The sequence below is a fragment of the Aquarana catesbeiana genome, linkage group LG09, assembly GCF_042186555.1.
Source record: "Aquarana catesbeiana isolate 2022-GZ linkage group LG09, ASM4218655v1, whole genome shotgun sequence".
Classification (NCBI taxonomy): Eukaryota; Metazoa; Chordata; class Amphibia; order Anura; family Ranidae; genus Aquarana; species Aquarana catesbeiana.
This window is the reverse complement of record NC_133332.1, coordinates 284,363,949-284,485,844: the sequence shown is the minus strand read 5'-3', so window position 1 is coordinate 284,485,844 and position 121,896 is coordinate 284,363,949. Positions and strand designations below refer to the sequence as shown.

Genomic DNA, 121,896 nt, shown 5'->3' with positions numbered 1-121,896 from the left:
AATGTTAAAACATGGTAAAACAATTCATAGGTACAGTACCCACAGTAACAATACATTAAACAATGATGAATAAGTGACTATAATTGATGATGGATAATTTAATAAAGACTGTTCTTCATGTACATTTACTTTGTATATGTATTTATACTATGTCTATGTTCACTATATCGACTGTTGGTTAAACACCTCATCTAAAGTCCCAAACTTTCTCCTTTCCATTTCTAAAGAAATTATACACTGGGGGTAACTAAAACTGGATTGTACAATATCTGGTGCGACTCTGCATGGAAAAACAATCACCTTCCAGGTTTTATTATTGAAGCTTAAGTGAACAAGCTGATTGGCTACCATGCACAGCTGCACCAGATTCTGAGTGCTTCAGTTTTAGAAAATCTCCCAAGATACAGTGAAATCTGCCATAGTCAGATAGGCCGTCTGTTGCATCTCTGAGAGGAAATTACAATTAGAAGGAGAGAGCTGTGTCAGTAAGGCCCCTTTCACACGTGCGGATCCGTGTGGATCCGACCCGTGAACATCCGCTTGCTCAGCGGGGATCGCTCCGTTGATCCCCGCTGAGCCAGCGGATGACAGGGCGGTCCCTGCACACTGTGCAGGGACCGCCCTGACAGATCTCTGCTCTCCCCTATAGGGGATCGGATGAACACGGACCGTCTGTCTGTGTTCATCCAATCCGCTCTGCAGATGGATAGAAAAATAGGATTTTCTTCCGTCTGCAGAATCGGACAATAGCGGGGCCGGATGATATCAGGCGTCAGCGGATGTTCATCCGCTGACACCCGCTATCCCATAGGGATGCATGTATGTCCGTATTTCATCCGAAAACGGATGGATGAAATACGGACATACGGTCCGCACGTGTGAAAGGGGCCTAAAGGACCTAGGCTCTAGTGCAGGGGAACAGCTATCGCTCTAAATGTTTTTCAGGCTTTCCTCAGTGCTGTCTGAAATATGAGTGCTATTGGGCCCTTTTTTAGGCTCATCTGTGTCTTGTGTCCACCGCTGCTATGCAAGGGGATCTCCTGTGGGGTCCTCACAAATAGAAAGAGAAATGAAAGAGTATTAGCATGTCTGGGAAATCAGTAGAAGTAACTCAGGAGTTGACCATTGTCTCTGGAAGAGCAGGCAGCTGGGAGACCAGCAGACATGATTTTTGTGATCTCAACAGAAATTGCTAGAAGCAGCAGCCCAAGAAGCAATGCTTTGTGGGAAAGCCTGAGAAATTTTAAAAAGTTGAGAATTATAATGTTACCTACCACCAACATAGTGGAGACCATAAAAACCCTGTCCCCTACCTTATCCATGATGCAGGTTTCTAATGGGAAATAAATGTCCCCTGTCACAGTGGACATACCCACGAGAGGCATCTACAAGGTATGGGTGCCATAGGACCACAGCTCTGAACCAGTACAGCACCCTGTGGCTAACTAAACCTTGCGCCACGTGCCAAGGTGAGAGATGAAAGCAGAAACCAGTGGCTTAACTTGTAGCGGGGGGCAGTACACAGTTATCAAGAAGTGCATTTAGTAACTAATCTGCAAACTGCTAGTGATCCCTGAGGCAATAAGCAGTTGGATTTTGATAGAAGTGTGAAAGTAGTTGAAGAAAAAGAATGGTTTAGAGCAGTGGTCATCAACCCTGTCTTCAGGAGGGACAACTAACAGGCAAGGTTTTATCTATTACCTTGGGGAGATGCAGACTAGAATACTGCAATCACTGAGCAGCAAATGATATCACCTGTGATGTATTTCAGTTATCTTGCAAACCTGGCCTGTTAGTGGGCCCGGATTACAGGGTTGATGACCACTGGTTTAGAGTACTTCCCCATAGAAGAGGTCCATCACCCAAGGACAGATAGGCAAAAAACTGGAGTCATTCTGAGTGGATGGTGTTATCGGAGGGTGCACTGGGGGCATTCCCAGAAAAGCTTTTGTCATTGTCCAATCATCTGAATGTAGTGAAGTATAACCTGTGGTCTAAGATATGATGTCTTTACTGTACGATTAGAATAGTCCTTTAGAAGACAGGACAGCTAGCTCAAACACACCTAGCAAAGGTAATGGTATGAAAAAAATTGCCTTATAAATGTCTGGTTAAAGCTTGTAGGAGGAGTTTTCATCCTACTCCGGCTGTCCAATGAGGATGCAGGACCCCTGACCCGCTGCCTGGACAGTGTTGATTGGCCCTGTGCTGATTACATGCACTCTCCCCAACAAAAAAAAACAAGCAAGTCACACCAAACTGAGAATGTGCAGCTTGTCCCTTATGCTCTGTTCTATCAGCAGACGGATTGGGTACAGTGGAAGAAGGGGAGGAACAGAGAGGGCAGGATCAAAACAGCTTTTTTACACAAAGCAGAGGATTAACCCATTCAGTTCCACAGTCATTATAAAAACCATGCTTTACTGCATATAACAACTGATTTTACTGTTGTGGGTTTAGCAAGACCTTAAATGGTACGCAGGGCAAAATGTTGATCCAGGCCCGCTTACAAAAAAAGGACAGAATTATATAGAGAGAATATTTTGGGATGAAAATTTCTTGCTTCAGGAAGTAGACTTTCTAGCTTTCAGGGTTGCAGGTATCACTGAATTTAAACAGGTTGTGATTGATACATAGCACAATAAAGTTTAAAATTCTCTCATCTTGGAATATGGTTTCACTATTATGTGTGCTGTGAGTGTAGGGTAAGAACAAGCTAAGAGGAGAGCCTGCAACTGATACTGAGGAGACAGGGACCAAGTGGTGCCAGGAGCAGTTATAGAAAATATTTATTCCTGTGGGGTATCAATCCCTCAGAGTAAGAGACCTTAAAGTGGTTCTGAAGATGCAAAGATGCAAGTTTTTTTTTTTTTTACTTTCATGCAGTCTATGTATTAAGGTAAAAAAAAGCCACCCTAAATACTTCCTGAGTCCCATCTCATTTCAACAATGTGCACAATAGCAGTGGTTCTCGCTCTCTTTCCTTCACCCCAGTCTGAGGTACAGAGTGCTCTGTAGCAGGTTTTCATTAAGGACGTCTCTGTACATTGCTGCATTCCCTCTATCCTGTCTAGTCTCCCAGTTCCTGTCACTGAAAAACATCCCCCCAAATGATGCTGCCACCACCACTGTAGGGATGGTATTGGTCAAGTGATGAGCAGTGCCTGGTTTCCTCCAGAGATGACGCTTGCCATTTAGGCCAAAGAGTTCCATGTTTGTTTTATCAGACCACAGAATTTTGTTTCTCATGGTCTGAGTCCTTTAGGTGCCTTTTGGCAAACTCCAGGCAGGTTGTCTTGTGCCTTTTACTGAGGAGTGGCTTCCGTCTGGCCACTCTACCATACAGGCCTGATTGGTGGAGTGCTGCAGAGATGGTTGTTCCTCTGGAAGGTTCTCTTTCCCGAGAAACGCTGGAGGTCTGTCAGAATGAACATTGGGTTCTTGGTCTCCTACCTAAGGCCCTTCTCCCCCGATTGCTCAGTTTAGCCGGGCAGCCCGCTCTAGTAAAAGTCCTGGTGGTTCCAAACTTCTTCTATTTACAGATGATGGAGGCCACTGTGCTAATTGGGACCTTCAATGTTGCAGAAATGTTTCTGTACCCTTCCCCAGATCTGTGCCTCGATACAATCCTTTCTCAGAGGTCTACAATCAATTCCTTGGACTTCATGGCTTGGTTTGTGCTCTGACATACACCGTTAACTGTGGGACCGTATATAGACATGTGTGTGCCTTTCCAAATCATGCCCAATCAACTGAATTTACCACAGGTGGCTTCCAATCAAGTTGTAGAAACATCTCAAGGATAATTAGTGGAAACAGGATGCACCTGAGCTCAATTTTGGAGTGTCATGGCAAAGGCTGTCAATACCTGTACATGTGATTTTTTTTTTTGTTTTTAATAAATTTGTAGATTTCAAACAAACTTCATTCACGTTGTCATTATGGGGTATTGTTTGTAGAATTTTGAGGAAAAGAATGAATTTAATAAATTTTGGAATAAGGCTGTAACATAGAGGTGGGCAACCTTTTGAGCACAGTGTGCCAAAAAATGTTTTCAAAGAAATTGAGCACGGCGATTTTATAACAAAAAAATGTCAACTTCACACTCTCAATCACGAAAAGGATTTTTTAGAACGTAAATGCTGTAAACTACTTTAGTAGTGAGAAATTAACATCCTGCACTCACGCCTCAGATCAGCCCCAATTCATGCACCTTCACACCTCAGGGGGGTCACTGTCCCCCCTGCTCATGTGCCCCACCACTGTACCGTCCCTGCTCATCTGGCCAATCAATACACCTCCTTTCACACCTGCCCCACTGCTCTACCCCCCTGCTCATCTGCTCCAACACTGAACCCCCCTTTCTCATCTGCCCCACCGCTGTAACCCCCTTTCTCATCTGCCCCACCGCTGTAACCCCCTTTCACATCTGCCCCACCGCTGTAACCCCCTTTCACATCTGCCCCACCGCTGTAACCCCCTTTCACATCTGCCCCACCGCTGTAACCCCCTTTCACATCTGCCCCACCGCTGTAACCCCCTGCACATCTGTCCCACCGCTGTAACCCCCTGCACATCTGTCCCACCGCTGTAACCCCCTGCACATCTGTCCCACCACTGTTACCCCCTGCACATCTGTCCCACCACCGTTACCCCCTGCACATCTGTCCCACCACTGTAACCCCCTGCTCATCTGCCCCACCACTGTACCATCTTCTCATCTGTCCCAACACTGACTTATCTGCTCATCTGCCCCATGACTGTACCTCCTGCACATCTGTCCCACCTCTGTTCCCCCTGCTCATGTGTTCCACTGATGTTCCTCCTTTCTCCTCTGCCCCACCTCTGTACCCCTTGCTCCTCTGCCCCATCGCTGTAACCCCCCCTGCTAATCTGTCTCACCATTGCACCTCCTTTCTCCTCTGCCCCAACACTGAACCCCCCCTGCTCATCTTTCACACCACTGTTACCCCTTTCTAATCTGGCTCAACACTAACTCCCTGCTCATCTGTCCCACCACTGTACCCCCCTGCCTTTCTGTTTCACTGCTGAACCCCACTCTCAACCCTCCCACCACTGAACCCCCCTGCTCATCTGGCCCAACACTGAACCCCCTTCTCATCTCTTCCACCACTGTACCTCCCTGCATATCTTCCCCACTGCTGTACCCTCCCATTCTTCTGTTCCACCTCTGAACCCCTCCTGCTCATTTTCCCCACAGCTGCACTCTCCTGCTCCACCGCTGTACCCTCTTCTCATCTGTGATATGCAGAGTGGTAAAAGAAAGCAGAGATGAGACACATCTACCTGGCCTGGCACATTCATCCTGCTGATCCACCTCTCGCATCCAGCCCATGTGTTTTGTATGAGATGTCACATACAAGCATATGGAATGGAAGCACAATGATGAGCTCAGGTCAGGGGCATTTTCTGAAAGCAGTGTGCCTGTCTGCAGGATCATAAGTTGCAACTCAGCTGAGGAAAAAGTGGTTGGGTGTGATCTTCATTGTGGTGAATACTGGCTGTGGCTTAAAAGGACACAGAGTGCAGGGGTTCTGTAGTAAGTGACACAAAGGTTCAGGAATAATTTCAACAAAGTTCCCAGAAGCTCAACAGTAATTCCACAAACTGTCACCTGTTTGTGGTTTTCTCAATCAGTGAAATCCCTTCTTTTTGAGATTGGTAGTGACAACCAACATCTTCCTCCAGATGGTGGATGGGGCTAGCAGGACTGTGATTGGCTTTAGCAGTGGCCAAGACAGTCCACCACCTCCTGGAAATAGGGACCGCCCCTAGGAGAACTGCACCCAATCTCTTCCCCATCACAAAAGCCAATGATTGCAGCTACAGCAAAGTTAGAGAACCAAACAATGTTTCCCATCTTTTACAATGAGTGGGGACGCAGTGCCTCCCCCTCAGTGCAGGTGCGGCATGGGGAATTCTGAAATTGGAATGCATTAGTGTCTCACTGACACTTCCCTGCGCTGCTCTGCTGATGGGGAGGGAGTTGAGTGCCAGCAAAAGAGCCTTGGCGTGCCGCTTGGTGTACCAGTGTCGGGGGTTGCCTACCGCTGCTGTAACATAACAAAACGTGGAAAAAAGGGAAGCGATGTGAATACTTTCCGGATGCACTGTATACAGGTATATATCCATGTTAGGGCTGCAGACCCCGCTGGACTGACTTGGTCACTGGTCACAAGTGGGTGATAATATGGGAAGTAGGAAGAAATCCCTTTCAGTGGTTTGTGCCCAATTTATGGATGCTGGCGGCGAGCCCTCTTAGGGCTTGGGCTGCTTCCTTCAGGTACAGCCTTAGGGTTGTTCTGCATGTAGACTTGGAAAGGTGAGTAGAAACGAGCGCCTGGTGTTCAATAAGATGCAAATAGGAAGGTGAGTAAAAGAGGGGGGAAGGGGGAATAAGGGAAAATGGGACTTTATATGAAACAAAAAAACTTGGGTAGATTAAATCATTCAATGATAGTAATTAAAATATTTATTTTTTAATTATTTCTTATTTTGTTTTCGATTTTTGTCCAATTTTTTCCCCATGGTCACTAATTTTATGCCAATCTCTAATATTATTACAGTAGCCCCTCTTCATGCACTTGAGTCACCAACCAGTGATTCCCTTCTACCATCAGCACTACTTTGGCCCTCCTGTCGTTGCATTGCCATCACCCCAGCTCCCGGGAGAGATGTTTCCTCCCAGCGCCTCTCACCATTATCATCAATATCTACATCTTTGTAAATTATAGGTAAGAGTGCTAGGATCATAGTTTGATGTTCCCTCTCTCCCTATGTTTTAATCAATCACCATTGATTATTAATTTAATTTACAACCTGTTATAGGTACCCCTTATGTATAGCTGCTCCTGATGAGTGGAGACAACCCACAAAACGCATCAAGCTTTTTATTTGATGCTATGCCACAGCAATCATGTGAATACCATGGGTTTGACCTGCTTGAATCATTATTTATATTACTACCATGTTTTTACACAATTTTGAATATACTGCTTATTTAACATATACCATGTGCAATAATGTTTACTATATTATTATATGATCTACTAATCATGTTTATCTCTATTCTGTATCATTTATTTCTTTGTCAATCAAGTTATCTATTGCACTAAACTGAATTGTGTAATTAATATTTTAATTACTATCATTGAATGATTCAATCTACCCAAGTTTTTTGTTTCATATAAAATCCCAATTTCCCTTATTCCCCCTTCTCCCCTCTTTTACTAACCAATTGGGATGGAGACCTGTGTACTGGATAGTCATGGTCACACAAAAGTCTCAACATCTCAATTCTCCTTTATAACGGAGTTAGAAGGTGTTTATTGAAAATAGTAAAGTAAATCGAGCCAATGCATTTCGGGGGAACAGGGATACCCTCTATATCAGAGCTGTTTCTGCATGCTGATAAATGGGAAGGGTTTCCAAACGGATGTGTCAATAGAAAAAGATCACAGCCATTACTAGTAAAAAAATAATAATAAAAATGCCATAAATCTATCCCCTATTTTGTCGATGTTCTAAAACTTTTGTGCAAACCAATCAATATACGCTTATTGGGATTTTTTTTTTACCAAAAATATGTATAAGCATACATATTGGCCTAAACTGATGAAGAAATTTGTATTTTACTTTTTTTTTTTTTTTTTTTTTTAGATATTTATTATAGCAAAAAGAGTAAAAAAAAAAAAAAGTTTTTTTTTTTTTTTTTTAAATTGTCGCTTTTTTGTTTATAGCGCAAAAAAAAAAAAAAAAAAAAAAAAAATCTCAGAGGTGATCAAATACCACCAAAAGAAAGCCATTTGTGGGGGGTGGGGGGAAGGACATACATTTTGTTTGGGTAAATCCTTCAGGTCCTTAAGTGGTTAATTTTGATGATTATGGTTTACAGCTATTATGTAACAGCTAGTGCAAACTCAAAATTCAGTATCTCAGAAAACGGTATTATTACATGAGACTAAAAAAAAAAAAGGGGGAGGGGGATTTTAATACAGAAATGTTGGCTTACTTAAAAGTATGTCCATGTACAGCAGGGATATGCAATTAGCGGACCTCCAGCTGTTGCCGAACTACAAGTCCCATGAGGCATAGCAAGACTCAGACAGCCACAAGCATGACACCCAGAGGCATGCTGGGACTTGTAGTATTGCAATAGCTGGAGGTCCGCCAATTGCATATCCCTGATGTACAGTACAGTATGCACTCAATACTTGGTCGATCTCCTTTTTCATGAATTACTGCATTAATGCGGCACGGCGTGGCGTGGAGGTGATCAGCCTGTGGCACTTCAGTTCGTCTGCATTGTTGGGTCTTGTGTCTCATCTTCATCTTGACAATACCCCACAGATTCTCTATGGGGTCAGGCGAGTTTGCTGGCCAATCAAGTCTAGTGATACATTTAACCAGGTATTGGTACTTTTGGCAGTGTACGCAGGTGCCAAGTCCTGCTGTAAAATGAAATTAGCATCTCCATAAAAGCTGGTCAGCAGAGGGAAGCATAAAGTGCTCTAGAATTTCCTGGTAGGGGGCTGCGCTGACTTTGGACTTGATAAAACACAGTGGACCAACACCAGCAGATGATATGGCTTCCCAAATCCTCACTGACTGTGAAAAAGTCACACTAAACCAAAAACTTGGATTATGTGCCTCTCCACTGTTCCTCCAGACTCTGTGACCTTGATTTTCACATTATATGCAAAATTTTTTACAGTCCGTGATGATTAGAGGAGACATGTCATCTGCTGGTGTTGTTCCACTGTTTTATCAAGTCCAAAGTCAACGCAGCCCTCTACCAGGAAATTATAGAGCACTTCATGCTTCCCTCTGCTGACCAGCTTTATGGAGATACTGATTTAATTTTCCAGCAGGACTTGGCACCTGCCCACACTGCCAAAATACCAATACCTGGTTTAATGATCATGGTATTATTGTGATTGATTGGACAGCAAACTTGCCTGACCTAAACCCCATAGAGAACCTGTGGGGTATTGTCAAGAGGAAGATGAGACACACCAGACCCAAGAATGCAGATGAGCTGAAAGCCACCATCAAAGAAACCTGGGCTCCCATAACAGCTCAGCAGTGCCACAGGCTGATCGCCTCCATGCCACGTCGCATTGATGCAGTAATTCATGCAAAAGTAGCCCCAACCAAGTATTGAGTGCATACTTTTCAGTAAGCCAATATTTTTGTATTAAAAATCTTTTTTATTGGTCTTATGTAATATTCTAGTTTTCTGAGATACTGAATTTGGGGTTTTCACTAGCTGTAAGCTATAATCATCAAAATAAAAGAAAAATGCTTGAAATCAGTCTGTGTGTAATATATATGAATTTCACTTTTTGATTTGAATTACTGAAATACATTTACTTTTTGATGATATTCAAATTTTATAAGATGCACCTGTATTTGTTAAAGCTAGACTGCAGGCAAACGGCTAAATCCACAGATTAAATACATTGAAAGGTGGCTATTGTATCTGTCAATAACTGGCAGTCTCCTCTCCAGCACCACTTCTTGACTTGACAGTGAAAGAGGAAGACTGATAAAGAAGACCAGAAGGCCTAATTGAAAAAAACTGATAAGCTCATCAGGAGGGAAAGACAAAGGACATCTTGAGTCAGAACAATGACTGTTTTTATTGAATCTCTCAGAAGGGAACAGAGATTTGACATATTATGACTCAGTACAAACAAGGAAAATGGTCTATAACCTTAGGAAGTATCCATAGTTTGAATACTCTCTTCCACTACATCCAGGTTGAAATGAGTAATCTTCTCTGACAGAACACCAGTGGTGCCTTTCTTGTACTTGTAATTTCCAGATCTATAAAACAGAAAAAATATACTTGTACTGTACAATTTATATTGTATAATGTGAGATATAAATGTTATTCAGTTGCAGTCCAAAGGGTGGACATTTAGATGTACTACAGTGGCTACAAGTTTGTGAGTACTTACCTTACACCTTTCTTGTTCGCCACATCATGAGGGCGTATATAATCCACCTTATTCTTTGTAATCACACATAAGTCGATGTTGCTACCAGAGCCCAAGTCATTAAATATCCCAGAAGCAATGGCATCTCGTACCAATTGTTTGGCCTCTTCTTCCTGCAGATGGAAAACCAATTTTATCCAAAGTGTATACAGTAAACCCAAACAAGTCTCTATACAACTGAGCACCATTAGCCAGATGCAAGTTTTTATTGTCCATACCAGCCACAGTGGTATATGTACGTGTAAATATAAAAGCTGATGTGTCTTCTCTTGGGACAGTTTTCTCTTAATTTTCTGTCCTAGAGATGTCATGTATAGCTCTTTAACGCACAGACCTCCTATATTCAATAAACATTTGTTATCGATATCCATCCATCAATGTTGTATGGCAACTGCAGTACCAGCATGGTGAGATGCAAAATTCTGTTCTCTCAGACTGCATGTACACATATCAGCATGGAATGATAAAGTTAAACGATCCATACAATTAGGATCCCTAAAATATGCCACTTCCCGTTACTCAGGCAAGTTTGCATGTCATTGTGCATCAAGAACTTTAATTTGTGAAGCTAAATTCTCTAAAATGTGTTAACCCCAAGCCTGTGCATTCTCAAACAGTAGGTGTTTTAGACAAAAAAAAAAAAAAAAAAAACATTGTCAAATAGATTCCAGGACCCTACCTGGAGTCCAACATATAGCCACATGGCCTCTGACTGAGTATATTTTACAAATTTCTACTAATTTAGCAGTTACATTCTTCTTGTAGATCTGACAGGGCACAAAGAAAGTACTTTTCTGAATGCCCCGATTTGTTTGTTTAAAACAGGGGTCACCAACTTCTTCAAAACATTCATGAAGTTTTAAAATATTCATCAAACCCCCAAAAATATGAAATATAACAAATACTAATGAAAAAACAGTACAATGAATAATATTATTGTGAATATTGTTGAGGATACTATTGCTATCGACAGCTGCTATTATAGTTGTTAGAAAGATGAACTTTTAGCAAATGAACAGCAACCAGTTCTTTGGCACCACTCCTGTTGCTATTGGTAAACTCATTGACACTCCAACAGAGTTTGAGGCAGGAGAGTACACTCAGAACAGGAAGTGAACATGTTTGTATGCCGTTCCTGGAATGGGGAAGATTGACGGTAACAAAGATAATGCAAAGCAGGCTAGTAAATGAGAGCAGTGACAACGCACAATAAAAACACTGTCTCGGCACAAGCTACCTCACTTAGAGACCTCAACAATATAAGGGACTCCAAACAATTTTCTATAATTTATCAAACACCTATTGACACCAGACATTAACTGACCCCTTTTTGAACCCTAGCCATTTTATTGACCACTAAAAAGTCTCATTGGGGCTCATTACTGAACAAGTTTAGAATCCGCATTTCACATACAGAGGGAGCAGTGGAACTTTCAACTGTACTGTATTTATCCAGGTCAAATAATTATATACCGTAGCTAGGACCAGGGAAAAATGGAAGAATGGCTGCACATACATAAAAATGTTAACGTGTGTAATGATTAAGCGCTGCCATCTGCGTGAAACGCGTTAACATTTTTATCTCCTGGTGCTCACTGTGCTGTATATGCTTTTATTTATTAATCACTACAATAAATGATTTTGGCATCCTTCTGGAGTGTGCAGCCATTCATCAATTTTTCCCTGTTGATCTCAGGGACGAGCCGGGTGGGCACCTCTGCTTTGAAAGCAACACTAGACTTGCAGCACTCACACCTTGAGCAGTGTTTCCTCATCATTGGATCCAAAGCTAGGACCAGCACTGTTCAAAGAACAATATGGGGCACAGACGACAGTTCTAAGTTGAAGAAGCTCTGTGAAAAATTAACCCTTGTTTGTGAAAATCTGCACAACAAAATAATGTTAACGCTTCCCGCCTTATATAAAACTGTAGGAGCTTTGTTCTGCATTTTACTGCTATTGGTCGACTATGTCTGAGCCATTAGATAAAGTAGTTCTCATACGTGGTCACACATTATCTCAATGTCTGGGCCACAAAACAAATGGTACCCTGCAAATGCACTACAGCCCAGTGAAGCCACTCCCAGATTTGTACATATGATCGCAAGGTCCGTTTTGTGGGCAATATAGCATAACCACTTTGACATTCCTATCTCTTATCTCGACACAGGAGCAGGATTAATGTATTAAATGTGGGGTCCCAATTGAGAACACTCTGAACATTTTAAGTTTAAACCCTATGCAGCATGTCTGAATAGAACGATCAAGTAATGTAAGGATTATGGCTGAGGCATAGAAAAACAGCACCATTATTACGCTATACACATGCAGGTAAACTGTACATATGCAAAATCCCACATACAGCCATTTCCTGCCTTTTATAGACAAGCAGCATGCGTGTAATTAAAAACAAGAAAGTTTTGGAGCAAATAACTGGGCCTGTGAGTAGTTTATAGCTGTGAAGTCCAAAGTACCTGGGAATATGTTACCCCAGGGTCCGCTGTGCTGCTTCTAAAATGAGATTACAATAAGAGTGATGTACGGTAAGACGAGTCAGCGGTGACAAGCAGCTCTTTATAGAGCTATCTGTTTGCTTCCATCACTGTATCACACAATGTGTCCCTGGGCTCCAATGTGCACAGCTATTTACCAGCAGATGACAAATGGCCAGCACTTGGAGAAGGCAGGAGAGAGTTCCAGATCGGTCACCGCAGCTGCAGCATGTAGCTTGTGGTGGCCTAAACGGCCCCAGAGTTCATTAAAGTGACCGGTAATGGTTCTCTCAAGAAGTGCCAGAGGAATACTCTGGTAAGGACAAAAATAAACAAGTCAGACTGGATAGGCAATCCGAAATGCTGTTTGATAAATTATTTATAACGCGCACAATTGTCTTCATTTAATATCGGAGCTGCTAGTGGCATCTTTAAAAGATGATTTATGTGCCGTAATGCTATTAAACTTTATATGAGCCCTCGGCTGGCCATAAAGTCTGCAGAGATTTAGAGAATGAGCTTTAAACTGTCGAGGCCTGCCTGATGGCAGACATGGGGCTGTATTAAATCTTAGCTTTAAGCCGGCTGTTGGGAGTGTGGAGGTTTCGTGCAGGATCAGGTGCTGATGGATTATCGTGATGGGCCTTTTACGATTTAGCTATTGAAGGAGGTCTGCCGTGGATAGACGGCTTCTACCGCTGGCAGGTTAAGGAAATTTGCACATGCCAGTAAATACTAAAAACTCTTTCTGCCAGATAGTCTTGCAATTGTTTTTATAACAGCATTCATTTTAAAGGGCCCATAGACCGAAATAACAGCTCAGCTGAAAGACATTTCTTACAACATTTAGAAATATACTTAATGAATTTCAACAACTAACAAGAGCTGATTATATCCGAGATGCTAAACTGAAATATTCTCTTAAAAAGGAAAAAGTACACTGTATTTTCAGTTAGCACATACTTTATGCTAAACTTTAAGCAAAGTTTTTTTTAAAAATCATATTTGATGTGATTTCATATGTGTTTGGATTTTTTTTTTCTGGATTACATGTAAAGATTTGTAATTAGCTGTTAGAGGGAGATCAGTATTTAAATACAAACATGTAGTCTCCCTTTTTGACACCCGCTGAGGTAAGATATCAGCTATACATGGAGTGCATTGTATTTATTGGGTCAGCACATACAGAGTTGCAAGCATTAAAACTCCACTCCAAAAACACAAACAATTAGGAAATTCAGGAATGAAAAAGGTATACACATCAAAAGTGCAAAAATGCAAAGATGGCTGTCCAACCTACACCTACCCTGATCCCATTTGGCCATCAAAAGCCATGTTCTGGAAATGACTGACACAGGACATCACTCTTATCCTGGGACAAAGTCGTAATGATGAAATGCGTCGGAACTGTACGGCAACTGAAAGTGACGTAGCACACTGGACCGGAAAGGACATCCTGAAAGTGACAGAGGAGCTGTCGGGTGAGATGCTGATACGATAGGTCTGTTCTAGCTTATCCGGTCACTGCAGCATTTGTGATAAGATTAAGGCATTTGAAGATTTTTTTGCTTGTAAGTGGATTTTTAATGGATGGGAAATTAAATGGTGTTTTAATGTTATTACACTATTGAAGTTCCTCTTTGCTTTTTCTTTTATGAATGCCGTTACTTTTTGTGATTGAGCTGATCTGGAGGGTCCTAGTGATGAAGCAGATTAATTAAAGAAAAAATGCTCATTTTGCTGAATGTGAGGCTTATAGATCCGGTGAAGGAGTGTCCTACCAGGGTTGGATGACACTGAACACTTGGTGTGGTGTGAATAACTTAAAAGTTGAAGAAGATTGCATATATAATATCAAAATAGTATAGTATTGTGGATTACTAAACTTTGATTTAGTGCACATATAGACACTTGGATGGATTAGTCTTCTTTTTGTTATCCATTATATATATATATATATATATATATATATATATATATATATATATATATATATATATATTTTTTTTTTTTGTCATATCAATAATGGTTGTAATATAAGATAGCGCTGCTGTCCTTTCTATCCAATTTGGAAGAAAGAGAAGGGATGGGAGCGTGAGGACAGTTGCTGAGACTGACCAGACATAGTCCACCACAAAACCTTGTGGGTTGGAATATCTTGGTACTGATACAAAGAAAAATAAATCTTGGATAAAAATTAAATCATTACATATAAAAAGACATACATAGAACACATTAAAAAAAAAAAAGTTTCAAAAAACAGTATACAAATACTCAAAATGTTTCCTCAAGAGATATCGGTTGATGGAGTTCTCATAGATCAACCAGTCCTCTACTAGTTTCACGGTACATAGACTGCTTCGTCAGGAGGAATTATCTATAAAACAAATGATCAGATAAAACACAAACACGTAATCAAAGAATTGCAGAAGCATAATATATATACAGATAGGGCTCAGCGGTAACTTTGATTAGTTGCTTAACCAACAGGTCAATCGCCAGGTACAAAGCCCAGCCGTTAAAAAGGCTCCCCCCGCGATGGACAAGGGGGATTATGCGGAAGTGAATCTAAATAGGGTAAAAATAGCTATATACAGAACAGTTGGGAAAGTATTACCCATAAGGGGATAAAAAGACAGAAAAGGGGGGGGTTTGTAAAGAAGGGGGGAAAAACGAGAAAGGTAAGCGCAGGGGAGGGGAGGAAGGTGTTGGAGGTTCGGGTAGGTTAGTTGTTGGGTAAGGATGTGAAGGGGGGGGGGAGATAAGGGTAAGAGGAATGGGTGGTGAGGGAAAGGAAGTCCATATATATCTAATTGTTAGAAAATCATAACCTACCTGCTTAGATATCTTTAAAAGAACTATTCAAAGAAAATATACAAAACTCTTTAAAGATATCTAAGCAGGTAGGTTATGATTTTCTAACGCTTACATATATATGCACGTCCTCTCCCTCACCCCATCACATCCTCATTCAACAACTAACCTACCCTAACCTTCAACACCTCCGCGCTCTCCCCCCCCCCCCCCCCGGGCTTCCCTTCTTATCCTCCCCCCCCCTTTTTATCTCTCCTCCCCCTCCTTTTCTCCCCCTTTTTCCTTTTCTCCACCCCCCCCCCCCGTGCACTATACAATCCCCTTTATGGGTAATACTTTACCAACCGTTCTGTATATATCTATTTCTACCCCTATTTAGATTCAATTCCGCATAATCCCCTTTGTCAATCACGGGGGTAGCCTTTTGAGCAGCTGGGCTTTGTACCTGGCGATTGACCTAATGGGCAAGCAACTTCTCATTGTTACCGCTGAGCCCTATCTGTATATATTATGCTTCTGTAATTCTTTGATTGTGTTCTTGTGCTTTGACATTTTATTTTATAGATTATTCCTCCTGACGAAGTGGTCTATGTACCGTGAAACTAGTAGAGGATTGGTTAATCTGAGACAAAACTCCATCAACAGATATCTCTTGGGGAAACCTTTGACTATTTGTATACTGTTTCTTTAAACTTTTTTAATGTGATCTATGTATGTCTTTTTATATGTAAGAAATGATTTAATTTTTATCCAAGATTTATTTTTCTGTGTATCAGTACTGAGATATACTCCAACCCACAAGGTTTTGTGGTGGACTAAGTCCGATCAGTCTCAGCAACTGTCCTCACACTCCCATACCTTCCCTTTCCTCCTAGATCATTTTTGGATGATGGTACTTTTTATGCCTAGATTTAGGCCTTGTTATTTGAGGCTATACTCAAAATTTTCCTATATCTAATTTGGAAGACGAGCATAGTGGGTAATCATGTTTATCCTGTCTCAGAAAAGAGGAACTACCCATGCATAGAACATAATTTCAATAGGAAGGGGAGATTCCTGGTGACCATTCATTATGTGCCCAAGACCAGTTTTCATTTGCAGTTTATGATGCACATAAAGCAGGTAATACAACCGTTAAACCTCATTTGATGCACAACAGCACTGGATGGATCTCACCTCAAATCAGAGGTCTGGTAAACTCAATACACAAAATAGTGACTAGATGAGTCCCTCTACAGGCCACATGGCTGGTTACCTCAACACAGGGGATGGTCTTGTTGTAAATTTCATACATAATACCAACTCCACCTGGACATAGGAGGAATGATAGAAGGCCTAATGCTCCCCCCCCCCCAGGAAAATATACACTAAACATCAATGACCATGGCACTAAGCTGATATCCCATTACTTCAGTCTTTGTCCAGCAGTTCGGGTATGCCTTCATAAACTGCAAACATATTCAGACTGTTGCATGATAAATGAATACCAGCCAAGGCCCCTGCAAGGGTGCTAGCAAAGTAGAGCTAGGTACATATTCAAGTATCCATCCATAAGAAAGGCAAAGAAAGTAATACCTATCAGTCCCAGTAACAGGCACAAAACCACACAATATCAGATGAGAAGCCAAATCCAGGAAAACCTAACCAGTTAAACCGGTCAAGCCTAGCTGCATCAGAGGCATTCATGGTGATAATTCTAATACTGGACTGGGTTTCTGTCATGATATATCCAAACACTTAACACCTAGAGAGTAGGAGCCTTGAGCAGTTGTTTTTAATTACTGGCCAATATATGTTTTCACAAATGTGAATGTTTCCTCTCTGAGTATTTGATGTTCTTGAACAAAATTTGCTATATAATTTTATAATTATTGTATCCAGTCACTGTAGTGATCCCAGAAATGCCTATAGATTTTTTTTTAGATATAATGAATATATATGGTGAGTACAGTCTAAGCCAGATTTTTATTGGTTGGTTTCTGTGACTCCATGGAAAGTACTGAGATGCAATTCTTATTCTGCACGGTGATATTTTTTCTAATTAACTTTGCTTTAAATAAAGCGTGCTGAACTACTGGCAGTTTTCCAATTATTTTTCTTGTTTGAGGGAGGTACCTGGTGACAGAGGGTAGAAACTCAGGAGGCCTGATGAAACTTTTTACCACCGTGGGGTATAGTTGCACGATTCTGGCCAAAATGAGAATCATGATTTTTTTTGCTTAGAATAAAGATCACGATTACTCTCTCACGATTCTCATGGTGTAACATCTTTCACATTATACAAAACAAATTAGGCTAACTTTACGGTTTCTTTTTATTTATTAACCACTTCAGCCCCGGAAAAATTTACCCGCTTCCTGACCAGAGCACTTTTTGCGATTCGGCACTGCATCGCTTTAACTGACAATTGCGCGGTCGTGCAATGTTTTTTTTAGAGCTTTCTTTTGGTGGTATTTGGCATTTTTAATGTTATTTTTTTTACTATTAATAGTGACAATCAGTGCTATAAAAATGCCCTGATTACTGTATAAAGGTTACTGGCAGGGAAGGGGTTAACACCAGGGGCGAGCAAAGGGTTAAATGTGTTCACTGGGAGGTGTTTCTAAATGTATGGGGGCTGTCTTTTGGTGGTATTTGATCATGTCTGCGTTTTTTTTGCGCTATAAACAAAGAGAGACAATTTTGAAAAAAAAAAACAATTTTTTGTACTTTTTGCTATAATAAATATCCCCCAAAAATATATATATAACATTTCTTTTTTTCCTCAGTTTAGGCCGATATGTATTCTTGTACATATGTTTGATAAAAAAAAAAAAAAAAAAAAAAAAAAAAAAAATCGCAATAATGGGATAGATTTATAGCATTTTTATTTAATTTATTTTTTTACTAGTAATGGCGGTGATCTGCCATTTTTATCGTGACTGCGACATTATGGCGGACACATCGGACAATTTTGACACATTTTTTGGACCATTGGTATTAATACAGCGATCAATGCAATAAAATTGCATTGATTACTGTAAAATGTCACTGGCAGTGAATGGGGTTAACCACTAGGTGGCGCTGTAGGGATTAAGTGTGTCCTAGGGAGTGTTTCTAACCGTGGGGGGAGGGGCTGTGTATTACACTATACTGATCGCCGCGTCCGATCACAGGGAGCAGAGATCAGTGAGTGGCGGTGAAGGGGTTAACACTCTAGGGTGCTCGAGGAGTTAACCATGTTCCCTGGGAGGTGAATCTAACAGAAGGGGGGACTGACTGGAGGAAGTGACAGATCGTGGTTCCTAGCTAATAGGAACACATGATCTGTCACTCCTATCAGAACAGAATAGTTGAGTGTGTGTTTACACACATTCGTCCCTGTTCTGTCTGTCCTGCTCACGATCGTTCGTGGCCGGCGGTCATCGCGACCATCCGCCACAAGTACCGGCACCCCCGCGGTGCAGCGGGCGCGTGCGCCTGTTAACCCAGAGGGTTAAAAGGGAAAAAAAACTGACAGCTCCGGTCAGAGCTTCTGTACTATCAATCCAATGTTAGTACAGCGATCTCCCTCGCTGAGCTATTGTGTTCTGACAGAGAGACGCCCACCCGCCAGAACACTCTGGTCAGCGCTCTCAGCCATTAGCTGAGAGTGCCGATTGGGAGCCGGTCAGCCGTTGGCTTTCTAGCATGCACATCCGAAAGTCAGACCGACTGCCATACACAAGGGCCAAAGCTTTATTTCAATTTCTAAGGACTATATATCCCATGGTACCTTGCTTCCTGCAAGCAAAGATGTGTGTGCTTTCATCAAGCTTTGTTGAAATTTTTAAAGTACCAATTAGCACCAGTTTGTAAATGTTAAACACAGATACCAATGGGAGTGTCAATTGCCACTTTAGGCAACAAGCTGCTAGCAGGCTTCATCATTATTTGAAGCTTGTAGAAAGCATCCTGAAGCTTGCTAGCACCTAGCTTAAAGGGATAATCAGCAAGGCCATTAGGAGCTGAGTTTAACATTTACAAACAGAGCTGGTGGAGGACCCAAGAAGAAGAGGATTGAGGATGCTCTGCGCAAAACAGTTGCACAGAGCAGGCAAGTAAAACATGTTATAAAAAAAAAAAAAAAAATTAAAACCACAATTGCTTACAATCTATACAACTACCTTATTTCACACACATGCAATCACCTCCCAGTCAGTACAGGGAAAAACAAAACAAACCCCCCCCCAAAAAAAAAAAAAACATGGTACTCAAATGGCAACCTCTAGTTTGCTTCCCTTGTTCTGACCCTGTCTAAGCAATGGAGTGGTTTGCATTTCAAGGACAGAGGCTTTAGACCTTAATTTAAAAAAAAAAAAGAGAAAAAAATGTGTGTCAATTTTATTTTAAACCACAATTCCAACTTTTTTAGTTTTGCACAGAAAGAAAATTAACATTTCCTTTCTAAATTTGCTGGCTCCCCCCAGCTGGAAATAGGTCCCATCACTGAACAGGCCTGACTGCCTCTCCAAAGCTGAAAACTAAAACTAAAAATTAACAGCAAAATTAAAAACAAAACATGTACTTTTGCCTTTTACTAGAGTGCCGTTCTAACAAAGCTCAATCTGCTGTGCCATTCACAAAGCACGGCACAACAATGATGCTTGTTCAGTGCTCTGTGAATGGAAAAGCAGAGTAAGGGAGGAGGCACCATATCAGAACTGGTGTCATTCATAAACACTGTTTCCATGCTGTGGGGAACCGGAAATGTGACTCCCCACTGTACATATTGAGAGCACCTAGGAGATCTTACAGAGCATCTGAAGAATGAGTGTTAATGTGTGAAAGATTAAAAATATAGCAATACCTGGAGCTGGGCTTTATTGGGCAACTTGGGAAAGAGAAATATGGTATGGAAAATATGAAGTAGTTGGGGTATCTGCCACTATTTCTGGCATGCTTAAATCCGGCCTTGATTGTTTTCTTGTTTTTTTATTACCGTATATACTCGAGTATGTGTCGAGATTTTCAGCCCTTTTTTTGGCTGAAAGTGCCCCCCTCGACTTATACTGGAGTCACCGCCGTCTGCCTACATGATCAGCGTGTCATGCAGGCAGACGGCGGCTAGTGTGTGCTATTACTATTCAGCAGCCAATTACTGTTCAAAAGCCGCGCCTCCTCCTTGTCTGTGATAGGCAGTCAATGTACAGCCTATCACGGACATTCTCTCATCCTCGTCCGTGGTATGAGGATGAGAGAATGTCCGTGATAGGCTGACCGCTGGGAAATGGAGTTTTCTGCCTATCATGGATGAGGAGGCGGCGCTGCTTTTGAACATGAAATGGCCGCCGAATAGTAATAGCACACGCTGATCGGTGCAGAGCGGCACACGGAGGCATGCACAGGACACAGGTAGGATGCACACAGACCATGCACACATACACAGGACACATGTACACGACACATGCACATATACACAGGACACATGACGCATGCACATATACACAGGACACATGCACATATACACAGGACACATGACGCATGCACATATACGCAGGACACATGACCATATACACAGGACACATGCACAGGACACATGACACATGCACAGGACACAGGGAGGTATACAGCTAGCTGCAGATGGGCATTGTTGACCCTCTTTTTCCACTTACAGTAGCTGCTGCTTTTCTCACCCTCATCTTATACTCGGGTCAATAAGTTTTTCCCATTTTTTTGTGGTAAATTAGGGCCTCAACTTATACTCGGATCGACTTATACTCGAGTATATACGGTATCTGTAGTTTGTAAATGTGTCATTCAATCTTGTGCCTTTATATTCAACATAATCATACACACACATGCTGGCTGTTTCTCTTTTGCTGACAACTCTATTAAAACATACAAACTTAATTATGGATTACTATTTATATTAATTTTGCACAGGATTAATATAAACCTTATATTGTAATACCTTGAAATATTGCTCCCCTTTTTCCATTACTGACCACTTTCTCTTTCAGTAATGATTTAATTTTTCATGTTAACATTTACAATAAGCAATATTTGAAATACAAATTATATCTGAATATAATACGATTCTTTTGATTTGGTTTCTCCAGAGAGACATTTTGCTGTTAAATATCTCTGAGTTTTAAAATGTTGGCAATGTTTAAATCAAGCTCTAGCTGAAAGAATTGGGAAATGAAACATGCAGGAATCCAGAAATTCTGAATTCTACTTAAAAAGAAAGCATAAAAGATGTAGCTCTTTTCTCCAAAGCAATGCTGACCAAGAACAGGTTAATCAGTGTCTGTACACACACAAGAAGAAAATAAACTGCTTTTAGCAGACTGAAACCTGGTAATTATAGGTGGGACCAAGTGACAGGAACGGCAGGGCTTGGTGTCAGTTGATAATAAATGGCTTGTGTTTGCCAAATGTCCACTTACAGCTGTGGATCAGCTTGGCTTCTATCTGAGGGCAATTAGGTATACTCAGGGGATGGAGAGTTGTGCAAATATACAGGATGGGTAAGGTAAACCCCACATGGGTGCTGGAGGCTTCTAGCTCATTCAGCATCATATTTGGATAAGATGTCCTACTAAAGTATACATTTTTGTTCTAGATCTACATATATTCTAGAAAAGCCTATAAAATTGCCATGCTCCGGCTACATAACTACTGCAGGTCCCAGCATGCTAAGGACTGTAGCTTAACAACTGTAAAATATCAGGCTGCCAATACCAACCTCACAGCATACCCAGCTGTTGGGTTATGCTGAGCTTTGGAGTTCCTTAACAGCTGCTACTCGGGTATGCTTGAAGTACCGATTCTAGGACATGCTGGGTCTGATAGGTACGTGATAACTTCTGCAAGAGACATGTGCTTCCAGCATGTGTGACCTTGGTGCTAGATTATAAATGCCACTTAAGCTGGGGAAACCAAACTCCCACGGTCACCAGTGAGAAAGGTTCCCGGTGCCAAAAGGTGCTCATCTGAAGCAATGCGTTTACAAAATAAAAGAAAGGCTGCACTCCCATCCAGCCAAAAACTAATCATAGCCAATCATAGGATTAAGCTCTGGTGGGCGGAGCGAAACATGTCAGGGGCCATGGCTTTGGCAGAGGCTCAAGGGCTAAGTCTGTTTTCACGTCTACAATAAGTTGGCTGGGCAGGAGTGAGGTACTTTGATTTTGTCCTTTCAGCAGTTATCAAGGACCTATCAGACCCAGCATGCTGAGACTTGCACCTTCTCAACAGTCGAAGAAGAGCAGAGTACCCTTATTCAAGGCCTCGAATACCCTGCAGTTAGCAAAACATGCTGGGACTGCCAGGTTCTCCACACACGTGTAGACTGCCCATGTTCTATTACCTTAGCTTAGCAGGACTTCCAGTTTCCCAACAACCAGAGGGCACTAGGTTAAACACTGGCATACACCTTGCACTTACAATAGATACAGTATCTCACAAAAGTGAGTACACCCCTCACATTTTTGTAAATATTTTATCATATCTTTTCATGTGACAACATAGAAGAAATTACACTTTCTATAATGTAAAGTAGTGAGAGTACAGCTTGTATAACAGTGTCAGTTTACTGTCCCCTCAAAATAACAACACAGCCATTAATGTCTAAACCGCTGGCAACAAAAGTGAGTACACCCCTAAGTGAAAAAGTCCAAATTGGGCCCAAAGTGTCAATATTTTGTGTGGCCACCATTATTTTCCAGCACTGCCTTAACCATTTTGGGCATGGAGTTCACCAGAGCTTCACAGGTTGCCACTGGAATCCTCTTCCACTCCTCCATGACGACATCACGGAGCTGGTGGAAGTTAGAGACCTTGCGCTCCTCCATCTTCCGTTTGAGGATGCCCCACAGATGCTTAATAGGGTTTAGGTCTGGGGACATGCTTGGCCAGTCCATCACCTTTACCCTCAGCTTCTTTAGCAAGGCAGTGGTCATCTTGGAGGTGTGTTTGGGGTCATTATGTTAGAATACTGCCCTGCGGCCCAGTCCCTGAAGGGAGGGGATCATGCTTTGCCTTAATATGTCACAGTGCATGTTGACATTCATGGTTCCCTCAATGAACTGTAGCTCCCCATTGCCAGCAGCACTCATGCAGCCCCAGACCATGACACTCCCACCACCATGCTTGACTGTAGGCAAGACATACTTGTCTTTGTACTCCTCACCTGGTTGCCGCCACACATGCTAGACACCATTTGAACCAAATAAGTTTATCTTGGTCTCATCAGACCATGGGACATGGTTCCAGTAATCCATGTCCTTAGTCTGCTTGGCTTCAGCAAACTGTTTGCAGGCTTTCTTGTGCATCATCTTTAGAAGAGGCTTCCTTCTGGGACAACAGCCATGCAGGCTTATTTGATGCAGTGTGCGGCGTATTGTCTGAGTACTGACAGGCTGACCCCCCCACCCATCAACCTCTGCAGCAATGCTGGCAGCACTTATACGTTTTTCCGAAAGACAAACTCTGGATATGACGCTGATCACGTGCACTCAACTGCTTTGGTGGACCATGGCGAGGCCTCTTCTGAGTGGAACCTGTCCGGTTACACTGCTGTATGGTTTTGGCCACTGCACTGCAGCTTAGTTTCAGGGTCTCGGCAATCTTCTTAGCCTATGCCATCTTTATGTACAGCAACAATTCTTTTTTTCAGATCCTCAGAGTTCTTTGCCATGAGGTGCCATGTTGAACTTCCAGCGACCAGTATGAGAGTGATAACACCAAATTTAACACACCTGCTCCCCATTCACGCCTGAGACATTGTAACACTAAATGAGTCGCATGCCACCGGGGAGGGAAAATGGCTAATTGGGCCCAATTTGGACATTTTCACTTAGGGGTGTATTCATTTTTGTTGCCAGCGGTTTAGACATCAATGGCTGTGTGTTGAGTTATTTTGAGAGGACAGCAAATTTACACTGTTATACAAGCTGTACACTCTCTACTTTACATTGTAGCAAAGTGTCATTTCTTCAACGTTGTCACATGAAAAGACATAATAAAATATTTACAAAAATGTGAGGGGTATAGTCACTTTTGTGAGATACTGTATATGAATGTGGCCATGCAAGATCGTGCAGCTGGTAGAAGCATGCAGTGTCTTTATATTGTGGCTAAACCTCTATGAGAACAGTGTAGGAATATCAAATGCCATACATTCAGACAGCCCACCTCCTTCCCTTCTCTAATTGCACCTCACACATGCAATAAAACATGTTAATATTTCATTGCAGTAAGGAAGATACTGAAGTATAAATTCAGCATCTGTTGTCTGCAGGGTGACAGGTCCCTGCAGAGAGGAGCTCATGTTGTAATTGAGTTCTATACTGAATTAATCAGCAGTTTATCTTTTCTAGTAAAAGAATGTAAATCCAGGTTAGTGGCACAGACATTAACTATTAATTTATGCCAAGTAAGCTACCAAAACAAAAAACAATCAGGCTCTGAACTAAAGCAATGCCTGAAAGCAGCGAGGTGCGGTGTTTATGCAGCATAAACTGCAACAATATAAACAGGGCAGAAAACTACAGAGGATTTGTCTGGAACTCCAAGTCTCATTATAGCTGCACTTCTATAGATGAGCGTGGATGAGGCATAAATGTATTGATCAGACAGACTGCTCAAACATGAGCTTAGATTTTGGTAGATTTATAAAGAAAATGTTTGTTATCCATGCATAAAAATGTTAGACTAGGTAGCAATAATTTACCTACACAAGAACTACATACACTCTTATGTGGCCAAGTGGATTTTCCAACCCATTAATGTGATATCAGCGCAGAGTTAAATTGGGCAGGACAGTTATCGGATTGCGACTACTTATGCAAATCATTAAAACTAAAGCCTAGTACAAATGGGCTGAAAGTCGAACGGCATCGGTCGGGTTCAATAGAAACTGGCGGACATTCGGTCCACGTGTACTGGAGTCGGTCCGACAGAAGGACCTGTCAAAAGAGCATGACCGGAAAAGGTCTGTCGATCGGCTCCCTTTCAGCCAATGGCTGGGAGCACTGACCGGAGTGTTCTGGCGGCAGGGGGGGGGGGGGGGTCCCCCCTGTTAGAACACAATAGCTCAGCAGGGGAGATCCTGAGCTGTCAGTTCTGCTGGGATGAACAACAAAAAACTACTATTGTGTACGAAGCTTAAAGAAAAGAAAAAAAAAAAAAACTCGTCAGACAAAAAGGATCCAATGTGCATTTTTTTTTAAACATTGTTTCTTTACAAGGTCTGTACATATGGATAGACCTATTTGCTCAGCACATAGCCCACCTTTGCCTCCTGTCACCAGTGCCATATACCTGCTGTGCTTTACTGCTCCTTCCCACAATTCGAGTCTATGAATCAGCCAGCCTATTAAGAACAGTGCATGACTTATGGGAACAATTTCTTAGCTCAATATTAATGAAGGCCAAATACAGAGCTCCCTCAATTTCAATTTGATAAATACACTTTCTACAGCATCAGTGACTTACAGTGCATCCAGAAAGTATTCACAGCACTTCATTTTTTCACATTTTGTTATGTTACAGCCTTATTCCAAAATGGATTCAATTCACCTACATACACCTTTCTCTATTACATGATACCATTCCTGTGACAATAAGTTTCCATGTTTCTTGAAACTCCTGAAGCCTTCAGTTAACATCTAATGACCGTTTAAGGTTGACCGACTGACCGAGTTCCAGGACCTGCTGTCCCCCCCCATTGGGTGGTTTGAACCCAACAAGCCTTGTTGACTTGGGTGGTATACGCCCCGCCAAGTCAATACCATCCGGTAAGCCGCCACCCTCTTTCACGGTGGTGGTGTTTGCTTCTATTTCCTCACTTCAAGGTTTCCAGTAATGTCTGGAATTCTTCCCATGTGCATTGGATCACAAACCTAATTAGACTGTATTTCATCATTCTGCTCAATGTGGACTTTTGGGTGTAGTGCAGTCACTACATTAGCACACTATATAATTTATTCACATTTATTATGATTGGAGTTCGTGCTATTATGTTACTTACATGTTTGTATCACATTTAATTCTATGCTATTATGTCACTTATATGTTTATATTACATATAACTTTATCACCTTCCTTTCTTTGCAACCTTAGCGCTGCACTTATTATACTTTACCTACCTACACCTAACTGTATTTTCATCCATCAGCTCCCCCCCCGGTTATCTTTTGTTTCACTTGACCCTTCCTTCTAGATTGTAAGCTCTAATGAGCAGGGCCCTCTGATTCCTCCTGTGTTGAAACTGTATTGTCTGCCCTCATGTTGTAAAGTGCCACGCAAACTGTTGGCGCTGTATAAATCCTGTAAAATTATAATATATATATATATATATATATATATATATATAAAAATATAACATACATAGTCATGCACTGGTGCAAGCGACTTATCTGCACTGACACAGTTTATGGTGTGTATGGTAATATTTGGTTGATTGATATTTTGCACACTGATTATACTTTAAGTTATTTATTTGCGTTTATATTTAGATATATTAGTAGACAATTAGGTAGGAGCAGCAGTGTCACTTTGACTATTATACTCTAAAAGGTGGAGTTGGTCTTTTAGAAAGCAGATGCTTATTTCCTATCAACTTATCTATATTCACTGTTTCAGCAGCAAAAACCATACGATTCATAGTCCAATTAATTGATGTACTGTGTAGAATCAAATGGCAAAATAGGATGGTTAGAATCAACCACAATTCCAAAATTTGCAATAGAATTCGGGCAGAATTTTCAGAAAATGATAGATACAGAGAGAACCATAGACAATCCTAATGTTGGCTAAAAGCACAAGTCAATAAGATGATATAAAGGCTGCACACAGGCCGGGCAGGAAGTCATTGCTCAGGTTAGATCTATAGCTGCCCACATGACAAATGAAGGCAGCTCTGCAGTGGGTGTCAGGTGCATGGCATCACAGGCTTAAAACTGCAAGGCCTTCACAGCTGAAGCAGATCTGGTCTTTGGCAATCTATAAACGTTTCTCCAGAGGCTGCTGCTTCTTTGTGAAATATGGCTTCATAAATCAGTCTGGAAAAGTGGCACTTGTGCACTTCGTCATCTATCATTGCAGAGAAAGCTTCCAGGCAGGACCAGGCTTGTCACAATTGGCATTGATAAAATACATGCTACTTACATACAAGATATGCTAAAGCTACATTAGAAAAATAAAAAATGGAAGGAGAAAACGAAAAAAAAAAAAAAAGAGGAAGAGAAAAACACATCCTGCTGGTGTTAGCACGCTTGAGGCAGTGGCAGGAGCTTTAGCAACTCATCTTCAAAAGGCATAAAGCCAAAGCTCTTGCAACCTGCAGAAATTGGCTAAGCCTGTAGCCCTCGGCTCCTTTAAGTTGAAACATCTTCAAAGTCTTGCAATCTAACTGTGGGGCACAGCACCTGCCACCCCAGATTTCATTCTATCTGCTCTTGGCAGCTCTCTGTTCAAAAAGCAAAAGCAGAAGGGATAGAAGGCGATTGTGCAAAGAGTAGAAACTGAAGAGGCATAAGAAAATGCATTTCTAAAGCACTGCAAGTGACTAAACCCAGCAGATAAAATGGAGAGTCACTAGTGATAAATCAAGAACCAAAAAAACTGCAGGAAAATGAAAACATTGTAAGTTCTCAAACATGAGGCTAGCAAATTAAGAATGGTACTTTGATGGTTCCTTTAATGGTACACTCCACACAAAACTGAAAGTTAAAAGAAATCTTAGTGAAAGGCTGCAATTGCTGACTTTTTCCTAAAATATTAGTTTGGTTGTTACTGGCTTTTACATTTCTTTTTAGTTAAGCCAAAAAAGCATGTAAACAAACAGTGACCCAGGTCTGTGCCTCTGTATCAAACCCAACGGATCAACTTGACAGGCAGGCAGCTAGCACATTCAAAAGGATACCTTGGAATGGAAATGTACATATTTCTCTGCGTTTCTTTAACCCTTTAGAAACCAATGATACTTAAAACCCAGATGCCCAGACCAAATTTAGAAGCAGTTCATTGAATCATAACTTAAAACTTGCCTACCGAAATCTTTTTTTACATTTTTTTTTTTTAAGAGCATAAGGCTTTTATATGGTTCATGCTTTAATAAATCTTTGCTTACCGCTTATTTGTTACAACATGTGAGCATATGAACTGATATGTGTTTAGGAATTACAGACAGTAACCTTTTTATGTTTTTCTTTGCATGTGTTTTACTGTCAATGTACCTCAGTGTGTGCCAAAAGTTTGTTTATGTTTACAAGCCCATGTGATCCATATTAGTGGACCTATTGGTTATATGATTAGACACCAGAGTGGTTAGTCATAGAAAAGCGCTTTCCACAATAGCACTGTCTCTTTACTAGGGGCACATAAAAGGGAACACAGATGAACGTTCCTTTGGCAAGGGACATGGTGCTGAGGAATGTCAACCTACAGACTGCAGAAAAGGAAGGGGTTCAAGTGTTACTAAAGTCAGCTTTGTTTTTTTTTTTTAAATTAAAATAACAAACGTGTTATACTTACCTGCTCTGTGCAGTGGTATTGCACAGAGTGGCCCCAATCCTCCTCTTCTAGGGTTCCGGTGGCGATCTTGGCTCCTCCTCCATTTTATGTCCACCATAGCCAGCCGCTTGTTATGGGGAAAAAACGTTGTCGGATCGCTCCCAACCTGTGTGTCTACAGAGCCACACTCCATAGACTTACACAGCAGGACTTAGGCCCGCCTTCTCACTTCCTCTTCATTGCATTTGATTGACAGCAGCAAGAGCCAATGGCTCCTGCTGCTTCTCGAATGCTGTTTGAAGATGAAGGGGAGCATAGATGCAGCCGTGCACAGCGCTGATCTCTTCTCCCCTCTCTTACTCTTCACACAGGGAAGGGGAGCACAGAGAAATTGAAAACATTTACCTTAATGCAAACAATGCATTAAAGTAGAAAAACATTTTAAGTTACAAAATGCATACAGGGCTAGAGCGGTTTGTCTAGACATGGATGTAGTCCACCAGGGCCTTCTACTCCCTTTTGTTATTAACCTGAACTCCTTTAACTTACCCATTTGCAAACAGTGAAAAATATTCTACCTTTCGTGGCATAACTATACCTTAAGTGACATAATCTAATAATTTAAAACCAATGTTCCTAAAAGTGAAACTGCCTTTATGCAGGGTTCCTACTATCATGCAGAAAACACATTACTAAAGCACAGATCACCTCACTAAAGGTCTACGCATTTGGTCAAGTTTCTGGTCATCGTGGATCCCTGAAGCATTACTTTCTCTAGGAAGTATCAGAGATTTACTACTAAAGTTATATTTTGCTCTTACCAGGGAGTTGCGTAGCAAAGCAAGTGGTCTATGTAATGACTGTCTCATTGGTAAAATGATGGACAACATAAAGTGAAAATAATGGCCAAAGATAGTGACAAATGGCAGATGTAAGCAATTATTATGTGACGGCCAATAGCACTAATGGTAGATAGATAAGAGACTGTGGGTATTGCAAGAAGTGACCCTTTGGCAATGAAAGGTTTCACAGACGATAAGAATCTAAGACCTTCGACATGTTATTAGCAAAGTATGCTATAATCCAAGTATTGTCCAAGAACCTTTCAAATATGCCAGAGCTAAAAATACATATGTATATATCACACATGGCACATGCTGTCTCCCTGGGTCTGTAGTACAGGACATATCAGACTGCAGAAAAAGGATTGTCTTTTTTTTTTTTTTTTAATTCTTCAGCAGTATTCAAATGCTCCTTTCATTAAACTTGTTTAATTAGAATCCAGCTGCTAATTTGCAAGTCGATACCAGAGGGTGCAGGACAGCCTTCCTTTGAATACTGTCCCTGTGATCTACTGTGCTCACACACTGCCATCCTTCAGTAGCCTCCGCAAGCTTTTCTGACAATTAGTGCAGGAGAAGCTGTATTGATCTTGACAGGGAAAATATTAATCTTCTTCCCGTTTTAATGAACCATAATCTTCAAGGGGGTTTATTCTCTTGCTTGCTGTGGCAACTCGCGACAATGGGTAATCTTAACCACATCCCGCATAACAACTAAATGCAAATAAGATTGCTGCTGTCTGAGAAGATACCACTTTGCCCTTCAGAGAGGAAATCAAAACAGTTACAAGTTACCCCTCGTCAACAGTATCAGCTATTTTAAGCTGTTTAGCAGTCTAACACAGCGCAGGGCAGCATTGTATTTATAGACTGTCACTATCCACATGAAAACTACTAAATCATTTTTTTTTCCAGATTTATTGGACTCAATCAATTTTCTTAGACTGTCAGCAAAGCCCAGTTTAATTAAGCTGCTTCCTATTAATATTCCAGCAAATTCTGGCACAGTAATATTTTTGGTACTGTGTAGTTATCCAGCATGCAACCGAAGACCATTCTTTTTACAAAACCAGCAACAATTGGATTTCGTTTTTGGTTATCCCATTATGCAGTTGCACACCTGCAATTGGGCTTTATTGAAATACATTTCAAATGATGAACAGAGAAGCAAAAACATTTCTAATTAAGAAAGTTGATTTCTAACACTCCCTGATATGCAATAATTCACTAAAACTGGAGCGTGCAAAATCTGGTGCAGCTGTGCATGGCAGACAATCAGCTTCTAACTTCAGTTCAGCTTTTAACTTGTTCAATTAAAGGGGTTGTAAAGTTTTTTTTTTTTTTTTTTAAATCTTATTGCATTCTATGCATTAAGATAAAAAGCCTTCTGTATGCAGCAGCCGCCCCCAACACTTACCTGAGGTCCCTCTCTGTCCAGCGATGTTGACAAGTGTCTCAACTGTCCGAGATTCTACTTCCCAATTGGCTGAGACACAGCAGTGGCACCATTGGCTCTTGCTTCTGTCAAAGTCAGCTAGCCAATCAGGGGCAAGAGGGGGCGGGCCGAGCTGGGCTCCATGTCTGAATGGACACAGGGAGCTGTGACTCGGCTCGGGTGCCCCCATAGCAAGCTGCTTGCTGTGGGGGGGCACTGACCAGCAGGGAGGTGCCAGGATCACAGAAGAGGGACCCAAGTAGAGGGGGATTCGGGCTGCTCTGTGCAAATCTACTGCAACAGAGCAGGTAAGTATAACATGTTTATTATTTTTATAGGAAAAAAACGAAACTTTACAATCACTTTAAAGCGGAGCTCCACCCGATTTTCCTACACTAACTGCAGCTGATTACCGCAATGTCCTAATGACAAAACGGCACTTTTTTTTTTTTTACAGCCTTTACCTTTGTTCTTCCAGCTGTCTTTGTTTTCTGCAGGAAGCATAGGCTGCGGTTAGGGGCGTGTCTGGAGCGGCTAATTACTCACTTCCTGTAAGCCGCACTGGCTCCTGGGAGCTTGTGTCATTGTTCCCAGGAGTCAGTGCGGCCGCCTGTTGCAACAGTTATCGAGAGACTTCCATAGTGGGAGTGACGTCATTACGACAGGCACGTTCGTAGGGCGGTTCCAAAACCGCCATTGTAATCGAGGGTTGATTATCTACGTTGCCATCACAACGGGGCGGGACTTCCTACGACGCCGCTTGTTGTGATGGCAACCGGAGCTGTTGACGGCGCTCTGATTTCTCTCTACTGCACATGCGCGGGATCATGAATAGAACGGGCGGTGCATGCTGGTCGTTCAGCAGCACCGTATCCCGGAAGAGCATGCCTGTGGGTTTCACATGCCCACAGGCAAGATGAATACCGTCATGATCCTATTATATAAGTTTATATTTATGGACAAAACGGACAGCAAAGGTCTTTAGAATTGGAATACGTGAGTTACTTATTCTTATGTCTTAATATTTTTCATTGTGCCAAAAAAAAAACAAACTCAGAGACAGTGGAACCCCGCTTTAAGCTTTGCCAAATAAATCTGGAAGCCAATTGGTTTCTAAGCAGAGCTGCACCAGATTTTGCACTTTCTAGTTTTAGTAAATCAACCCCAACATGTCTACAGCGACCCCATCGTTTTAGTATATTTGTCACTTGTCCGGGAGAACACAGGGATTGTTGTTAGCGGCTACAGCCACTGGCAATAATCGCATGTAAAAATCCAGCATGCTGGTTGTACTGATGCTGAACTGGCCAAGATTCAAACTATGGCTGTTCTAATTAATTTTTTTTTTTTTTTTTCTCAGTACTGCTCAATCTGATGCACAGTTAATACTAGACCACATAAGACTTGATATCCCATCAGTAGCTTACTCCATGTAATGTTTGGTGCAATACTTTTTTCTTTGGATTCAAATGGACACTGCATGCGTTTTTGGCCTGCAGGCACGCTCTGCAGTTTTATTCATCAATGTTGCAGCATGGTTTTTAATTTTGGTTTAGTGTAGTGAGACGGACTGTGTTATTTAGATACATTGTTTATCCTACATATATTTGGAATTTTTTGTATATGTAAATACCCCCACCCCCCCTACCCTTAATAAAGCCTTTTTGCATTTTTGTACCATAAGCCGTAGTTGACCATTCCCCTTTTTTGCTTTCTGGGGACTCCCTTGTCTCCTCTTTCTGTTGTTGATATAGTGCCATTGCTTTTAGGGCAGGTATCCCGTCACATATTGACGAATCGGCTGGTACTCCATTTGCTGTTTGCTACTTTGGTGAGTGTGGATTCAAGAACTTTTTACCCCCCATTTTTTGCTGTTCTAATTAAGACCTAAGGCAATAACCCCACCATCAAAAGGAAAAAAAAAATGGACCCTGAACATACCTTATATGCTCTATTCTCCCTCTCTAGAATTGGCTAGGTACTGGTCTGTTACAGGGGAGGCAGGAGTGGCTGCTGAATAGCAGGCTTGTGAATTATAAATACTTTGTAACCATATTATTGTTACAAAGTATTTAAACTAGCTTTTATGTGCAGATCAAAGAAGCTTCCTTTGATCTGCATATAATGTCAATTAAAGCAACCTTGCAAGTGAAATTTATCTTTACTTTCTAAATAAAAACTTTACGTAATTAACCTCCAACTCTTACTTAACCCTCACTACTACTTCCCCTTAGTTATTTTCATGCTCTGTTATTTTAACCACTTATTAGTTAAAACTTTTTTTTTTTGGTAAACATTTCTTTTTTGTTTGGCAGTGACACATTTAACAAATACACAATTTCAAGTACCATTGTTTTCATAGCATTAAAGTGCTTGTAAATCCTCGTGTCTTTTCACTTTAATGCATCCTATGCATTAGGGTGAAAAAACACCTGGCAGTCAGCGGCCCCCCTGTTTTACTTACCTGAGCCCCTTCATCTCTTCGGTGACGCGCTGTCCCTCTCTCCACGGGGTCCCATCTCTTGATTGTATAGATTGGATAGCAGCGCAGTCATTGGCCCCCCGCTGCTGTCAATCAAATCCAATGATGCGTGCGCCAGGTCGAGTCCGGCATTCGTGTCTGTGGACGCAAGTGCTGGACCCATGAGCGTGCCCGCAAGGTAATCCCCTCGGAGAGTGCTTCTCCTAGGGGGTTATCTGATGCGGGGAGGAGAAGCGAGAGCCGCCGGGGGACCCCAGAAGAGGATTATCAGGGCCACTCTGTGCAAAACGAGCTGCACAGTGGAGGTATGACATGTTTGTTATTTAAAAAAACAAAAACGAGCCTTTACAATTACTAACTGTTGTGTCATGTAGTCACCTAATGTGTACTTTCTTCAAACTGCAACTAAATAAAGGGTTGAAGCATATAAGTAATTGTTTACCTAAAAAAAGACTTGTATGCAACCCATAGCCTTGTGATCTGACCAACCATGTTATTTTGGTGGCAATACATAAATCACATACTGTAGAGTGTGCTATTCTGTTAAAGGGGTTGTGAAGTCAGAAGGTTTTTTAGCTTAATGTATTCTATGCATTAGGATAAAAAGCCTTCTGTGTGCAGCAGCCCCCCTAATACTTACCTGAGGTCCCTCTCTGTCCACAAGTGTCTCAGCCTTCCAAGATTCTCCCTTCTGATTGGCTGAGACACAGCATCGGAGCAATTGGCTGCTGCTGCTGTCAGTCAGTTAGCCAATCAGGAGAGAGAGGGGACGGGCTCCATGTCTGAATGGACACAGGGAGCTGTGATTAAGCTCGGGTTGTCCCATAGCAAGCTGCTTGCTGTGGGGGCATTGAACAGGAGGGATGGGCCAGGAGCACCAAAGAGGGACCCGAGTGCTCTGTGCATAACTACTGCAACAAAGCAAGTAAGTATAACATGTTTATTTTTTTTAATAGAAAAAAACCCACAAGACTTTACAATCACTAACTGCCCTGACAACCACCTACTGACCATTCTGTAGATATCGCCTTTCGTAAGACCTCATTTTCTTAAAGGGTACCTATTCCTAATAAACTTATAACAGCTAGAGCCAAGGAAATATACTTAGAGAGGAGTTTTAGCATGGGGAAAAAAAATTTAAAGTCAGCAGCTACAAATACTGTAGCTGCTGACTTTTAATATATGGGTACTTACCTGTCCAGGGAGCCCACGATGTTGGCACCCCAGCCGTTCTTCGGATAGACTAATCGGATGCTACTGCCACCATTAAGGGAAACCAGCAGTGAAGCCTTTCGGCCTCCCAGAAGTGGGGACAGGGACCTGTCAAAAACCGGTAACTGACGCCCGCCCCCCCCCCCCCCCCAAAAGGGTGCCAAATATTGGGGGGGGGGGGCAAATAAAAGTTCAATTTTTGGGTGGAATTACGCTTTAACATCAAAAACAAATGAAACAAAAGGGGGAGGTTTGGGACTTTAAGTGAGGCGCATTAGTAGAACACCACATCAGATCAAAAACACAAGTTTGATGAGATTAAAACAGAGTGCCGAAACAAGTCGAGCCAACAGGCCATCCTAGATGCATTACGCCATTATATATTATGTGATTCACTCAATTTATTGTTAACCTATATCTTTACATGGAGCCAACTGGCCAAGATGTTTGTATAACTTTTGTATATCCTCAATAAACTTGTGTTTTTGATCTGATGTATTCCACTCATGCGCCTCACTTAAAGTCCCAAACCTCCCCCTTTTATTTTAATTGATAGGGATGGAGACACCTGTTTTCCAGGATGTCACATGCAAAGTCCCATGTTCCCCCCCCCCTTTACAATTATCGAATTAGGGATGGAGGCACATAAGTGGATATTTCATCAAAGTTTTTTAGAAATTTGTATTTACATTTATTTTGAACCCTTTATGTTACATATCCTCTGATATTTAGTTGCCGGTCAGCATCTTTTATCAATATGACCTCCTGCTCTCAAACTCCCTTGTCACCTCATTCCATGCTCGCCTTCAGGACTTCTCCAGAGCCTCTCCCATCCTCTGGAATGCTCTACCCCAATCCGTCCGATTTTCTCCTACTTTATCCACTTTCAGACGATCCCTGAAAACTCATCTCTTCAGAGAAGCCTATCTGGCCCCCACCTAACAACTGTACATTTATCTTCTCAATCAGCACATCACCCACAGTTATTACCTCTTGTATCTCTTGGCCTTCCCTCTTAGATTGTAAGCTCTAAGGAGCAGGGCCCTCTGATTCCTACTGTATTAAAGTGTATTGTATTGTATTTGTACTGTCTACCCTCAAGTTGTAATGCGCTACGTAAACTGTTGGCGCTATATAAATCCTGTATAGTAATAATAATAATAATAATAATAATAATAATAATGGAGCCAGTAATTCAACATCACCTTTTCTACATCAACATGTTCAGCCCACACTAGGTGGCGCTCTAAGAGACGTGGCTGTCTTCTTGTCTCCACATGCCCGAGAGCTGCGATGCGCTCCAGGCACCCTCCCTCTCCCCCTCATTTGTTCTATTGCGAGGGTGGGCGGGCTGGAGTTGACCACTCATCAACAAGGGCTGCCATCGCCGGTGTGGGTACTCCTCCTTCTCTTTCACGCCAGCTGGTCCCTGGGCTGATTTGGGTGCCTACATATTTCCCCACTTGGCTTGGGCGTCCATGCTGCTCGCTGGCTGCGGTTGCCGTGTCCCTCACATACTCTTAGTATCCCGAGTTTGGCACTTGGCATTATACAGGTATATCTTGTTAATTTTTGTGAACCTTTGTTGGGGATAGTGGCTCCTTCTTAACCACATCACTTTACAACACATTCCTTACTTACTTTTTGGTACACTACACATATTGGTCCCCTACCAAACAAACACTTCACAGCTCATACCTTAATTTCTTCCATACCCAATACCATGGCAAATATATTGTCATTTCACTCACATTCGCTTCACTACCTTGGTGCTTATTGTCATGAGCCCACACCTCCATCTACATTTCTCAATCTCAGTTTCCAGAACACGTTTTTTCCTATTTTTTTCACACTTTCATGGTCATTCCCCAGCATTATCAGCAGTGTCAGCGTGTTCATTACCATCCCGTTGAAGGTTGTGTGCTGGTGTCCGGTTTCCTTGGGGGTCTTCGCCCCCTCAGCTCCCAGGAGAGATACATGATGGTCACCACCAGTACAGCGCTACTTGCAAACTTAGTACACCAACGTGTAAGTAGGGGGTTGGATGATTTCCTTCCTCCGTACCCCAATTTGTTTCTCCCCTTTGCTTTGTTTCCAACCTTCATTAGGGGAGCTATGAATAAATCATACTGGCCCTCATACATATGTACAATGCCTTTACAGATTACATGCATTTTCTCCTGATGAGGCGATAGTCGCCAAAACGCGTTGAGCCAACAAGCCATTTTAGCCAACAGGCCATCCTAGATGCATTATGCCATTATATATGATTCACTCAATTTAAATGTTAACTTAGATCTTTATATGGAGCCAACTGGCCAAGATGTTTGTATAACTTTGATATATCCTCAATAAACTTGTGTTTTTGATCTGATGTGTTCCACTTATGCGCCTCACTTAAAGCCCTAAACCTCCCCCTTTTATTTTCAATTGATAGGGATGGAGACACCTATTTTCCAGGATGTCTAATGCAAAGTCCCATACTCTCTGCCCCCCCCCCCCCCCCCCACACACACACACACACTTTACAATAAACAAAGTAGCACTTAATAGCATAAATCAGTGGTCTCCAAACTGTGGCCTGGGTGGCCAGATGCAGCCCTTTGCTTACAATTATGCGGCCCTTGAGGTACTTTTTCTCCCACTAATACAAGACATTATTCCTCCCACTGACCAACAATGGGACATAATTTCTGGTGGTGACAACAAGGGGGCAGGATTTCTCCCACTGACACCAACAATGGGCACTATTCCTCCTACTGATACCAGTGATGTGGTACTATTCCTCCCACTGACACCAATGATGGGGCACTAATTCCTGCCACTAATACCAAGGATAGGGCATTATTCCCTTGCTGACACCAAAGATGGAACAATATTCCTTCCACGACAGTGTACTATTCCTTCCTCTAATACTAAAGATGCACTATTTACTCCCACTAACGCCAGGACAAGTTCTACTCTGAATGGCCACAGTCCGGTACCCTAAAATCTGAAGGACAGTAAACCAGCCCTTTGTTTAGAAAGTATGGAGACCCCTGTGGCATAGATGGACCCTACTCAAATCTGCTCTTAAATTATTCAAAACACATGCATACAAAAACGACATAAAAAGCGAACAAAGTGCAAAGTGTAATAATATATTGTTCATTAAGTATGCAAATAAACCATTTCAAACACAATTGCTTTGTCTAAATTTCAATCTTTAGCCAACTCCTAATACAATAGCTGTAATATCAATATTAGTAAAAATATGTGCAAAAATAACACTAACATTATCCTTACACCTACATAGGCTCATTAAAACAGTATACGACCCCTTTTTTTACTTGAGCTTTTCTCTGTATCTTCCTGCAATTCTACTATCTATCTATATATATATATCTATATATATATATATCTATATATATATATATATCTATCTATATATATATATATCTATATATATATATATATATATATATATATATATATATATATATATATATATATATATATATATATATATACACACACACATATACACACACACATATACACACACACGTTTTGCAAGCAAGCTGTTGTAGCAAGTTCTCATTGCAGTCAGGTAAAGCACCAGCTTTTTTTATGTGCAGCACACTTGTTTAAAGATCTGGTCAGTGTGCTGTCCAAGAGAAATATTTAAGAACATAGTACAAAAAAATACTACGCTCAGCACAGGCTTTAGAAGTGAATGGCTGATCTTCTGCCCAATACAGCTTAGTCTTCATGCAACATTTACACTGAAGGCATTAAGATATTGATCTGTATTGATTACTTTTAGTATGTGTGACAGCTTGTCTTCATGATGCAACTTACCTGAGCAGTAACAATTGCTCACAAGACTGCTAATTTATGTGGTCAATAGAAGATAGAATCTCGCAGGCAGAGGCAGATATGTGATATTTACATCCTCTGCTGGCTTACTGAAGCTGCTCTAGCCTTCATTTTACTAACCACAAGTGCAATTGTTGCACTTTGTTTTGTTACATATTTTTATATATGAGTGCAAGATAAACAGTTTTGCTTTATGTCTTCCTTTATTAAAAGGGCAAAAAAGTAATAACATTGCCTTTTTTGTGTGTAACATAATACTCGCCTGTGCACGTCTTAGATATAGCACTGCCACCTTTGGAGATTTACCCTTACGGTTCAAGAGTGTTTGGTTATTGGAAAATATTATTGAAGGTGGGCTAGAACACTTGATACTGAGGTATTGATAGATCTGAATTAAGGGGCACCAAATTAAAATCCACACCAGTCACCCCTATTACATTCTACTCAATAGGAAGAGAATCTCAACACTATGTGTAAAACAGAGAACTTCAACTAAAGACGCCCTTGGGATTTGTCTCTAGTTATCAAAAATAAGACCTGTAAGGGGTTTTTGAGGCTTGTAGGCTTGTGTATTCTTGCATTAGAGAACCATAGCGTAGAAGCCATTCTGGAACAATAGCTATCATTCCAGTCAATCAAGTAAGGAAGATTAAGGGGCAGGTATTGACTGAGTTTTGAGTCAATGTGACCTATTGATCCAAGACACAGGACAAGTAAAATAGACAGCTGCATAAAAACCAAACACGCATTAGGTCACATACCTCCATGTCTGGTCTGTAGCGGTCTTCAAACACAGCCATTGCAGCCAGGGACCCGGAGCCTGCAAAACATACCATTTTAATATTAAATTACTAAATATTATAAAAGCCAATGTTTAGAAAATAGACTTCTTGTGTTGTAGATGCTTTCATTTTTTTTTTTTTACATTTAATAAAAACTCTTATGGCACATTTCCACTTTTTGACCTTTTTATCCTTGATACACCATGTTTATAAAGGAAAGGAGAAATATATGTGACTGTGAAATAAAATGTGGTCTAGATATACTTCAGAATGGTTATCTCAGAGGTTTGGTATTCTGCCATCTCCAATAGCAGTCTGTTATTGGAGAGGAGCCCGATTCACAAGCCCACTGAACTACAGCATCTGCCTAAAGTCTCCATAAGTCTTAAAGGGCTCTAATGTTTTACAGTAACCAATTCGCTTTCTTTCATTCTATCAGTGGAGGTTAGGCAAGATAAAAAAGCGAAAAGCTGCTTGCTGTGGCCAAAGTAGTTTTTTCTCTATTATATGCAAAAAAAAAAAAAAAAAAAAATAATAACAACAGCGTTTGTACAGTAGGAGTTTGAACTATCAAAGCAAAAATTCAGCAATTGTAAAATATGGACCGCTAAGTTTAGAGTGCTTTTTTTTCTCTCGAACAGACCAGAAGGGGACTGCTGCCAGAAAAGGAAATGAACCACCAAGTTTCCAGCTCGGGGTCAGCAACCGTACTAAATTATTGACTAGCCTGTACCAAATGAATGAATCAGCTTTACACCAAAACCTACAAACATCTGTAACTGGCAGCTAAGAAGTTAAGTGTGGTTTGCTGATCTAAATTTTGCTGGACGTGCACTCAAATTCCCTAAACTCTCCCTCGGTCATGGATAGAATAAATAACACCACCTATTATAGACTCTCATTGCCCACCGTATGTAGAACAAGCCATCGCCTGGTACATGGTTAAAACCTGCCCTGGCTTTAGCGGTGATGTATGAGCCTCTGTAAGGGTAATGATCCTAAACCGCAGCGATATCCTCTAACAGCAGTATCTGTCACATTCATTGGGATTACCACGCTCATTGATTTGTGTCTGTAAATCTGCCGTCCCTACCCTTTAAATTTGATCTCTAATTGGGCCTCCTTAAATGGTTCAGACCAGGCTAGTCCGTATATCCTCAGAGCGCTGTCACAGGCAGCGTCTCTCCTCCCATTATACATTCTGCAGATTTGATGGAATCAGCAGGACTCCTCATTTGAAACAGTTTAATCGCCTCCTCTATCCTCGTGTTAAACCATTGAGGTGGTCAAGCGATGCACACAAATCATCCTAAATGGAAAATATAGCTCTCTCTGTGACCCAGCTAAATAGATAGAGCTATGCAAAACAAGTTAAAAAGTAATAAATGCCAGAGGGATCTTTTAATTGGAATAAAAAATTAGACACAACTTTATTTTCTTCCCTATGCAGCTGCATTCCAGCACTTTGCCAGTGTGTCTGAAATTATTTTTTAGTGTATTTTCCTTTGCTAAAGGATTAAGAAGACAAGTTGGAAACACTTGATGGCACTGAATTGCTTCCCCCTCTTACAGGTAAAAATGTATTTATTTTGTTGCAGGAGGAGGATAATATTTACAACCTTTGTTCTAGCATTCACCTGTGCAATCCTGAACATTCACATTTGTATATTCTACCAAGATCACTAAGACAACAATATCACATTACCTGCTTGGAAGGAGAGATGCTCAAGACAAAAAAATTAAAAATAAATAAACCAGATATTTCATATCATACTGTATATACCATACGGGTAAATTTGGCCACAGAAAAGCAGATATTGTTCCAAGAATGACAGGTGGGAAGATATCTGCCCATCTTCAAATGAGTCACATAAGCACTTGGACCATCTATGGTCCTTGCAGAACAGTGACAGTATAAAAAATACATTACTTTGATCTTTCCCTCTGCTGCATAGTAGAGGAAAAAAAAATTAAAAGATCGGGCCCTCTTAAGTTGCAAAATCTTCCTAAAACAGTAATAGTGGGTGCCTTTGCAGTTGCTTATCAGCCCCCTAGGACAGGAATTACCCAATAATAAGAAAAGAGGCTCACAATTGGGAGTGTTGGTTTGTATCAGGCTGTTTTCTTGTGGCCCTACACAGCATTTACGATAAGACAGGGCAACCGAGACTGGCCAAGTACCCATTTTCTCCACAATTACCCTTATTTTTCCTATTGCTGACTATGCATGTGTGTGATTTGTCTGACTAACCTCCTGCATTTTGGAATGCAACCTAAGGCAGGCCAAACACAAAGAAATTTGCCCAATTCCCCTATCAAAAGGCAGTGTTGACAGGGGAATCCCTCTTGCCGAGCCATTGCATTTTCTTTCCTGCAACCACGAGTTGGGGGACGAGCCGTCCTCGCCGGAAGAAGACAGTGATTATTGACAGCGGCTTTACCAGTTGCTAGCGATATTTACATGTAAAATCCAGCAGACTGGTTGTACCAAAGTTGATCGACCAATCAACTTGGTACTTTCAGCCTGCCCACACATGGTTCAAATGTAACCACTGAGATTTGAACAGTCTATGGCCGGCGCTAGGCTCCCAATGTAATCTTTGATATGGACCATACATGAAGAGCTTTGTTTAAAAATATGATCTTCACTCTTTAAAGAGACCATGTCATCAACTTAAAACACTGCAGGTAAAATCACTGAATAATCAAGTATTTTAAATATTTCCTTGCAGTATTTTTACTTTCCATAAACCATTTATTCACCTGCAATGTACTTCCAAACTTGCTAGCTAATTTGACTGTTTCAGAAGCGTCAATTTCTAAGCACAGCTCCCAGCCCCCCTTTTTACATCCTTGTTCTCTACTTTTGTGAAAGCATTTAACTACTCCGTTTGATGGCCCAGCTCCTTCGCACCTCCATGAATACCCTTGAAGCAGCAGCCAGGGGTCTACAGAAGGGAAACACTAAAGAGTGTCACTTGAGCTACAGCTCTAAATCAGCTGGGGGTTCTGATATCACATCCAAGAGGGTGGCACCAAGTCACACTCCCAATGCTTTTGTACGACTACAAAAGGGAGGCTTTTACAGGTAAGTAACATACTTAAAATACATTAAATGCACATACCCTATGGGAAGATTGTTTTGAACTGAATGAATAGTCTGGGGACAGGGTTTCTTTAACTAGTGATCAGTTTATTTTATGGGAATGTTTGCAACATTTAACTTTTATGGACATATACTATTCTATTAGTTTAATTGGCATTCCACTGGAAACAAGTACATACATTTGTAAAGGGTATGAAACAATACCCAACTCTTGCTTTGTTTACATGCCCAGGGAATGGGATGATTCCCTTTAAATAGACATGTAATTTTGATCATTGAAATCCCAGTATATACAATAGGTGATAATCGACCCGAACTTGTCTTTACTAGCTATAAGTGGTCATACATTACACAATTTTCTTATTTTGATTTCCTTTAGGCCCCTTTCACACTTGTGCAACTTGTACTGTGACTTGGGATTGCAAAGTCACAACAATTTCTACCCCATGATTTCCAAGGAGTATCATTCATATCTGTGCGACTTAAAGTCGCAACAACTTCAAAGTAGTCCCTGTACTACTTTGGTCTGACTTTGATGCGAGTTGAGGTCCACAGACCTCAAGTTTACACAGGCATTCCCCTGAAATCACATCAAAATTGTGGTAAAATCGCACCACTTTCAAGTTGCAGCCGTGTGAAAGGGGCTTTAGACTTTCCTTCAACTACGTAGTGCAAGGGCCTGCCTAATTGCATACAAATTGAAAGTGTTTAGGTTTGATTTCATATTATATGGTTTTGGTAAATCTAAAGAAAAATTGTACAAGAGAATTGTATAATGGATGGCCTGCCTATGCTACTTCAAATTATGCTGTGGATCAGCTTTCAGTAGAACCCACCAGAGGTCAACTGAAGCCTAATTTACACCATGAGTTTTGGAAAAAAAATAAAAATGGCAGCTCCAGTCAGAACTGCTGTAATAACAATCAGATGGTAATACAACAAACCTACCCCCTGGCTTCTTTCGGGTCAGCTGCCATACACATGGGCCGAATGTCGGTCGGTTTTTACTGAACCGGCCAATGTTGCCAGACATTCGGCCCACTAGGCTTAAGCCTGAAAGAAAGTGTCCAAAGCCCCATGCACACTGGGCTTAAAAAAACATCTGTTCTCTTGGCAGAAAGCTCCAATCAGAAACGTAAACCAGAAGGGTTTTTTTTCCTGCCTCTAAATGCTGAGCTCAAAATATGCCTGTAATCGTCCTAATGTACATGGACACATAGGATAACATTGAGCTGTTTCTACAAGCAGAACACAAAACTCCTACAGAAGCGCATCTTTAAAGAACCATGAAAAATGGCTGCCATAGTATAGGATTGGAGGATTCCAATTAGGCTTTCAACATTTATATACACTTTAGAGTGAAACCCCAAAGTGCACTCTCAGGTTCAATCAATGCTGACCAGCACTGCAGTGGTCTCCCACCACTCTTAGGCTCCAAAAACATCAAGCAGAGCATCTGGACTAGGAAGAGGTGGGGGGTGGGGGAGATTGGGGGTATTTGAAAATGAAGTGCAGTTGTTTTACCCATTTGGATTTCATGATGTATATGTCCTTGTCAAAATGGTTTAACACAAACAAACCATCTTATCAGGGAATGAAACGGTTTGAAACCACGTGACTTATGAAAAATAAGAACTCTGCTCAGCAGCATTCACATCAAAAACAGGCAAAGTAACCTTGTGTTTTCAGAGAAATATATCCATCATTCACACAGAGCCTGGTCCCTCTCTGTTAGGCAGTGAATCCGTGTGTGAATCTCCTGCTGAATCAGAACTGAAGGGGACGGATGTCAGTGTTTTGCCATCCATGCCCGTTCAGTGTGCAGACATTTTGACAGCGGACCTGTGATAGCTCTATTGGTGGCAGGATGTACACAGACTTGTGGACCATTGTGTCCAATTTGTCACCTTTGGATCTGAGAAAATTGAAAAAGGACTTTTTTTTTTCTGGACTTGGACGGATTCTGAGTTAAGTCTGCTTACATCGCCCTACCTATGGAGCTTCCAATCAGGAGTGACTGAAAAACAGATCTAATTGGAATGTCTGTGTGAAAGAGCCCTTAATATTACAAATCCCACTTACAGTTTATGTGACCCCCATGCTTTAATCATTCCAGAATGTGTAAAAAAAAAACAAAACAAAAAGCATCTTACAGTTGTCAGTGGTGGCTGGTAAAGAGAACATAATAATTCACACCAGCTTTCAATGATCTTAAAGCAAGTTGGGCACAAATTAATCTATATGTACACAATAATTCTGCGCTACCAAAAAGAGGAACAGAAGCAGCTAACACAACCAGCAAGTGTAGACAATATCAAAAAAACAAAATAAGTGTAGCGCTAAATTAATCTAGTATTCTATTTTAGGAAATGGCTTATTTGCATATTGACAGCCATGCCAGCATCAGAAACTGCACTCCAAAAAAGGTTAACACAAAGCAAATTATTTTTAAACAAACCATAAGCCACATGTATTTGCCTGAACTTAGAACTTTCTGAAAGAACAAGTTTAGAGAAAATCTAGCAGGGAGTCACCTTATAGAGCTGAAAATGCTTTATGCAGTAAAAAGCACTTTATACAAACATCACAGTGTATGCATCTCTAAACACAAGCTGATCTTCTCCGATAGAACACGGTGCTCAGGCTATATGTGCAATTAGCAAGAGATATTACAAAGCATAGGCACAGGGTGTGCAGAGATGGCTGAAAAAACAGTGTAAAGATGCCCAAAAACATGTTTCTTTTAATATGGCCAGCTATCTACGGCTATTCCCAAACTCCGGAAATCATCCCTAAAGTGGGCCATGAATGGATCTTTTCTTTCCGATCAGCCACTGGCTGAACCGGTCGATTTTCAATCCATCTATGGCCAGTTTAACATAAGTTGAACATCCCTGGGCTATTTCTATTCTTCCAAAAAAAAAAATAAAAAAAAAAATAGGACTGGTATCATGGGTGCATAAACATCATGCCGATATGAGTGGTGCATGTCTATGCATCGTTTAAAGGTTGGCAATTTTGACCATGGTCCCATGTGTGGCTACACTCAGGGCGAAAATGACATTGTACAACATTTCCAGGAGAGATCAGAAAAACGCTTCCACCATGACACAAGATATTTTGGTAAACATTAACTCTACTGTTGAGGAGTACATACTGAGTAAAATATGGAGTCAACGATGGAAGAATCTAGGATGGAAAAGGACCTGGGGGTCCTAGTAGATGATATACTCAGCAATGGCAGGCAATGCCAAGCTTCTGCTAACAAAGCAAACAGAATATTGGCATCCATTAAAAAGGGGATTAATTCCAGAGATAAAACAATAATTCTCCCGCTCTACAAGACTCTGGTCTGGCCGCACTTAGAGTATGCTGTCCAGTTCTGTGCACCAGTCCTCAGGAAGGATGTACTGGAAATGGAGTGAGTACAAAGAAGGGCAACAAAGCTAATAAAGGGTCTGGAGGATATTAGTTATGAGGAAATGTTGTGAGCACTGAACTTATTCTCTCTGGAGAAGAGACGCTTGAGAGGGGATATGATTTCAATTTATAAATACCGTACTGGTGACCCCACAATAGGGATAAAACTTTTTCGCGGAAGGGAGTTTTTAACAAGACACATGGCTACTCATTAAAATGAGAAGATAAGAAGTTTAATCTTAAACTACGTAGAGGGTTATTTACTGTAAGAGTGGCAAGGATATGAAATTCCCTTCCACAGGTGGTGGTCTCAGCGGGGTGGGGTGGGGGGGGGGGGGGGGGGGGGCATCGATAGTTTCAAGAAACTATTAGATAAGCACTTGAACGACCACAAGATACAGGGATATACAAAGTATATACAAAGTAATACTGACATATAATCACACATCGGTTGGACTCGGTGTCTTTTTTCGACCTCACCTACTATTTAACAACACCAGGTATATATTGCAGTGCTAGGCTTAGTATTACGTGGTGAAAGCATTCAGTGGGGATAATGTTACTTACCAGCGATGTCCACACTGGTTCTATGCAGTCGTTCAGAATGTTTACCTGGTGGAAGAAGCCCTCAGTGGTCTCATATACTGTAATGTACCCACACAAACTAAAATACCATATACCATCACACACTGGGGGGGGGGGGGGGGTGATGGCTAGCACATTGGCTTTGCAAAGAAGTCTTGGTAGGAGGCTTAGAGGTGGGGTTATAGGCAGTAATCATTACTAATCCCTGGATGAGGACTGGTAGGTGTCCGCATTTTGACAATACCAGCCATTACATCTTGTTTTTGCAGATATTTACGGTGTCATCTGTAGACCTGATGGGCAGCTCAAATGCCAACTGAAAGAGTGCACACAGCAGGCTAATTGCAAAAAGCAGCTTAGCATTGTCAGTCTGAAACAGGAAATCATGTCATTGGTCGGATCCCCAGGTTTGTAACAGATTCACACAAAATGATTTGCATAAGTAAACTGCTTCAGTACATTGTAGGTTACTGACACTGAACAAGCATAAAGGAAGTTAAATGATTAAAGGGGTTGTAAAGGGTTTTCTTATGTTCACACATTCCATGCATGAAGATAAAAACGCCATGTGCAAAAGAAGGGTATAAAAGTGATTAGCAATTGAAATAATTAGTGCTTATAAAATTAAAGTGGATGTAAACCCTCACATATACCCAGTTAAGTGAACAGCCTCAGATGATACACAGAGATGAAACAAATCCCCCTACATAAATTTTACATGTATATCTGCTGTCTTCATCTTTATATACAGTTTATAAAGTGCACATCTGTTAGATTTTCTCTTCCTGGTTAGCACTGCAGAGACACCTGGGCATAGAGCCAAGACAGGTGATTGGAGGAAAGGCACACACCTCCTCTCCTCATAGGTAGAGACTTTCAGCTCTGTTTGTTGAATCGTTCAGCTCCGTGCCAATTTTTATAGCATGTTCCCCAACATAAAACTCTGGCTGATTTTATCATATGTGATGGAGAACTTTTCAGGAGTTATCGGCTTGGGTGCCCCCATAGCAAGCTGCTTGCTGTGGGGGCATGCAAGAGGAAGGAGGGGCCAGGAGCACCGAAGAGGCACCCAAGAAGAGGAGGATTGGGGCTGCTCTGTGGAAATCTACTGCACAAAGCAGGCAAGTATAACATGTTTGTTATTTTTATAGAAAAAAATAACAAGACTTCACAATCATGTTAAACCAAGAGGGTCAGCATTACAAGCCAGGTAAATGGTATTTTGGGAGGGGCACAGCAATGTAAACCCACATATTGGTGTAGCGATTGGCTTCCTTTAATCCTTTTAATGCCATCACAAGTATTACGACTCAGCAGTATTAGGCCTCATGCACACTGGACGTTTTTACAGCTGCCATTTTTGGCTTCAGACATTTTTTTTTCTGCAGCCAGTAAACTCCCTGGCATGTTATCCTATGTGTCCACGCACACGTTATCACGTTACCAGTGTTTTTTGGCAGGGGCATTTTCTGGCTGGAAAAACCCCCAAAACTAGTGGGTTTTGAGAGGAGTTTTTCAGCTGTAAAAACGCTCTAACTCTGATAAAAGGTTAAAAATGCTGAAAAACGTGGCTCTTCTGCGTGTTTGAGCCATAAGCTTTTGTGGGAGTATAGTTTTGCTTAAAAATAAATAATAAAAAAAAGCTTAAAAATGCTACTGCAAAAACGCTGAAAAACGCATTCTACAGCTAACGCTACTGGTGTTTTTATAACATCCAGTGTGTATGAGGCTTTAAAACTCAGGGCTGCTACTTGTTTACATATTGGGAAAAAAAAAAAAACAGACAAAAGCTCATCTCTGTTGCTCTCTCTCCTACTATCAGCATGCTCGTTGCTAGTCTATAAGCACTGCGGCACAATTCAATGGCTTCTTTTGCTGCCTCTACCTCTCTCAGATTGAGCTGTACAGGGACTGCGAGAGGCCGATGATATGCCAGGTACTTAAATGGTTTGCAAAAAATAAAAATAAATAATAATAATAATAATAACGTATTCATGAATACTAGGCTACAATAATGAGTGCCTTTTACATCTACCTAAAAATTCACTTTTAAAAACAAGGCAGTGAAAACCGTTCCCGAATTTCTATCCTGACATTCCCTAAAGTTCATGGCCCTTGATCGTTTGAGACAGCTGTAATTGCCTGTTGCTAATCATTTCTATCTGGTCCCATATGCATTCATTTTACATATAAGAGCGGAGTTAATTATAACTAATGATTACTGTATGACCAGCAAGAATAATTGCTGTGTGGTGTATCTGTAAAGACGGATGTAAAATGGAAGATATGGTCAAAACTACACACCCTTTCAAGTGATGACAGACTACAACCCGAGCAACATTTAAACACTCATTGAACTGTCTGAGGTCATCAATGCAATTATAAGTTATCAGGTATATAGGTGCACACATTTTCTATTGATATCAGGAGAGGTGCTGCCATTTTATTTCTAATAAGAACTGTAATATGTCAACAGATGAAAGAAGATGTATAGTCTTCTACCTACAAGCCGGCCTTTCCCAGCAAGCCGGACCTCTTAGCCATGGTGCAGTGTGAAGGTACTATATGTGAACCTTATCTGTCAGTGTCAGATCTCTTGACAGGGTGCTTATTCACACTCTCTCATTGCTATTCAATTTACTGCTTCTTCCTGCAATAAATCTACAAGCCCCCACCAAGTGGAATCATTTTTCACTTCTGTTACTGGCTACAAGGCCTGGTCTCCCGGTGCTCCTGCCTACTCCATGGGACCCGTGCTGCCAATGCGTGAAGAGCTGATTTATGAATATGAAATGGAGCCAGTGTCCAGGGAACGGCTGTGGTCGCCGGAGACTGATGGAACACATCCTAGAGCTGCACACTTTAAGTGGCTTTAATTGTATGCATGCATTTCATTAGAAGGCCTGGGCAGCCTGCTTTGGAGACAGACAGAGCAATCACCCGATCCTGCATCGTTTGCTGAAATCCAAATTTTTTCCTTTGTCAGCACAAACAGTTTAATTTGATGCTTTCACTCCTGAGTAAGCACAGAGTATCTCCTAAACCCCTTGTGAGGCATAAGAAAGCTTTCCATCAGCAAATGGACTCCGTGTCAGTTATTATTTCATAATAGCATACAAAACTGTTTTAGCAAAACCTGCTCACTCACCATTCATTTTCTGGTTGAGTCTGTAGAGTGGGACATCCTTTTGAAACATGGCAGGCAAACACATCAATTATTTACAGCGTATGTAAAAGGACTTAGAAGAGCGGTTTGAGATTGGCACTAATCCATAGTAGTAAGAACACTCACTATGAATATTAAACCCGGTTCGATGCTAGGGGGGGACCTGGCAGAGAAAAGGTTAAGTCCAACAACCTCTACAAAAGAGAAAAAAAAAAATCTGCCTGCATTTGTAGTGTACATTTGCAATGCTCCACAGACAAAGCATTCAATAAACCTTAAAGCAGCCCAATCACTTTAGGTAAAAGAACAGCTATTGTGCCTGATCTGCCTACTAAGTATAACACTACATCTTCTCTATACAAATTTCAAATTCAACTCAGCAAAGAAAGCGCACACCGAGATATATTATGACCGAATATTGTAATTTGGAACACAAAATAGACAATCAGGCTTACAATTTCTAATTGAAACAATATTTTTCTCCTTAATCTGTTTGAAAAGTATATCCACACACAAAACTTTTTTTTTTGGTTTTAGAAGAAGGAAGGCTTAGAACCCTGGTGCCCAACATATGCCCCTTTGGTAGATGGTGTGCGGCCCTCGGACCCGAGTCACTTATAGTGGGAACAGTGATTGGGGTAACAGCATTGATCTCCACTAGCCTCATGTAACATGTTCCCTGTTTCTTATTGCAGCATATCCCCAGCCAAAAATGTAGCATGTAAGGTACACAAAAACACACACTCTGACCTTCCTTTCCTCTATTACAAGGTGCTAAAACCTTTTAAAGAGCGAGGGCCACTTAAGTGATTAGGTAACCAGTCACAGGCCACAATGAACCACTGGGTTTTACCGCCCCCCCCCCAAACCACAAATTTAAACAACCCCCTATCTGGGGCTCCCTGCGCTGCACCTGTGGATCACTGGGAAAGCAGCCTAATAACCTTGTTTTATTTTTTTTTATAAGTATATGCCTCCGCCTGGGACAGGAGCCGATCCTACAGAGGAAGCATCAGCTTATGCGGCTCCTTATCCCTCCCCCTTAGAACCTCTGACATGTTTTACTACTCTGAAAATGTTATCTTTGGGGCAAAAAATTGTTGGGGGCATCACCAACAGAGCCTCAGAAAGAGGAACACATTTTAACCTGTTACTAAACCCACAACAGTAAAATCAGTCTGTAAATGCTGTAAAGCATGCTTGTTATACTCACTGTGCATTGTGTAAAAAGGCTGTTTAATCATGTCTTCTCTGATCCTCCCCTTCTTCTACAGTCCCCAAACAATCTCCTAGCCTCTGTTCTATCATGAGACAGGCTGCACATGCTCAGTTTGGTGTGTATTGCTAGAGTTTTTTTTTTTCTTGGATGGGTGCATGTGATCAGCACAGGGCCAATCAGCACTGTCCAGACAGAGGGTCAGGGGTCCTGCATCCTGATAGGACATTCATAGCAGAATGAAAACCCCTCCTACAAGCTTTAACCACTTCAGCCCCGGAAGAATTTACCCCCCCCCCCCTTCCTGACTAGAGCACTTTTTGTGATTCGGCACTGCGTCGCTTTAACTGACAATTGTGCGGTCGTATGACGTTGTACCCAAACAAAATTGACGTCCTTTTTTTCCCCACAAATAGATCTTTCTTTTGGTAGTTATTGATCACCGTGGCGGTTTTTATTTTTTGCACTATAAACAAAAAAAAAAAAATAGCAACAATTTAGCAAAAAAAAAAAAAACATTATTTTTTACTTTTTGCTATAATAAATAACCCCAAAAAATTTTAAAAACGTTTTTTTCCCCTCAGGTTTAGGCCGATACGTATTCTTCTACATATTTTTGATAAGAAAAAAAAAAAAAAAAATCGCAATAAACGTTTGATTGGTTTGGGCAAAAGTTGTAGCATCTACAAAATAGGGCATAGTTTTATGGCATTTTTATTGATAGTTTTTTTTTTTTTTACTAGTAATGGCGGCGATCAGCGATTTTTATCGTGACTGCGACATTATGGCAGACACATCAGACAATTCTGACACATTTTTGGGACCATTGGCATTAATACAGCGATCAATGCTAAAAAATTGCATTGATTAATGTAAAATGTCACTGGCAGCGAATGGGGTTAACCACTAGGTGGCGCTGTAGAGGTTAAGTGTGTCCTAGGGAGTGTTTCTAACTGTGGGGGGAGGGGCTGTGTATTACACTATACTGATCGCCGCTCCCGATCACAGGGAGCAGAGATCAGTGAGCGTCATTAGGCAGAACGAGGAGATGCTTGTTTACATTAGCATCTCCCTGTTCTTCCTCACCGTGAGACGATGGCGGGTATCCCCGTGGACATCGGGTCCGTGGGACCCATGATCGCGGTCACGGAGCTGCCGGCGGGCACCGCCTCTTAAAGGGCAATGTACAGGTATGTTAATCTGCCTGTACATGCCCTTCTGCCGACGTATATCTGCGTAAGGCGGTCGGGAAGCGGTTAACTAGACATCGATAGAAGTCACAAGGCTGCTCTAATTGCTGATGGAAAAAAGTACTTAGCCGTTTATAGTTACTAAAACTATTGCATTTTCATGTTCGGTGTACTGCGGGGGACCAAATATAGTGAATGCAGGGTCCTGGGTTTATTAACACTTTAAGTAGACCAGAGAATAGCTAGAATATTGACAGTTGATTGTTGTGGTTGGAATTCTGGCACAAAGAAATGAAGCAAGGGAAAATCTTGAGGAAATCTCAGACAGTAATAAAAACTTGAGATATTCTAACCTTGTACCACAGTGTGCAAAACTACAAAAGAAATGTAGCAGAGTTACATTTCAACAAATCAGTTGATGGACATTTATAAAACAGATCGTTTTAAAGGAGAACAAGCACCAGATATATTTTTATGATAACTGCATGCTAACCAACACAAATGCAATCCTGATACCCATTTCTTCTCACAAGACTCCAAGACAACTGCCTGGATTGAGATGCTGGCTCAGAGATGATACAATCCTGTAAATCCCAAACCTGTGCAGTTCTTAGTTGTGTTTACAAATGTCTGATATGCAGCCTATCAGCATGAATTGCTACAAAGTTACAATTTTGCATTCTGATCACCGAGGCCAAGAAAGCAGCAAACTAATGATGGCCTCTAATCCTAGGCAAAAAGCTGGACTGTAGTTCAAGGCCTACCTAGTTCCCTCAAGGAAATTAGACTAAAACCATATATTCCCCAAATAGTTGTACACAACAGTAAAAAAAGCTTTTTTGGTCCCAAGGCATAAGAAAATGTTGTTTAGATTTTTACACATGCGCTGTAAAACGTCACCGAAGCCCACACAGAACACAATGTCAGTACATACCCTCAGTCATCAGTCATGCATGCTCACCCTGACCCCAATAGTTAGAGGCCTTATGGAATCTCCCAATCAACTAGAAAAACAATTTGCGGCAGCCTTTAATTATATGCAACAGACCAAGGCCCTGGTGGTCTGACACCAGCTTACTAGAAAAACGTTTGTTACCCACTAGCTCCACATTTCTTATTATTCCTTATGCTTATAATTCAGTTTTACTAAACCGATTCATCTATCCAGACTAGGCGAGTTTGATGTCTGGTTGAGAAAAAACAACGAGAACTTTCATCATCCTCCACCTGGCACGGTCATTGCCTCTTCCCACAGTGATACTTTTTTTTTTTACCAATGTGGAGAAGGTCTTGGACTGTGTCAACTATCAGTTCTTTAAATCCATGGTTGGGACCACACATGATCCCTGGAATGAGTGTTAACTATTTTCACCCCCACAGCAGCCATATGCGTTAATGAAACCTGCCCCCAAAGATGCCCCTTATTCCCATTAAAGTGCTTCTGAATGCATTCTCTGCAGAAAAAGACAAAAGAAAGAAAAAAAAAACACTATTCTGTGTCTAGCTCTCCTACAGCCCCCCTAAACGCTTACCTGAACCAGAACCATCACTGTGTCCGAGAGCAGTGGCTCTCTCCTCTGAATGGCCATGGGAGCAGCAACAGGAGCTATCGGCTACTGTTAATCATAGCCTGTGGGGAGAGCAGGGGGCGAGACCAAGCTGTGCTCTGTGCATCAACTGACACACAGCATGGATCGGGATCAAGCCCACACAAGATCCCCTACAGCAAGCGGCTTGATATGGGGGCACTCAGAAAGGGGGAGGAGACCTGAGGAGAGGAGGATTGGGGCTGCTCTGTGCAAAACAATTGCACAGAGCAGGTAAGTATGACATGTTTTATTTAACCCACTTTGACCAACTTTGACGGGGGATATCGTCGTTATGGCAGCAGCTAGCTGCCATAACCCTGGTATCCTCTTGTGCAGCCGGCTGTCTGCTTCAAGACAAAAGTGGTCTCTGGGGCGGATTTGCCGCGAGATCACTTATCGGCAGTGGGAGAGGGCCCCCCCCCTCACCGGTGCCCTCCGCCACTTACTGAAGCTGTCGGCAGCAGCGGAGGCAATCGGATGTTCCTCCTTCCTTGGCATGGAGATGAGTGAGGGGAAGATGGCCCCCACCAGTCTCCATGACAGAGCAGGACGAAAGCGACGTCAAAACGTCATTTCCGCACATAGCTCTTAAAGGGCCATTTTTTTAAATTATTTTTTAAATGACAATTTTTTTTTTTGATTGCATTTTAGTGTAAATATGAGATCTGAGGTCTTTTTCACCCGAGATTTAAGAGGTCCTGTCATGCTTTTTTCCTATTACAAGGGATGTTTACATTAATAATTGGAATAAAAGGGAGACATTTTTTTTTTTTGAACGTGTAAAAATAAAAGGTAAAATAAGAGAAAAAAAAAAGTTTTAAACACGTCCTGTCCCGCCAACCTCGCGTGCAGAAGCGAACGCATACGTGAGTAGCGCCCGCATATGAAAACGGTGTTCAAACCACACGTGAAGTATCGCCGCAATCGGTAGAGAGTAATAATTCTAGCCCTATGCCTCCTCTGTAACTTAAAACATGCAACCTGTACAATTTTTTAAACGTCACCTATAGAGATTTTTAAGGGTAAAAGCTTGTTGCCATTCCACGAGCAGGCGCAATTTTGAAGCGTGACATGTTGGGTATCAATTTACTCAGCGTAACATTATCTTTCACAATATTTAAAAAAAAATTGGGCTAACTTTACTGTTGCCTTATTTTTTATTTCAAAAAAGTGTACTTTTTCCAAAAAAAAGTGCGCTTTAAGACCGCTGCGCAAATACGATGTGACAGAAAGTATTGCAACAACGTAATTTTATTCTCTAGGGTGTTAGAAAAAAATTAATGTATAATCTTTGGGGATTCTAAGTAATTTCCTAGCAAAAAAAACGGTTTTTAACTTGTAAACACCACATCTAAAAAAGAGGCTCGGTCCGTAAGTGGTTAAAAAATACCTTTGGAATCACTTTAATCCTTATTCTCACACTCAATCCCCTATTCTGCAGACAGAACATTGATATCACAATTTATAAAGGGACTGAACTCTGATCACAAATTGCAGCATACGCTGACAATTTATCAATCAGTGGTCTATTGGCTGAAACAATAAACATCTCACCTCACAAACCCCAGCGCCTAAAAAAAAAAAAAAAAAAATCATTCCCTTTCCTGTGGGCCCTTGTTTCGGACAAATACCTAGGAACCTTTATTACGCTATCAATGGATTAACAATTTGGTGTCAACTTTCCATCCCTGCTCTGTACCCTTTGAAGAGACCTGGGCAATTGGAGCAAATGCTAGCATAACTGGTTTGAAAGAAATTAATAGTATTTCAAGAATGAATGCTTTACCTAGACTACAATTCAGTATCCCTTACAAACCCAATCCAGAATGATTCCTAGCTCCTTTCTTAGGTCCTTAAAGTGGTTGTAAAGGCAGAAGGTTTATTTTTTTACTTAAAGCATTTAACCCTGTGTATTTTGGCTCCCTGTAACACCTGAAATACATAGCCGATCCTACCAATTTCTACCCTCCCCTCTGTATGCTGACCACGATATATCAGGGCTGCTGAGCCCTGACACTGAGGACAGAGTACGTACCTCCGTCATACTCTGCTATCTGCAGCTCTCCTCTGTCTACTTCTGTCCTCCTCCCCTCTCCCCTCCCTGCCTGTCAGCTCTCACTAGTGCCGCTCTGCTCCTCTCCCTGCTGCTTCAAAACTAACTGGATTATATTATCCCTTCTGTCACATAAAAGTGTCCTAGTGCCTGTGCTTTATAATAATAAAGAAAAAAGCAGATTTCTAACTGTTTTAACAGTGTCTTCCAGCGATCACATGACTCCAAGCTCTCTCCTCCTGGCTGACGTCAGCGGGGGAATCTCGGCCCTGCCCGCTGGGGATATCAGACAGGGAGAGCAAAGAGCCTGGAGTCATGCGACTGCTGGAAGACACTGTTAAAACAGGTAGAAATCTGCATTTTTCTTTTTTTTATATAAAGCACAGGCACTAGGATACAGGTTTTTAAGTGACAGAGGGAATGATATAATTAACGGCTTAACAACCACTTTAATGCATTACATGCATTAGGATAAACAGCCTTGTGTGTGCAGCAGCCCCACTCAGCCCCCATAATATTTACGTGAGGTCCATCTAGATCCAGCAATGTTGAGCAAGAGACTCGGCTATCCAGGACTCTCCCACCTTACTGGCTGAGACAACAGCACGGTACCATTGGCTCCAACGGTTGTCAAAGTCAGTGAGCCAATGAGGAGAGAAAGGGGGTGGGGGCGGCCACGGCTCCATGTCTGAATAGACACAGGGAGCTGCGGCTCGGGCCCCCATAGCAAGTGGATTGCTGTGGGGGCACTCAACAGGGGGAAGGGGCCAGAAGCATCGAAGAGGGACCTGAGAAGAGGAGGATCTGGGCAGCTCTGTGCAAAACCACTGCACAGAGCAGGTAAGTATACGTTTGTTATTTTTAATGGAAAAAAAAACACAAGACTTTAGTATCACTTTAAAAGGAAGGACTGGGCTTCTCAAACCCCATAAGGTATTAACAAGTGGTGCACATGTCCAGGGTGCTGGATTGGTGCAGACACCTTCACGTGGATCAAACTGGAACAAGAAATGGTGACAGTCCCCTAGGGAGAAAGTTGTGGCAGGCTATAAAACACCAACATTTACAAATCACTTTTTGGAGAAAACAAGGCACCCAGCCCAAGAAGATATCCTTTGAGAACCTCTGAGAACCTCTGCGTAGGTTCAGACCCCTTGAGCTCAGTCCCTCCTGTAACCTACACTGGTAATGAAACCTAGAGAGAGTTTTTACCCAGCAAAATCTTGAGCAGAATACAGAAAAACTGTTTTGAAAATCCTGACCAGGTGGTAGAGGATCTCTAACACTCAAGATACAATGTTTCCTTTGACTCCCCACAATAATGGAGAAGTTCCAGACACTGGACTGCCCCTTGCTTCAAAGCTTCTGGTCTGAGATCTATTATCTGCTATTTGACCAACATACAACACAGTAATGGCCCAGCCGTACTCATCTAACCCACCTCCCTATATATAACATAAAACAATCTCTACTGATCCACTTGATAAATTCAGCCAAGGTCTGCATTCCAAAGTAATGGAAACAACACCATCCCTGTCGCAAGGTAATGTTGCTTGCTATTGCACAAGAAATCGAAACCACAAAAACCATGGAGGATCTTACCACCACCACCATCCACAACTTCGCTGAGACATAGTTAAAAGAATGTGGTTCTAGTGACAAAATTTCACATTTACCCTAGAACACATAACCCTCCTATCTGGAATATAGTGGTCATCAGGTTTGCAACAAACACCCCACTCTAGCTCTATCCACATCCCATGACTGTATGACTGTATGACTGTATGACTGTGGGAAGCCCAAACCTCTGCATATACATCCTTCCTTTCTCACCTCCACCTCACCTAGAACTGCCACCCTTCCAACTACTCCCTAACCCCACCCCCCCTCCTCCACCATCCCCAAATTTCCAGATCTGCCCCCATAACAAAAGGTGTTCACATTACTTTTACCACTCTATTAACTGTTGGCAAGCCGAAAAAACAAGACATGAAAAAACATACCTGCACCTCCTGTTTTATAAAACAGAAAAGCACAATACACAATAATGTGTTACCATGCGGTGCAGTGTGCTGAAACTCCGGTGCTTTGGGGTGTCATTCTAAAACGAATGAATGACTCTATAACAACGCTTAATGTGCTGCAGAAAAGCACGTGCCACCACAACACAATGGTGGAAAGGGGCCTATAAAATTATACTAAAATACAGGTTTTTTTTTTTTTACAATATCTCTTCTCTTGTGGATTATGGCTAGATTTACTTTAATTAAAAAAAAAAACAAAAAAAAAACAAAACAAAAAAACACATCCAAGTACCTTTTTTCCTGATCGATATACAGCTGTCACTTGACCCAGCTCTTTCCCAGCCTGTCTGTAGAGAAACAGTGGCAGGAAGAACTTCTAGTCCTCTGCTATTGATCACATGTTCAAAATAAAAAATAAAACAAACAGCCTTTGGGATACAAAGTAAAATAAATAATAGCAACAAACTGTTTTAAATTGTCATACAAACATATATTTGAGATTAAATCTATTCTTTTTTGGCAATAACATGGTGTGGGTGGCTTTCTTGCAGTTGTAGGTTGTGCTACACCCCTCCAGCCTATGTCTCAGAAAAAGAAAAAGAGGGAGGTGAAACCACCAATCAAGATGTAATATCCCATCCCCATTGTGTTTAGGTGGTTAGTGGGCATGAAGAAGGGGGAAGGGAGTGGACTGGCATTTACTACTGTGTATACGCTCACATATAACTCCATAGTCACATGGGCTGCTCAGATGAGATAGGAGGAAATGCACAGGATAGAAATACACTGAAAGCTGTGCACTAGCTGCCACCACTGTTCTGAAAAATCCCCAACTGGAGTGGGGACATGGATAGAAGATGTGGGTTTAATGACACTTTAACGGCCAAGTTCACCTACTGTACATATTACATCCATATTTTAAAGAGGAACTGCAGTCTGCTCACAAATTTAGAATAAAAACACCTTTGCCATTTTGAAGCTTCCCTCCAACCACTTTGCATATTATTTTATATATACTGGGATTCTGTACTTGCCAAATATGCTGCACAAATCTCCCTCCATTAAGTTTGGCTGCAACCATTCTAACTGTGGGCAGCTGAAACTGCTGCCTGTTCACCTCCTGGATTTACACAGACACACACCACTGCTTGCCTGCACATTTCACCTCTCTCCATGAATACATGTGAATCTCTGCAGTCACCCATTATCTCCACCCTCATCCAGCCCCCTCCAGATCTGCAGCTCTCCTTGGCTCTCCTATGACTCATCTCTCCTCCACTATGCTGCCCCCCCCCGCTGGCAAACTCATGAGAGTGAGAGCTGTGCATGATTTCATTAGCCTAAGCTAAGTAACAGACAAGAAAATGGGCTGTATAAGGTATTAACTGGCAGAAAAAAAATGTTTTACTATCCTAAGTTAAAACAACAAGAGCAGAAAATGTAATAGATGGAAAGATGAAAAAAAAATTACTGAAGAGCCACTTTAAGGGTTTAACAAATGTTCGGCGAGGGAGAGTGTGCAGGAGCCTGATGCTTCACATCAATCAGCATTGTCACATCACATTATTTTGTGTAAAATAAACTACAGGTTACAGCTTTCAGTCTAGATGGTACCTGGCTAATTACCAGAGAGTGTAAGACCCCTTTCACACTGAGGCAGATTTCAGACATTTTAGCGCTACAAATAGCGCCTCCCATTCATTACAACGGATGTTTTCACACTGGAGCAGTGCGTTTGCAGGATGTTCGAAAAAGTCCTGCAAGAAGCATCTTAGGGGTGTTTTGGGAGCACTGTATACAGCGCTCCCAAAACACCCTGCCCATTTAAATGAATGAGCAGCGCTTCCAAAGCGCCTGAAAAGCGATTCGGAAGTGCCGCAACACGGGTGCTTTTAGTGTGAAAGCAGCCTAAGAGAGTCTCTTGTTTCCGATCAAAAGTGGTACACTGACCAATAAGACTTCCCCCTCTACACACAAACAACCTTTTTGATACATTAACAGACATTGACCTATAATTCCCCTGTAAAAAAAAAATCAGCAATGGAAGCTCTCGTATTTCCACCCTTACAGGTTCCCTCTAAATCGCCTGAACATGAGCCTGTGCAAATGTTTTGATGTGCAAGACGTTCCAGCTGGAGACCAACTGCTCATAACAGTCAGAGAACATAATTGCACAAAAGTTGCATACACATGCAACCTTCAATATCACGTCTTCCATTCCAGCTTTCAATATGAGCAGATGTGTCTTGACCTTACAAGCAGATGCTGGATTATATAAAGAGCCCCGACATGACTGCTGGTGTGTGGACATATAGTAAAAGAATCACTTATTTAGATTACAAGGAAAATAGGAGACAAATAAGGAAAACTATTACCTGTAATGTAAGTGAAAAAAAATACAGCATTTATGGAACAAATAGTTTACTGTACATTTCTCCAGGTTATAAATACAGAACTTTAAGTGACCTATCCTTCACCTAGTAGCTCATCACTGGTGGCTGCCCCGGAGATTCCCACCTATAAATGGTTTTAACACCATGGTGCAGCTCTGTGGCTGACAATATGCTTTACAATCTGATTGTACAATCTCCCTTTGACCCCTCATCAACTATGTAGTTCAAGGACCTGCACGATATGATGCAAAACAAAGGAATTGTTTAGGTTTGGTCACATTTCCCACAGTTGTATTAAATTTGAATATGACTATACAATCAGACAGATTATGGGTCAGATTTACTAAAGGCAAATCCACTGTGCACTACAAGTGCACTTGGAAGTGCACTCGCTGTAAATCTAAGGGGAAGATCTGAAATGAGGGGACGCTTTGCTTATTTCCATCATCCAATCATGTACAAGCAAAAATGCTGTTTATTTCCCTTGCATGTCCCCCTCAGATCTACAGCAACTGCACTTCCAAGTGCACTTGTAGTGTACAATGGATTTGCCTTTAGTAAATGAGCCCCACTGTATAGCCAGCCTAAAGCCATCACCACTCAGAAAGCTCCTTGGCTTTCTACAATGCGACACAGACCACTATAAAAGAAAGGCAGTTCTTTACAATAACCGCTGAGACAGATACAACCCAGCATTGGACATCCATTGTAAAGAGCTGGGTGTTAGGGCTGTAGTAAAACAGAAGTAGCTTCAAGTAGCAATAAAAGAATGGTTTACTAGTGGGACATCTAAGTGAGGAGATGCCAACCAAACAACTACAAGTCCAGGTAGGCCAGCATTCCACTTTTATTGTTAGAAGTCATACAAACGACATAACACAGGGACATTTACTCAATAACTAGTAGACAGAATTTACAGCAGTTGCGTAACCAGATTCTAAGGAAGCCCAGATACAAAGTATTTTTTTCTTCTTGTTTAACCAAAGGGTTAAATGAAGAAAAATAAAAAATAGCTCGATTCTATCGCTATTGTATTCTGAGACATCCCACCATCAGAGTACAGTGATCAGCACTGCCAGCTACAGCCAGTGGTACTGATCGATCAGGCTAAATCCAACAGGGCGGTTGTACAGAAGACTTCTATCTAATCTCCTTGTCTAGACATGGATCAAAATTCAGCTGGTTCTTGCTTTACTGGACGAATTTTGATCCAGGTATGGCCGCCTTCACTTGTTTAAAGGTCAACTCCTACTGCTTTGTTATATATACACCTGTATTTAGGGTGTAACAAGCTGCTAAGCAACTCCCAATGTGGCCATTCCCTGGGAGTTCCTCTCCCCCGCAGCCCCACATATCTGCGTCATTCGTTCACACACCTGCAAACTTGTGAACTACAAATCCTGTCTGCACCACTGCAGACAGATTTGTAGTTCTCAATGGTATACAAGTGTAGTAATCACCTCATAGTCCCTTGACACTCCCCCTAGCTCTCAGACTAAAGGCATGTACAGCAGTGACCAAAAGTTTTGAGAATGACACAAATCTTAAAGGGGTTGTAAAGGTAAAATTTTTTTTTTAAATAACAAACATGTTATACTTACCTTCACTGTGCAGCTCGTTCTGCACAGAGTGGCCCCGAACCTGGTCTTCTGGGGTCCCTCGGCGGCTGTTTCAGCTCCTCCCCGCAAGCATTAACCACCTTAATGCGAGCTCCCTCGCATGGTGGTTAGTGTTTGCGGGCGCGCTCCCGTGATACAGCCGGCGGCTATAGCCGCTCACTGTATCACTCGGCCCCGCCCCCCAGCGCGCCGCGTCATTGGATGCGATTGACAGCAGCGCGAGCCAATGGCTGCGCTGCTTCCAATCCATCCACTGTAGCCAATCAGCGGCCAGGGTGAGCGGAGGAATAGATGTCGGGAACGAGAAGCTGACTTTCGAGGCGTCAGGTAAGTAAAACGGGGGGGCTGGGGGCGGCGGTATTGTCAGAAGTTTTTTCACCTTAATGCATAGAATGCATTAAGGTGAAAAAATTTTTACCTTTACAACCCCTTTAATTTTCACAAAGTCTGCTGCCTCATTTTTTTATGATGGCAATTTGCATATACTCCAGAATGTTATGAAAAGTGATAAGATGAACTGCAATGTCACTCTTTGCCATGAACATGAACTTAATCCCATAAAAAAACATTTCCACTGCATTTGTGAAGAAGGCTTCAGGGCATCTAAGAAAGTCCAGCAAGTGCCAGGACCATCTCCTACAGTTGATTCAGTTGCGGGATCGGGGCACCACCAGTGCAGAGCTTGCTCAGGAACGGCAGCGGGCAGGTGTGAGTACATCTGCACACACAGTGGGGCGAAGACTTTTGGAGGATGGCCTGGTGTCAAGAAGGGCAGCAAGGAAGACACTTCTCTAGAGGAAAAACTTCAGGGACAGACTGATTTTCTACAAAAGGGATTGGACTGCTGAGGATTGGGGTAAAGTCCTTTTCTCTGATGAATCCCCTTTCCGATTGTTTGGGGCATCTGGAAAAAACCTTGTCCGGGGGAAGGAAAGGTGAGCTCTACCATCAGTCCTGTGTCATGCCAACAAGAAAAGCATACAAAGACCATTCGTGTGTGGGGTTTCTTCACGGCCAAGGGAATGGGCTCACTCACAAATTTTGGCCAAGAACACAGCCATCAATAATGAATGGTACAAAAACATCTTCCGAGAGCAACTTCTGAGGGAACTGAGGGAACTGTGTCTTTTCCAGCACGATGGAGCACCTTGCCCAAAGGCAAAAGTGTTAAGTAGCTTGGGGAACAAAACATCGAAATTTTGGGTCAATGGCCAGGAAATTTACCAGACCTTAATCCCATTGAGAACTTTTGATCAATCCTCAAGAGGCGGGTGAATAACACCCCCCCCCCACACACACACAAATTCTGACAAACACCAAGCATTGATTATGCAAGAATGGGCTGCCTTCAGTGAGGATGCGGCCCAGAATTTGATTGACAGCATGCCAGGGCGAATTGCAGGGGTCTTAACACAGAAGGGTCAACACTGCAAATATTGACTCTTTGCACAAACTTAAAGTGATTGTAAAGTCTAATTTTTATTAAAAAAAAAAAAAAAAAAAAAACACAAACATGCCTGCTCTGTGCAGTTGATTCTGCATAGAACAGCCAGGATCCTCCTCTCGGGTGCCTCTTCTGCTCTCCTGGGCCCTCCCTCCTGGTGAGTGACCCCACAGCAAGCAGCTTACTATGGGGGCACTCGAGCCAAGTCAAAGCTCCCCGTGTCCATTCAGACACGGAGCTGCGACCCGGCCCGCCCCCTTTCTCTCCTCATTGGCTTATTGACTGACAGCAGCGGGAGCCAATGACAGCCAATCAGGAGGGGCGTCGACATCCCTGGACAGAGATGGGGCTAAGGTAAGCATTGGGGTGGGAGCTGCTGGGGAAGCTGCCACACACAGAAGGCTTTTTATCTTAATGCATAGAATGTATTAAGATAAAAAAAAACAAAAAAACAAAAAAAAAAAAAACCTACTTTAACGTCAGTAAAAGCCTTTGACACTTATGAAATGCTTATAATTATACTTCAGTATACCATAGTGACATCTAACAAAAAGATCTAAAAATACTAAAGCAGCAGACCTTGTGAAAATTAATATTTGTGTAATTCTTCTTTTGACCACGGCTGTACAGAGGTGGGGAAGAGAGCTGGAGGAAGTGTGTGCAGGAGCCTGACATTGCACCCATAATCCACTGATCACAGGTGCAATGCTTTGCAGGCACCTGTGAAAACAAAAAAGTAATAAATGCACACCTTTTCCTGTATGTATGAAAGCTAGAAGCCGGTTAGTAGTTGATTGTAGCTGTATTTGTGCACAAATACTCTTCGTAAACTTTTTTTTTCCCCCGCCAATTTTCACAACAAACTTTTGGTGTGTACCCCCTTCTTCAAAAGGTCCACCCTGAAAGCTTATCCTGAAAATATGGATGTTAGTCCAAATAAAAAAAATAAAATAAAAAAATAAAAAAAATCACAGACAGTATTTAATTGTACATCTGCTCTAGAATCCCAGGGCTGTGGTCTTAGTAAAGTCCCTTCAGTGTTCCCTAAGATGTTATAGTCATAACAATTATAACTTTTTTCCAAAAGGTTTTAAAAAAAGGTTTTGGTAACATAACTGAAAACATTACTTGGCAGTGACACAGTTTACATGAATAGAGCAGCACTGCCTCCTTTGGCCATACCCTGCAATGATGCACAGATATGATTTCCCACAGTCAAAAAACATCCAGTCTTATGCAATGAATTTAAGCAGGCAAAATCATATTTTCAGATTTTAAATCAAGATAAAAAAAAAAGCTGAAAAATATTAGCATGTAACAAGTCAGATGAATGAGGTTTCCTTCTTTTTCTATAAGTCCAAACATGATTTTACTAAAAGCCCATTACTACATAGAGCCAATATTAATATATAATTATCTGGTGTTTGATTTGCATTGCTAATTATAAGCAGATCTGACATTTTAGTGATGTTGCTCCTAAGTTTTTAATTTACAAAATTTTAAGATCATAATGTAATTTCGTTTTTTTTTTTTGGACAGAATTCGTTTGTTTGGTGAAGCCAAACTACAAAAGAAAAAAGCTAAATCTTTACACTGCGTGTGCAATATTTCTACATTCATATTTCTTATTAAAATACTTCTGTCAGTCATATGGAGAGAAGGGGAACTGTGTAATCTAATCAAATAATGAAAAGGATTAATGTCTATTTACATGAAACCAATAAAATCAGAGGAAATACAAGATGCCATGCAACCCATAATAAAAATTTCCGGCCAACATCTATTGCATGATTTTACTACTGGTCTCATTCAGCCTTGATTCCTGGCTTTTAAAGTATCGGAAGGCATCTCTATTCCGTAATAGATGTAATTATCTCTAGATATCATATTAAACTGACCTGCTGATATAAGAATATTGACACAACAAATGGGCAGCACTGAAATTTATGGTAAAACTCTGGATCCTAAACTAATGTTACTATAATATATTATGATTAACTCACTCAACAGGCAGTTAACACACACAAACTTGAAACACTAAGCAGATTAGGTCGGCCAGATGCACCATAGAAACAGCTGTCAAGACTCACATGGTGTTCATTTCAGGGAAATGAGAATTCAGTTTCAGTTAACTAAAACTAAAGCCCATTCATTATACTAAGGAATCTCTGGGGCTCAATTCAGATCTCACACTCAAGGTTTCTAGGCAAACAGGCATTTTTTTTTCCTTTTTACTGGTCTAAATGCAGCCCATTGTTTTCAATGTGCCTGTACACACAGGCAAGTAAACATGCTGCGTACAGAAATAGGAGTATTTTATGCGCATACGTGTGAACGCACATAAAATGTTTATTTAAAGAAATTAAAATTCCATTCTGAGAGCAAGAACTTACTTTACTCCTACACACATATATATATATACACGGTACTCAAAACATAAGAAATTTTGGCCAGGAATACTGACGTTTAAACATCAGTACCACGTGCAAGTACCCTTAGCCTAGGTTCACAGTTATGCAGCATTGCAAACCGCGTTTTGCGTGGGCACAGCAGCCTGTTCATTTAAATGGGCTGCCGTGCCTACTGAAAAACAGGGAAAGGGTCCCTGCACCATTTCTAGAATCGCAGTCCACAAGGGAACTGCAAGTGCAATGCGGTTTCCAGCGCAGGTGCAATTTCCAGTGCGTGCGGTGTGCTATTAGGATTATAGGCACCCGCACGCATTCAATACGTTTTTCTGTGCAGGTGGTTGCGGCTGCGGGAACAGGATCCGCTCACACAAATGTAAACCTTGTCTTACATGGGAACGATCTTAAAGATCTTGCTGTAAATATTTTGTGTTTAATTAACAATTCTTGTACATAGGACATCTGGTTGTTGCCAGAAGGCACAGGGTTGATTTACTAACTAGCTATTAAAGAGACCAACGTACAGCTATTTGCGCAGCCAAGCCAACCTGCCGCAGTATGGCGGCGGCGGCTGGTCAGCAAGCAGTTAAATAATTTATCATTCAGCTCTCTAACCGTTCTTGTAGCATTTAATTTTTCATACAAACTCCTACAAAGCACTAAATATGTCAATAGCAAGTGACCCAATTGTCTGTGTTTGTTGACATCTTCAAATAATAATGTAGATAACAGATATTTTAACTGTGGAGCATAAGTCCTTTTAGACTTCATCATTGATCACAACGCTGGAGTGAAAAATCTGAGAAATGCCAAGGTGAGGGGGATAAAAAGCGTCCAGAAGACTAATTAGGATTCCTAACTCATTAATGATAAGACACCTTGCTGTCATCAGCGTTTTATATAGTGCCACATCCTTCCATCATCTCAATACCTTACACAGCAAATCTACAATGCCCAAACAGCCTAATTATCTGTTTAAACAAGGCACCAAGTAAGAAAGATTGTGTGTATTAGGGAAAAAACATCTATTCACGCTTTTAAAATCTGCAAGTTATGACACAAGTTGAAGATTTTTGTGCTTACTACAACAACCATTAAATTTTAGATTCAAATTTGTACTTAGAGTCAAAAAAGTTCTCCGGCTGATGTAGTGCTTGGGTACATGAAACATCAGAAGGTAAAAATCTGAGCTCTGTGGACTGAGTCTAACCCAGAAGAAGTTCTGTGGACTGTACAAAAAAACCTCTCTAAAACTACTGTGACAAGGAGGGAGGTTTAAAGGGAAATGGTAAATAACAACGAAAGCGATAAATGAAAAGAAACAACTGAATCGGTATATATGTGGATACAATATTTATTATATACAGTACCTTAGACAGGATTTTTTCCTACACTACAGAGGATATAGTGTATGACAGAATGGAGCACAAAGGACAAGAAAATGTGATCAAATAATATATATATTACACATATACAGTGCATCCAGAAATTATTCACAGCTCCTCACTTTTACAACATTTTGTTATGTTACAGCCTTATTCCAAAAGGATAAAATTCATTATTTTTCTCAAAAATGACAACATGAAAGAAATTTGTTTGCAATCTTTGCAAATTTATTAAAGGTAAAAAAAAAAATCCCATGTACATAAATATTCACAGCCTTTACCATGACACTCATAATTGAGCTCAGGTGCCTCCTGTTTCCACTGATCATCCTTGAGATGTTTCTACAACTTGACTGGAGTCCACCTGTGGCAAGTTCAGTTGACTGGACAAGATTTGGAAAGGCACACACCTGTCTATATAAGGTCCCACGGTTAACAGTGCACGTCAGAGCACAAACCAAGCCATTAGGTACATGGAACTGTCTGGGGACAGAAACATTTCTTCAGCATTGAAGGACCCAATGAGCACAGTGGTATCCATGATATGTAAATGGAAAAAAGTTTGGAACCACCAGGACTCTTTCTAGAGTGGGCCACCCGGCCAAACTAAGCAATCAGGGGAGAAGGGCCTTAGTCAGGGAGGTGACCAAGAACCCCATGGTCACTCTGACAGAGCTTCAGCATTTCTCTGTGGAGAGAGGAGAAACTTCCAGAAGAACAACCATCCCTGCAGCACTCCACCAATCAGGCCTGCAAGGTAGAGTGGCCAGACGGAAAACACTCCTCAGAAAGAAAAAAAAAAAAAAAAAAAAAAAAAAAAAGGCACATGATAGCCCACCTGGAGTTTGCCAAAAGGCACCTGAAGGACTCTCAGAGCATGAGAAACATCGGTTTCACCTGGTCTGATTAAACAAAGACTGAACTCTTTTGGCCTGTGAATGGCAAGTGTCCTGTCTGGAGGAAACCGCTCATCACCTGGCCAATACCATCCCTACAATGAAGCATGGCAGAGGAAGCATCATGCTGCGGGGATGTCTTTCAGCGGCAGAAACCGGGAGACTAGTCAGGATTGAGGGAAAGATAAATGCAGCAATATACAGAGACATCCTTTATGAAAACCTGCTCCAGAGCACTCTGGACCTCAGACTGGGGTGCAGGTACATCTTCCAACACGACAATGACCCTAAGCACACAGCCAAGATAACTAAGGAGTGACTACGGGACAACTCTGTGAATGTCCTTGAGAGGCCCAGCAAGAGCCCAGACTTGAACCCGACTGAACATCTCTGGAGAGATATGAAAATGGCTGTGTACAGATGTTCCCCACCCAACCTGGTGGAGCTTGAGAGGCCCTGCAAAGAAGAATGGGAGAAACTGCCAAAAAATAGGTGTTCCAAGCTTGTATTATCATACTCAAAAAGACTTGAGGCTGTAATTGGTGCCAAAAGGTGCTTGAACAAAGTATTGCGCAAAGGCTGTGAATACTTATGTACATGGGATTTTTTTCGTTTTGAATAAATTTGCAAAGATTTAAAGGGGTTGTAAAGGTTAGTGTTTTTTCACCTTAATGCATCCTATGCATTAAGGTGAAAAAACACCTGGCAATGACGCCCCCCCCCCCCCCCCCCCGTTTACTTACCTTAACCCGTTCACCTGCTGTGCACGTCCCCCGGCGTCCTCTTCTCCATGGAGTCTGATAATCTATCCGTTAATAGGACAGATTGATAGCAGCGCAGCCATTGGCTTGCGCTGCTGTCAATCACATCCAATGATGCTGCCCTCCGGAGGGCGGGACCGAGTCATACACGCTGTGTCTATGGACGCAGTATGTATGACAGGGAGCGCGCCCGCAAGCTAACCCCCTCAGGATAGAGCTTCCCAGAGGGAGGTTAGCTATTGCAAGGAGGAGCCGAGACAGCCGCCGAGGGACCCCAGAACAGGAGGATCGGGGCCACTCCGTGCAAAACGAACTGCACAGTGGAGGTAAGTAAATCCGATTGCCTCTTGGGGGATCAGGAAGGAATTTTTTTTCCCCTGCTGTAGCAAATTGGAGCATGCTCTGCTGGGGTTTTTTGCCTTCCTCTGGATCAACTGAGGGTATAAAATTGGGTATATTGGATTGTACGATATTTATTTTATTTATTTATTGTTTTTAAGGTTGAACTGGATGGACTTGTGTCTTTTTTCAACCTAACTATATAACTATGTAAGTATTTAAAAAAAAAAAAAAAAAAAAAAAAAACAAACCCATACAACCCCTTTACACAAACTTTTTTCCCGTTGTCATTATTGGGTACTATTGGTATACACACACGTTTATTTAAAGTGCAACTGCTCAAAGCAACACTTCACTTCAGTTTTAAGCTGGCCATACGCTGATCGAAATTAGACCAGTTCAGGAGAGACCACCTGAATTTCAATCAGCGTGTGGCCATGTCTACTCGACTTGATCAATTTCTGATGAATGGACACACTGGAACTTTTGTCGGTCTGCGACTGCAGCCACTGACCAGTGTGTTTAGAAAGAGGTCAGAATACAATGTCACGGCAGAAGGATTCTTTCATTCACCTTGTTTGTATGAATGGAGGAATCTGGGGTTTTTTGTGTCGTTCAGCCCACGGGCTAAATGTGGAAAAAAAAAAAATTGAGTGCATTATGGCCACCTTTGGATAAAATAGGGGATGGGTTAGAACGGTTGTCAGGGTTAAGTTCTGTGTCTCTGTTGAAGAGAATTCTCTCAATTCCTGTGCCAATGACAGTTGTTACAAGTACAGAGAATGAAGGGAAAGCCAACCACTAAGAATTTTTGGGACAATATGACAACAGAAAAAAAGCTCTGCCTGAAACTGCAGATTGATGTCACATCCGCAAATTTGTGGACATAATTTTTGCTGTACATTGAACATCTTCACTCTATAAAGAAGTTTGCATACTCTGTTTTATCACAAAGGCTCTAGCCTTGGAAAACTAAACATTTCCAAAGATTTGAGGCCAGAGTCCTAACAAAGCTTCAAAAGTTGAGCAACTCTTGAGTATCCTGCAGCCTCCAGTTGGGCTTATTACTAGAAAATAATATTTTGTGAAGTGGTAGCTTCTCATACTAGTTTGCCGGTTCACTGCAGTCCCAAATACCAACTTTATATGGCTTTAACTGCTTCAATACGGGGCACTTGTACCCCCTTCCTGCCCAGGCCAATTTTCAGCTCTCAGTGCTGTCACACTTTGAATAACAATTGCGAGCGGTCATGCAACACTGAACCCAAAATTAAAAAGGTTTATCATTTTGTTCACACAACTAGAACTTTCTTTTGGTGGTATTTAATCACCACTGGGTTTTTTTTTATGTTTTTATTTTTAGTTTATTTAGCAAAAAATAAAAAAAGACAAAAAAAAAAAAAAATAAAAGAACCAATTGTTCTTCATAAATTTAGCCCAAAATGTATTCGGCTACATTTCTTTGGTGAAAATAACCCAAATCAGTGTATATTAATTTAGTCTGTAGGAAAGTTATAGAGTCCACAAACTATGGTATATAACTGAAAATTGATCAATCCTGATGTACTGACAGACTCATTTCTTGAGGCCTGAAAACGCCAGGACAGTGCAGATGTCCCCCCAATTACCCCTTTTTGGAAAGTAGACAGCCCAAGGTATTTAAGCAGGAGGCATGGCAGGTTTTTTGAAGTTGTAATTTCTCATAATTTTGGAAAAATGAAAAACGTCACTTTTTTTTTTTACACATACTGTCACCAGTGCAGTACAGCGTCATCATATAACTGGTGTGGCGGTGATCAGGGACACAGGTGACAGCAAGTTTTTTTTACAGTGCGACCAGAGCAATATAATGTTACCATAGTAACATTGTACTACTCTGGTAAAGTGATGATTTTTTTTTTTTTTACACAATATTTGCTTTTAGCAGTGAATTACATTGCTATAAGGAAGCATTTTACTGAATGAAATGGATTTTTTCTTGTGATTAGCTGTGATTGGTCAAAGGTAATCCCATGGTACAGACAGGCTGTGATTGGCCTGACTATCATCTGATCAAATTGACCAATCACAGCTAACACCACATTTGTACATGAAATCCATCCATTGTGTACAACGGTCATGTGACTTGCTGTGATTGGTCATGGCGGTCACCTGGTACCAGCAGAATTCTGGTACGCTGATAAGTCATTGACTGTGTCCCATGGACACGGCCAGTGACAGATCACTCTGCTGCGCAGCCCTTTTTGACAGGACGTCATATGATGTCCAGTCAGGTTCTTAAGTCACCGGCTGGCCGTCATTGTGCTATAATAGGCCAGGCAGGAGGTGGTTAAATAGACCCCTATTATAAAAGATCTGTTGCTGCAGAGATGCATAAGGCTGTGGGATTACGCCTCACTTGGTGGGTTATAGACCACCCATAAGTAAAAAAAAAACAGAAAAAAAGCTCTCAAATTACAAAACAATAATTTTGAGCATTACCATTCCGTTACATAAAATTCACACTTATGTAATATCCTTTTCATCAAAAACAATTAATGTACAGTATATTTTTAGAGAAAACATTTAGGGATGTGCAAAATTACATAAAATGCATTCTAAAAAATTACTGAAATGTGCACTTTTCATTTTTCTTATCAATTACAACCTTAGAAACGTATCCAAATCCATTGCCAAATTAAAGCCATAAAATTATAAAAAAAAAAAAAAAAATGGGTTAGGGAAGACCATAAATGCCAATGGGTAAAAGGGGCACAGAACAGAGTTCTCCCAAGAAAAAACACTCCAGGGCTCAAGAAGAGTATAGGGAGGAAAAGAAGAACAGGTTAAGCTTCCAAAAATGTCGGGTGTACTACAGAGTCCTGGGCAACAGCAAAAAAATGGTAGGCTAAGGCTCAGTTCACACTGCCGCGTCTTTGAATCAGACTTGTGAGACCCCCCCCCAAGTTGCATTACATGTGAAATTCCATGTTAGGCAAGGAGAACTGTCTTAATTAGCACTACTGAAGTCGCACCGACTTTATAAAAGGTTCCTGAACTACTTCAAGGCGACCTCTATCGACTTTAAAACGGAAGCAGCCTCCAATTCGCATCCTCATCTATATCAATGTGATTTGGATCTGACATTACAGGAAGATTACCCACGCATTCCTGAAAGTCACGCATTAAGTCGCATCAAATTAGTACTCAAGTTGCCAGGAAATAGCACCGTCAGGTCGCAGTAGCGTGAACCGAGTCTAAAAGACCCTGCAAGAAGCACATGAACAAAACTGGTGTATTATGTTCATTTACAGGGTATGCTCAGGTTTTACCCCAAATTTTACTCCAAATAACACACTAACACACACTCCCCATCTAGGTCATGTCCTGGCATTCACTTTTTTCTTTTACCTTATGTAGTGAGAAACAGCTTTTATTACTTCCGGTGACATCACAAAGCTTGTAAAATTCTTGCAGAAGCTGGGGGGCACCCACCCCCACCCCCCACCCCCACCAAAAACCACGTCCAAAGAGTCCTGTGTAGACAGGCTCCCAGGAGATTTCACAGCAGAAAAAAAATACTAAACTGGTTTACACAGGATCTTGCACAGCCGTGCATAGTAACCAATCAGCTGTTACCTTCAGCTTGTTCAATAAAGTTTGGACAATAAGAGCCCATTCACACAGGGGCAACACAACTTCCAGCGCGACTTTGGGAGGCAACTTGGACACGACTTGAGTATGAATCACAGCGCGACTTGGGGCAACTTACAACACAACTTGAAGTCGCCTCCAGGACAGGGAACTTTACAAGTGGCCAATCAGAGCTTATCAGCTGTGTGTGAGAAGGAGGGGGCTGGCTGTTTAGTGGAGGAAATTACTTTCTGTTTCCTTTCTGCTTCCTGTAAAGTTGCCTCAGTATGAACAGTGATCAGACTTGGAGGCAACTTCCATTGAAATCAATGGGTACAAGTTGCCTTCAAGTCGGATTGAAGTAGTACAGGACCCTTTTCTGAAGTCGGAGCGACTGCAGTAGTGTGCATTAAGACGGATCCATTCACTTACATTGATTTTTTCATGTAGCGCGACTTGAGGCGACTTGGGGCGTCTTGAAGTCGGATCCAAAGTTGCCCCTGTGTGAACGGGCTCTAAAACCTAGAAGCTGATTGGCTACTATGCACAGCTGCACCGGATTCTGAGTGCTCCAGCTTTAGTAAATCTCCCCCATGGTCTGTGTTGAGACCAAAAAGGTTAGTTAGGAATGTGCTGGAATTATGGTTCACCAACATGTATTATTCTGTATTTGTAGCATTTTGTAAAGTGATAAAACAAGAGGAAATGTATGTGTATTAAATTTTTTTATTTTGACCTGACATGCACTTTAAGGATAGAGAGGATAAACCACAAAATATGTGCATTCTTGGATTTTAAAGAGAAAATGATATACAGACTTGAAGCTGGCTTTTCTAAAGCATTAAACTAAATTGTTTTATTTTCCCAAGCTTAAAGTGAAAGAAAAAAAAAAAAAAAGACTTTACAATTAAAATAATAAACATACTTACCTGCTCTATTGCAGTGGTTTTGTGCAGGGTAGCCCCGATCCTCCTCTTTTCGGGTCCCTGGCTGGATTTCCTGGCCCCTCCCTCCTGTTGAGTGCCCTCACAGCTTGCTATGGGGCCACCCAAGCTAAGCTGCAGCTCCGCATATCCATTCAGACACAGAGCAGTGGTTTGGCCCCGCCCCCTCTCTGATGGCTGAGTTTGATTGACAGCAGCGGGAGCCAATGGCGCTGCTGCTGTGTCTCAGCCAATCAAGAGGGAGAGTCCCAGATGGCTGAGGCACAGGTGGACATTGCTGGAGGAAGATGGGGCTCAAGTACACAGAAGGCTTTTTATCTTTCTGACTTTACAACCACTTGAATTTTTTTTTTAAAATCAGCATTCTATTTCACAACAGTTTTATAGAAAATTGTTATGGGACAATACAGACAGGCTCCTGAATATACTATCAGTGATCTGACATCTACTATATGTGCCATGGTGTACAGTAAGCTATACTATGTTCTGAAATACAACTTAAAAACAAAATATGAATAGATGGCAAAGATTGCCTTAAAAAATACTTAACAGAAGATTAAAGTATTTAGAAAATACTACAATAGGGATAAAACAAACCAAAATGATTTGAATGAAGTGTGTTAATTGATATGTTGTACAATAGTGACATCTAGTGGACACATACAGAAATGCAACTCCAAAAGAGGAACAACATTATATGAATGCATACAACAGTCATGAATATCTGACCTCATAATATATATATATATATATATATATATATATATCTCTATCTCTCTATCTCTCTATCGCATAAATTATTACTAGACAGAAGCCAACATTAAAAAAATAATTCCAACTATGTTATCTTATGAAAGTGCAAAATAAAAATACAGTACATACATTCTGACCATCATAAAGCTTACAGATTCATTGTATATACTGTGTACGTTGAAATCGCTGACTGTATATAGAGAGGTATACATTAGGTAGTCTATTAATAAATTGCTCATTATGAGACCAGGCTGCATAAAGTGGTATTCTCACATATTGTACACTCAGATTTTTAGTTTAAAAATAAAGGCAGAAGGTGGTAATACAAGTATGTGACTAAGGGTTGGGAAGAAATCATGGGGGCAAGTAGGATAATAAATAGAGGAAAGAGGTAGGACAGGGAAGGGGATAAGGAGAGGAGAAAGAGAAGAGATACTTGTCCCTCATACCTATCTTGCTGTCTAGTTGTTTGTATAAGAACAGTTTGGGTTACAACATAAGTCTTTTATGGTCTATACCAATATATCTATCTATCTATCTATCTATCTATCTATCTATCTATATATATATCTCCAAAATGAGAATCATTAATATTTTTTTTTTTGCTTAGAATAAAGATCACAATTCTCATGGCGTAACATCTTTAACCGGTTCCTGACCGGCACACGCCGATGTACGACGGCAGAATGGCACGGCTGGGCAAATGGGCATACCCGTACGTCCCTTTGAATTTACCGCCGTGCCACGGCGTGTGCGCCGCCGGCCGGCGCACTCCGTGAGTTGGGCCACGGGTCCTGCGGACTCGATCGCTGCGGGGATACCCGCGATTGCCTCACAGAGAGGACGAATGGGGAGATGCTGATGTAAACAAGCATCTCCCCATTCCGCCTAGTGACAGTGTCACTGATCTCTGCTCCCTGTGGTCGGGAGCAGAGATCAGTGACATGTCACATGTAGCCACGCCCCCCCAGTAACACTCTCCAGGACATACTTAACCCTTCCCCGCCCCCTAGTGGTTAACCCCTTCACTGCCAGTGTCATTTACACAGGAATCAGTGCATTTGTATAGCACTGATTGCTGTATAAATGACAATGGTCCCACAAATGTGTCAAAAATGTCCGATGTGTCCACCATAATGTCGCAGTCACGATAAAAATCGCTGATCGCCGCCATTACTAGTAAAAAAAAATGTAATAATAAAAATACCATAAAACTATCCCCTATTTTGTAAGTTCTATAACTTTTGTGCAAACCAATCAATAAACGCTTATTGCGATTTTTTTTTTTACCAAAAATATATAGAAGAATACGTATCGGCCTAAACTGAGGAAAAAAAAATTTTTATTTTTTAAATATTTTTTGGGGATATTTTGTATCGCAAAAAGTAAAAAATGATGCGTTTTTTCAAAATTGTCGCTATTTTTTTGTTTATAGTGCAAAAAATAAAAAACGCAGAGGTGATCAAATACCAACAAAAGAAAGCTCTATTTGTGGGGGAAAAAAAAAAAAAAAAAGACGTCAATTTTGTTTGGGAGCCACGTCGCACAACCGCGCAATTGTCTGTTAAAAAGCGACGCAGTGCCAAATCGCAAAAAACGCACTAGTCAAGAAGGGGGTAAATTCTTCCGGGGCTGAAGTGGTTAACATACAAAAAAATTGGGCTAACTGTACTGTTTTTTTTTTTTTTTAATTCATTAAAGTGCATTTTTTTTCCCAAAAATTGCGCAAATACAGTATGACATAAAATATTGCAACAACCACCATTTCATTCTCTAAGGTCTCTGCTAAAAAAATATATGTGTGTGTGTGTGTGTGTGTGTGTGTGTGTGTGTGTGTGTGTGTGTGTGTGTATATATATATATAAAATATATTTAATTTTTTTAATTTATTTAGGGGTTCCAAATAATTTTCTAGCTAAAAATGCTGATTTTAACTTGTAAGCGGTCTAAGCAATTCACGCATACGACAGATGCCATGGGGTTAAAGCAAAAGAGCCACTGTTTTGTTTGTTTATTTTTTATTATTTGCCTTTTGCACAGCTTGAAAAAGCGCAGTACATGTTTTTTTTTTTTACTGAGCTAAAATACAGCCTATTAATTGTAATGTGCCTAAACAAAGCCGAGGGTTCTTAAGTAAACAAAAAAAAAAAAAAAAAAAAAAATCCGCTTTTTTCGGTCCACCTCATGCGTGCAAATGATCATTTCCATAACATACATATCATACTCCCCCCCCCCCCTCCCCCTGTGCAGCTCATTTTGCACAGTGTGGCCCCGATCTTCCATTTCTGGGGTCCCCCGGTGGCTCTCGCGGCTTCTCCCTTCTTCAGATAACCCCCTTGGAGAAGCGCTCTCCCTCCCGGGTCCAGCACTTGCATCCATAGACACGAATGTCGGGCTTGGCCTTGCCCCCTGGCGCCAGCATCATTGGATTTGACTGACAACAGCCGGAGCCAATAGCTGCGCTGCTATCAGTCTATCCAATCAAGAGCCGGGACCCCATGGAGAGAGGGACAGCGCATCCTCGCCGAGGAAAATACAGGACTCAAGTAAGTAAAAGGGGGGGGGGGGGGGGCCTAGTCACTGCCAGGTGTTTTTTCACCTTAATGCATAGGATGCAATAAGGTGAAAAAGCACGAGGGTTTACAATCCCTTTAACAATATTTTTTTGAGTTTAAAGACAAACTAACATACAGAGAAAAGAAAAGCTTTGGTTGTCCAACGTAGTGCATAGACAGTGAATGTACTCAGACAGTAAACTAATATCATTACACACCTCTTGTGGTTATTAAATGAATAGTTACAAGAAATTGTACAGGTAACAAAATTTTTAATTTGTGAAATAGTAACCAAAATCAATGGGGTATGTGGCACGACCAATGAATAACATAGCAAACGTAATTACAGTGGGGTTAGGGTCAAAGGGCTAGCTATCCATCTGCCCCAAATGCTTTTAAAATGTTTTAGTTCTTGTCTCAAATGTGAGTTTATATAGTGGTAGAAAGTCATTAATCAATTTCAACCAGAGGGGTGTCAATGGGGACTGCGATCCCTTCCATGATAAAAAAAAAAATAGACTTCTTTGGATAAAAGTACAAGACGCAGAGTAGTCTCTTAGCATGAGAGGGAACAGGTAGATCCCCAGAGATGCCCAGGAGGCAATTCTTGGGGTGTATGATGTTTGGTAGACCAAGCGCAGAAGAAATAAAAGGAGCCTATATCCATCCAGAAGTCCTGAACCACTGTACAGGTCCAGAAAAAATATAGGAAGTCAGCAGCTTGGCCACATCCTCAAACAGTCAGCGGTGGGGGGACAGCCCCATTCTGTACAGTCTGGCAGAGGTGAGGTGGGAACGGTGAAAGATCCTAATGTGTAAAATGCGGTCCCTAGAGGACATAACTGAGGACTTATATGTGTCGCTAAATTCAGACCAGTCAGCCTCCGTTAAAAGGAATGTCCAGGGAAATCCACTTCGTCTGTGCAAACTGATGAAAAATCAGTATTTCTAATGCGATCCAGATAAACAGTGTTCAGATTAATCCCTTCACCACAAACACTCGCCTCTTACCAGAAATAGTGGATCACAGTTAAGAGATCACATGTGCTTGTTTAAATTCCAAGGAACTTAGCGGTCAGGCTAGGGGAGAGCTCCAATTCACAGGAAATGATGGTAGTGACTCCTAAGTAGCCAATGCTTAGAAATCTGGTAGCAGTACTCTCAATATGTGTGGAGAGAAGAGGAAAGCCCCGTAGTGTAATACGTTTAAAACGTTTATTAAAAAATTAAGTATACACTTACAAATGGGCAACTTAAGGTCAGCATAAAACAAACACGGTGGCGGTCAGCACCAGCCTGCTTGTGCGGGATGACGTCACAAATAGTGGCTCAGCCACTAGTTCATCAGTTCATCACAGAATTGGGTGTTGATATTGTCAACTCTTCCCATGAGTTCATTTTTTGGACTTGTGTATTGACACATTTTTCTTGAAAGAGAATTTCCTTTTTTTTTTCCACAGAATGTTTGTGTTCAATAATCATTTTTATTCACATATATGATATAATGTGTATTAGATAATACCTTAACCACACAAAGAAATTGTGATAATCAAAAAACGATAGTTTATTCATCAGATTAGCGCACCAATTTTTAATTATTGCTCATTTAGTCTTGTGTTCGGACTTATTTGGTTGCAGCTTACTATTTGTGAATTTGTATTAATTGGTTTATCTTGATTGGTAGAGGGATAAGCGCAGGAATTCTTATTTATTTTTATTGACAGCTATTGCAGGAAGTTGAGAGCAGAGGGTGGGACTGGTGTGTGGGGAGAGGAGATGCTCTGGAGTGGTAGGCATTTGCCAACTATTGGACAGCAGACAGCAGCAACAACTCTTTTTGCAGCTCCCCTGGAACCTGGCAGGGAAGATGCCACTAATGCAGCTTACAGACCTGTGGCAAAGCTGCCTAGGAAGAAAGTGAAGAGTGAGGTAAGGGAGGGGGTAGCAGGCACACCTTATGTCAAGGGGACATTTTGCAGCTAACTGCCAGAGTAGTTCCAGCAGGGAGCGCTCACTTACTATACATAGTGAGATATTTTACACAGTGCTAGGTATATGGAAGAGGGCAGGAGCGGGAAGCAGGAGTTCTGAAACTGCAAGTGATGGAGGGAATTCCAACACTGGCATTTCAGTACCCGTCTCCCCACCACCAATAGTCAGATTAGCATGTTGGGCAAAGCCCATACCCAAATGCCCCCCTTCCCTCACTCAAACTGACATTTGTTATCTCCAGGATGAAGACTTGTCTGCATTGTAATTAGATGGCTCAGCTGTGTACAGGGACACTCTCTCTCCAGCTGTATTTCTTTTATACACCCCCTTTGTACATGTTTTTGGGAACATTTTATATTTAACATTCTTTAGCGTTTAATGCTGATCCAAAGTAATAGTCTAGTCTGTATTTTTATGACTAATTTAAAAGTTTGCTAAAAATGAACAGAACAAATCTTAATCAAATGCAGGGAGGAAGAAGTGGGGGGCGGGGCTAGGCCATGTTACATGCGTCTACGGAGTGCGGCTTGGAATAAACAGCTTGGGAGCAAGCATACGACGAAGTGGAGGAGAAAAGATTGTCAGCGGGGAACCCGAAAAGAGAAGGTTCGGGGCCACTCTGTGCAATACCATTGCACAGAGCAGATGAGTATAACATGTTGGTTGATTCATTAAAGAAAAAAAAAAATTACATTTAGTAACACTTTATCTTTCAGCTCCCTATGTAGTTATATGCAGGTTACATAGTGCCGGCTCCTTTGGGTAAAATTTTCAAACACCTGGCCTATAGGTTCCATGCACCCTTAGCTCCGTTCACATCGGCGCGATTTGACATGTCAAATCGCAGCCTATTGCCAGCAACGGCACTGTCCCAATCGGTGCGACGCCGCACCGATTTCCAAAAGTAGTTCCTGCACTACTTTTGACGACTTCGGGAGCAATTTCAATAGTCATCTGTGTGTGAACCCGCACAAATGTCTTTCAAATCGCCCCCGAACTCACACTAAAATGCAGGCCTAAAATTGTGCAAATTCAGCTGAACTCGCACTATTTCAAACCCGCGGTCAGTGTGAACGATGGCTTAATTTGTAAGAAAAATTAATGGGATACAAAGTCTCTGAACTTTTCATATTCTTTATAGATGATCATAGTGGACCAAATGTTTTGGAAGTTGTCTAGGTTGTTGTCTGTCTAGGACTATAAATTTGTTCCAGGTCATTCGATAGATAGGCCCACTACCATCAATGGGATATATGGGGGATTTCCAATGTCTTCAAATTGTCTGACAGCAAAGAGAAAGAATCCTAGGAGTTACTTTTTGGCAGTAGAGGTAGAGTGCAAAGTAAATCTCACTTTAGGGGATCGAACGACATTGTCATGAATAAAAGTATTACAAAGTTTGATCATCTTATTCCAGAAACTGGTAGCAGAATGCAATTCCCATCAGGTGTGGAGGAACGAGCCTGCAGATCGATGGGAACTGATGGGAATATCTACAGATATTATAGTAGGCAGACTAAATTAAGAGTAGTTTAGAATTTGTCAAATACCACCTAGTTAATCATTTTAAAGTGTAAACCAGATTCATGAAATTTGAGCTGGGTACATATATCTGCAGTACTTATCTCTTTTCAAAACACTAAACTAAACAGTATATAAAAGCTGAAGACAGCAGATATACATGTCAAACTTATGTAGGGGGATTTTTTTCATCCCTGTGTATTATCTGAGGCTGTTCACTTCACTGGGTATATGTGAGGGTTCACATCCACTTTAAGCTAAGTTCCTGGTGTTAAACCAAGATGGTTGAGGCTAGTTTGTCTAGGAGGGGAGTCCAGGGATCTCTAAAATCAATTCATAAAGCAGAATTTTGTCCTGAGACGGGCAAAATCAAGCAGTTTTGAGCAATCTTTTATTGGGTGAAGAATTAGAACTGCACCTAAAATAATGTTCCGTTTTGGAGGGAAGAGGTACAGCTTCCATGCTGAGGTGTACTGCTGTCCAGAACCCCAGAAAGCAGAGCTCTGTGTGCTACAGTTTTTGCTCAGGGTCCAGTGATATCAAGCACCAAAGAAAAAAAAAGGCCTGGAATCAGCTGAACTGGGTAAAGGTGCATACTATTGACATCACATAACAACCTAGTATTCAAAATCTGACCCATGATCTCTTAAGAAAAAGAAAGATGGATAAAATGATTTAAAAGTTCTCACCCATTGTAACATAGGGTAGCCTATCTGTTGATCCATGTGGGTAAATGCTATACAGATGTGGACCTGAACAGTCAACTCCACCAAGCACAAGCGCAGCACCAATGTAGCCTTGATACCTGTTGGCCAAACAAGAAACAAAAAACAATGTTACCATTATGAAATTGGTCAGGTGAAATTTTTCCTGTACTACAGTAGAATAGATGTCACTGAATGCACAATAAGTAATATGGACTTCCCTCAAAAATAATCACCCCTTGCACCTGAGCGTTTTATAGTTTAAAGCTCCAAAATGCTCAACAAGCCAAACCCCACGATTTTAAAATGTTCCTCTTCACATTTGGGCATTCAGGTGTCTGTAGCTCAATGCCTGAAGCACAAATGAAACATAAGGTAACTTTGAAACAGACTGGGGTATATTTGACCTCATCGTCTTCAGTGGGAACGTGCAAAAACGCATGTAACCAATGTTATTTATGTGTTCACGACAAAATAAAAGTCTATGTGCAATAACACGCGATCCTGCGCAAATGAAACTCCTGTATGGCACTTGATGTGCAAAAAAAAAAAAAAACTCACCCAAAATCACCTACACAAGTGTGACTGGGGGCTAAATCAGAAGCAGCGTTTTTAGTGTAGCTAATTGTAGAAACACTATTCTTCCTTTTAACAGGTGTTTAGGTATGATACTTACTGTTTCTTCCCGAACAGACTTTAACGTTGTGAACTAGTAAAAAAATGTGTGTTCACTGAACAAGATAAAATTAAGCCATCTAAAACTTTCAAGTGGCATCAATGTATAATGAGTGTAGGAAGGTAGGTATCACACAATACAGGGTTCTGAGTATTGAAGTCTACACAGACTGCAGGTAGTGTGGACCGTGCATCATATAGCACTGCACTGAAATTGTTATGGTTCGTATATAATGCAGGGATACTGGTGGCCACTAGTTCTGTGCTGTACACAGTGAGGTTGGTGAGAAAAGTGGCAACAATCCAGTAAGAGACCATCAATAAGAGCAATTTCAGGGGACTAGGTTGTCACAATCAGGATACAAGAAGATAGTACATCTTTAATCCGCTACAATGGCCGTATGGACATCACTAAACATTATATATTACAGCTCCAGCTCTAGTAGTCAGCCATACAAACTATTACCCTAAATTAGGGCTGTAACTAACGATTATTTTCATAATCGATTGGTTGGCCAATTATTATTTCAAATAATCGGTTAATAACCTTAAAAAAAAAGTGTGGTGTATAATTTAGTTAATATGTAAAGTTTAAAAAAAAAAAGGCAATTTATTCCTAAATATCTCTAAATGGTAAATATAAATAACCAACTATATGGTTAGGGAGCAAAATCTCTAATCCACTCTGAGAATGACAGAAGAGATATACTGTATATACTATAAGGCCCCTTTCACACTGGCGTGGTGCGGGCGTTGGAGGTAAAAATGGTGCTATTTTTAGAGCCATTTTAGCGGCGGTATTCAGCCGCTAGCGGGGCGGTTTTACCCCCTGCTAGCGGCCAAGAAAGGGTTAAAACCACCGCAAAGCTATGCTGGCGGTATAGCCGCACTGCCCCATTGATTTCAATGGGCAGGAGCGGTGTATTCACCGATCCTTCACCGCTCCAAAGATGCTGCTAGCAGGACTTTTTTTACCGTCCTGCCAGAACACCGCTCCAGTGTGAAAGCCCTCGGGGCTTTCACATTGGAGACACAGCAGCGGCTCTTTCATGGCGCTTTGCAGGCGCTATTTTTAGCGCTGTTGCGCCTGCAAAACGCCCCAGTGTGAAAGGGGTCTTAGAAGAGATATACTGTATATACTATTAGAGGATATATACTGTATATACAATTAAAGGTTGAATCTGGTAAATATCAGACATCATTTTTTTTTTTTTTTTTTATTTAAGAAACAATGTCTTCCTTAAAAAAAAAAAAATAAATACATTTTAAGAATGTTTGTTCGATTTTCTAATCGTTAGTGGGGTCAAATCGACATTCATTTTCAACCACAGTGATGGGAAAATTTGGAAATAGAGAACTTCTTGGTCAAAAGAATTTTCAGACAGTGTATGTGGTTTTCCTTCAGAAATTACATTCATTTTAAAAACAGGAATGTTAAAAACAAGTGAAAATTTCAAACCAACATTCTTTCATTCAGCGAATGTACAAAGATTTTGCGTATGAATATTCTCTTCTGAAAATTGATCCCTGTGCCAGCATAAGGCATAACAGTTTGCTTTTGATCTGTTTCTGCAGTGCGTTTTGATTTTTGCGCACGCGATTTTGTTGCAATTTGCGTTTTTGCTTTCTTTTGGCCAATTTGTTGTTGGGCAGATTAAAAAACACAAATTGCTGCAAAAACGCATTACATGCTTTTCTGCAGCTTCTCCATTGAAGTATAGTGAACCATAAAAAAGCACTGTTTTGCGCAGCGGCTGAAAAAAGCATAATTGTGAACTTGTCCCATAGGAAACCATGTAAATCAACTGTAGTGCGTTTCTGCAAAAAGCACCAAAACACACATAGGTGTGAACCAGGTCTAACACGTTTAGTAACATAATGGGGTAAAAAAAAAAAAAAAACTAAAAATTAGCCCTACATAGTACAAAAAAAAAAAAAAAATAAGCAGATAATCACTACTGTAAGGGTTTTTTTTTTTACTGTAGAACTGTGAAAGTAATATTTACAGTAGCGATTATTTGCTCTTTTTGTACTATAAAGGGCTCATTTTAGTTTTTTTTTTTAACCTCATTATGTTACTGGCCGATTAATCGATTATGAAAATAGTAATCGATTAATTGTTTCAGCCCTACCCCAATTAGAACCGAGATTTTAATACCTTAAATATTAAGTATCCTGGAGAAATTTCTAAACATACACCGTCATGTCAAATATTGTAACAAAAAAACCTCTTATAGGCAGAGATATCATAGTCTGACCTGAACCTGGCCTATTTACAGTTCACTGAATTGGCCAAAAAACAAGTCAGTTTGTCAGTGCAAATCACTGGCTGCAGTTTGTAAAACCATCCGGGAGGGGGGACTTGTCATTTAGTTGCTGCAGCTTTACGGCCCATCCCCTTCGCCTTGCAGGGTATCCTCCCCAATTAGAAATGGGCTTGGGCATCCTCCAAACTTGTGCTCTTATTTACTTAAGTCCAACGAGCAGAATCATTCCCGACCTGCAGCTCATATAAGCAAACAGGTGAGTTGTGTGCCCCAATGTTAAAAGGCATGTGGCCTGGTTTGGTTCAGGAAGGGGAAGTTACTACTTTTTTTTCCCCTAAAGTAGATGCGTCATCCCTGCATCGACACGCGTTGGGGAGGGGTCAGGACAGCATGGCAAGACAGCTTGTAAGCTAAGGAGGACGCTCGTATTATCCCGATAGCTTCCTGGTATAATCCGCTATATGTCCATTATAGAATGGTACACTGACGCACCTGATTTCTGCGAGTACCCCAGATGGGGATTTTCGCTTTAGTTAAATAAATTGTTAAAACCTCATTGCACTATCGAGTTTTTCCTTTCATATATCCCAGATGATTATGCTGAGGAACCCAGGAGCCTGTTATTTAAAGAGCCCAGAGGTGATTCACATGTGTGCTTTGACTTAGCTTAATCGCAAAGTCGCACGCTCTAAGGTGAGCATCTACTACCTAAGGGGGAGTGAAGACACCCTAGCACATCTTGGATTACACAGTTATTGTTCCTGAATTACACTGAATTTTATCATGTTATCAGTGACGCAGCTGGATGCAATTTATATGCACATGAGCACTTTGTCACATACCCTCTGCACTGTTGCTTATTCTCAGCACGGTCATTTATGACGTGTTTGGACACTTTATTATTGCACAGGAGCACTTTTTCTATTTATTATTTGATAATGTCTATGTTTGTAAACACAGTTATGCACCAGGCACTTTAAACTGAGTGTTTTGTATCATATTCACGTATTAGTTATAACATTTATCACTTTGTTACATTGCTGCTTTTTTATATCTTTTTGTATTTTAAAAAATACCAAGTTGTGCACTAGGCACTTTCATTATCCACTGTAGGATATATATAATTCACTGGTTCATTATTTTATTTAATTTGAGATTTACTGCGTATGGGTTTTAAAAGGTGAAACCGTTTTTTTCCCATTGTTTTTATGGCTCTGTGACAGTGTTATCTCATACCTGTTGCATTACTTCACATACAGATTTAAGGTATGCTCTAGACATGTTATTGAACATCAGTGCATGCGGGCGGTGGTGGAGGTGGTTTAAACACACTCGCAGAGTCTACAGCAGCTAGCAGTGTGTGTATATTTCACAACCTCACTGCTGGCTTTCTGATTAAAGTGATTTGATGGCTGTATAGCTGCCCAATCGCTTTCTCTGACCTCGGAAAGAGTGCCCCCTCACCATGCTTCTGGACTCTGTCACATGGCAGATGTCACTGGATGGAGGGAGACCAGAGTACATTCCTTCACCAATATCCCCTAGCTGCGAAGAACCCAGAACTAATGTTTAGCAGCTCAATTTCAGTTTCTGATGTCACTTTCCCTGGCCACTGTGGTCTGGGAAGAAACAAATTGAGCATGATCTGTGCTCCATTAGCTTTAATGGAGGGCAGGCGGGACATCAGGGGTCTAATAGACCCCTGATAACTCATTAAAGAAAACCTATAAAACAAAGAAATTATACCACATAGGGAACTTTTTGATCTTTATGTGATATGAAGTTTTAGAAAGAAAAAAAAAGTGTCAAAAAATGAAGTTGTACCCAAGCACTTTACCTCTCCTTCCGCAAACAAGAAAACATCATTTTGAGCGCTCCCCGCCCCCATATACATATGAACAGTAGCACACCCATCAGGGGCACCTATGTATGAAAAGGATGTATGCACATATCAGGTGATAAAATTGTAACTAGCACAAATTTTGATCCCCACATGGTCTGCCTTCAGAAAATATTTAATGTTTGGAGTTTTAAGTAATCTTCAAGCCTAAGGGCCAGTTCACACCACATGCGGTCCAGTGTGTTTTTTCTGCATCAAAAGTAGGTTATATGGTTTTTGATTACATAGTTCACACCGGTGCAGTTAGTTCCAGGGCTTTCCAGTTCCACAAAAAAAAAAGTAGAACATGCTGAATTTTTCCTGCACTGGACTGTACTGGTACACAGTAAAAACGCATAAAAAATACACTGGACCCCAGTACAGTGAAAAAAGAAAGAAAGAAAAAAAAAAAGCATCTGGAATAGTATAAAAAAAAAAGCATGCAAAAACACATCCAGAATGGATCTGGAGTGCGTTTTTTTGGTGTGAACCAGCCTAGACCATTTGGCTGCCCAATGACCAGAGCACCTTTTGCAATTCGGCACTGCGTTGCTTTAATTGCGGTCGTGCAACGTTGCTCCCACACAAAATTGCCATCCCTTTTTCCCCACAAATAGAGCTTTCTTTTGTTGGTATTTGATCACCTCTGTGGTTTTTATTTTTTGCGTTATAAACAAAAAAACGCGACAAATTTGAGAAAAAAAAAAAAGCATTATTTTTTTACGTTTTGCTATAAATATTCCCAAAAAATATATAAAAAAACATTTTTCCCCTCAGTTTAGGCTGATACGTATTCTTCTACATATTTTTGGGAAAAAAAAAAAAAAAAAATCGCAATAATCGTATGATTGGTTTGTGCAAAAGTTATAGCCGTCTACAAATTAGGGGATAGTTTTATGGCATTTTTATTTATATATATATATATTTTTTTTTTACTAGTAATTGTAGGATTTAAGCGATTTTTATCGTGACTGCGACATTATGGTGGACAGATCGGACACTTTTGGCGTGATTTTGGGGCCATTCACATTTATACAGCGATCAGTGCATTTAAAAAAGCATTGATTACTGTGTAATGTGACTGTCACTGAAGGGGTTAACCACTAGGTGGAGCTGTAGGGGTTAAGTGTGTCCTAGAGAGTGATTCTAAATGTGGGGGGGAGGGGCTATGTGTGACACAACACTGATCACCGCTCCCGATTACAGGGAGCGGTGATCAGTGTCATTAGGCAGAACGGGGAAATGTTTGTTTACATCAGCATTTCCCCGTTCTTCCTCTCTGCAAGACGATCGCAGGTATCCCCACGGACATCGATTCCGCGGGACCCGCGATCACACTCACGAAGGTCGCGGTGGGCGTGCCCGCAAACCGCTTCTCGAAAGGCAACATACAGGTATGTTATTCTGCCTGTACGTGCCCTTCTGCCAATGTATATAGGCGTGAGCCGGTCGACAAGCGCGTAACATGATTTTTTGAGCATGGGAGAAAAAAAATTCAAAAATAAAAACACGTCTCTGGCAGGAAGAGGGTTAAGGAATCTGTTTTTTATCAGTCTTGACTTTTAGGATGCATGAAACAAACCTCTTGCTTGCAAAAGGCAAAAAACATTTTACAACATTCACCTTCCACAGATTTTGAAAGGGTTCAGTGCTACGTTTGGAGTTTGCAGACTTACCGCAAACCAAGCTTTGTATGGGTCGCTCATCCCTACTCATTACCAGGGGCGGACTGACCATTGAGCCACTCGGGCACTGCCCGGGGGCCCTAGGCCACTAGGGGGCCCCATCAGGGTTGCCAGCCTCAGTAAAACCAGGGACAGTATGTATAAATCTGTGTTTTTTTTACATCTGTCTGTGTATACTGTGTGTACATGTATGTGTATACTGTGTGATTGTATACTGTGTGTGTGTATACTGTGTGGCCCCATAATCTCTGATTGCCTGGGGGCCCCATAATCTCCTATTGCCCGGGGGCCCCATGAGTTATCAGTCCGCCCCTGCTCATTACTAACACCTTTCGGTTATAGTCCCAAAGTAAGCAATGAGATTCAAACTTTTACACTGCAAGTCTGAATTAGAGTAGTGGGGCAATAACAGTCATTATTGACATTTTGATATATAAAAAGTACAATAGTGCTATAAAGTGCTGCAGACAACTTCTAATGATTTAAAAACATGAACAAGAGTAAAGTGTTAAATCAAGTCTAATGTCATACACTGAAAAAGGACTCACTTTACCAAACATAAAGCAGATTTATCTTCATAAAACCGATTTCTCATCTGTGTAAATGGCACAAAGCTCCTTTTAATATGACACCTTTTTACAAACTTGCTAAAACCAAAAGTAGTCCGAGATAACTGATTTGCGAAAGTCTGATGCTTGACACTAAGCCAGAGGCCTTTCCTTAAAACTTTAAAATGATGTACACTTTCCTATTTGCTTTCATGCAGTGATGTATGGTGTCTGCCTAGAGCTGCTGAAAATTTCTAGCAGAATTAAACTGTTCCGCTGCTACAATTGGTATAAATATTTCATGGTGGAGCTGCCATGCAGAGCCTTTCCCCTGCTTGCTTTTTCTTGTCAGACAAATGAACACAACGAGAAGCAATTCAATCTCAAATACCGACAAGCCTTCACATTGCTGTAAAGTAAAGCCTTAGAACAATGGCTGATGCGTAGGAACCCAGAGAACTGGAAACATTATCATTTGTCAACACAGTTTGAATATTGTTTCCTGTTCAGTGGGGTCTAAGTTCTTCTCCCCACTGGCTGTCAACAAGATGTATATAGAGGTATGTGTTCATTCCCAGTCTTCGGAGACTTGGTACTGCTGAGCTCGGAGTGAAAGCGATTTAACACATTACCCTCTAGTACATAAGTCCTTATGAACATCAACATTGAATGCCCACCCAAAACTATTTAGACTGTTAAGGGGAATCAATCTTTTTAGCTAAGCAAAATATACCATTAGAATAAAAACAAAAACAAGCAAAAACAGTATAATTGATGCAAATGCATTCAAATCAAAGTGAGCATTGAATAAAAAAAATATACTGGCATTATGAGAGAACACACACAGGGCTACCCTTCAGTAAAGCCGGGTACACATAGGTGGAATGTCGGGAGACAACGGCCAGTTCAAATAATATAAAAGATTTTTAAAAAATGGCTGACATTCAGCCCGTGTGTGTTGGTCTGTCCAACATAAGCCGGCCATCTGGCCAGTTTCTGTCGGACGTGCATGTTGGAAAACCAATGGCAGAGAGCGTTGATCGGAATGTTCTAGCGGGCTCGGTCCCCCTGTCAGAACACAACAGCTTAGTGGGGGAGATCGCCTTGCATGGTTAGTATAGCGGCCCCAACTGGAGCTGTCAGTTTTTTTTTCATGCAACCCAGCTGTTCGTGTGTACTAGGTTTAAGGCGGAGTTCCATCCAAAAGTGGAAGCTCCGCTTATCTGACCAAATGACAATGACCCAAAACACACGACCAAAGGCAACAAAGAAGTGGCTCAAAAAGAAGGACATTAGGGTTCTGGAGTGGCCTAGCCAGTCCCAAGACCTTAATCCCATAGAAAATATGTGGAAGGAGCTGAAGGTTTGAGTTACCAAATGTCAGCCTCAAAACCTTAATGACTTGGAAAGGATCTGCAAAGAGGAGTGAGACAAAATCCCTCATGAGATGTGTGCAAACCTGGTGGCCAACTACAAGTAACGTCTGACCTCTGTGATTGCCAACAAGGGTTTTGCCACCAAGTACTAAGTCATATTTTGCAAAGGGGTCAAATACTTAATTCACTCACTAAAATGCTAATCAACTTACCGTACTTATCGGCGTATAACACGCACCCCAAGTTTAGGAGGGGATTTTAAGGAAAAAAAACTTACATTTAAATGCCCATCAATGCAGCGTTATCTGTGTCCAGTGCAGCCTTGTCAGTGCAGCCTTGTCAGTGCAGCTTCGCCCCAGTGCAGCCATGTCCCCAGTGGTCAGTGCAGCCTTGTCCCCAGTGCAGCCATGTCCCCAGTGCAGCCATGTCCCCAGTGGTCAGTGCAGCCTTGTCCCCAGTGCAGCCATGTCCCCAGTGCAGCCATGTCCCCAGTGCAGCCATGTCCCCAGTGCAGCCATGTCCCCAGTGCAGCCATGTCCCCAGTGCAGCCATGTCCCCAGTGGTCAGTGCAGCCTTGTCCCCAGTGCAGCCATGTCCCCAGTGCAGCCATGTCCCCAGTGGTCAGTGCAGCCTTGTCCCCAGTGCAGCCATGTCCCCAGTGGTCAGTGCAGCCTTGTCCCCAGTGCAGCCATGTCCCCAGTGCAGCCTTGTCCCCAGTGCAGCCATGTCCCCAGTGCAGCCATGTCCCCAGTGCAGCCATGTCCCCAGTGCAGCCATGTCCCCAGTGCAGCCATGTCCCCAGTGGTCAGTGCAGCCTTGTCCCCAGTGCAGCCATGTCCCCAGTGCAGCCATGTCCCCAGTGGTCAGTGCAGCCTTGTCCCCAGTGGTCAGTGCAGCCTTGTCCCCAGTGGTCAGTGCAGCCTTGTCCCCAGTGCAGCCATGTCCCCAGTGCAGCCATGTCCCCAGTGGTCAGTGCAGCCATGTCCCCAGTGCAGCCATGTCCCCAACATACACCGCCGCCGACATACACAAGTTACACTGTGTATTTTTAAATATGGCGCCGCAGAGTTCGGAGGGACTCGGGGGCGCTCGTTCAGCTGAACGAGCGCCGCCGAGAACACAGTGACTGGGCGGAGCCGAGATACACATAGCCAAGGGTTCTCGGCTCTACTCTGCGCCGTTCAGTCACGCCCAGTCCCTATGATGGACATAACAGAGGTCCAATGGCGGGACTGGGCGGGACTGTGAACGGCGCCGAGAAGAGCCGAGAACCCTTGGCTATGTGTATCTCGGCTCCGCCCAGTCACTGTGTTCTCGGCAGCCTTGTCAGTGCAGTTTTGCCCCAGTGCAGCCTTGTCAGTGCAGCTTCGCCCCAGTGCAGCCATGTCCCCAGTGGTCAGTGCAGCCTTGTCCCCAGTGCAGCCATGTCCCCAGTGCAGCCTTGTCCCCAGTGGTCAGTGCAGCCTTGTCCCCAGTGCAGCCATGTCCCCAGTGCAGCCATGTCCCCAGTGGTCAGTGCAGCCTTGTCCCCAGTGCAGCCATGTCCCCAACATACACCGCCGCCGACATACACAAGTTACACTGTGTATTTTTAAATATGGCGCCGCAGAGTTCGGAGGGACTCGGGGGCGCTCGTTCAGCTGAACGAGCGCCGCCGAGAACACAGTGACTGGGCGGAGCCGAGGGTTCTCGGCTCTACTCTGCGCCGTTCAGTCACGCCCAGTCCCTATGATGGACATAACAGAGGTCCAATGGCGGGACTGGGCGGGACTGTGAACGGCGCCGAGAAGAGCCGAGAACCCTCGGCTATGTGTATATCGGCTCCGCCCAGTCACTGTGTTCTCGGCGGCGCTCGTTCAGCTGAACGAGCGCCCCAGAGTCCCTCCGAACTCCGCGGCGCCATATTTAAAGATACACGCTACGTGAATGTCGGCGGCGATCGCTCCGATAGTTCACAAAATAGCGGGGATCGACGTATAACACGCACCCACGATTTTCCCCTGATTTTAAGGGGAAAAAAGTGCGTGTTATACGCCGATAAATACGGGTATAACTTTTTTGAAATGCGTTTTTCTGGATTTGTTGTTATTCAGTCTCTCACTGTTAAAATAAACCTACCATTAAAATTATAAAATGATAATTTCTTTATCAGTGGGCAAACCTACAATATCAGCAGGGGATGCGTTTTTCCTTCAATGTAAATAACAAGTGGGGAGGTCTCAAGTGAAGGACTTTTCCCAATCTGAATCACTGACCTGTACAAAGTGTACATTCCAACACGTGCAACAGGCTTTATTAAACCTTTAAGAAGGGTCATCAGTCACACACACAACATATGTAAGGGAGCCAAAAAAAGACCTTTAAAAAAAAAAAAAAGCATGACAATTGTATGCCTTCATGTCTAAGTGCATTCACAGCAAGTTGCTGGCTCATTTTAGGTCAAGTTATGTTATATATAGCTGGGCAGGTCTCTACATCCCCGGAGGTTAGAATTTTTTTCACAGTGGATGATTTCCTATGTTGACAAGTAAATGTTAATGAATAGGGGGAAGGCATTTTAAACTTTGAATACCCATTTACGTGTGACAAAACAAAAATAGTTTTAGTTACAGTTCAATACTAAGCGTAAATAAAAAGCATCGTACATGCTTAGTGCAGTAATTTTAAATACTTCTATTATTATATGAACGGGACTTCACTATGGTTAGTGTTTTGTTTCACTTTCATGTGTGATGACTGATGAGATTGATTAGCCTGGCTGGGAACTGCTGCCCTTGTCGGATAAGCAGGAGTCCACGAGATACATCTTAAGGCTGTATGATTGATGTTCAGAGTATGTGGCGAAGGGGCTTGAGGATTTCATTGTCAACCAAAACTGTGTTTTGACCACTATTTACTAGCAGTCATATTTTCGGTAAGCCCCTGCCTGCTACAACCGGGTGGCGTGATCCTTCCTTGGATTTCTGGTTTTGAGCTTCTTCTGTTGACACCTCTGCACTGAACTTTAGGACTCCTTTTCTATCATTGCGATTCACCTCCATTCTTTATTTAAAAAGGACATCTAATTTAGTTTACTCTAAGGATTTTATGCCTATAAGATCCCCATGTCTATTTAAATTCAGCTAATTCCTGAATTTTGCAGTTTACCTTGGTCTCTAGTTTTTTTATGCACCATATTTTATTAACATGCATATGTATTTTTTGGGGTTTGTTGCACATGATTTGATGTTCTTCGTATTAGGTTTATATGCACATCTGAATTTGCTAATTTTTAGGATTAATCTTTATTCACTTTGTTTATGAATTGCAGCGTTTCACGTTTTGGTTTTCCACTTTAAATACATCATCACCTTATTCAATAACATTCACTTGTCAACAAAAGAAATCAACCCCAGTTAAATAGGCTGTAAACCCTGCTTTGTTATTCTTACCTACAGGTAAGCCTATAAAAAAAAAACTAAATTAAATTTAGCGTTTGTAAGGTAGGATGGAATACCGGACCTTGCGAAAGCCCTACCTCCATCTTTACGATTTCTGCATACCAAGATCTCCTGGGCCACGCTGGGGCCACAAGAATCACCAACTTTCCATCCTTTTTCCTTCCTGCTTGATCCTGCAAAGAAGTTGTGGAAGCAGCAGAACAGGAGGGAATGCATAAATCAGTGAAAACCGATTCCACGGAAATACCAAGGCATCTTATCCGCATGCCTGTGGATCCTTCGTTCTTGACACAAAGTTGTCTACCTTTTTGTTGAACCTGGACGTAAACAGATCTACGTCCGGAATTCCCCATTTTTGACATGTTGTCAGAAAGACGTTGGGGTGAAGAGACCATTGTCCCGGGAACAACTGCTGGCGACTCAAGTACTCCGCCTGCCAATTCTCTATCCCTGGAATGAAGACTGCTGATAAGCAGGGTATATTGTTTTCTGCCAAAGTAAGGATATGATTCACCTCTCTCTGGGCCGCACGACTTCTCGCGCCCCCTTGGTGATTGATATAGGCCACTCCTGTGGCATTGTCGTATTGGATCCTGACAGGACAATTCCGTAGCCTGAACATCCAGGCCCTCAGGGCCATGTGTGCTTCCCGAATCTCTAGAATATTGATGGGCAAGGTCATTTCTGATTTGGACCATTTCCCTTGGACAGTCGCTTCTTCCAGGACTGCTCCCCAACCCAAAAGGCTGGCATCTGTTGTTACTACCTTCCAGGTAACTGGTAGGAAGGATTTTCCCTTCTGCAGATTCTTGGCTATTAACCAACTGAGGCTCTGGTGCACCTTTGGAGTCAAACGCTTTGGGAAGTCTAGAACTTGGACCTTCTTGTTCCAAGCCGATAGGATACTGTTTTGCATTTGTCTCTAATGAAATTGAGCAAAAGGAACGGCCTCAAATGAATCCATCATTTTCCCCAGCAATCTCATGCAAAGTCGAATAGGATTCTTCTTTGCTTTGATCACCTGAATCAGTTCCCTTATGGCACTGATCTTTGCCTGGGGCAAGAACACCCTCTTCTGAGCTGTATCTATGATCAGACCCAAGTCCAATCTCCTTGATGGTTTTAAGGAAGATTTTTCTAGGTTGAGAATCCAACCTAGATATTCCAGGTAGCTGACTGTGGTGACCAAACTCTGGTCTAAGCTGGCTACCGACTGGTCTATCAAGAGCAGATTGTCTAAGTAAGCTAGTATCGTTATACCCTGAGCCCTTAATCTGGCTAGCGAAGGAGCCAGGACCTTTGTAAACACTCGAGGTGCAGTAGCTAGACCGAAAGGCAGAGCTACAAACTGAAAATGAAGATTTTCTATCTTGAAGCGTAGATATTTTTGGTGAGCGGGAAAAATAGGTACATGGGAGGTAAGCATCCTTGATGTCGATTGACGCTAGAAGTTCTCCATCGTGTAGAATGGAGACTACTGATCGGATTGACTCCATGCGAAAAGAGCGGCTATTCAAAAACCGGTTTAGATCTTTGAGATCTAGAATGGGTCTGACATCCCCATTTGGTTTTAGTACCATAAAAAGCTATGAATAAAACCCTTCCATGCTCTTCCATGGGGGCCACCGATATCCATGGGGACCACCGATAGATGGTCCAATGCTTGAAAGAGAGACTTCTTTTTTCCCAGATCCCTAGGAACGTTTGATCTGAGAAAACGAGGAGACGGGGACTCTCGGAAATCTAGTTTGAATCCTACAGCTATTGAGGAGGCCACCCATTTGTCTCGACACTCTTACTGCCAGATCCTTGAGAACTGCAGAAGTCTTCCCCCCACTCGAGCGAGCGTGCCCCTTCTTAAGGAGGCCTCAGTACTCCATTTTGTAGGCTTCCTGACCAGGACCTTTTTTGTCCCTGGGGTTGACTCGGAGGTTTACCTCTTGAATTTGATGGTGGAGGCAGTCGGGACTGCCTGGAGGCTGATGCCCCTGGCACTGGAGAAGAAGCTTGTTTAAATGAAATACGCTTACTCCTTTTCCCAACTGGTAAAAGGGAATCTCTTTCCATTATAAATTCTTTGGATGTATTTATCCAGATCAACAGCCATTCACCACGAAAGGGAAAACTAGCCAGGAGTTTTTTGCATGGCGTTTCGGTTGACCAATTTTTTAACCATAGTATTCTACGCACATGCACCAGCCCAAGCTTAAGGCGTGAGGCCTGGAGAATAGAGTTTCCTATAAGCAGCTATTGCAAAACATAACGCCCCTGGTAGCTCGGCCAACTCTTGGACCTGCTGATCAGGAATAATCATGAGTACCTGTTTAAACTGGTCTCTCAAGGATTGACATACACCAATTGCTGCCGGCGTAGGCTGAGTTACTGAACCTGCCAGAGAAAAAGTGTTTTTTAATAGGAATTCCAAACTTCTTATCCGTTGGATCCTTAAACATTTGAGCATTGTCTACCGGTTTGAAAGTCAAACTTTTATTCACAGAAGACATAGCATATTGCTGGAATTTCCCATTTTTTATTACATTTTTTTCCTCCATAGGATAAAGTGTTGAAAACTTTTTAGGAGGGTAAAACTGCTTATCTGAGTGATCCCACTCAGAATACATAAGCTTTTCCAGCAAATAATGGATAGGAAAAGCATCAATAGCTTGGGGAGGCTTTAGCGAACTCAAACAAGAAGTAGGCTTATCGAACGACTCAGATAAAGGTAGCATGAATGTGGAGCGGACCAATTCAGTAAGAGATTGTACCATCAATCTTTCAGGTTGTGAACCTGATCCTTCCACATTTGACCCCTCAGAAGAGGAGTCATCAGCCTCTTCCTGGTCCCCTGAGAGAAATTCATCATCTCCTGCCCCCGGGTCCTCAGTTTGAGGGTCCTGGGTAAAAGAAGGGGACCCATCGCGCTTAGTCCCATTCTGGGATGCGATTAAAGCCGCTATTCTCTGCTCCAAACCCAATATGGTTGAGGAAAAAAACCTCTTCAGTAACATAGACAGGTGCTGCAGTGTTGGAAACAGTTGCAGCACCTGACGGCCCAGATGCTTCACTCTGACCAGCCACCTCAGAATTCTCAGGGGAGGATGCCATTTTTTTTTTAGAGATGGTTTTAGGCTTTTTTGAGCTTGAAGAAGTTCCTCTTAAGCCCATTTTTGGGGTGTTTCTAGCTCCCCTTCTGACCATAGCCCGATGCACAAATGCAGAGGTACTACCAGAAGAAATCGCATCCACTGCTTGAGCAATAGTTCAGTTACTGTCGCTGCTATTAATGATCAGCCTGATGCTATTAGTAAATCTGTCAAGGGAATGCCTGTGTCACCAAACCTCTTACATGCCCCTTTTTGCTCTTGTGTCCCGCCGACATCTGCAGCCAGCAAAAATTGAGTTTTTAAACATACTCCCTTTATTGGACGTTACAGGACGCCAACGCCACGCTAAGCCCCTCCCCTCTTTTCAAAAAGAGGGTTTTCCCGTGCGAGTGCGGGCCTCCGATCCAGCGGGATCGGCATGTGTGTGGGGAGGGAATGGCGAGGAGAAGACCTGAGACAAGCAGCCATGCAGGGGTGGTGGAAAAAACGGATCATTTTAGGCTTCCCCCTATCCAGGGAGAGGGCGAGAGCTTTGTCCAGGTGGGGGGTGATTAGTGGAAGAAAATCCCCCCCCCCCCCCCCCCCCCCAATCTTACCGGAGGTCTGAGCTGCTCGCCGGAGGGAAGCCTGCTGCCTGCACAGCGTGATCTTTGAGGAAGCATGATAAGGTACGTGCTCTATACAGCCCCCAGTGGTGACTCTTAGGCATGACAAGATTTACTTTTTTTTAAAAAAAAAAGAGATTTCATAGGAAAAACTTTAAAAATTCCTTAGAAACCTCCACGTTCCTTTCCCACCGCAGGGATTTCTGTGGTAAACCAACAGACCCAATCTTTACCCCTCACGGTGGGCTCCATTACAAAACCTTCAGGAACCGGGGACCGCCGGGGAACCCACACTACTGGACCTGTAAAGCACCCCACCAGTGAAACTTTATGGTTGAAAATACCAAAACACTGGATCCCGGGGTCCAGCTCTCTAAAAAGAGAAGCGTTACAGGCAAAACCTCGTTTCTTTGGACACGAGGCTCAAGTACCATTCAATTCGGCCTAGAAAAGACACTTTGATTGGATCCGGTTGCATAGCCTGCCCCAGCAAAGGAATCTTCCAGTGGAGCTCAGCACAGCACATCTTTACTTGTGACCAACACCTAAGACACTGGCGAAAAAAACTGAGGTACTCCCAGTAGTGGGAGGGGTTATATAGGGAGTTGACTTCCAGTCTTAGGGTGTGCCAGTGTCTATCACCTGAAGGTGGCCTCTAACCCACATAGTAACTACTATGGCTCTGTGTCCCGTGATGTACGATTAAGAAAATGCACTGATCACTGTATAAATGACACTGGCAGGGAAGGGGTTAACATCATGGGCGATTAAAAGGGTTAAATTCCCTGCGAGTGTTTTCTAACTGTGGGGGGGGGGGGGGGGGGTCCACCGCACACGTTGACTGGCACCGTTGCCATGCATCGGGTGGGCATGCCCACAGTATCTATTGAACGAAACAAAGTACAGGTACGTTGTTTCGCGCAACAGAGCCACCCTGTCGTAGTATAAATTAGGGCTGCGCATCTTCACTGGTCTCACGATTCGATTACGATTATCTGATCAACGATTCGATTCGGCGATGCATCACGATTACCGACGAGCTCCCACTTCCGCTTGGGCCGCCTAGGTGGCCCTTCCACCCTGCAATCTTCTGGGACACATCACAGTTCCCAAAAGATTGCCCGGCTATGCAGGACAGCGCAGTGAGACATGCGCACCCGGCTGTGAAGCTGCAAGCTGTCACAGCCGGATGCCCACAGTAGTATTGCCAGCGCTGTGGACAGGCGGGGGAGAGAAGGGAGGGTTTGGGTGGCCACGTCGCTGGATTGTGGGACAGGTGAGTGTCTTTTTATTAAAAGTCAGAAGATGCACTGTGAAGTTCCCTGTACTGTCTCTGTGCTGACCAGTGGCGGCTGGTGCTCAAAATTTTTTTGGGGAGCGCAAACAAACTGAAAAATACTGCACCTCCCCCATCAAACGCAGCCACCTGTGCCCGCCAAAATGCAGCCACCTGTGCCCGCCAAACGCAGCCACCTGTGCCCGCCAAACGCAGCCACCTGTGCCCGCCAAACGCAGCCACCTGTGCCCGCCAAACGCAGCCACCTGTGCCCGCCAAACGCAGCCACCTGTGCCCGCCAAACGCAGCCATCACTGACCCCCCACAATTACTTTCTTTTAATAAATATATTACAATTGATGCTGTGCCCCCGCTGTATGTGCTTTTAAAAAACGATGTCACTTCATACCAAATTTCGCCGGTATACGATCATGTGACTCCCGGCCGTCCCGCCCCTCTCCGTTCTCCTCTTCCCTCTCCGCTCACGTGTCTCCTGAGTCCTGACGTCAGCGGGGAATTCTCAGTCCCGCCCGCTGACTATAGTTATCGTATCAGAAGAGAGGCGGGCGGGACTGAGAAATCCCCGCTGACGTCAGGACTCAGGAGACGGAAGCGGAGAGGAGAGCGGAGAGGGGCGGGGCGGGCCAGGAGTCACATGATCGTATACCGGCGAAGTTCGGTATGAAGTGACATTGTTTTTTAAAAAGCACATACAGCGGGGGCACAGCATCAATTGTAACACATTTATTAAAATAAAGACATTTTAAAAATATGCTCGAGCGCTTTCCCGGGAGGGGCGGGGCTACTACTGACGTCATCGGACATCGATTTTCCGTTTTTTATGCATCGATGCCGCATCGGGGACACCCGAATCGCGATGCAACGATTAATTTCAGCACCCCTAGTATATATGCGGTGGGCAGTCTTTAAGTGGTAATATAAAAAACAAATTAATTACATTTAGTAGGCACGTAAACCTTTGTACTAAGGGTAACATGCATTCAGAACATGGATCACATTGGCCACCGCCACTGCTCAGGGTCAAACATAGAAGAGTTACGGCAGAAAAAGACCAAGTGGTCCATCCAATTGCCAAATTTTTTATCTCATCTATTTTAAGTTTGTGTGCGAGTATAGATTTATGTTTGTCACAAGCATGCTTGAAACCAATTACTGTTAAAGCGGATTTCCACCCATTTAAATGTCAGCAGCTTCAAAGTGTGTAGCTGCTGACTTTTAATAATCAAACACTCACCTGTTCCACCGTCCAGCGATGCAGGAGCATGAAGCCCCGCTCCTCCCCGCAGCATTCTAACTGTGGGCGCCGGGCCGTGGCTTTACAACCGGGCATGTGCAAGCCACACTGAACTTTAAGACTGTATACATTAACCACTTCAATACTAGGCACGCTTACCCCCTTCCTGCCCAGGCCAATTTTTAGCGGTGTCACACTTTGAATGGCAATTGCGCCGTCATGCAACACTGTACCCAAAAAAAAAAAAGTTAGGTTGTCAGAAAATTTGGTAAATAAGTGATTTTTCTCCTTCATTAATGCGCACTGATGAGGTTGCACTGATGAGATGGCACTAATGGGCACAGATTGGCATCACTTCTGGTCACTGTTGGGGCTGCACTGATGATCAGTGCCCTGATTATCTGTACAGTCTCCCCTTTTAAGAGATGCCTCTGATCGGCTCTCCTCTTCTCACACACTGTTAGTGTAAGGTGAGGAGAGCAGATTACCGGCACTTCCTTGTTTACATGTGATCAGCTGTGATTGGACGCAGCTGACAACATGGGTAAAGAGACACGTCATCGGCTCTTTACCGAGCTTGGGGCCGTGCCGTGTCCCAGGGATGGCAGTGAGACTGGGGGCGTCGTCCCAGAATGAGAGAGGTAAAGTATATATACCGTATTTATCGGCGTATAACACGCACATTCATTTTAAGAGAGAAGTTTCAGGAAAAAAAACTTAAATTTTAAATAAGGAACTTTGAAGCAAAATAAGGGTCAGTGCCCATCTGCAGCCTCACCATTGCCATCAATGCAGCCTGATCAATGCCCATCTGCAGCCTCATCAGTCCACATCAATGCAGCCTCACCATAGCCATCAGTGCAGCCTGAATGATGCCCATCTGCAGCCTAGAGAGGATAGGGAGGGGGGCGGGACGAGCACCAACAGATTTCATACAGTGAGAATCCCCTTTGATAGACAGAACAGTGGTCCAAGGGCGGCCCAGGAGATGGGACTTCCTATTACAGAGGCCGCCAAGTAAACAGGAGATCATTATGGGACAGGAAACTAAGGGAAATCTTCCCAATGGAACACAGATGGCAAAAAATTTAATAAACTGACGGGTTATAAAACTCCCTTACTCTATCCAAAATGATAAACAACATTTTGCTTTTATTTCTACTTGAAGTCTAAGCTGATATGTTTTATCCCCCAGACCTTTCACTATTTTTGTTACCCATCTCTGGACTCGTTTTATCCTATCAATCTTTTTGTAAGTGAGATCTCCAGAACTGAACACAGTATTCTAAATGAGGTCTCACTAAAGATCCATATAGAAGAATCAGAACCTCCTTCCTCCTGCTAGTAATTCCTCTAGTGATACATCCTACAATTCTATTTGCTTTCCCAGCTGCCTGGCCACACCGTTTTGCAATCATCTAAAATAGGTACCCCCAAATCTTTAATCCTCTGTAGTGCTGGCCACAATATTGAACTCCATCAGTGGATTTTTTTTCCCTAGATGCATTCGTTTTCATTCAGGAACATTAAATTACAGTTCCCGCTGCTTTGATCAATCTTCCAGCATGCCAAATCATGTTCCATGTTAGACACCCCCTTTAAATATATCACTTACAAACAGATTAACCAGTTCAGGTCCGCCGGATCACGTATATATACGTAATCCAACATTTCTGGGTAGGGGGCGCGCATCACTCCTGCAGTGACTACACACAGCGAGAGCCGATCGGCGGGTATGGAGATATATATATATATATATATATATATATATATATATATATATATATATATATATATATATATATATATATTTTTTTTTTTTTTTTTTTTTTTTAATAGTCTGACTTTTTTTTGTTTATAGCACAAAAAATACAAAATAAAGCAGAGGTGATCAAATACCACCAAAAGAAATCTCTATTTGTGGGGAAAAAAAGGACATATTTTATTCGGGTACAGAGTCGCACGACCGCACAATTATCAGTTAAAGTAACGCAGTTCCCAATCGCAAAAAATGGCCTGGTCATTAAGTTGGTAAAACCTTCCGGGGCTGAAGTGGTTAAATTTGTGTATAATTTCTGGCCTATGTGAAAGCTATCACTCTACAATGTTATCAGTCTATGGTATATATACTGTATATTTGAAAGTTGATTAGTCCTGGTGTACTGACCGTCTCATTTCTTGAGGCACTAAAATGCCAGGACAGTACAAATACCCCTCAAATGGCCCCTTTTTGGAAAGTAGACAATCCAAGGTATTTAGTGACAAAGTTGCCGTTTTAACAAGTATGATATGTGCCTGCTGTACCATGTAACTGTATGAAAAAGAATTCATTTCTCTTTGTATCGCTTGCTTTCTGTGAAATCCCTCCTGTTCCTGATAGGTCCCCTGCTTTCCTATTATATACCTACAATAGGCATGAGAGCACAGCATGGTCAGTTCCCTAGCTGTGCTGGGAGCTCAGCCTGCTCTCCTCCAATAAACAGACTTCTACTCACTCATCTGTTCCTCTAGGGATGCTTCCCTTTATTTGCTGTCCTAGAGAGAAAACAAGAAATGGGATGAAATCTCTCCAAGGTGGACACAATTCCCATCTCAGAGAGTTAAACAGGTTCCCCCCCATTGGATTTTCCTCCTCATTTCTTGCTCTGACGAGTTTACATTTTTTGGATTTCCCCCTCGTTTTGTGTCTCTGTGCCAATGCTCACCAGGACAAATAGAGGGGTGATCTCCCCAGCGCAGAAAGAGACAATACCAACGTGACAAAACCATTCCTATTCTACTGAAAACGAAGAAAATAAATTACCACTTTAGGGATCACTTAGACAGATACACAATTAGCATTTTAACACAGAATCATACAACAGTAACCCATTATTTTTCAATTTGTTACAATTTGTTTAAAAGCCAACTCCACTTTCATGGGAAAAAAAAAAAAAGCAAATTAAAAAAAAATATATATAGTTTGACTTGCAACACAAGTCATATTGTAAATGAATGTTATTAAAGATTACCTTTCCTTTGCAATGAGCAGCGCTGTAATTTTCTGTAAAATCCAATATGGCTATTAGTGTAAGGAAGCTAGTTGTTAAGTCATTTGGACAAGGTATAATCCCCAATCCTCATTAAATTAGTAGGTACGATGCCCGGCAGGTGTGGAGATGCGACTCAGTGTACATCTTGCGGCATGTATGCGTTCCTTGATCATCCAATCGAGGGCGAATACTGCTGTGAAAAATGTAAGCACATTGTTTCCCTGGAAGCCCAGGTTCTGAATCTGTCAGCACTGGGAAGACCCTCCATACTAAAGGAGAGCCAGGAACTTACACGGCAGGTGCCAGCACAGAGGTGGATGGAGACAAAGAGGTGCAGGCACTAGGAAAGAGTAGATGGGTGACAGTAAGGAATGGTAGAGGGGAAAGTGCCAGGGAGGCTGATCCAGGGCTGGAGCATCCCAATAAGTACGCTCCATTGGGTGATATTGCCGAAACCAGTTAGGGACCAGCACTGCTGGAGCTGAGGGACTCTCCTAGCAGCCGGGGGAAGAACTCCTCCAGTTAGAGTGGGGGGGAGGGGGGGGGGGTTAGCAAAGGGAAAGGAAAGATTCTGGTGGTAGGGGACTCAATTCTTAGAAGGACAGAGAGGCCAATCTGTAACAAAAGACCTGAAGAGCCTAACTGTATGTTGTTTACCGGGCGCTTGGGTTCGGCACATCATGGATCTGGTGTACAGATTACTGGGAGGGGCTGGGGAAGACCCAGCTGTCATAGTGCACGTTGGCACCAATGACAAAGTCAGAGGCAGATGGAGTGTCTTAAAGAACGATTTTAGGGACTTGGAAGCTAAATTGAGGAAAAGGACCTCCAAGGTAGTAGTCTCAAGAATACTACCGGTACATTGAGCCACACCAGAAAGGCAGAGGGAGATTAGGGAAGTAAACAAGTGGCTGAGGAGTGGTTTTCAGGTTGGACTGGATGGACTGGTGTCTTTATTCAACCTTACCAACTATGTACTATGTAGGAGCTGGTGTAGTAAGGAGGGGTTTGGGTTCCTGGAGGACTGGGCCGACTTTTCAGTTTACCACCAGTACTATAGAAGGGACGGACTGTGCAGATCAGCTGGGAGTAAAGATTGCCAAAAAGTTAGAGGGGTCTTTAAACTAGTCCACCGGGAGGGGGCAGAGGTAGAGATAGTGAGCGCAGAACATATTCCAGAAAGTAGTATTGGGGCATTAGTGGTAGGTTGACCAAAGCATATAAACCCAAGGTAAGTATAGTAACAAGTCCTAGTTGCAATCTCGGAACACCCAATAAGAGAATAGTATGTGACTGGTCTAAACTACGTGGCATGTTCACCAATGCCAGGAGCCTGGCGGACAAGATGGGTGAACTAGAGATTCTGTTGTACGAGGAGGATTTGGATTTTATGGGAATTTTAGAGACCTGGTTCAACAGCTCTCATGATTGGCTGGCAACCATTCAAGGGTATACCCTTTATGGCAGGGACAGAGAGGGTAAAAAAGGGGGAGGGGTATGCCTATGCATCAAGAATAATGTACACGTGAATGTGAGAGATGACGTCACTAAGGGAGCTAGAGAGGAGGTGGAATCCTTATTGGTAGAGCTCCAAAGGGATGAAGCTAAGGGGAAAATACTGGGAGTATGCTATAAGCCCCCTAACCTGAAGGAGGAGGGGGAGACGGATTTCCTATCACAAGTTGGATTAGCAGCAAGGATGGGAAGTGTTATCATAATGGGGGATTTTAATTATCCAGACAGACTGGGCAGAGGGGAGCGCGCATTCGTCTAAGGCTCGCCAGTTCCTAAATGTCCTTGAGGAAAATTTCATGATTCAGATGATAGATGCACCAACTAGAAATAAAGCATTACTAGATCTACTGATTACCAACAATACAGACCTGATCACGGACGTGGATATACGGGGAAATTTAGGAAACAGCGATCACAGGTCAATTGGCTTCAGTATAAATCACACAAATAGGAAACATAAGGGGAATACAAAGACACTGAGTTTCAAAAGAGCCAACTTCCTTAAACTGCGAACCTTGCTAGAAGGCATAAATTGGGATAAAATATTAGGAACAAAGAACACGGAGGAGAGATGGGTTTGCTTTAAGAGCATATTAAATAAGGGCATTAGCCAATGCATCCCATTGGATAATAAATTTAAAAAAGCGAACAAAAGTCCTGGATGGCCTAACTCCAATGTAAAAATGCATATAAAAGTAAAGGAGAAGGCCTTAAAAAAAAAAAAAAAATACAAGGTTGAGGGATCATCATCAGCATTCAAACTTTATAAAGCATGAAATGTAAGGGAGCAATAAGGACAGCTAAGATAGAACATGAAAGACACATAGCGGAGGAGAGCAAAAAAAATCCCAAGAAATTCTTTAAGTATGTAAACAGTAAAAAAGGGAAGACAGACCTTATTGGCCCCATAAAGAATGATGAGAGACATCTGGTTACAAAGGATGGGAGATGGCAAAGGTATTGCATTTATTCTTCTCAGTCTTCACGAGGGAATCGGGGGGCTTCAGTAACCAAAACTGCAGTGTTTATCCTCATGACACAACACAGGAAGCACCTCCATGGTTAACAGAGGACAGAATTAAAATTAGACTTGTGAAACTCAACATTAATAAATCACCGGGAACAGATGGCTTGCATCCGAGGGTACTTGGGCAACTCAGTCAACTAATTGCCAGACCATTGTTCCCAATTTTTACTGACAGTCTACTGACTGGAATAGTACCAGCTGATTGGAGAAAAGTCAATGTAGCACCAATATTTAAAAAGGGCCCAAAATACATCCCTGGTAATTACAGACCAGTTAGCATAACATTAATTGTATGCAAGCTCTTGGAGGGGATGAGAAGGGACTATATACAAGATTTTAGTAATGAGAACGCAATCATTAGCAGTAACCAGCATGGATTCATGAAGAATCATTCTTGCCAAACCAATCTATTAACCTTCTATGAGGAGGTGAGTTGCCATTGAGATAAAGGAAGGCCCGTAGACGTGGTGTATCTGGATTTTGCAAAAGCATTTGACAAAGTTCCCCATAAACGTTTACTGTATAAAATAAGGTCCGCTGGCATAGACCATAGGGTGAGTACATGGATTGAAAACTGGCTACAAGGGCGTGTTCAGAGGGTGGTGATAAATGGGGAGTACTCAGAATGGTCAGGGGTGGGTAGTGGGGTCCCCCAGGTTTCTGTGCTGGGACCAATCCAATTTAATTTGTTCATAAACGACCTGGAGGATGGGGTAAACAGTTCAATCTCTGTATTTGCGGACGATACTAAGCTAAGCAGGGCAATAATTTCTCCGCAGGATGTGGAAACCTTGCAAAAATATCTGAACAAAATAACGTGGTGGGCAACTACATGGCAAATGAGGTTTAATGTAGAAAAATGTAAAATAATGCATTTGGGTGGCAAAAATATGAATGCAATCTATACACAGAGGGGAGAACCTCTGGTGGAATCTAGGATGGAAAAAGGACCTGGGGGTCCTAGTAGATGATAGGCTCAGCAATGATATGCAATGCCAAGCTGCTGCTAACAAAGCAAACAGAATATTGGCATGCATTAAAAAGGGGATCAACTCCAGAGCTAAAACGATAATTCACCCGCTCTACAAGACTCTGGTCCGGCCGCACCTGGAGTATGCTGTCCATTTCTGGGCACCAGTCCTCAGGAAGGATGTACTGGAAATGGAGCGAGTACAAAGAAGGGAAACAACGCTAATAAAGGGTCTGGAGGACATTAGTTATGAATAAGGATTGCGAGCACTGAACTTATTCTCTCTGGAGAAGAGATGCCTGAGAGGGGATGTGATTTCAATTTACAAATACCGTACTGGCGACCCCACAATAGGGATAAAACGTTTTTGCGGAAGGGAGTTTAACAAGACACGTGGCCACTCATTAAAATTAGAAGAAAAGAGTTTTAACCTTAAACTATGTAGAGGGTTCTTTAGTGTAAGGATGTGGAGTACCCATTCACAGGCGGTGGTCTCAGCTGGGAGCATCAATAGTTTTAAAAAACTATTAGATAAGCACCTGAATGACCACAACATACAGGGATATACAATGCAATACTGACACATAATCACACACAGAGGTTGGACTTGATGGACTTGAGTCTTTTTTCAACCTCACCTACTATGCAACTATCTGGAGGTGTTCTGTACACAGAAAGTGTACAGAACGCCCCCAAGAAACATTTACTGCTTGTGCGATTGGCTCACTGATTTTCCCAGAAGTCTACACTAACATACAAGATCAAGATTTTTGGCATCCCCTGCAACAAAAAAAGTCATTTTGGTGCGATACTCCCAATAGGAACACTTCTAAAGGGATGAAGCCCAGCAGTTTCCTCATTAGACCCCTTTCACACAGGGGCGTTTTGCAGGCGCTACAGCGCTAAAAATAGTGCCTGCAAAGCGCCCTGAAAGAGCTGCTGCTTTGTGTCCAATGTGAAAGCCCCGAGGGCTTTCACACTGGAACGGTGTGCTAGCAGGACGGGAAAAAAAGTCCTGCTAGCAGCATCTTTGGAGCGGTGAAGGAGCGGTGTGTATACAGCTCCTTCACCGCTCCTGCCCATTGAAATCAATCGGGAACCGCGGCTATACCGCCGGCAAAGTGCCTCTGCAGAGGCGCTTTGCAGTGGTTTTCAACCCTTTCTCGGCCGCTAGCGAGGGGTAAAACTGCCGCTAAAACTATGGTAAAGCGCCGCTATTTAACGCCGACGCACCTCCCGCCCCAGTGTGAAAGGGGCCTTACAGCCCTGAAGCAGCTGATTGATAATTATGAAACCACTCACATTAAACTCCTCTGCCCAGGGGCACAGAGAAAAACACAGGGATTTCGTCAGAAAAACAAAAAGGGAGAATATCTGCAACATAGTTTGTTAAAATCCCTGCAATGTACATAGATCAGCCAAAAGGGGAATGTTTTTTTTCTCAACAAAATTGGAGTTACACTTTAAACAAGAAATAATTTCCATCTCTAACAATTAATGTTTCCTATCTATCTACTAATAGTACAATGCAAACATAACATGCTTGGCTAGCTTTAAAGTAGACCTTTGATTGACACAAAAATAAAGGAAAATTTCACCCCCATTCCCTAAAAGTTACCCTTATACTGCATGTTCAATGCCAAAACCTATGCCAGCACATAAACACACAGTTGAAATACACTTGTGAGTTGCCTTCTCAGCTAAAGGGTTTGGAGTGCTGCCTAGCTACTTTTGTAATTTATACGCTTCTGCTAAAAAGCATAGCCAGGAGAGTTTAACCAGTTTCTGTTAAGAGTAAAAGGAGCTATAAAGTCACGTAAAAATTAAACTGGGTGACCCTTACAGCAACCTTAAAGTATATGAAAGCCCAACAATGAACCTCTCTTAATTGCTCCCTTTTGGTATGTGTATATCACAATATAAATAAATACAACTTTGAAAGCAGTTTGTTATATTTTTTGTTAAAAGAGACGTTCAGGTTTCAGAAAAAAAATAAAATGAATAAAAATCTTACTCACCTAAGTGGATGCAACATTGATCCGATGTTTCATCTGTCCCCAGCCGCTTCTAAGACAGAGTACTGAGTGATCAAAGACTGCTGATCGCTCAGCTCTTGGTCTTCACTGTCAGTCCCTGACTCTGCCCCTACAGCGCTCACTGGAGCACCGGGTAGTAGAGGGGGGAAAATCTGACAGCTCTCTTGCACGGGATGAGAGAGAAGACAGCCGACCTGCTCCGTCTCCAACCCCCCCTGCGGGAGGTGTGAGCTCGATAGCTTCACACTTGACTTCCCACAGAGCACACATGGGGGGCGGGGGGTTGGGGGGGTACGGGGTTAGAGACGGAACAGATCGGCTGTCTCCTCCCTATGAGAGAGAGGGGGAACTGTCAATGAGAACTGGCTCTGAGCTGTATGAGAGGCACGCTCTCCACTCAGAGACCAGCCGGCATTGATCAATGAGCACTGATGGGCGGAATTAATGAGCACTGATAGGAGGAATTAATGATCAGTGTAAACAATTTACTAACATTCTTGCCAGTTAATAGCTCTCCTTTCCTCACACAGACACAGCATGAGAGGAAAGAGCTGCTGATAACCAGCGGATCAATGGTTAAGGGCCGCTGTGATTGCGCTGGATACACATCCTAGGGGGCATGCGGGAAGCAGGGTTCTGGGATGTCGTCCATGGGCGCCCTCCCAAAATTGGAAGCCTGGGATGGAAGGGTGGGTCAGAGGGGCCCCATTATGGCTTCTTGCACCGGGGATGTGAAAATTATACTTACGCCTCTGGTTACCTGTATACTTTTGCCATTATTTTTATATTTAAAAACTTTTCTTACCTAAACAGCATTTGCTTCAGCATGCGGTTAGCAGTTGCTACTCTAGGCAAACGTCCTGTAGAGAGAGAATGCAGCTCTACGTTGGAAGATATCATCTGAGTGGTCATTTCTGTATCAGCTGCTGTCCCGGCACCACAACAACTAGGAAACAAAGATTGAGCTATGCTTCAGCAACCTGAGAGAACTAAACTTACATAGAAAGATTGCAAATTTACAATGGACAGGGTACAGCCTATCTCACTAGAAATGAATAAAAAAAATAAATAAAAAAAAAAAAAACTAAAGCTACTTTAAGCTTTCAAGTCAAGACATATACATGTAAGCTGCTTTTAACTTGCCCATCCTTTCTAGCCTCTCATACAGTTCTACAGTCCAGTGATGTGGCCAATCAGAGACCGGAGTATATGGGGGTAGAGGGGCTTGGGCAAGTCATTACTCAAAACATCTGAGCTGTGCCCATTCTGAACAAGTATTTGCATGCAGCTCTAGGTGTGTGCACTTTACAAGTGAAATTTTAAAGGGAATGTATAGCCTTTGCAATTTTTTTTTTTTTAGATATATTAGAAAATAGACCAGCTTGAACTATTTCTATTAACATAGTTCAAAACTATATATGTAAATATGCACAGCCATAATTGCTTGTTACATATGCAGGTTCTATTTCCTGTTTTGAAGTGCTAGTTGTGCTTTACTGCTCATTCTCACATGAGTTTCCCAACACACTGAACCAATGCACTCCTTGCATGGATGTAAACCCCTCTCACAGAAGGTAAAACAAATCTTAATACCTGAACCCAGTTTTGCAACTCTGGCATGCGTTCGTAATACTTTACAACTACTTACAAATCGGGCCTTCATTTGGCGATAAAGGATACAAGGAAAAAGGTTTTCCAGCACACTATGGATCAACAAGGAAGCGTCCAAGCGAATTGTTTAATGCATGATCATGCATTAAAATAATTCACCTGGATGCTTCCTTGCTGACCCATAGTGTGCTGGCAAACATTTTCCTTGTGACTTCTGAACCAGTTCCCAGCTGGTTGTTGCTGCAGCACCCAAACCCTTGAGAGCTTTTCCAGGAACATGTGCGATGGGAATATGGAGTACTAAATGGTAAAGGATATCTCCAGATTTATTTTTTTTATATATAAAAAAAGAAAACTAGCATACCAAAAAAAAAAAAAAACCCAAAATAAAAATTTGACATTGTGCCACATATGTACATAAATTTGTTGTACCCTTATTGGGGAAAAAAAAAATTGTACTCTAAACACACTGATGAAATAAAAAAAAAAATATATATATATATATATATATATATATATATATATATATATATATATATATATATATATATATATATATATATATATATACACATACATACACACACACATATATATATTTATTTATTTATTAATAGATATATATTTTTATTAATTATATAATTTTCCACTTGCCTACGCGCATTTTGCGAGTGGAAAAAAAATAAATAAGGCAACCCAAAGGTGTAACTCTGCTGATCTGCTTCCTCCCCCTCCTCCGGTGCCATATTTGGCACCTTTCAGGGGAAACGGGTACCTGTTTTTGACAGGTACCCTACCCCACTTCCATGAGACGGCGCCGTCAAAAGTTCGGCCCCCCTCCTCCTTCCTCTGCCGCACCAATTACAAAGTGTAGCGTGCTTCATGCGTGCACAGTAGGGAATCGACTGTGAAGCCGAAAGGCCTCACTGCCAGTTTCCCTAATGATGAATGGCAGCGGCGGCAGCACCCGACAGCTGATCCGAAAATCAGCTGGGGTGCCAACATCGAGGGGGCTCCATGGACTTGAAAGTGTCCAGTATTTGTAGCTGCTGACTATTTTTTTTCAGGCCGAACACTGCTTTAAAAGCGGAGTTACTCCCAAAAACGGAACTTTAAGTACTGGTGATGCCCCGACATGCCACATTTGGCATGTCATTTTTTTGTTGGGGGGGCAGGTATCCAGTTTTGACAGACACCTAGCTTCCACTTCCTCCCCTGGAGCCGCAGCACTGGAAAAAAGTTCACCTCTCCCCCCTTCCTCCCTGCAATCTTCTGGGACACGTCACAGGTCCCAGAAGATTGCCCGGCCATTTACAACGCGCAGCACATGCCCGGTTGTGAAGTCACAGTCGGGGCATCCACAGGTACAATGCCGGCGGAGAGGAGCGGGCTTAGTAGGACAGGTGAGTGTCTGTTTATTAAAAGTCAGCAGCTACACTTTTTGTAGCTGCTGATTTTTAAATGGGTGGAACTCCACTTTAAGCAGCAGCAATGTCTGCCATATAGCTGGATGTAACAAGAAAACCATATCACTTCTCCAGTTGAACAGTGCCAGGAAGGTAAATGGAAACAGTTGTGGGGCCTATGGCCTAAGTACAAGATCACTTTAACCACTTCAATACCCACACATAGTAATACGACGTCCGCAGATGGGATCTCCCATCCTAGGCGGGCGTCACATAACGTCCTCAGCTTCGTACCGGCATAGAAGGGGAGCGCACGCCCGCTGCGTCACGGGTGGAGCCGATGTGCGTGCCCAGCAACCATGATGTCCGCCACACAACCGCGATCGCCCACAGTTAACCCAGTTAGAATCACTCACTAGGTAACACATTTAACCCCTTAATCCCCCCTAGTGTTATCTCCTTCCCTGCCAGACCAATCAATATATGCTTATGTCAGGAGTTATTAGGCTGATAACAGAAGAACGGAGCAGAAGACAGCTACAGGGCTTAGTGCTTTTGAAGAGAGATGAGAAAACACTGCAGCTATAGATGTCCAGCTCAAATTTCATGAATCTGGTTTACATCCACTTTAAAGTAAACGCTGCAATAATAACTCCAAAATACAGGCGGTCCCCTAGTTGCAAACATCCGACTTACAAACAACTTCTAAGGAAGAAGACAACAGGAAGCAAGAGGAAATCTACCCCTAGGAAGGGAAATTCACTCCTGTAAGTTATCATTCGAAAAAGGTGTCTCCACTGGAGCTTTATCACCAATCCTTGTTTCCACAACTCCTCAAAATTCAATTTTCATGGGGACAGAAAGTGAGGTAAAATCTTCTAAACAGAAGCACAGACAACAAAACAAATGTTACAGGGGTGTTACCACTCCCCTATGCTAGCCAAAAAAAGTATAAATTACTTTTTTGGCTGGAGCTACTTAAAAAAAAAAAAAAAAAAAAAAAAAAAAAAAGAAATGTACCTGTTCCGACAAACAAATTCAACGTAAGAACAAACCTACAGACTCCTATCTTGTTTGTAACCAGGGGACCGCCTGTATGAGCTCACAAGAGATGCAATATCCTTTTTTAAATGCTCCCCAGTTTGAACTGGCCAATAGCAGTAAAAGTAAAAAAATAAATAAAAAATTAAGTGTAAATTAAGCTACAGGTCAAATGGAAATAAAAAAGCTAAAATTCAAAAAATAAAATAAAACAAAAAAAAACTCCAAAAGGCCTGATCTAAGTTGGTAAAAAAATAATACCTATCCCAGGTCCCAGTGAAATCCAGTCCTGTCAGCACCACTCGTGTGATAGCATTGTGACAGAGTGAAGTTCTAGGGTATATGAACAAGGAGATACATGCAGCTGAAGATGGATCAGTCACAACCTAAATAGCAGACGGAACTAACTTCATCCATTCCTCTGAGTTTTAGAGAGGCTGATTTTGCATCCACAGCTGGCTTTCAAACCTCCAGAGCTTTGGTGTTTCCAAAACTGGCTGCACATAGGAGGCACCAACAAATCTATTTTACCATGCCCATAGCCTGCAGTGGAAGAAGCTCAGAGAAATTATCTTTCGACATTGTGAGTGCATTTCTTCAGCTTTGTGAGGATCAAAATAGTGGATTTGTATACATGCCAGGGCGTTGTTTACCGGTAGAAAAGTTAAATCAGACATTTTGCAAAACACTGATCACTTTTTTAAGTCATCGTATAGTATTTGTACAACAGAGCAATTTATCAAGAAGTCCTTATTTCTGAGAACCTGGATTTTAGCCAGATACTTACTAGACATTAGAAGCTATGTAGTGGATCTTTGAACAGTTCTTGTCAGCTACAACCATTCCTTCCGTCGCTCTGGTGTCAGCACCAAGGATTACCCCATCCTAGATAAAACAGTAGTTTCCAGAATGATTTTATGGAGGATATAACATTTAAAAAAAAAAAAAATCAGTATATGCCAGAAAAAATATAGACAGTAAAACTGAGCCTCCAATTTAAGATGACAAAAACATTTCAGCATTATTCTACCATGAAACAGATAAAAAAAAAAAAAATCTAGTCTGCACAGATATGAAAAATAGTAGTTGCACTTCAGAGTGAGTACAGCCATGGATTTGGGTATGTTCTTGTTAATCTAATTTGCACATCACATTTCTGTAAATGTGTTACTGTGTATAAAAAGGAATAAATCAAACAAACATTCTCAGTGGTATACATGCTGGTAATCATACCTTGAATACAATTCCAGCAATTGTGGTGCCAGTTTTGCGAGCTGCAGGGAGCTTGTGTCCTTTCTGTAAAAACTCCTTTTCCAAAAGAGCATTTCTATGAAACAAACATTTAAATTATTTACCTGCCTTGATTTTTATTAGATCTTCCATGAACACGCAAACAGCATTTTAAAACATATTATACATATATGGTTCTTTTTTTTTTTTTTTTTTACATCATACATCTAAGGCTGACCTTACAGTACACAATCAGATTGTACAATCTCCTGATCTACAAATATGTACCGTTTCCTGATTTGATAGTAATTGAATCAATTGCTTAGGTCTGTCCTCATATTACATAGCTTTGGTAAATCTAAAGTGGAATGTACAGAGATTGCGCAGTCAGCCTGAATAGTTTATGGCCAACTGTGTTCAGGAAAGGAATGTTTTAACCACGCAAAAGGCAGCAAAATCGTGGAAAAATTGCGGCACGATTATGGCCGGCAGTCGGCAGTACATAAAGCTTCGTACACACGATAAGATAAGATTGTTGGCCAACAAATCGTCAGACTTTTGTCCGAAGGGCGTGTGCCGTGAACTTGTCTTGCATACAAACTGTACACAATTGTCGGCCAGCAAACACAAATGTAGTGACGTACTACGTGGAATTTCAGCTCTTGAGCCCCACCATTTGGACAACTTCTGCTAATGTCTTCTTTGGTGAGCACCGATTCTGAGCATGCGTGTTTGCACTTTGGACTTTTGTGTGACAGACTTGTATACACACACAATAGAAAAATCTGACAACAGACCGCTGTCCTCCGAAAATTTAATAGCCTGCTATCCAACATTTGTTGGCGGAAAGTTGGACGATAATTGTCTGATGGAGCGTACTAATGGTCAGATTTTTGGCAAACAGTCTTTCATCACACAATTCCCTGCCGAAAATCCGATCGTGTGCACAAGGCTTAAGGCTGGGTTCACACCATTGTCGCATGGGGTCAGCAGGGGTCCAGTGCGTCCCTGGTCACTGTTTCAGGTCCGATTTCATCCCGAGTTTTGGGCTGAATTCAGACCTGAAACAGACCAAGATATACACAGCATTTTTGTGCAAATCGCACCGGACCTGCTTCGGAGATATGAGAGCCGGACAAAAACGCCTGCTATTGTAACCCGCATCCAATTCACAATGGTGTGAACCCAGCCTAAAAGTCCTGTCTGTATGTCCATCTTTAATTTTGGGCCTCAAGTTTCACTTTAACTATAGAGCTTTGGAAAATGAGAAATCTTCAGTAATACGGTTTATTTAAAGCATAATTGAAACTTCAGTTTAAATTCACTAAATACATTCCACATAAAAGGTTTTCAACATTTTACACTTTGATTTCTTTAAAAATCAACCACAGCCTGAGTAGAAATGCCTGTCCCTTGACAGCATGGGACCCTTGTTCTCTCTCTGGGGAAGCAGCAATCACAGTGCAGAGGTCTGATGCCTACCCCCCCCCCCCCCCCCCGCACCCATGCTAAATCAGCTCTCCAATCGAGGGGACATGAGCTTTGGTGACTCCAGAGCTATAGGTCAATTAGTAGAGAGCGTTTGACTTCTACAGAGAGCCCACTGCTTCCACACAGAGGGCAGAGTTCCACTATGCAAAGGTGGAAGTTCCCATTCCCTGACTTCTCTAGAAAGAAAATAAACTGTCAAAGATTGCATACATATTATTTTCATGTACCTAGAATGTATTTAGCTAATTTAACCCCCTGGCACTGAGGGTCCGCATATTTACGTGAATAGCTGTGCTGAGAGCACATGTCGTGCACGCTCCCGACACAGTTACCGGCAGCTAACCGAAAACTTCCGGTCGCAGCTTATGATTGGGAGTTTTCAGATCACCTGACAGCCAATCAGGGCAGTCACATGCCCTTAAGCCCAGCCCAGCCTCCCGGTGGCAGCGCCAGCGTTAAGAGGTTAAAGTTACTTGGTAAATAGATATTTTAGAACAGGCAGGATTTTTACTGCAGAAGACATTTACTATGGCTTCATTTAGATGTCCAGTTGAGCCGTGTTTTTGCCACTGGACATCCCCCCCGCCCCCCCCCCCCCCCAATGCTGCAATAGGGAGTGGACGAGGGTGTTTACAACACTTCGTGCTTAGTGCAAAGTTTACACGACATGTAGAGATCGGTAGGTAAGGATGAGCTCCGGCGTGTTCGCACACTCCACATGCAGAGCCCGCCAGGTAGTCGGCACTGTGCTGTGCTAATCACAGGCAGTGAGACATTCCCCGATGTGCGGCTGCAGAGATCTGGAAATGTCTCACTGCCTTTGATTAGCGCCGTGCCGACTTCCTGGTGGGCTCGGCCCGTGGAGTGTGTGAACACTTCATCCTTATCGGTAGGCAGCAAGGCCCCTGCAACCACATGCATTGCTCGCTCATGGAGATCATTGGCCACAACAGGAAGCAGGGGGAAATCCCTCCAAGTCACCAGAACTAGTGTCCCCAAAGGAAGATTTCCCCTCTTTTCCTGTTCTGGTAACCCAGAATGAGGGATTTTCTTTCACCATGACTCTTGGTGATGGCAATAAACAGAGTAAATCCCACTAAATGGGACACAGACAGCAATAAAATCTGACAGGTGTTCTAATTCTCTCTACAAAACGAAATAGTGCCGCCTTCAGCGATAGCTGGTGGTTTCATTTGGTCTTTACATCGTACAATATACGACTTCTCATCTGAAAAAGCTCCAGAGTGTAGATCAGCACGCCAGACTCTCTATAGAGGAGCCCCTTCATACAAAGCTCCTTCCTATACACTCTGCACTATCCCAGCTCCGGGTCCGTCCTCCCGGCACACCGTCTCCTCTCCCCCCGCCCGCTCTCACCGCCTGCAGTTCCCGAACTGAAACCCGCCGACAGGAGCAAAGCGCACAGTCACGTCTGCCATCTTTCCCGAGAGTAAATCGACTTCCGGTGCCGGGCGACGGGCTCTGACCACTTCCGGCTCCTGCTGTTCCACTCTCCCTTCTCAATAAAGTTCTTCAAAGTGCACAATCACTGGAGGGGCGTGCTCTGCGCTGTACAACGTGAAGTGTGTTTACTGCATCTTCCCAGCACTGTGTGTGGATGAGAGGTCCTCCTAGCACTGTGTGTATATGAGAGGTCCTCCTAGCACTGTGTGTGTAGCACTGTGTGTGGGTGAGAGGTCCTCCTAGCACTGTGTGTGGATGAGAGGTCCTCCTAGCACTGTGTGTGGATGAGAGGTCCTCCTAGCACTGTGTGTGTGGATGAGAGGTCCTCCTAGCACTGTGTGTGTATGAGAGGTCCTCCTAGCACTGTGTGTGGATGAGAGGTCCTCCCAGCACTGTGTGTGGATGAGAGGTCCTCCCAGCACTGTGTGTGGATGAGAGGTCCTCCAAGCACTGTGTGTGGATGAGAGGTCCTCCAAGCACTGTGTGTGGATGAGAGGTCCTCCTAGCACTGTGTGTGGATGAGAGGTCCTCCTAGCACTGTGTGTATATGAGAGGTCCTCCTAGCACTGTGTGTATATGAGAGGTCCTCCTAGCACTGTGTGTGGATGAGAGGTCCTCCTAGCACTGTGTGTGGATGAGAAGTCCTCCTAGCACTGTAGCACTGTGTGTGGATGAGAGATCCTCCTAGCACTGTGTGTATATGAGAGGTCCTCCTAGCACTGTGTGTGTAGCACTGTGTGTGGGTGAGAGGTCCTCCTAGCACTGTGTGTGGATGAGAGGTCCTCCTAGCACTGTGTGTGGATGAGAGGTCCTCCTAGCACTGTGTGTGTGGATGAGAGGTCCTCCTAGCACTGTGTGTGTATGAGAGGTCCTCCTAGCACTGTGTGTGGATGAGAGGTCCTCCCAGCACTGTGTGTGGATGAGAGGTCCTCCCAGCACTGTGTGTGGATGAGAGGTCCTCCCAGCACTGTGTGTGTATGAGAGGTCCTCCTAGCACTGTGTGTGGATGAGAGGTCCTCCCAGCACTGTGTGTGGATGAGAGGTCCTCCCAGCACTGTGTGTGGATGAGAGGTCCTCCCAGCACTGTGTGTGTGGATGAGAGGTCCTCCCAGCACTGTGTGTGGATGAGAGGTCCTCCCAGCACTGTGTGTGTGGATGAGAGGTCCTCCCAGCACTGTGTGTGGATGAGAGGTCCTCCCAGCACTGTGTGTGGATGAGAGGTACTGTAGCACTGTGTGTGGATGAGAGGTCCTCCTAGCACTGTGTGGATGAGAGGTCCTCCTAGCACTCTGTGTGTATGAGAGGTCCTCCTAGCACTGTAGCACTGTGTGTGGATGAGAGGTCCTCCTAATACTGGGTGGATGAGAGGTCCTCCTAGCACTGGGTGGATGAGAGGTCCTCCTAGCACTGGGTGGATGAGAGGTCCTCCTAGCACTGTAGCACTGTGTGTGGATGAGAGGTCCTCCTAGCACTGTGTGGATGAGAGGTCCTCCTAGCACTGGGTGGATGAGAGGTCCTCCTAGCACTGGGTGGATGAGAGGTCCTCCTAGCACTGGGTGGATGAGAGGTCCTCCTAGCACTGTGTGGATGAGAGGTCCTCCTAGCACTGTGTGGATGAGAGGTCCTCCTAGCACTGTGTGGATGAGAGGTCCTCCTAGCACTGTGTGTGTATGAGAGGTCCCATTTACCATTATCTTTGAGGGAAAAAAAACAAATCCTAAATTGTGGGTTTTCATCAGAACAGGAATGGAGAATAAATCTTCAAATGATAACTCACCTTGAACGGATTTCCTCTCAATTCCTGTTTTCGTTATGGGACAGGAAGTGAAGAAAAATCTCCTTACTATGACACAGATGTATCCAAAATGAAAGAAATAAAAAAGTTTTGCTGTTAGGCTGCATTCACACAGGAGTTTATGTGTGGCCAGGGGCGGCCGCTGACAAGAATCAGTAGACTCAGTAGATTCTTGCCAGCGGTTGGAAACCCTGTTGCACACATTGTGTCAGGGGCGACTATCAGGTTTGTATTCTGTATAATTTAATGCCAGGTGCCACTGCTGTTCACATGTAACCGCTCACCTGAGTGGTTACATGTGAATACCAACCCTGGACGCAGCAAGTGTGCATCCCGGGTCTGCATTTCTGCAGCTTATTGGCTGCACACAAACTGGTCGCAGGTAATTGGCCAGTTAGTATTCAGGCATAGCACAGGAGACATGTCACTGGCCAGAGCAGTGTGCCAGGACCACTGCGGGGGCTTCAATCTAAGGTAGGTATTTCATAATGCATACTAGCTCATTATGCCTTTGTCTTGCAGGGTTTTTTTTTTTGTTTTTTTTTTGTGGGTTTACAACCACTTTAAAGACCTTCAGATATTTTGAAGCTTTGGGATATACCAACCAGGCTTGCCAAATCTTTTTAAAGTTTGCAGTGTTATGCCCTGCACACACGTTTGGACATTGATCAGACATTCAGACAACAAAATCTTAGGATTTTTTCCGACGGATGTTGGCTCAAACTTGTCTTGCATACACACGGTCGCACAAAGTTGTCGGAAAATCCGATCGTTCTGAACGCGGTGACGTAAAACACGTACGTCGGGACTATGAACAGGGCAGTAGCCAATAGCTTTCGTTTCTTAATTTATTCTGAGCATGTGTGGCACTTTGTGCGTCGGATTTGTGTACACACAATCGGAATTTAACCGATCAGATTTTGTTGTCGGAAAATTTTATAGCCTGCTCTCAAACTTTGTGTGTCGGAAATTCCTATGGAAAAAGTCCCACACGCAATCGGATTTCCGACAACACAATGCGATCGCACTTTTTCCGTCAGAAAATCCGACCGTGTCGTGTGTACAGGGCATTGAAGTTTTTGTATGCCAACATTAGTTCATAGTGGGCCTGTGTGTTTACTCTTAATACCACATCAGATAGATTGGGAGCAGTATTGGATTTCCACAGTTTAGCTATGGTGAGTCTTGCTGCTATTAATATATTGGCCACAATACTTCTGTAGTTTAACCTCTTCAATACCAGACTTATACTCCTTCCTGCCCAAGCCAATTTTCACCTTTCAGCGCTGTCGCAATTTGAATGACAATTGCGCGGTCATGCTACACTGTACCTAAACACATTTTTTATCATTTTGTTCCCACAAATAGAGCTTTCTTTTGGTGGTATTTGATCCTCTGCGATTTTTATTTTTTGTGCAACAAATAAAAAAAGACCGGAAATTATTTGTAAATAAGTATGCTTTCTTCTTCAATGATATGGCTGCACTGACGGGCACTGATAAGGCGGCACTGATGGGCACCAATGAGGTGGCACCAATGAGGTGGCACCGGAGCCTCTTTACCAAGAGTGGTGTGTCAGACTGACACACCTCACCACCGATCGGCGCGATGCACGTCCCCGCAGGGGCGCAGCAGCTGTTATCCTGCAGAGCGTCATATGACGCCCAGTCAGGATAACTGAACCACCGCCCGGCCGTCGTTCTGCTATAGGCCGGGCGGGAAGTGGTTAATGAGTATATATCATGGTTTAAACCTAGTAGAGCTGTTGCGGGGTTATGAGGAATTAGGTTACCCGTAAGAGATGCAATAAAAGAAGATAGAGCCCTCCAGAAACTGGAGAGGTTTTTGCAGTTCCAAAGTATATGATGTAGCACTCTCTACCAATAGGTAGGTGCTAGTAATAGGTTTGTACTAGGAACTGTCAGCACAGGCAAATTTAGGCAGGCCTATGCTGCAAGCTAGGCCTGTCTGTTTTGATCCGGGGGCTGGGAGTGGTTAGAGTAGCAGTGGGTGTGACCACCTGTGCTCTAGTTCTGAGGCACCTCCCCTGCTTCCAGTGAAAATGTTCTGGAAGAGGGGCAGGGCCTGGAACTGGAGTGGCAGGCAGCTCATGTGGGAGCCCTGACCAATCCCCAATTGGTATTGGCTGTGGGGGGCCTCCTATATAAACTGAGGTAACAGGCCACTGGGAGGAGTTGTAGACTGGGAGAAGTGGAGAATGGAGTACTAGACAGCAGTGGGAGACCATCCCCATTCGGGGGAGGGAACTTCACCTTTACATGGTCATTGGTGAAGTCCGCATCATTATACGGTCGTTGATGAGGAATTCCTGGAACAGAGGGGCAGGAGAAGCTGTCGGAACTTACGGTCCGGTTAAGTTCTACATCATGGACCCAGGGCAGAGAAAGGTCGGTAAATGTACCACAGTGGAGGGCTGGATGTGGAGACATGCCAGGAAGTCTGTGAGGGATCTTCACCTTTACACGTCATTGGTGAAGTCCTTATTGCACGGTCATTGATAAGGAGTCCTGGATCAGAGGAGAGATTGTGGGGAATAGTGTCAAATCGATGTGGCCTGAGGGCACAGGATTTGCAAGTTGGGCTAGCTGGGAACAGTAGTCCACCGTCCAACACATGCTTTTAAACTACTAGGCCTCCAGGGAGAGGTACTGCAGGCCTCTGGCCCAGTAGCAGCATGCAACCAGAGTCAGCATTATGCCGCGTACACACGAGCGGACTTTACAGCAGACTTGGTCCGGCGTACCGGACTTTGTCAGACAATTCGATCATGTGTGGGCTCCAGCAGGCTTTGTTTTCTCAAAAGTTTGACGGACGTAGATTTGAAACATGTTTCAAATCTATTTGACGGACTCTGCTTTCTAGCGGACAAACCGGTCGTCTGTGTGCTAGTCCGACGGACCAAAATTCACGCATGCTCTGAAGTAAGTACAAGACAAAAGCGCTCGGTCTGGTAAAACTAGCCTTCATATTGAAGCTAGCACATTCATCTTCTGTGATATTTTAGTACAGCACTTTTTTTTTTCTTTATAATGTGAGAGGAATGAAGTTGTTTTGCTGCTTTATATTCACACAGAGTTCTCACTAACTACTTTCTTCATGATTTATCCTCATGCCATGACTAATATGATATTTTTAAAAAGCCAGATCTCCATAAATAAAGTATTAAATTAGATTTTGGACTCATCTTTCTTTTTTTTTAGATTTAAACACTATTTTACAATGTGTGCTAAATTATACAAAATGTTTTTTTTTTTTTTTTTTTTTTTTTTTAGTTTTGGAGTTTCAAGTTACCACAATAACCTTAATATTTTGTGTTGTGTTAATGAACCTTAATGAGGTTGGTGTCCCTTGTTAATTAGACATAGGGGGGTTTATTTTCCAAAGGCAAATTGTACTTGGAATTGCACAGAAAGAGCATTTTGAAGTGCATTCGCTGTGGATCCGAGGGGCACATGCAAGGAACCACAAAAAAAAAAAAAAAAAAAACCTTTCTCTTGCACATGATCGTATGATAAAATCAGCGGAGCTTCCCCTCATTTCAGATCTTCCCCACAGATTTACAGCGACTGCACTTCCAAGAAGTGCACTTGCAGTGCAATTTCTAAAGTGCACTTTTCACTAGTACTTTGCACTTGATTTTCAAAATGATTTAGCCTTTTGGAAAAAACACACATAGTCTTTTTGACCTGTACATGCCTACTCCCAAACCAAATGTCGTTTTGGAATCAAAACACATAGTCAATAATGTAAGGTAAAGAAAAAATCCATTTATTTTGGGGAAAAAAATAAGGAAGGCAACACTGGAGACACTTTTGGAATCTGTGAAGCCTTTTGTCCCCCAGGACACACATCAAGTTTTAGGACAAGAAAATTGGTCTCTTGCGACTAGGGAGCACAGGGAGCACAGTCAGACCAGACAGAAGCCAGGCAATCACTTTCGACTCTTCCATGGAGCCTTCCCTGCACGCTTCTCTGCAGCCTTCCCTCCACACTTCTCTGCAGCCTTCCTTGGAGGCTGTGCCTCTGGTGGTGTACTTGGGGAAGGAGGAGG

At 42.4% G+C, this 121,896-nt stretch overlaps 1 protein-coding gene across 1 annotated transcript; it reads right to left on the bottom strand.

The window, feature by feature from the left end:
• Positions 1-9,643: 9,643 nt before the first annotated feature.
• On the bottom strand, positions 9,644-116,100 carry PSMB7 (proteasome 20S subunit beta 7). The gene is made up of 8 exons (XM_073600364.1): positions 115,943-116,100; positions 113,078-113,171; positions 112,632-112,729; positions 108,592-108,732; positions 81,082-81,197; positions 39,401-39,459; positions 9,984-10,135; positions 9,644-9,849 (listed from the first exon to the last, which is right to left on the bottom strand). The coding sequence occupies exons 1-8, from the start codon at positions 116,002-116,004 to the stop codon at positions 9,738-9,740; spliced, it is 834 nt and encodes a 277-aa protein (XP_073456465.1). The 5' UTR covers positions 116,005-116,100; the 3' UTR covers positions 9,644-9,737.
• Between the last annotated feature and the right edge of the window lie 5,796 nt (positions 116,101-121,896).

Excerpts from the sequence above, each read along its gene's own strand:
- PSMB7 (XM_073600364.1), bottom strand. The coding sequence starts at position 116,004 with ATGGCAGACGTGACTGTGCGCTTTGCTCCTGTCGGCGGGTTTCAGTTC. Across the intron at positions 112,730-113,077 it reads TTGCTGGAATTGTATTCAAG|GATGGGGTAATCCTTGGTGC; the intron begins GTATGATTACCA and ends TGTTTTATCTAG. Across the intron at positions 81,198-108,591 it reads CTGAAGCAAATGCTGTTTAG|GTATCAAGGCTACATTGGTG; the intron begins GTAAGAAAAGTT and ends TTTGGCCAACAG.